The 144,179-nt window shown below is 34.2% G+C and overlaps 8 protein-coding genes and 2 pseudogenes across 8 annotated transcripts; 3 read left to right on the forward strand and 7 right to left on the reverse strand.

Annotated features, from left to right (window-relative positions):
- Positions 1 to 41,956: 41,956 nt before the first annotated feature.
- On the reverse strand, positions 41,957 to 42,867 carry LOC114414333. The gene is made up of 2 exons (XM_028378603.1): positions 42,283 to 42,867; positions 41,957 to 42,199 (listed from the first exon to the last, which is right to left on the reverse strand). The coding sequence occupies exons 1-2, from the start codon at positions 42,400 to 42,402 to the stop codon at positions 41,999 to 42,001; spliced, it is 321 nt and encodes a 106-aa protein (XP_028234404.1). The 5' UTR covers positions 42,403 to 42,867; the 3' UTR covers positions 41,957 to 41,998.
- On the reverse strand, positions 42,451 to 43,444 carry LOC114416271. Its single transcript, XM_028381145.1, has 3 exons — positions 43,223 to 43,444; positions 42,956 to 43,120; positions 42,451 to 42,867 (listed from the first exon to the last, which is right to left on the reverse strand). Exons 1-3 carry the CDS (start codon positions 43,442 to 43,444, stop codon positions 42,451 to 42,453), a joined length of 804 nt encoding a protein of 267 aa, XP_028236946.1.
- Positions 43,445 to 46,884: 3,440 nt separating this feature from the next.
- Positions 46,885 to 51,139, reverse strand: LOC114416985 (TMV resistance protein N-like). The gene is made up of 5 exons (XM_028382039.1): positions 50,536 to 51,139; positions 49,146 to 50,259; positions 48,752 to 49,051; positions 47,704 to 48,582; positions 46,885 to 47,606 (listed from the first exon to the last, which is right to left on the reverse strand). The coding sequence occupies exons 1-5, from the start codon at positions 51,033 to 51,035 to the stop codon at positions 47,124 to 47,126; spliced, it is 3,276 nt and encodes a 1,091-aa protein (XP_028237840.1). The 5' UTR covers positions 51,036 to 51,139; the 3' UTR covers positions 46,885 to 47,123.
- Positions 51,140 to 57,905: 6,766 nt separating this feature from the next.
- Positions 57,906 to 61,871, reverse strand: LOC114416987 (probable aldo-keto reductase 2). Its single transcript, XM_028382041.1, has 5 exons — positions 61,437 to 61,871; positions 60,370 to 60,570; positions 59,831 to 60,003; positions 59,610 to 59,712; positions 57,906 to 58,479 (listed from the first exon to the last, which is right to left on the reverse strand). Exons 1-5 carry the CDS (start codon positions 61,647 to 61,649, stop codon positions 58,138 to 58,140), a joined length of 1,032 nt encoding a protein of 343 aa, XP_028237842.1. The 5' UTR covers positions 61,650 to 61,871; the 3' UTR covers positions 57,906 to 58,137.
- A 1,861-nt stretch (positions 61,872 to 63,732) lies between these two features.
- LOC114416986 (probable aldo-keto reductase 2) lies at positions 63,733 to 67,943 on the reverse strand. Its single transcript, XM_028382040.1, has 5 exons — positions 67,695 to 67,943; positions 66,186 to 66,386; positions 65,765 to 65,937; positions 65,550 to 65,652; positions 63,733 to 64,352 (listed from the first exon to the last, which is right to left on the reverse strand). Exons 1-5 carry the CDS (start codon positions 67,905 to 67,907, stop codon positions 64,008 to 64,010), a joined length of 1,035 nt encoding a protein of 344 aa, XP_028237841.1. The 5' UTR covers positions 67,908 to 67,943; the 3' UTR covers positions 63,733 to 64,007.
- An 11,489-nt stretch (positions 67,944 to 79,432) lies between these two features.
- LOC114414201 (NAD(P)H dehydrogenase (quinone) FQR1-like) lies at positions 79,433 to 81,806 on the reverse strand. Its single transcript, XM_028378514.1, has 4 exons — positions 81,703 to 81,806; positions 80,444 to 80,537; positions 79,965 to 80,227; positions 79,433 to 79,669 (listed from the first exon to the last, which is right to left on the reverse strand). The coding sequence occupies exons 1-4, from the start codon at positions 81,723 to 81,725 to the stop codon at positions 79,435 to 79,437; spliced, it is 615 nt and encodes a 204-aa protein (XP_028234315.1). The 5' UTR covers positions 81,726 to 81,806; the 3' UTR covers positions 79,433 to 79,434.
- A 910-nt stretch (positions 81,807 to 82,716) lies between these two features.
- Positions 82,717 to 83,466, forward strand: LOC114414203 (TMV resistance protein N-like). The gene has a single exon (XM_028378515.1). It carries the CDS (start codon positions 82,793 to 82,795, stop codon positions 83,252 to 83,254), a length of 462 nt encoding a protein of 153 aa, XP_028234316.1. The 5' UTR covers positions 82,717 to 82,792; the 3' UTR covers positions 83,255 to 83,466.
- On the forward strand, positions 83,461 to 84,773 carry LOC114416272 (annotated as a pseudogene).
- A 22,454-nt stretch (positions 84,774 to 107,227) lies between these two features.
- Positions 107,228 to 107,554, reverse strand: LOC114416274 (uncharacterized mitochondrial protein AtMg00810-like). Its single transcript, XM_028381146.1, has one exon. It carries the CDS (start codon positions 107,552 to 107,554, stop codon positions 107,228 to 107,230), a length of 327 nt encoding a protein of 108 aa, XP_028236947.1.
- A 28,881-nt stretch (positions 107,555 to 136,435) lies between these two features.
- On the forward strand, positions 136,436 to 143,955 carry LOC114416275 (annotated as a pseudogene).
- Positions 143,956 to 144,179: the final 224 nt, after the last annotated feature.

Consider the following 144,179-nt stretch of genomic DNA (forward strand, 5'->3'; position numbering starts at 1 on the left):
TTTCTTAAACCCCTTCTCTTCTTTCGTTTTGTTGAACATTACAATTGGTCAATAACAATAACAAAAATCCTTTAAAAACGACTAAACTTGTTTATCTTGTATTGCCTGCAGTTTGACTTATAATTTTTTTATCACACTAATTATTTATTATATGTACTACTTTCTCTTTTTACTTTTTTTTCTTCTTTTTATCTCCCTCATTTATATCTCAATTCACCCCAAGATAAATCAAAACGTTTATCATAACTCTTATCTCCTATACACATACAAAAATAACAATAGAAAATACCAATAATGCACAATTTGAAACTTGAAAACAGAGTCAACGAGTGGGCTCCACGCGGCGTGCACGCGTGCAAAGACACTTGGGTCCCAATTCGGATCCCTTTGTAGCTGTAGGCTGCTTTGTTTTCATGAGAGTCAGAGCCTGAAAGTGACACATTTTCAATATTCTGCCATCCTAATCATTTGTCCAACCCTACCTACCTTCACACTCTCTTCTTATGCCACATACACCTTAACCTCACACAACTCTAAATTCATACAGTGCAACCATATAGTGCAACCTAGCATGAAGGACATAGTTACCACATACTCACATATCCATCACCATAGCCGCTTGAAAAAATGAGAAAAAAAAATCCCCAATTATGATTTGGCATAAAAAAATGATTGATTCACGTAATTAATATAATATTTAAGTTTTTTAAAATAAGGTTTTAAATTTAAAGTTGTGTATAAAAAAACGTGATTAACTAAAGATATTTTATTAAGTTATCATCAGTCAAGTTCTTTTAGTAAAAATAAATTATCAGCAAAGTTGGTATGCACCAATGTCATAATAAATAGTACTGGTTAATTAATTTGCATAATTATTCAATGAGGGAACATGGTTGACAAGTGGAGAGGGTCAAACAAAGACATTACACATGTGTACCTATCTATCTTTTTAAGATATACTGTAGTATGCTAGTGTTACAATTTGACAAATTGGGTGTACAACGGCTACATTAATAATGTTCAGATATTTTTTTACCCAATTGATTGATTTTGTAATAACTTGGATTGATGAGAGAATTGAGTGCCTAACCGGATCCACTTTGATAATATCTGTGCAAGTCGTCCCTTGTTGGGAGCCAACACATTGCTTATGCTGTAACGTGGAAGTCACCATGATGCTAAATAGGGTTTACCTATGATTAACAGAATGATAATGGCTCCACTTAATGACCCAGATAATGCCAAAAGAAGACAAGAAAACAATCTCGGACGAATCGACTAATTAAGCACCAAGATCAATTCCCTAACTTCTGCATGCATGCTGCTAGGCCATTTGGATGTATTGTTTGTGATGGCTTGCCAATTAGCAATCATTAACAAGTTAAAATTGCAACATCTTTTCTTTTTCTTTGAAGAACAAGCTGTATATTTTCTTAAGCTCATTAATTAATAACCTAACCCCATATTAGAGATGATATACATTAACATAAAGTATTTACGAAAGCGATAGTTTTAGTGGATTATTTGTAGTCTTGACAAGTATCTTTTCCTTAGATATAATCTTATTTGAGTTGGATAGAATTATTATAGATAAACCGTATTGTTCGAATAATTTTAGTGGATTTTTTTTAGACTAGATTACAAATATTTTTTATTGAATATAATTATATTTGAGTCGGATAAAATTATTATAAACAATAAAATTTTTTCTTATTCAAATATTTAATACTATTGTATACTGATCACTCAAACTCAAAACCTTTAATTAAATTGGAGTAATCTTATACCAATTATTAATAATTAGGTTACATTTTGTTATGTTTTAGCCTAAACTTATTAAAATACCTGACTTATATAAAAATCTCTTGTGGCCTAAAAGTTTTAGTGGAATTTTAACCTTAACGATATACATCTGATCAATAATATATTAAAAAAAACAATTGAAAAACTTAAACTAACAATTTGTACTTTTTTATAGAACAATTTATACCTAATTTGTGTGTTTGGTAAGGGACTAATTAGGTTTTTTTTCCTTGAATACACTTTTTCTCTTGATTTTTTTTCAATGTACACCACTTTGTAATTTAATTCTCAATTTATACTACTTTAGACTTTATGCCTTGATTCACACCACTTTGCAGATCAACGTGGCCAAAGAGATCCGACAGTTGTAAACTCAAATGAATGTGAATGTACTCTTTTTTTTAATTTAAAATATTATAAAATTATATTATATAATTTTTTTAATTGGTTTTAAAATTATTTTTATTAAATTAAATTTTATAATTTTTTTATTTTTTTTAAAAAATATACAGATAAAGAAAAATAAAAAATGGATAAAATTATAGTACAATTTTTTAGCTACGCTGTATGTAATTTTATAGTTAAATTTATGTGTTGTTGATATTTTTTTTTGTTATGGTCATTAATTAAAAAATAAGAAAATTAGTTAGCAGTATTAAAACAAATTAAAAAACACAGTGAAAAAATTATTGATACATCTATCTTATATAATAGGCATAAAAATTTCGAAGTGTAGTAACTGAGATGATAGTCGAAAATAATGAAACATATTAAAAAAATACAATTACAACGCAAATATGACAAAACTAATGATGATCTGAAATATGTTATGTAGGATACATGTCTCTTCTTCTATTTCTATTGTCGGCAACATGATCTTAATAGAAACAATTGTCCTATCATATCTCCATCTTAAGTTTGTGTAATTGTTTAAGTATTTTATTAATAATGCAATATAATATTCTTCTATAAATAAATTGTTAAATAAAAAGTCTTATCATTTTTAATTAAATCTAATGATATAAACAAACTAATTATATTGAGTAATGTAATTTTATTAAAAATAATTATATTAGAAAATTCAGATTTTAAATAAAAAATATACACCTAAAAAATATGTTAAGTAAATTAAATAATAAAACAAAAACAATTATATTTAATAATATTATTTTCTTTAAAAAAATAAAAAAATTACAAAATTTAATTTAACAAATAAGTAATTTTAAAACCAATTAAAAAATTATATGATATAATATTTATATTTATAATATTTTAAATTAAAAAAAAAACAAAAAGGAGAGAATGTATTCACGTTCATTTGAGTTTACATAAAATCTCTTTGGTCACGTGATCATTTGCAAAGTGATGTGAATCAAAACACAAAGTTCAAAGTAGTGTAGATTGGGAATTGAATTGTAAAGTGGTGTATATTGAAAAAAAAAATAGGAGAAAGAGTGTATTCACGAAAAAAACCGATTAATTATTTTAAGAAGTAATAATCATTTATTACCTTTTTCTCTTTATGTAAAAGCTTTTGGGATTTTTTTCCCTTTTTGCAAGACTTCTTTCAATTATCTTTTTGTTTATATTTTTTAGTTTTTATTACAATAATCTTAATTATTTTATAAATTTTCAGTCAATAAACAATAAATATTGTAAATTACTCCATCTGTTCCTAATTGATTGATGTTTTAACATTAAAAAAATTCATAATAATTGATGTGTTTAGTTTTTAATAAAATATTAAATAATTTATTTTAATTTTGTCCTCTAATAATTATTGTTGTCTTGAAATAGTTAATATAGATTTATTGAAATTAAGAAAGAAAAAAGAGATATATTATAATAAAATAATAAATACTATTGTCTTTTACTTGCTTTTTATTAATATGTGTGAAAAAACCTTAGAAATAATCAAAATAAAATGGAGAGAATAATTAGGAGGTGAAAATAAGCTAGGTTAGGCTTTGCTATGTCTCAACCAAATTTGATTAAAAATATATTATTCAAGTCTGGTGTGTTTATCTGGCAAAGACCTATTTTAAAGGTTTAACATAGCTTATATAAAAGTATGTTGTGATCTATGAGCTTGTTTAAGGTTTACTTTGTGATGATTTAATACCAAAATAAAAGTTAAAATATGTATTTAGACTTTATAAGAATTAAATTGAGTGAATAGGAAATTTAGTCCCTGAGATTGTACCTATTTTACATATTAGTCTCTAACTTAATATTAAATTCAAAATAGTCTCTATCTTTACATAAGTGTTGCAAAATAGTCCTTCCGTTAAATTTTAAAGTAACGTCGTTAGTGAGGTCAATTTTAGTGCCACGTGGACTATCCACGTGGCACTAAAGGATGACGTGGCATGACACGTGGACGTGCCTGATGCCACATCATTTGATGATAACAAAACGAGTAAATAGGCAATTTAGTCCCTGACTTTGTACTCCTATTGCATATTAGTCCCTAACTTAATGAAAAATTCAAAATAGTCCCTATCTTTTACATAAGTATTGCAAAATAGTCCTTCCGTTAAATTTTAAAGTAATGTTGTTAGTAAGGTCAATTTTAGTGTCACGTTATTTGATGATGATAGAATGAGTGACTTCTTCAAATTTGATGGTTTTGAACCAATTGAGGCATATATACGAAAAAGAACTTACACACACTTGCACAAATAAAAAGAACCAAAAATCCACAGCAACAACCTTATCTCTGTAGCTGTCAACACCAATGGGCGAGGTCTGCATAACCATTCTCTTTTCCTCTTTTTTTTTCTTCAATTACCATCAATGTATCATTCTGGGTTCTGATTTTTTTTTGTGTTTTGAATAGGAAGAGAAAAAACCAGAGAAAAACAAAGTGGAGGAGAAAAAAGCAAATGAAGAAGAAAAGAAAGAAGAAGAGAAAAAACCAGAGGAATCAAAAGATGACAAGAAATCCAAGGAGGAATCTGCGCTGTCAGAAATCGTGCTAAGCACAACCTTTGCAATGCATGGACACTTTAAGCATGATTTCTGGCGTCTTTTAAGTTAGGGACTATTTTGCAACACTTATGCAAAAGATATGGACTATTTTGAATTTTTCATTAAGTTAGGGACTAATATGCAACAGGGGTACAAAGTCAAGGACTAAATTATCTATTTACTCGTTTTGTTATCATCAAATGACGTGGCATCAGGCACGTCCACGTGTCATGCCACGTCATCCTTTAGTGCCACGTGGATAGTCCACGTGACACTAAAATTGACCTCACTAATGGCGTTACTTTAAAATTTAACGGAAGGACTATTTTGTAAAATTATGTAAAGATAGAGACTATTTTGAATTTAATATTAAGTTAGGGACTAATATGCAAAATGAGTACAATCTCAGGGACTAAATTGCCTATTCACTCGAATTAAATTTAACATGTTTTTAAGTCTAATGAAGTATTCATGATAACTAATTTAAAAATATATTTTACAATAAAATTTATAAATAAGACATAGAGTTATGTTTCAATAAACTTATAAGCTTTTAACTTTACTCTTTATATACATCAATATGGTTTTTGCAAAACAAAATATTGTTGGTGATATATATGATTATTCTATGGTTAATTATGAAAAAGAATTAAGAAATATGAGGTCAAAATGCAGTATGCTTGAGGTGTGCAAAGTGACAAACCGATAGAAAAGAAATGAGGGTAAGACATGTGTGAAGGAAGACATAAATTAGTGAGTGATGACCTCCACCACATGAGTGTGATCGTAAAAAAGAGAGGACGGAAGGAAGGGGACAAAACCACACGAGTGAGTGAAGAATAAGAAAGAAAGAATACAAAAAAAAATGTCAAGTATAAACCGAACGATTTTTTATTCTCTCTCTCTTAAGTGAAAGAAGAAACAAATTAAAACAAGGAAAATATGAGAGTGGGAAGAAGATTAAGACAGCATATGTTAGCTTTCATTGGTTGAGGTCCAATGGTCCATTTTTTTTATGTTAATCCGGCAACGTGTTTGACTTGTTGCCATGTCATGTTCAGTATTTTTTTCCCTTTGAATTTGGCAAAGTCAGCCACAAATTAACAAAGGGTAAGATAATGAAACTAAAGTTGGAACACACGCATAGTTCCTTGCACGCCAAAGACCCGTAATAATTTGGTTTACTTCTCTAATTAAACATCATCATCAAACTGTCTCTGTTAACTAGATTAACAGATTCATTAAGGAAATCACTAATTTGGACACATATGCTTTAATTAATCATTTTTTAAGTGTTGACTAATTTGGGTTTAGTTTCTTTCAATGTTGTGTGCCAGATATTTTCACGGAATTGGTAGCAATTAATTGTTGCTTGATGTGATAGAATCTTTGTAGTGCTGTATCAATGAGTCATCTCATTGTTAGCTAAAGAGCTTTGTCATAAGTCAACAAAAAATATTGTAACGAATTTGCACAATTCAACTGATATAATTTCAGAGCTTGAATAACGTTGAGGTGAAGCTTCGCGAACAAATTGGGTGGCCCAGAATCATAGCCTTTGACTTCAATTAACTATAATTTTGCAAAATCAAAGCCATTCTCTTAAATTTTTGAAACCTGAGTAAATTTCTTTCGAAATTTCTTCATCGTACAGAAGTTATCTTGTCATTTGACATAAAAAAAATTCCAGTTGATGTTATTTATTTAAAATCATTAATGAAAGAGTGTATATAGGTCGAAGATACACAATTAGATACAGTAACTAATATGTAAAGGGTGTATTCTGTAAATAATAATAATAATAATAATAATAATAATAATAATAATAAATATTTATTTTGGTCCCGAAAAGTGTAAAATAGTGATAAATTTATTTTTAAAAGATAAAAAAATTTAAAATTAGTTACTAAATGTGCAAAAAAGGTGACCAATTCATCATGCCGTTAAATTTGTGAGACCATTTTATTAATAAGTTCTTATGTTCAAGGATCAATTTAACAACAAATTATATTTTTCGAGTGAGGATCAATTTGACATTAAATTGTAAAGTTTAAGGACTAATTTATCATTAAATTGTCTACAAGACCAATCTGCAGCACATTCAAAGACTAAATTCAATTTTTTTTTATCTTTTAAATACCAATCTGTCACGGCCTCACTTTTTCATTCGTAGGAATTAGATACGATATCATGGAATTTATAACACTCACACACCCTGCTCAATCAACTAACCTAGACTCCATTAGTCACCGCCTCACACTTTCAGAAACCAAGATGGGTATTTACCCAAAAAATGTAAAGGGTGTAAAAGTAAGGATGACAAAAAAATATTTATACTCATGTATGTCCATGAGTAATGTTGTGTTTGTTATTAATGAAAGTGGGACGAGTGAAAGTTGATGGTGGTAGAAGGATTAAACGTGAAAAACAGTATGTTTGTTACAAGGGGAAGTGGATTGAAAGTGATAAATTATCAATTCCACGCGGTTAGGCTTTCATCTCAAATTGAGATGAAATAAGATGAAAAGTGGTTCAAAAGAATCATTTTTCTTGGTTGAAATTGCCCTTGTTATTTTATTCCCGCGTGTGACTTGTCCTTTACCTAAACCTATGACCAAGCCTTACTCTTTATTCTCTCTTTTCCTGCATGTGGGAATCAATCATATGACCAATTGGAATTGCAAATTTGTGACATAATTGATTACTAATAAAGGAATAATTGATTATGTCTTCACTTTTTTTTTTCAAAATTGATTTTGATTGCTCTTTAATTTAGGCATACAATGTATTGGATGAATTTATTTAAACAAAAAAATGACTATAAAATAAATGCTTATATAACCATTCTCTAAGCGAGTGGAGTCAAATACAAGCGAATCCAAAATAGCTTAAAGTTGGGTTAGATCTAGTAGCAAACTAAAAGTGAGATTTAGGTAATAGTTAGAAAAGTTTTCATGCCAACACTATCATATATAAGATTATGGTCTCTCATGATTGTTAAAAAAAAGGAGATGGAGGGTAGATATTCTAAGGAAACAACTAATGTCAAAATGCCTCTATAAATATAGGAATGTGTGATGTAACCAAAGTTGCCACCCAAATCAATTAATTTATTATTTTTTAGCAATTTACTACTTTATTTACAACATTTTTTCAACTTTTATTTATTTCTTTAATTCATTTTAAACTTTGTCACAATTTCACAAGAGTAGCTTACCGTAGACAAATTTAAGGCCACGACAACCATAAAGCTCTTTTGAATGAACTAGGAACTCATTCAAAGAATATAATCCCCCTCTTACATCAACCACTTAAGGCAAACCAATTGGTTGGAAAGGATGAAAAATGTTGTACTTGGATGAGCTTGTGCTCACCTCTCTATAGCCTCATTTATCTCTCTAACATGTTTTTTAATTCCTCATTTTCTATTCCTTTTGCCTTCAATTTTTTCTTTTTGCTATAGAGGCGACAATTGTTGTGTGTTAAGGCGACAACTGTTGTGTGTTAAGTCTTTGTACATAATTTAGAAAGAGAGAGGAAATATCTTAATTCTCATTACCATTCTTAATGGATTTACATGATATTTAAGCATGAGCACATGCTATGGCTAATAGAATTCTAACAACAAACTTCTAAAATCTAGTTGAGTTACTTATTCTAACAACCCAAGGTTCTATTTATAAATAACATAGTCATTCCATTTCTTAGGCATTGAAATAACCCTTTTGGGTCTATCTTCCTCAGAATCCACAATCTAATCAATAGGCTCAATAATGTTTGGCTCATTCCTATCAATATTCCCCCTTTCAAAATCAACCTTGTCCTTAAGGTTGTAAGCTTTGCACAATTCATCCCATTTTCCCCAAGTAGTACCCTCGGGAGAAAATTCCATCCACTACACAAAAACAAAGTGAGTAGGAATGCCATCAACATCGGTCACCTTGGAATCCAGAATTGCCAAAGGTGAAACAATGGGGTCATTACCCAAAGTAAGTGGCGGTAAAGAGTCTAATTAAGCATAAAGAGTCCCCTTATATAGCTTTAGCAGGAAAACATGGAAGACATATCAATTTTGCTTGTAAGAGGAGGATCTAATCTATTAGCCACAACTCTAATACGCTCCAAGACACAAAATAAGCCGTAATAACATTTTGAAAGCTTTGTGTATTTGGAGTCAGATACCGTAGTTTGACGATGAGGGCAAAGCTTGACATACACCCACAAATCAACTAAAATAATGCAAACACAATGGTGTTTATTAGAAGAATCATTCATAGTAACCTGAGCTTTCCTAAGATTATTGTAAAGTATGACAAAGAGCTCATCATGAGTTAGAAGAACAAAATCACAAACTTCAATAGAGGGTGAACCGACAACATAAACTGAAATAAAGGAAGGAGGCTTCCAAAAAATAATGTGAAAATGAGAGAATCCAGAAGAGGAATGCACAATTGCATTGTAGTTAAATTCAGTCCAAGGCAAGTAACAAACCCACATGGAGGGCTTCTGGTGAACAAAAGCTCTAAGGTATTGTTCAATAATGCGGTTAATCACCTCAATTTGGCCATTGGATTAGAGATGATAGGACAAGCTCATCCTGAGAAAGGTGTCAGTGAACCGAAAAAGGTCTTACAAGAAGTGATTGATGAAAACTGGATCACTATCAGAAACCAAACTTTTGGGAAAACCATGTTGTTTGCAGACCATAGAGACAAATAGCTCAATGACACAAGTGACAGTAAAGTTGGTGAGGAAAGCTCCCATTTGAACCCAATCTGCAAAATGGTCTACTAGAATAAGGATGATCATGAACCCTTGAGAAGTTGGTAGTCTAGCGAAAAAATCTATTGACAAGTCCTCCCAAACACCAGTAAGAATGGGCAACAGTTGGAGTACGCCTGCGGGTTTCTAAGAGCAATAGTTAGTTTATTGACACACTACACATTGAGCAACAAAATCTTGGACATCACTCCTTATGTCAATCTAGAGAAAAATTTCAATCAAATCCTTCAAAGTCTTGGAAACACCCGGATGTCCACCATAGAGGGATTCATGGAACACCCTTAAGAGAACATGGTTGAACTAAGAAGCCAAATTAAGCTAGATTTTACCTTTGTGTAATAACAACTTGTCGCGATAAATGAAGTCAGGGAGGGATGTTGGAGAAGTCAAACACTTGTCACAAAGATCAATGAAGACTAGGTTAGTGTGTAACTCCTTCTTAAGTTCTTCAAGGAAAACAAATTGTGAAACCAAAAGGTGGTGATAGGCAACCCCGGGTGGCTTGGGGAAGCAACATAAGGCATCTACTTCCATGTTTGAAGCGTCAAATTTCTATTGAATCTCATAATCGTACCCCAAGAGTTTAGATAGATAGTGTTGTTGGTTGAGGGTTTGGATAACTTGGTACATGAGTTCCTTCAAACTTCAATGATTTATTTGAATTACAAAGAATTTTATTAGTAAATATTGTTGCTAGCACTTGATCATAAAAGTGATAACGTGAAGTTCCCTAAGGTAAGTGGAAGCCTAAAACATGTGCAGATAGAAAAGCTTGCAAAAGTAAGCTATGTGATGCCCTGCTTGAAGAGAATGACACCTATGGCGTACCCTGGATTGTTAGTTTGAAGAAAAAAAAGGCAAAAAGGAGTTTGGCAAGGCTAATACTAAAGCGATTATCATGGTCTACTTAAAGGCCACAAAGACTTGCTAGGCTACGGGAACCCATTTGAAATTATCGCACTTCAACAAATGGTAAGGGGTTTATCAATTGCACATAATTTTTTTTTTATATATATAAAATCTAGTTAGACCAAGGAACCCCCTCAAAGCTTTGATGAATTTTGGAGAAGGAAAATCCTAAAAAACTTGTAATTTGTGAGGATCAGGATCAATAATACAAACAATGACACTGCATCCTAGATATGCAAACTAGGACTAACCAAAAAAGTACTTACCATGATTGAGAAAAAGATGATGTTGGGCCATAAAAGCAAAAACCTAAGCAAGATGCTCGTGGTGAAGCTTAGGGGATGTGTTGAACACCAAGATATTGTAAAAAAAGACTATGAAACTTTTGCACAAAAATGGTCAAAAAATGTCATTCATGGTTGCTTGAAATGTAGTAGGGGTGTTGCATAGGCCGAAGGGCAATACCTAATACTTATAATGACCATCATGAATGTGAAAGCTCATCTTTGGAATGTCATGGGGTCAGATTCGAGATTGATGGAAGCTCAAGGTTAGATCAAGCTTGGAAAAAATGGTGGCAACTCCCACAATAAGCAAAGGAATCTTGTCCTTAACTGTGAGTGCATTAAGCACTTGATAGTCGAAGCACAAGCACTAAGAACTGTCCTTATTCAACAATAGGACTGACAGGAAATCAAGGTGGTGCTAGGTTGAATCCGCCCAATGGATAAAAGCTTAGCAACTTGACACTCAATCTTAAGATTCTAGCATGAGGATAAATATATGGTTGCACACTCACCAACACTGAATTAGGAAAAAGTGGTCTGATTGACATTGGGGGAGGCAAATGTGTAGGGTTCAACAAATAGACCTTTATAAAGTGGTCTGATTGACATTGGGGTTGGGTTATGTGAAAGACCCAATTTGTGAACCACCTCTTATTGGATGAAGTTATGTGTTCATTCATTGTCCACAAGGATGGAAGCTTGGTGGTAGGATATTTGGCCCAAAACACACAGGGCATCTGGGGAAAAATTACCCGACAAAGCATTTAAGCTATGCTGAGTCGAATAGGCCTCTATTTCTGGTGATGGGTTGGATTCCACATCGCCTTAAAATGGCAACAACTCACCCCAAGTCTTGTTTATGTGGGTTATCAAGGTCCTTCATGACAATCACAAAGAAATGATATTGCCAATAATGGCTTCGGGAAAAGTTTTAGTCAAAATAAAACATAGGTCCTTCTCATGACAATCGACAATCTCTGCTAGGAATATATACTTGTAATGGGCTCGTGGAGAAGGGGTCGACAAAAATAGAGGGAGCTATTTATGGGTAGATGTATCTACAAAGAGGTCAATTGCTTGAAAAGCTCATCGAAATAGTCAATATTGGGGGCATAATTTTTAGAGGGAGTGTTGTCAACCATGACCAGAGAAGAACAATGAAAGCACCATTGTTGTGTGTTAAGTCTCTATATTCAAGGACATAGAGCCTCCTAAGAATATAATTCAGAAAGAGAGAGGATTCTCATTAACATTCTCAATGGATTTTCAAGACATTTAAGCATGAGCACATGCTATGGCAAAGTAATTCTAACAACAATATTCTAGAATCTAGTTGGGTCACTTACTCTAAAAACCCAAGGTTATATTTGTAAATAGCATAGTCATTCCATTTCTTAAGCATTGAAATAACCCTCTTGTGTATGCTTTCCTTAGGATGGACATTCTAATTAATGGGCTCAGTAATGTTGGGCTCAATATGTCACATGTTGTTGGTATGTTATAAACAAAGAGTTAGGTAAATAAAATTATTCAACATTTGACGTCAAAATTAGGGCTTGACTGCACTAGATTCTTTAGTGGTTCACCTGCTAATAAATGTGTGCATTTTACATAAACTATAAGACCAAATCTTTTGTTAATTTATTGTTTGCTGACCTTTAAGGCTTGAGTAAGTGGATTCAACCATAGGACCATTCTTGATGGATGTGATATACATAGGGTCAAAGGTTAGTTATGCCATATTTTTGGTTTGAATGCCTTGTAGATTTTTAAGTCATTTACTTGGCCTCCTACATTAAGGAGTATGTTAGAAATATATTATATATAAACCATTCATGAGTCTTCACCCAATAGCTTGAGCTTTTGGATTAATGATTCATGACAGTTTGTACTTGCTAGATAAGTTTATTATTGTTATTATTTTGGTTAAATTAAATACTTTCCCAACCCTTGACACCATTTTTTGTTTCAGGCCTTGCACAATTTTTTTAACAATATATCAAATTCCCCATAATTGGTTAGAGTGACAAGTTCCATGGTCTACTGGTCTCTATTCTTTATCAAGTAACATACATAGTATCTTCAACATGGAATATCTATATACATTGTGACACTAAAATTCATTTTATATTGTAAATTTAAAACCCAGGACATGTATAGACAGCTCAGCTGCAGTGATCAAATTTGATAAGGAGGGTGTCAAGGTTTCTCCTTCATACCTGCAATGTGTTGTATGCATACACTTCTATTTTTATTTTCAAAGTTGTATGCTCTTTGCCACAATTTTTCCTTAGGTAGTTTAGGAAGAAAAAAATCTGCCTAACATGTATGATGCTTTTCATTCCTATACAGGCAAGCCAGCCAAAGGCTGAATGTTAAAGAGTTATGTGTCAGATCAATTTTTGCTGCAAGTGAGGTCGTTCAAATATTTTTTTTATGATGTGAATAATATGATTTTCTACTTAGACTCTATGCAATAAACTTTTACACAAACACGTATAAGATAATAAAATAAGTTTCTTTTCTAAATTAAAATTAATTTTTATATAAGTTAAAATCATAGAGTTTAGCTCTTTTAATATATTACTACCTTTTTTTGTTGTTTTCCCGCTGATTTATTGAAATTTCACATCTAGGATCCTGTATATATATCCTTTCCGAATATTGGATAAGCATATTAAGCCTAATGATATGTATATATTTGTGAATTTTAATTATTAATTATGAACATATTTTCATTTTTGAGCATTTAGGTGTGTTATAAAATATTCATAATGTATCCATAATGTTTGATCTTGCTAAAGCACTTTTGAGGTTGGTCATTTCATGTGGCCAAAAATAAAATAATAAATAAATAAATAAAATCTACATTTGACATTTTAAGACAGTTCTTAGTAGAACTATCTTAGAAAAATAAAAAAATACAACTAATACATATGTTTTTGTTATTTTTACAGGTGTCGAGGGAAGGAGCCCAGAGTATGAAGAATCTCAGGATTTGAGGTCAAATCCTTTCCAAGGTGGAGGGAATGATGCAATCCTAGCCCACAAGGGCATTAGATAGAAGACTCCAAGTAGATTGGACTAGAGATCCAAAGGAAGGCCTAAGAACTGTCTTTAAAGATTATCCTTCTAAGACGGTTCTAACTTAGAACCGTCTTAGAATGATACCTTCTTCTAAGACCATTATTTATGGAACCGTCATTGAAAGTCTAAACATCGGCTTCAAAGACGGTTCAAAACCGTCTTTAAATGTACATTACAACCATCATGGAATGTCATTTTTGCGGTAGTGTCACGATCTAGTAAACCTTAAAAAATCAAACTTATCTCTAAAATAGTGGATATCACATTAGATTTGCAATGTGCTTAATGGAGAGATAGATTTTGCATGGAGGTAGGGATATGGGATGTCTAGAATGACAACATGAAGGCTTCGGAAGACGATATATGGTTTTGGGGTTATTTGCTATTAGGTCAATTGGTGACAATGTTGTGTGACTTGATGGTGGAGAGTTGGATGTGCTTTGCAATATAAATAACTAGTTTTGGAAGGAAGTAAATGCTTTTTTAAGGATCAAAACATTGTTATTTTCATGCTACATGCATATCTAATGTGACAATTAATATATGTATTTTTTGTAATGTTAAGTCACCTTCACTAATAAATACTAAAAAGACCGATGTACGTATTCTTTTATTACAAAAAAAGACCAACTTAGTTAAAATATAAATCTCACTACAACTACTTTTTACAGAATTCAAATGATAGATCCTCATCTTTTCAAGAGAAAATAAATATTTACTAAAAAAAAAATCAATATATTGTAGATTTTGGTTTTTGATTGCATGTACATTCTTATTTGTGGTTTTTCTAGAATGAACCCATAGCCCTATTCATATTTTATAAACTTTATTAGTTCAAAGCAACTTATAGTAAATATATAAATATTGACAAAAGTCAAGCATCTTATCACATGGAGCTTAAAACAAATGTTTGTAACATATGATATTTCAACTTAAAGTAAAATTGTCCTTATGATACATCATTACAAAGTATTATTAGTTTCTCATGAAAAGACTGTGATTTAAGGTAATTTTTTTCCTTCTCTAAAACACTAATATCAACAAGATATTATAGTAATTTTTTCCATCTGAAACACTACATGCAAAGACATTCTAATACTCAAGTCAACAGATTTTCCAAATATAGTAAATGAGAGTACATAATAAATGAGAATAATCAATTTGTATTATCTCAAGAATCTCATCCTTTATATACACATATTCATAAGTCTATGATTCTCGAGTCTTACCTTGAGATTAATGAGAATGCTAATCCATGATTACTTACTAATGAGATCTTGATGATGATTATATTACTTTTAATTAATCATCTTCCCTTAATCTCTTCTAGAGCCATCTTGTTCTCTACTTTGTCTGTTAGAGGACATAGCTCAGGAGTATCTTACCATAAGTATGCATGTTCATTAGAAGATGGGTGCTCATTTGGAGTATGAGTATATGTACATGGTCGAAGGGGTACCTAAGAAGTGGTTTCTTCAATTTAGGGATCTCATCTACTTAGAGTTTAATCACGTTGATGGGGTACCCAATATTGGTTGAGTAGTCGTCTAGTCATAATTGTTGGGTATCACTGATAACATGGGTTGCCATATTGTAGAGTGCTCGATCATGTTTGAGTGATGTTTGGTCATGTCAATGACCGTTGACTTTAAACATGCATGGTCAAAGGTGACCTATCCATATGAGTACAACACATATTTAATATATTTCATCACTTGATTATATATCATTAAGTTGAGCGTTGAACATTCAAGTGTCATTTACATGTATTTCACCTATCTATTAAACTTAAGTTTGCACATTTAGGTCTTTTAATATAAAATATGTGAATATAAAAAGTTATAACAAATAGCTCTTTCATGGATGTGAATGGTTGACACAAAATTGTAGGAATGCAATGTCATACCAAAGACGAATTAAGTGTCTCCTGCATGATGAAACCTTGGCAGATTTCAAAGAAATTGAAATTAATTAATAATCTATTTCAAATAAATCAACAAATTCATTTTTAATCCATTCTGAATTTGTCACCACATTCATTTTAGACAACATTAGTAAAGGTTGACATCTTGTTAATTTTAATAGCAATAAGGTTATTTTAATAATAATTTTTCACACAACTTTTTTATAACAACTTTTTAGCATTCTACCACATTATTGATCTTATTTTATATTTTATTTTCTTTTAATTTCTTCTTGCTTATAAAAATTATTGTGAAAAATATGGTTAGAAGAGTATAAATTACACTAAATACTTTTGAAATTTTGTGAAATTACATGACTATTTTTTTTTTTTTTTTACATTTACAATAACCTCTCTTATATGAGAGAGTGGTGTAATTTTTTTCAAACAATTAGGATGATTAGTGTAATGTATCAAAAAATGTAATTGTATATTTTTTAAATAATAAAGGGGATTAACCTTGGAGTAAATGAAAACAAGAGAAATTGGTATAATTTTACAAAATCGTAAGAGTGTAATTAGTGTAATTTATTCTAATTAGAATAAAGCCGCTCATTTTTCTTTAAAAGCAATGTTACTCCTTTAATATTACATCTTGTATATTTTAATATTATGTTTGTTATTCACCCACCAAGGATTAAAATATTTTTGGAATAAAAATCCTCTCTCCACCAATCACACACTTTTCCCACTAAACCAACTAAAAATTCCACTTGCCGCATCTGGACAGCCGCATACCTATAAACTATTTGTTTATTTTGAAAAAGATGCAGCCTCACCAAAGGTTCTTTGGCATGTATGAATATAATTTTTTAAAAGACAATACAATAAATATTAATCGTCTCAATTAATAAATATTTTCCTTATAGCTACAAAAAGCCCTACGTTTCTACGACTTAGGTAGATAGAAAGTTTCTAATTCCGATAAGAATAAGATCCCTTAATAATTAACTTAATTCTCTAGTGACTTCACATTCTAATTGTTTATAGTTTGTAGAGTAACCAAATAAGATACTGATCTTGAGTCTTTCCATGGCCACATCATTACAAGATTGATTATACTCATTGGACACTATAAATAAACAACCCAAGCTTTTAATCTCATCCACAACCATACATAAATACCCAAAAATACATATCATGTTTCCATATAAATTAAAATTCTTAATCATGTTTGATCCTTGTGTCAAACCTTTACCAACCGTCACGCTCGCAAGTGCAATTTTTCTTTAGGGCATAAGAAATATTCTTACGTCAAATTTGGATTTGACGCATGTTTTGCTCAGGTGACCGTTTCTTTTTTCATTGATTTTGGATGAATCTTTGATTTGAAAAATTGTGAGTGTGTGTGGGATTTCAACCATTAAGAAAATATAGCGTCTAAGCTAGCTAGGATGAAGAGCATGATTTTGATGGTGATGACGATAAGGAGGTAAGAAGAAGAAATTAAATAAATAAATGAATAAAATAAAGAATTTGACTAGTTATTTATAAGTTAGTGGTGTGTGACCCTAAGTATGAGTTTTGTCCTCCATCCTTTGGTGGGGTGGAGTTGACATGGATCTTGACCCTCTTTGATGAAACATTCCTTGGACTCATTATTTGGCCCGCACTCATTTCGCAAACTTTCGTTATAAAATCTTACAATATTTGAGGACTAACTTTGAAAACTGTTCCTTGTCCTTGTCGTTTTGTGCCCTTATATTCCTCTATCTCTCTTTTTGTTTTTCTCTCTCATCCTATCTTTTGTCAGAAAAAAACGCCTTCTTCTAATTCTATTCTATTCTCTCTTTGATTGCTTTCTCTACAGCTGTGTGATGCTTATAAAAATAAAATATCCTTTTACTAATCAATTAAAGAAGACCTTTCAGAGACCCATATTTGACACAATGTTTTTCTTTCCTCTATGAAACATATAGAATCGCCACGGTCTCCAATTCTTGCTTGCTTTATAATTACAGTTCAATAATTGAGAGCAATTTGACATGTTGAGAGATTGAATTCATTGAATTTCTCAACCTTCTTTTAATATGTGATAAACGGGTTTAATTTTAATAAATTAATAGTATAAAGATTTTTTTATATAGTCGATTAATTAGAATTTATTTTACATATGGTATTTTAAGTAACCAGTATCTTAGTCTTGTATTCTGTAGAATTTATAATAAATAAATATTTTAAATATATAAATTATATTTTATTTATAAAAAATAACTTAAATTATGGTACAAGGTTATTTTTAATTATCGATATTTAAAAAAAATATTGAAAGCCAATCTAGAGATACATATAAAATAAGGTAGATTAAAAATGAAGGATGATAACAAAGATCAAATATACAAATAAAGATAAGATGACACTAACTTGGTATAGTTGCGAAGGAAATTAGTTTTGCTAGTTGTGGAGATAATGTGTGAAATTCTCCCTCAAAGGAGGGTATATTAGTATAAAGAAAATGTTGAGTGTATAATTTACTAACAAGTTGAAAGAATGAGATTCTCAAATTCCAAATTATTATAATATAATAGTAGATTATTATAGAAGTTAATAATTTTTAATTGTATATAAAATTATTATTGAATAATTATGTCCGTATTCGAAGTGGGAAAAATATATATAAAGTCTACACCAATTAAATAAAAGTATAATAATACATAATAAATGGCGCGTGACAAAAATATTGTCTACCAAATTGCATTTTAAAAAAATATGATATAAAAACTAACCATTAAGAAAGTTACTTTCCATCGTAATACCTTAATATTATAGAGAAAATAATATGCAAAATAAATTCTATTAACAAGGAATTTCCTGATCGTGAACTGTCTAAGCATTCTTATCTTATCATTAATGAATCAAGACTTAGCTAATTAACTATGATTAGAGGATGCCACCAATGAGATTGAGTCGTGTTGATTAGTTTATAAGGCAACAGTGCACAGCATGACCTCACATATACATCATTATTTTAGAAAAGAGGGTATATATAAGGGAATACTTAAGTTTATTTGGCCACCAAGTATGAACACTGAATTTTTGGAAAACAAGTAAAGGCAATGACCGTAGGACCATACAAGTTTTAAGTCATGATGAAAATATGAAGTAAACACATGGACCTGCCTCTTGCATTCTTTTGATTTCCTCACTAGTCATTATTGGAAAAGTGGGCTCTAATCTCATGCCTATTTAAACAAGCTCTTCAATTGCTTTCAGTCCTTTATTCAGAATGAAATAGAATTTAGTTTGTACCTCTTTACCCCTCCTAAAGAAATAGAGATTGACATTTTTCTATTCCTCCTTTCCCTATCTATGTAAATGTTAAATAAATGCACAACATAAATGATTGGCATTTTGACTTCTTTTAGATTTTACAATAAGGTCAATTAAATATTGTCCAATAATACGATGCAATGAAATTTCGATGAGAATTAATAGCATTACATGATAAAAGATTTTTCACCAAAATCAATGAAATAATTGATAGGGTTAACAAAACATCATAGTATTTTATGTAACAAGTAAATAATCCTATGATTCGAGCAATGATAGTGTGAGGACTTTTGGGAATAGGTATAAGGTTTTGTTTTGCTAGGCCACTAAGAAGTAGTACAAGATTGTGTCCACAGCTATTTTGGAACATTGGGCTCCAAGTAAGCCCAAAATTAACTTCAAATTTGACTTAGACTCAAAAAGAAAGAAGGAAAGGAACTCAACTATATTGTTTCGTTAGGATTTTCGGTTAGTAGCGCCAAGGTTTTAAGGTAGACATTGTTTTGGAATTATGTCTTGTTTTTGGAGTAGTTTTGTCAATAAATTTAGAGTTTATCATATCTGTTTCTTATTAATCGTTATGCTAAACATCTGAATTTTTAGTTTTTATTTTGTCAAATTAGTCTCATTACTTGTTATTATTGAACAGTGAGCCATGCAAATTCAATAAAATGAAGAGATATGGCATTTTCTTTGTAGATGAACTCCTTATGTGTCGGCTTTCAAAGTTAAACTTGTGTCTATCAATAGTTTTTGTCAGATTATCTTTTCAATCATCACACCACTAGTGAACTTGATAAGTGTCGCTCGCTAGCTATCATTCATTTCCAATAATTCTTGCTTGATGTCCAAGGCCAGGTTATTGGCCCAAGGCCCAACATTTGTGGCCCAGGATGGTTCTTGTGAATTGGGAATAAATCTTATTTATAAGAGTGAAATCTTTGACCAAACAAAAAAACAGTAAAATATTCTTTCAACAAAAAACAAAACGTTCACGCATCAAAAAGAGAGTGAAATCTTGCTTGGAAAAATCTTATTTCATAAGACTATTTTAGTAATGAGAAGGTTTGATTATGTTTTCATTCTCTTAATTTGAGTTAATATGATTTTAATCCTTTTTAAACTTTGTTAAGCTAATTCAATCTTGATAACTTTATCAAGGAAGTTTAGTTCAATTGCTTAAGTATAGTGTGTGAGTTGTTGCAAAGCCACTTATACTTTGTCTTTGATTCTTATAAATAAAAAAATCTTTATAACTTTAAAATTAAAGAAAATATAATTTGTCATAATTTTTTACAAACCACATATATTTTTCATTAAAGATAGTCTTGTTCAAATATATAACTTTATTATGAACAAAAAAATTCTCTTTCCGATTTAATGTAATTGCCTACTTAAAACTCAAATTCAAGAGTCAAGACCACTAATTAAACTAAAATAACCCAAATCCAATTAATTCACCTATTTAGTGATAATTCATCTATTAATTTTTCATTCTTTTGTAACATTTTAGAATTGAAAAATTATTTGATAATTTGACGCTGCATATACCACATAGGATTAAATAATATATGCGCAATGTCATGATTTTATTACTTGTGCCAGTAAGTGTTTTATTTTAATTTCAAGATAAAATTTAAATGTTATTTTATGTTAATTGAGATGTTAGTTAATTTAATTTGTATAACTTTGGTGTTTTATGAGTGTTAGTGGGCTTAGACAATTCTCGGTCATAAATTTGGTCACAAAAACATGTAAAGGAGGGGTGGAAATAGAAAAAATTGGTAGTTAGATTGGAAAAAGGGATCAACCACATTTTTCAAAATCCCTTCAAACATTGAAGGGACATGCTAAGTGCTCCCAGCAACATTGTTGGTGCAGCCAGCAAATAGTGAATGGGCAAAATTGCCCTTATGCAATCCCGTAATCCGGAAGAACCTTGTTCCGGATGTAGTCCCAGAAGAACGTCTTTCGGAAGTTCATACGGAAGAATGTTCTCCTAGAAGAAGAAGTTGGTCTTCCGGAAGAACCTTCTTCCGGATGAACTTTCGGAAGACGTTCTTGCAGGACTGCATCCGGGACAAGGTTCTTCCGGAAGACCAACTTCTTTTTCCGGAAGTTGTTTTTTAAATGAATTTTTTTAAATGAATTTTTTTTAATAAATTTAATGGGCAAGACTCAAACCCATAATTTTCGGGTTATTATAACAACATTTTAACCAACTAAGGTAATGAATCAATTACGTTATAAAATAAATAATATTATTATACATAAATTATTAGTATACATAATTATGACTAACATTTGTAATTCATATTTAATGTGCATGTAAATTTAAATAATAAATTTTGTGACAATTGAGCATAATTTGAATCATACAAATTACTTAATTCGTATATTTTTAAAAAAATATAAAATATTTACTATGATAACAATTTATTTGTATTACAAAACTTAATATATAATAAATAAATAATTTTAATTTTATAACAACGTGAAGTAAATATAGATTTCATTTTATAATAATAACCAGAATTAAAATAATATTTAATGATGATTTTGTCCATGTGTTGTTTTCTTTAAATTTACTGCGCTGCTTTTCCGTTTTACACCTTTTTGCTTTCACTTTCATCCCGATGTTCTTCGTATTCCTTTTTTGTAAAAAGCTTTCGAAAGTTTTGGTGGTTCCGTTTGTGTGTTTGAACTAGCCATTCAGTGAAGGTTAAATATTGGTGGTACGCATTTCGTCGTTGCTATTGGTATTTGGTCATAGTTGTTGTTCCTATTTCGTCGGAGGTACGCATTTATTGGTTTTTTTTTGCATTTTTGTCTGTAGATTTATTAGAGAAGGTGAACAGTAAAATGGTATAAACTTTTTTTGGAAGAAAATGTTCCGTAAGTTCAGACGGGTTGGAACGGAAGAAGTTGTTCCGGAAGAAGTAGTGTTAACACTACTTCTTCCGGAACAACTTCTTCCGTAATATTAATTTTTTTAATTTTTTTGGGATTCTGTTTTAAAATTAGTGAATATATATATATATATGAATATTATAATTTATAATATTTGTATTTGAAATTTTTGAAATTGTGGATAATTGGTTTGATTAGGTATAATGATTTTGGTATATTATTAAATGATTTAGGTAAAATAATTGTATTTTGTTGTAGTAGAAAAATGTTTTATTAGTTGTTAATTATAGTGTTAAGTTTAGTTTAAGTAAATAATATAGTTATAAATTTTGAATGTATTTGTATTAGTTCTTAATATGTATGTTAGTTAATATTTAGTCAATTTTTAGATGTGGTTATATGGTAATTTGAATGTACTTGTGTATGATGCATAATTTAATAATATGTCGTTAAGATGGACGAAGATCAATGGATGTATGACTATACGATGTCACAAGAAGTTCATATGGATTATGATTATGATAATGAAGAAGAATGTGGTGTGAATGAACCACATGTTGATTGTTCGAATGCTTTTAATACGTCTCAGATAATCATGTTGATTAGTTTGAGTCATTTGGTTGAGTTGATGTTTTGTATAAAAATTAATATGTTGGGGTTGCGTTGTAGGTCTTTGGTACTCGAGATGATGTTTTGCAGTGGGCTTGAATAGTTGCCCATGAAAACGGATTTGTTGCAATGATTATGAGGTCTGACACAGATACCGGTAGCAGAGGAAGAAGTTCATTTGTCTTAATTGGGTGTGAAAGGAGTGGTATGTACTAGTGTAGGAATAAAGAATTCGTTAGAAGAGACACTGGGAGTAGCAAATGTGGTTGTCCCTTCAAGCTTCATGGGAAACCAGTGCATGGAGGGGAAGGTTGGATGGTGAAGTTGATCTGTGGGATTCACAATCATGAATTGGCCAAGTCCTTAGTTGGACATCCATACGCTGGACGATTGACTAAGGATGAAAAGAAAATTATTACTGATATGACAAAGTCGATGGTGAAACCAAAAAATATCTTGCTAACGTTGAAGGAGTACAATGTCAATAGTTGCACCACGATCAAGCAAATTTACAATGCAAGAAGTGCATATCGTTCTTCAATAAGAGGAGCTGATACCGAAATGCAACATCTGATGAAGCTTCTCGAACGTGATCAATACATTCATTGGCATAGATTGAAGGATGAAGTTGTGGTGCATGATCTATTTTGGTGTCACCCAGATGCAGTAAAGTTATGCAATGCATGTCATCTGGTGTTTTTTTTTATAGATAGTACCTACAAAACAAATAGGTACAGAATCTCACTACTTGACTTTGTTGGGGTGACACCAACGGCGATGACATTCTTTGATGGGTTTGCATATCTGGAGGCTGAGTGTGTTAATAATATTGTATGGGGTTTGGAATAATTTCGAGGTCTATTTTTAAGAAATGATCGCCTCCCTGTTATTATTGTCACTGACAGAGACCTAGCATTGATGAATGCAGTGAAAACTGTGTTCCCAGAGTGTACAAATATGTTGTGCAGGTTTCATATCGATAAGAATGTGAAGGCGAAGTGCAAATCTTTAATCGGTCAAAAAAATGCCTGGGACTATGTAATGGATAACTAGGGTACTTTGGTTGATTGTCCGTTCGAACACCAGTTCGCTGAGTCCCTTCAGAAGTTTCAAATTGCTTGTTCGCCTTGGCCGATGTTCATTGACTATGTTAACGACACATGGATTATCCCCTACAAGGAAAAATTTATTACAGCATGGACGAATAAGGTCATGCACCTAGGCAACACAACAACAAACAGGTATTAAGAACTTATTTTTTTTGTAGTAAGGATTATTAATTAATGGTATTTAATTATTGTATATTTTTCATGTTTGTTGTGTATTTTAAATGTAGGGTTGAATCAGCTCATTGGGCTCTAAAAAGAGTATTACAAAATAGCCTTGGAGACCTGTGTAGTGTTTGGGATGCCATGAACAACATGATCACGTTGAAATTAAAGCATCCTTTGAAACCAATACGCATGTGGTTGGACATGTATTTAAAAAAACCTTATACAAGAGGCTTCTTGGGATAGTTTCAAGGAACGCTTTAAATGAGATTGCTTGTGAGGTTGAGCGTGTATGTTATCTCGACAACAATCCATCTTCTTGTGGATGTGTAATGAGAAGCACGCACGGTCTTCCTTGTGCATGTGAGCTTTCTAGGTATACTACTGGCAGCATCCTAGTGGAGTCAGTCCATATTTTCTAGAGGAGACTTTGCTTTTCAAACCAAGGGTTATGTGAGGCCGAAGTCAGCATCAAGGAAGAGATTGAGACCATATCTAAAAGGTTTGAGGAACTTGATGTGTGTGGCAAAGTAACTCTGAAGAGTAAACTTCGAGATATTGCATACCCTGATCATAACTCTATGTACCCTCCTCCGTCAAAGGTCAACACTAAAGGTGCACCGAAGAAACCGATGAAAAGAAGTCAAAGATCCACAAAGCGTGATCCTTCTTACTGGGAGTATGTTGATGTTTTTCATTCTCTTCAGTGAAACGTAGTGCATCATATTCTGAACCGCCTCAACCAACAAGGATCATCCCGATGTTGGATCAATTTGCGCCATTCATACAAGGTTTCATTCGCGACGTTGTGGATGTGGAAGCGGACGGTAACTGTGGATATTGGTCCATTGTCGCTTTATTAGGTATGGGGGAAGATTCGTGGCCGCTAGTGCATAACGAATTCATTAAAGAACTTGGCAAATGGTCGCATGAGTACATCAACCTCTTCGGTGGCACAAAGAGATTTGAACAATTAAAGTTGTCCCTACTTGTTGATGAGTTTTCCAAGGTATGTTTTTAGGTTATTTTTTTTAAGAACAAACTTTAAATAACTTACATGTGTATGTTTGCTTGATTCAGGTTAGTGTGGACAAGTGGATGGATATAACGGAGATGGGATATGCGATTGCATCACGGTATAACATAATCCTTGTATCGTTGTCCCGACAACAAAACATGACATTTTTTCCTCTTAGAAGTCAAGCACCACCCGCATCTTCTGGGCACCACATGATATGTGTCGGTCACGTGTTTGGAAATCATTTTGTTCAGGTACATTGAAGATAGTTAGTGTAACAATTATGCAATGGCTTCCCTGGTTCATTTGAGTTAATAATGTTTGTTCATGTACAACGGGTTTATTTGAAAGACCATTGTCCTTTACCGCCTCTAGCGTTGTTGTGGTCAAGCAATTATTATTCTCAGGCAAAGCAGTGGACAACTCCATATATTAGTAGAATGCAGCAGTATACAAGCTTGATGTCATTCAAAAGACACTATGTCGACCTAAATGAAGACTAAACATGCATTGTGTTATGTAATTGAATTCATTATGCGATTGTCATACCCTAATTTCGTCCGGGGACCTTTGCTTGATGACATGCGACCTTTGTTTGGTCCTTGTAAGGTGCTTGGCACCCATCATTAGGCAATTTGTGAAATTCCAGGACATGCCGGAAAACAAAAAAATATTGATGCACAGTTCGTAAGTTTCCGTGACACCCCGGAAATCAAATGGAAGCATCGTTGCATAATTAGTGAGGTTCCGTAACATTCTGTAGGTCAAAAAGGGGATGATTATGTAATCCGCAAGGTTCTGTAACATTACGGAAAGAAAACAAGTATCGTTACGAAATTCGTAAGTTTCCGTAACTTTACGAAAAAAAGAATCACCAAAAAAAGGCAGGGGGTGTACTTAGTAAAAATGAGGGTGCAAATAGCAACCAGGCCCACTTGGGCCCTCTTGAAGATTCCTCCAGAAGGCTGTTGCTTCTGGAGGAAGCAACCTGGCTCGCCTGGGCGAGCTGGGCGGCAACCATCTCCCCTATTTTGCTATAAATAGGGGAGGAAGTGAAGAAGAAAAGGATTCAGCCCCTTAGGCACTTCTCTCTCTTTCGAGTTTGCTTGGAAAAATTGTTTCCGTGAAGAAAATCTAAGCCGAGGCGCTTCCGAAACGTTTCCGTAACGTTTTCCGTGAGGAATTTCGCAAAGGTTTTTACCGTTCTTCGACGTTCTTCATTCGTTCTTCATCGTTCTTCGATCTTCAACGGGTAAGTACCTCGAACCAAGCTTTTCGATTCATTCTATGTACCCATGGTGGTCCACATTGTGTTTTGTGTATTTCTATTCTTGTTTCATTTACTTTTTATACCCCCTCTTGACGTGCTTAAGCCATTTTATTTAAGTCATTTCTCACTTAACCTAAAAATAAAATAAGTTTCCACCGATCGTTTGAATTGTATTATCCGTTAACTTCGGTTAAAATGAATTTCGACCGTTCGGTCGTGCCGTAACCACGTTGGAAATCAAAAAGAGGTAAAAAATAATATAATAATAAAAAAAATATCTTTTAGTAAAATGAAGCGGAAAATCAATCGGACGTTTTCTCTTTAGGATTTCTCATTCTTAATTGAATTGACTAATAACTAAAGTGAAACTAAGGCTAAAATCAACTCGCCTAGTCAAGCTCGTCCATAAAAATAGGTTTTTGAAGTTTATCATTTCAATTTCTTGCTAAGTAAAATGGATCATTTTCAAGGTCCAACGCCTTAAAATGATCATCTTTTAAGTAAAAAAGAATCACTTGATAAGAAAGAACTACGTAGGTCTGATTTCCTCATCGCAATTGAGGAATACGTAGGAGCAAAGGGAAACACCCTTGTCGACCACAAAAAGAGAAAAATATAAAAAGGGTATAAAGGATATAAGGATTTAAAAGGGAACATAAAAAATCAAGGTCATGTTTGCACATTCGATTAAAGGCTGCCGTCCCATGGGACGGACGTGTGGGGTGCTAATACCTTCCCCGTGCGTAAATACAACTCCCGAACCTTTCACTTAAAAGTTCGTAGATCGCGTCTTTTCCGGTTTTTCCGACGTTTTCCTCAAATAAACGTTGGTGGCGACTCCGCGCGTATTCCTTTTGTGGAACACGCATCCCGCGAGTCACGCGTCGCCCTCCCGCCGAAGGGTAGGTTGAGACAGTTGGCGACTCCACTGGGGACTGTTTTTAGAGAGTTAGGCCATTTAATCTTGTGCAATGTTTTATCGTGACTTACCCCTTTGTTGGTTTCCCTTCATTATGTTCTTGTGTATATAAACTCTTTGTTGCTTTTAGTGCGTTTTAAAATGTATGCATAAAGTAAATATTTATTCATTTGACGCACACAAACACCAACACTATTTGCACACACTGTGAGTGAAAAAGGGCCCTATACCCGGGTTCATGGGAACATAAGGAGTGAAGGTGAATCTGTGATCATGCTAGGTCTCCGACTTGCTTGATTACAGTGAACCCTCATCTAGAGTTTTTCTCTTTGAAAACATATTGTTGCTAGTAGTCCCTACTGCTGCAGTATGTTCTTCGAAGGGGATGATACCTCTAGAAACCATCAAGAGAGATATGACTACCTTGGGGGTTATCACTAAAAGCCTAGTTAGCTCTCTCCCTTATAGGTCCCTTAAATAAGGGCACGGGGCAAACACGCTGCGTGCCATTTTTCACACTGCCATGCATAAGTATCATATACCCTTTTGCTTATATTTGTTTGTGAATATTGTCGTACTATGTACATCCCAGTGTTGTGCCTTTCGCATATGCATCATGCGTGGGTTTCGTCTTTGATCCCCCTCACTTTAGCAAACCGACGGAGGGTCCGTGTTGCCTTCTTTAATACATACATCGGGCACTTTGCTACCCCAAGATGTTGTATCTAAGAGGGAGACAATTTCCCGGGCTCCCGTGTTAATAAATTGTATTTGTGTCATATTTCCTCATGCATTCATCCATTCCACCCATGATAGATGTTGGAGTTTTGATTCGCGCCGATTTTTGTTCACTTTAGTAAAACATGGGATCAAGTCAAAAGCCTTCGCTTAAAAAGAGGTTCTATCAAGTCAAAATCAAGAGCTTAGAGGTCACTAGTTTACGAGAGTTGGGGCAATTAATGGGTCAACTTCAGCAGCAAGCCTTCCGCAAAGCCTATGGTAAGATTTGGGACCTAGCTAGGGTAGAAGTCTCCATGGAACCGATTGCATCCCTTTCCCAGTATTATGACCAGCCCCTAAGGTGCTTCACATTCGAGGACTTCCAGCTAGTGCCGACTGTGAAAGAGTTTAAAGAAATCCTGGGATGCCCACTGGGAGGAAGGAAGCCATATCTTTTCTCTGGGTTCTATCCCTCCACGACAAGAGTTGCCAAGGTAGTGAAAATCTCAGCACAAGAGTTGAACCAGGTAAAGCAAAATAGGAATGGGGTAGTCGGAGTATCAAGGAAGTGTTTGGAGGAAAGGGCAAAAGCCTTGGAAAATCAAGGCGAATGGGCTTTCTTTTATTGACATCTTGGCGCTTTTGATCTTTGGAGTTGTCCTCTTTCCGAATATGGAAGGGTTAGTGGACCTGGCAGTGATTGACGCTTTCCTCGCCTTTCATCATGGCAAGGAAAGCCCGGTCGTCGCCATTTTGGCCATGTATGACACGTTCGACCGGGGATGTGAAAAGAGCGACGCAAGAATTTTTTGTTGTGCACTGGCTCTCTATGTGTGGCTGGTTTCACGCCCTTTTCTCCAAGAAGGTAGACCCGTCTATCCGCTACAAGGTCACCGCTCGTGCGTCGAAAAAGGAAAGGCGAATTGGGACCAACTCTTGGCTAGCATGGAGAGGCGTCTGTTAATTGGTTCCCTCGCTAGAAGGAAGGAAGAATCAGGATTCTATCTTCATGCGAAGGATGTCCAAATGTTCTCTTGATGGGAACAAGGGGTTGTATTAATTATAATCCCGTCCTCGCCATAAGACAACTTGCCTACCCCATGAGAGAAGTGCCATCAGACGAAAGCATCACGCCTTTCATCGCATGGGGTTTCAGTGACCACAAACGCGAGGGTACTCCAAGGAGTTCGCAAGGCATGGGATGCGGCGTGAAGAAAGGACAGAGAGCTTAGGGGAAGCAGTAATGGGATCATCGGCGGCTATCATAAGTGGCTGAGAGTCCGAACACAAGGATTGGATTGGCTCCCAAATCTAAAGACTGTGAGAGACGATGAGGTTAAAGCTTCGGAAGAATGTGATGAGGTACAAGCCCTAAAGGCAGAGCTTGAAAGAGCCCGGGTAGTCGAAGAGAAGTTCAAGTCCATAGCCATCAAAGTCTGAAAAGAGTATGATGAACTAAGGGACGTCAATATGGCCACAGCTGAAGCTTTGGAACGAGAAACCAAGAAGGCCCGAAAGGAAGAACACGACCAAAGGAAAGTTTTGAGGGGCTTTATAGGGCAGCAATAGTGAGCTCAAGCTCCGAAGAGGTGAAAGGAATCATCACGGGTCAAAGGCATGATCTTGAAGGACGAGCTAAAGGTTTGCCTTAGGTCGAAAAGAAATTTGTCCCAACAGTTAAGCGAGACTGAAGGGAATATGTGGGCCATCATCGATAAGTGCAAAGAGAAGCTAAATCTAGCGGCGACTCACGAGCAAAGGCTAGAGGATGAGTACGCCAAGATATCAGCAGAAAGGGTAATTGATTCATTGCACCAAGAGGAAACAATGTGGACGGACCGATTTGCTCTTACTTTGAACAGGAGTCAAGAACTTCCCCCATTGCTAGCCAAGGCCAAAGCAGTGGCGGACACCTACTCCGCCCCCGAGGAGATCCACGGACTTCTCAGCTATTGTCAGCATATGATAGACTTAATGGACCATATGATTAGAAACCGCTAGGAAGTTTGTATTGTCGCTCAGATCTTGACTAGTTATAACTTTTTGAAAAAAATGAGTTTATCCCACGTTTTTACTCCAAAAATCAGTGCGAATCAAGTCACTCCCACATTTTATCTCTAGCATGCATTGTATGTTGGTCTCGTCCTTTGTCACGGGAAGCCGGAAGGTCGATATCACCTTCTTAATTGTACACATGGGGAACTGCGCCCCTAAATGCGCAAGTAAGAAGAGATAATTTTCCGGGCTCTCGTGTCCGTAAAATGCATTCATATCATGCATCGCATAAGCATCTCTTCATAACATCATAATGAACATATCGTTCCTGCATTTGTCCGTTATCATATTCCAGCCTCACATTTTGCATGAGTCATGGAATCATCATGCATATGCGTTCAACAAACTTTTTGATCTGCAAAATTGCATACCATTTGTTTTCATGTTTGCTCATCCTTGTGTTTTCCTCTACAAAAACAAAAAAGGGGAAGCGTGAAACTTCACACTACATTCTTAGTTGCATGTGTTAGGCACCATGAGCCAACCATGTTGGGATCATAAACCCATTTCTAAAAAAAAACACACACACACAACAACAAAACAAAATAATTGAACATGGTACCTAATGCATGGTTAACTAGGAAATGGTGTTTCTTCGGGCATCTCAATTTCATAATTACATTTTCCATGCATAGCTTAAAGTATGCCCGAGTCATTCATCCATATGAGATGTTGTTGAAGTATTGGCGATCAGAATTGCCATTCCTTGGATTATAGGGTTGAACCAAGCTCATGCTTTTATAAAAAAGTTCATCAAGTCAAGTTGAAATATGGAAGTAACCGTCTTGCAAAATTGGGGCAAAAGATGAATCGAGTCACATCACTACTTCGTCTACTGCCAAACATATTTAGGATTGTTGATGTCCTTGTTACTTCCAGTTTCACCTTGACAAAGATGTCATGGACCATGTTGAAAATCTAAATTGATTCAACCCCATATCCTGCGTAAAAATTCGCAATCTTCAACTGTACATCATTCGCATACATCCATGCTTTTCATTGGTTGCATTGCTCATTGCATTCTTTCCTTGAAAAATAAAATAAAATAAAATAAAATGAACTTAATCATTGTTATAAAAAAAATAAAATAAAATAAAATAAAACAAAACATGCTTTACGGCGTCCTCACCGAACTTGTGTTAGAGCTAGAGTAATGGATGAAGTAGAGGAGATACAAGAGAAGATGAAGGACAACTTGGAGGCCATTAAAGAGAAAATGGCCACAATGATGGAGGCCATGATGAGCGTGAAGAAGATAATGGAAGCCAATGCGGTTATAGTTGCCGCTACTAGCGCTGTCGCTAAGGTGAACCCGATGCTCCCATCTGGCCTCAAGCAAATGAATCATCCAACCTCAAATATGGTAGGCAAAGATTTAGGAAGTACGGATGACCCCATGATGTGTAAATTCAAAACAAGCACGCCTTCCCGCCATATGGCTTGCCTCCCAAACTATACACCACCCAATGTGGCGTACATTCTCAATGAAAATCTCAATAACTCCACTCTCATACTCATTAAGAGCCAACAACCTCAATCTGATCATGCACATGTCTCTCGACCCATGGAGGAGACACATGGAATGCCCCACCACAATCTAGCCGACTTCGAGCCTTGCCTCGGATATGCCACTGAAGGGCAAGCAATTGGTGGTATACCCCTGCAAAACACTTTGGAGGGCCCTCAGTGTCACCCACAACCACAACCCTCACATTCCACAGCGGTTAAAAACCCTCATGCTATGGCAGAAATGGGAAAGAGGAAAGGCTCAGGGCCATTGAAGGAGGTAAAGATTATGCCTTTGCTAACCTAGAAGAGTTGTTCCTAGTACCCAATATCATCACCCCTCCCAAGTTCAAGGTGCTGGACTTTGACAAGTACAAGGGGACTACTTGCCCCAAGAACCATCCAAAGATGTATTGTCGGAAGATAAGGGCAAACGCAAAGATGAGGAACTTCTAATACATTTCTTCCAAGAAAGTCTTACTGGGGTAGTTGTTACCTGGTACACTAACTTGGAACCTTCCCGAGTCCATACTTGGAAGGACCTAATGGTTGCCTTCGTTAGGCAGTATCAGTACTATTCTGATATGGTTCCGGATAGGATGCAACTACAGAACATGTGCAAAAAGGGAGACGATGATCGTGATGGTAGACACATTATCGATACTCTACTATGAAAAGATGGTGGGCTACACACCCTCAAAGCTTTGCGGATTTGGTCTTCGCCAGTGAAAGGATCGATGTGGGTCCGAAAAGAGGCAAATTTGATCATCCTACTAGGACGACTGAGAAAACTGGGGCAAATGAAGAGGGTGAGAAAGAGGGAGAAACCCATGCTGTGACTGCCATTCCTATACGGCCAAGTTTCCCACCAAACCCAACAATGTCATTACTCAGTCAATAACAAACCTCCTCCTTACCCACCACCCAGTTATCCACAAAGGCCATCCCTAAATCAACCACAAAGCCTGTCTACCACACTTCCAATGACGAAGACCACCTTTAGCACAAACCAAAAAAACACCAACAAAAAAGAATTTTGCAGCAAAAAGCCTGTAGGGTTCACCCCAAATTCCGTTGTCATATGCCAAACTTGATCCCATATCCACTCAATAATTCAATGGTAGCCATAACCCCAACCAAGGTTCCTCAACCTCCATTTTTCTGAGGATACGACTCGAACGCAACGTGTGCTTATCGTGGAGGAGCCCTGGGGCATTCCATTGAGCATTGTATGACCCCGAAGCATAAAGTGTGAAGTCTAATTGATACGGGCTGGCTGAAATTTGAGGAGAATCGCTTGTTGAATCATAACATTGACAAGCAACACCATACATGGGGCAATTCTGGAAGCTGTTGTTATGACTCATCAGGATTTTCAAGTTTATGCCATTATTATAAACCACAGTTACAATGCTAAATGATATGGATAAAATGGACATCCTTGTCCCTCATCCTCTCACAAACGCATGTTTGCTTATTCAACTTTCACCGGAATGTGGGTGCAAGCCATTGGTCTATTTGCTCAAGCGACCTGCGCTCCTGAGTGTTGACTTCCAAGACTGTTCAATCAGAGATTACTCGTCTTGCACGTTGGTGGGGGTGCCGTAAAACAACGAGTAAAGTTCAAAACAAATAAGTTTCAAAATAAAAAAATAAGTTTCAAAATAAAAAAAAAATAAAAAGGCATTTGATTGACTGTGTTTTCAAGTAAAAATATAGACGTTCATGTGACTTCATTTTATCATTCCAGAAAGTTTGTCTTCTTAGAGAAGCGAGTTGTCAAGAATAGGATGTTGGACAAATGGCCTCAGTTACCTTAAGAAAAAAGGGGGTTGAATTAAGATGCAAAGACTATTCCCCAATTGAACTATCACTCTTTCTTTTTGGATTAACAATGCACCCTTAACATGAATTACTCAAAAGCCAAATCAAAATAAACTTCTTTAAAGCAAAAGATAAATAGCAATAAAAGAAGTTTAAAGGAAGAGAGGAATGCAAACTTGATTTATACTGGTTCGGCCACTTCCCGCGCCTACGTCCAGTCCTCAAGAAACCCACTTGAGATTTTCCACTTTCTTTGTAAAACTCCTTTTACAAAGTCTGAACCACACAGGGACAACCCTTCCCTTGTGTTCAGGAATCCTCTACAACAAGAGACCCACGATCTCTTAATCCCTTTTCAGAAATAAAAAGAAGAGAAGAAGAAATCTCTCTTAAAAGGGATAGATTGTACAAAGAAGATCAATCAAAATTCCGTATTGAATATGCAAGTGGTTGACCAAGGAATCTTTTTGAGAAGATAAGACATTTCAGTTCAGAAAAACTCTCTTAATCTTTTGAGAGGATAAAACCATTTTGGGCAATGCAAAACTCTTTGAATTCGTGTTTCCAAGTCACATATAAATAGACCTTTGATGGCCATTCATAAACCATTTGAATAGATGTGACTCTTGGAAATTATTTTCCGAAAATCCCCTCTGGTAATCGATTACAAGACTTGTGTAAATGATTACAGGTTTTAAAAATTTGAATTAAAACATTTTCAACTGCTGGTAATCGATTACCAGAGAGCAAATCTCAATTTGAAATGATAGAATTCTTTGGTCAAACCTTTTGTTTTTCAATTTGGAAACTTCTTCCTAAGATTCTAGAGATCAACTTGATCATATATCTTGATTTCGTGTCTCGAATAAAACTTAGAAGCACTTGATCCTTCGGCATTATCAAAACATCAAAACATCTTGCTTCTACATAGGAGTCATTTGACTTAATCCATCAACTGAAAAAAATCCTTCAACTATTTCTCGTTCTTGGAAAATTCTTTTTGCAAGAATCAACTGCTTCTTTCATTCTTCCTCACTACGAGGCTATGAAAACAAGACAACGATTGGTACCTCAAAGCCTTACACTGGGGCAATGAGGGGCATCGTGCATGAGCCTCAAGTGAACCTAGCGGCAGATTAGAAGTTCTCACCCAATAGGTTCCCTCCTACAAGGTCATGACGAAAGACAACGATTGGTACCTCAAAGCCTTACACTGGGGCAATGAGGGGCACCGTGCATGAGCCTCAAGTGAACATAGGGGCCGATCAAAAGTTCTCACCTATCGATGTTTTTAACAAAAAAGGGGGGACAAACCCTAGGATTTCAATAGATTGATTAAACGTCAAACAGCTCTATTGCCATCACTCCAAAATGGTCAAGTGACTAAATCAAACAGAACATACACTTTGAGGGAGTTCCCGGAGAGATTTGCAAAAGATAGGATAAGGTCGCATGAATTATCACCTCTTTCAAAAGGACAGTCAATCTGTGTTTTCCAAAAAAATTAAATCAAAATCAAAATCACAAAACAAGGAAAGAATGACATGAACATTGTACAACTTTCCATTACATTGCATTATTTCATATGAAGTTCGCATTTACCAAATTTCAAGACAAAGGTTGCATGCATCTGCATCCCTAAAAATCATGTTAACTGCATAGATTTCCTACATCTAATATCCAGTCGTGTGGATTTGGGATGACCGGCCCTCTCGATGAGTCGATCTCGTGCTTTCTCATAAGGGTGGAGCCTTGGGTACTTGTACCTATCGCCTTTAGAGGACTACATGTCCTCGCCTTGAGAGGGCTACACGCCCTCACCTTGGGTACTAGTTACCCTCACCGTCAGAGGACTACACGTCCTCACCTTGAGAGGACTACACGTCCTCGCCTTGAGAGGACTACACGTCCTCACCATCAGAGGGCTGCACGCCCTCACCTCCAGAGGACTACACGTCCTCGCCTTGAGAGGGCTACCCGCCCTCGCCTTGGGTACTAGTTACCCTCACCTTCAGAGGACTACACGTCCTCACCTTCAGAGGGCTACACGCCCTCGCCATCAGAGAACTGCATGTCCTCACCTTCGTAGGGCTACACGCCCTCACCTTTAGAGGACTACACGCCCTCACCTTTAGAGGACTACATGCCCTCACCAACAGAGGGCTGCACGCCCTCACCTTGAAAGGACTACACGTCCTCGCCAACAGAGGGCTGCACGCCCTCACCTTGAGAGGACTACACGTCCTTGCCATCAGAGGGCTGCACGCCCTCACCTCCAGAGGACTACACATCCTCGCCTTGAGAGGGCTGCACGCCCTCACCATTAGAGGGGTACGCGTTCTCACTCTCAGTGGGCCCCATATCCACACCTTAAGATAATTTAAGGTCCTCTGCCCTTAAAAGCTTAACCGAGACTCGCCCTCCCGGTTAAGGGGCCAGTAGTTTCCTTTTATCAGTTTTTGGGCCACCCCCCTGATATTGGAGGGCGACCAACTGTGCAAGCACAACCTGAGAGGGAGGCTATCACGCGGCTACTATGCATACCGGGGCAAGATTTCACCCGTGCTGCTACAAAGAGACGAGTGCGGATCATGCGCACCAACATGACCACTCTTACACAGATATAGATGACATTGCTACTTAGCAATATTCTGCCCAGCGACCGCAATGCCAATCTCCCCCTGCAAAAGTATCAGTTGGTCTGTGTCGTCCCGACATGGGTAAGTATGCATATGGTTCAACTGATTTCTGATACCATCTATTGTTTGCAGGGATCACACCCACAAAGACACCCAGTGGACCTGAAGAAGTCCAACAGGGCCCTGGGGTTTCCAGCTCTGGTTACGGGTCTCTGTCGGCCCTACAGGGCGCCCGTCCCCCCAGCAAGCTCATGCCATCATGACATAGGTAAGTATGCACCTCCCCCAACTGATTTCTGATATCATCTATTGTTTGCAGGGATCGTGCCCGCAAGACACCTAGTGGACCCGATGAAGGCCAACATGGTCTTGGAGTTGCCAGCTCTAAATACGGGTCTCTGTCAGTTCTAGGGAGTGCCTGTCGCCCCCAGCAAGGTCATCAGGCCCCCCTACCAATCGAGCTTTCATCAAGAAGTATTGCGCCCCCAGGCAGGCCCAGGGCAAAACCCCACAGCAGCATTGGGATGGCCGGTAGCAGGCAATAGACACACCGCCACCACCTCTAGAGTTCACCTCAGCTCATCCACAAAAAGGTTAGAGCGTTGCCTATGATACATTGCCGACCAATAGGCGACCAAGTCCAAAGCCAAAGGTAGGCAAAGTACTAGGTCCATGACCGACAAGTCATAAGGCGTCCAGCTCAAGACGTTAAAGAAGCGCTACTAGGAGGCAACCTAGTAACTTTTAAATTTCTGCTTGCTATTTGATCACCTTTTGTTTCTCAAGTCATATTGGGACACACCTAGTTGCTCATGATCCTAAGAATTTAAATAAAACGAGCACAAGCTCGGAAGGTAGTCATACCTCACAAATATATGTATGCGTGTTTAGGTAGTGAAAAATACCTTAGATATGCATGTATGTAATTTAGGTAGCAAACAACTACCTCACAAAATATATATGTATGTTTAGGTAGAAAGATACCTTGGATATGCATGTATATAGCAAAAATACCTTACAAAATATATATGTATGTTTAGGTAGCAAGATACCTTGTATATGCATGTATATAGCAAAACTACCTCACAAAAATATACACATGTTTAGGTAGCAAAATACCTCATGGAAAAAAAAGAAAAAAAAACAAAAACAAACAAGAAAAAGAAATAAACAAATAAAAAAAAAGAGAAAAGAGAAAAAATAAGTTGTCTAGCTGAAAAACCAACATGCTTTTGAAAAGAGATGACTTCCAACTCTTCTTTGAAAAAAAATTCGCTGATCATAACTAGTTTTTGAAAAAAATGTGTGTACACCTGAAGGGTGAATGCTGTGAAATTTTCCCGAGTACCCAAAATGGACTAGGATGAATGCACAAATGGATAAAAGAATATATTTTGGAAACATTGGGTTGACTAAAATAGAGGAAATGAATCCTGAGCCCTAGCATCACATGACCATAAAATTTGACACTTGAGTGTCCACATAGGTGCATGCATGACCAGTTTTGCATAAAATTTCCAAATCATCATTTTTGCATTTGTGTCATGGAAATAATTTGGGGCATCCCTTTTATCCTTGAACCAAACCAAACCCCGACATGTATCATGTCTAGCCATTCTACAAGCTTTGAGCCAAAATCCTGACTCACCATAAACCTTGACCCAGGGTGAGAATGTCAATCCTTACCCTCGGAAGCAAAAAAAGAAGAGAAGGAAAATTTCCAATCAAAGGAAAAAAGAGAGGAAAGGAAATTCCCAATCAAAGAGTGGGAGAAAGCAGAAAGAAAAGAAAGAAAATTCCCAATCAAAGAATGGGAGAAAGAAAAAAAGAGAAAAGGAGAAGAAGGAAAGAAAGCTCCTGATCAAGGATCGAAAGAAAACATAAAAAATGTGCAGAGAGGTCTTTGGACCAGACAATATCTGAACAATACGGAATTGTCACCAAATGAACAAAAGAAAGAAAAGGAAACCATAACCTAAAAGTGGTCTTCTCCCTTTGATTACCAACCAAAATCCTGTGCGTCAATGAGTTGTTCGCCTCGCGTCAAACAAAAACAGAAAAGGAAAAAGCCAACAAAAAACCAAAAGCCAAAAACACACAAAAGCCAAAAAACCCACTAAAAGAACCCATTCCCAAGGGAAGTCCTATTGATCCATGATCACGCATGTAATTTTTGATTTGATAGGAAATAATTTGCAAAGTCAAGTCATGACATATCTATGGTTCGGCATTAGGATGAAACACTTACCTGTGCAAGATTGATACACTTTGAGCGATTTTCTTCTATTTTTGTTGAACCCAGTGTTTCCTCTAAATGGTCATTTAGAAATGAAATGCTAAACATCCAAAATCTCATTTATGGTTATGGGGGATTTCATCGACATACTCTCCTTCCCCGGTGGACGCATTGTTTTTCACTCAAAAAAGCATATGCTGCTATAATCAGTTGGAATATTTGTCTCTTTGCTAAAGCATGTTTGCATTTTAGTGGAGAAAACACCGAGACTTTTTCAAGTCTCACAAGTTATCCAAAACTACGTAGGTCTGAGTTCCTCGTTGGAGGATACGTAGGAGCAAGAGCCTCGCTTTTGTCGACCACACCACCTTTTGTTGTCATGACCCAAGAGCTGGTAGCCCGCGGAGACACCTTACGATTATCCGCACCTCGTCATTCAGTGACCCCAAGTATGATTGATGAGCAGAGGCCAATGTGGTCATTTGCGCCCTTTCCGGAGATGTCAGCATCTTCCGATGGAGACTTTTTCAAGTCTCACAAGTTATCTAGAACTACGTAGGTCTGAGTTCCTCATTGGAGGATACGTAGGAGCAAGAGCCTTGCTTTTGTCGGCCGCCCCACAAGATCTGTCATACTGACCCTGAGGTCATGTGACATGCGGAGACAAATTTTGGTCATTTCGCACCCCTTTGCCATTCAGACACAGTCGTGTCCGATGGCGCGCAGAGACAAAATTTGGTCATTCTGCACCCTTTGTCATCTAGAGGCGGCGGGCCCGATGACATGCGGAGACAAAATTTGGTCATTCCGCACCCCTTTGCCATTCAGACACAGTCGTGTCTGATGGCGCGCAGAGACAAAATTTGGTCATTCTGCACCCTTTGTCATGCAGAGGCGGCGGGCCCGATGACATGCGGAGACAAAATTTGGTCATTCCGCACTCCTTTGCCATTCAGACACAGTCGTGTCCGATGGCGCGCAGAGACAGAATTTGGTCATTCTGCACCCTTTGTCATCCAGAGGCAGCGGGCCCGATGACATGCGGAGACAAAATTTGGTCATTCCGCACCCTTTTGCCATTCAGACACAGTCATGTCCGATGGCGCGCAGAGACAAAATTTGGTCATTCTGCACCCTTTGTCATCCAGAGGCGGCGGGCCCGATGACACGCGGAGATTTACATCATCTTCCGCACTCACAAGATCTGTCATACTGACTTTTGAGTCACGCTGACGGGCGGAAATACCCGAGTGGTTATCCGTATAAACATTCTTTTGCTATCTGTAAGACAAAACGCTTGATAGCATGCAGAGACTGACATCGTCTTCAGCACCTTTTGTTCCCCCGGGAACAACAAGTCATTTGCATGCGGAAATTTTATGGTCACCCGCGACTCTCGTCAATCGAGAGGAACGAAATTAGTGTCTTATCTTTACTTTCCTTTTATCTCCAATAAAAGACAAGTAAAGAGGGGCAACTGTCATACCCTAATTTCGTCCGGGGACCTTTGCTTGATGACATGCGACCTTTGTTTGGTCCTTGTAAGGTGCTTGGCACCCATCATTAGGCAATTTGTGAAATTCCAGGACATGCCGGAAAACAAAAAAATATTGATGCACAATCTGTAAGTTTCCGTGACACCCCGGAAATCAAATGGAAGCATCGTTGCATAATTAGTGAGGTTCCGTAACATTCCGTAGGTCAAAAAGGGGATGATTATGTAATCCGCAAGGTTCTGTAACATTACGGAAAGAAAACAAGTATCGTTACGAAATTCGTAAGTTTCCGTAACTTTACGAAAAAAAGAATCACCAAAAAAAGGCAGGGGGGTGTACTTAGTTAAAATGGGGGTGCAAATAGAAACTAGGCCCACTTGGGCCCTCCAGAAGATTCCTCCAGAAGGCTATTGCTTCTGGAGGAAGCAACCTGGCTCGCCTGGGCGAGCTGAGCTCGCCTGGGCGAGCTGGGCGGCAACCATCTCCCCTATTTTGCTATAAATAGGGGAGGAAGTGAAGAAGAAAAGGGTTCAGCCCATTAGGCACTTCTCTCTCTTTCGAATTTGCTTGGAAAAATTGTTTCCGTGAAGAAAATCTAAGCCGAGGCGCTTCCGAAACGTTTCCGTATCGTTTTCCGTGAGGAATTTCGCAAAGGTTTTGACCATTCTTCGACGTTCTTCATTCGTTCTTCATCGTTCTTCGATCTTCAACGGGTAAGTACCTCGAACCAAGCTTTTCGATTCATTCTATGTACCCATGGTGATCCACATTGTGTTTTGTGTATTTCTATTCTCGTTTCATTTACTTTTTATACCCCCTCTTGACGTGCTTAAGCCATTTTATTTAAGTCATTTCTTGCTTAACCTAAAAATAAAATAAGTTTCCACCGATCGTTTGAATTGTATTATCCGTTAACTTCGGTTAAAATGAATTCCGACCGTTCGGTCGTGCCGTAACCACGTTGGAAATCAAAAAGAGGTAAAAAATAATATAATAATAAAAAAATATCTTTTAGTAAAATGAAGCGGAAAATCAATCGGACGTTTTCTCTTTAGGATTTCTCATTCTTAATTGAATTGACTAATAACTAAAGTGAAACTAAGGCTAAAATCAACTCGCCTAGTCAAGCTCGTCCATAAAAATAGGTTTTTGAAGTTTATCATTTCAATTTCTTGCTAAGTAAAATGGATCATTTTCAAGGTCCAACGCCTTAAAATGATCATCTTTTAAGTAAAAAAGAATCACTTGATAAGAAAGAACTACGTAGGTCTGATTTCCTCATCGCAATTGAGGAATACGTAGGAGCAAAGGGAAACACCCTTGTCGACCACAAAAAGAGAAAAATATAAAAAGGGTATAAAGGATATAAGGATTTAAAAGGGAACATAAAAAATCAAGGTCATGTTTGCACATTCGATTAAAGGCTGTCGTCCCTTGGGACGGACGTGTGGGGTGCTAATACCTTCCCCGTGTGTAAATACAACTCCCGAACCTTTCACTTAAAAGTTCGTAGATCGCGTCTTTTCCGGTTTTTCCGACGTTTTCCTCAAATAAACGTTGGTGGCGACTCCGCGCGTATTCCTTTTGTGGAACACGCATCCCGCGAGTCACGCGTCGCCCTCCCGCCGAAGGGTAGGTTGCGACAGTGATATAATTTGTTGTAAGCCATTAATAACCAAATAATATTATTAAGTACTCGTTTCGTTAAGAAAAAAATTAGTTGGTCCAACAAAAATCAATTACGCGTGTACGATACATCGTTGTCATAATTGACAACACATAATGACATGCATGCGTATTAAAGTTAGAGCGCGACACCACATTGACTGACTTGACTACACATTCTGAAAGAAACATAAACACGAAACATGTTCACGCGTGTCTATTTTTTTGTAAAAAAAGTGAAACAATATGTCGATGAGAACCATGTATATATATGAGACACGACTAATAAATCACACATTAATTTTTTTCAATTTTGTGCCTTTTTTTGGAGGTCTTATTCGATGGAACCGGGGTATGACATTAATTTTTTTGGGTTCTTTGACGTCCAAACATAAGAAATAGCGCCCCTCCAAGTTTTTAAATGTATAAAAACTAAATAACAAATAGGATGAAAGTTACATAAAAACAACATATCATTTACATCATTTTACTTTAAAAGTTCTTTCCGGCTTAAATATCATTTTAATCTTTTTACTTTAAAAGACAAACAATTACTTATCTTATTTTTAAAAATTTATAATTTTAATGTCATTTTTATGAACGAAAGTCATGATTTTAGCTTCACTTTTTTTTTTTTATCAAAACTTCATAAGAGTCCAAAACTTCGCTTAAGGACCATGATCAGAATCAGAATCGATACGTCAGTTAATATCATAAAATAATATACAGTGCAAAACAAGTAAACTATATTAAACAAAAAAGTGTAACAAATACAAAAAATTATATTAACTACAAAACATAAAAACAATAATCAATGGTCTGTGCGTCGTCTCTGTCGAGCCATGACACTTCCATCTGCACTGGCACCCCTTTGGCGATTGTGAGACAATCTTGCATAATATCATGTAACTTTGTGCTTGCAGTGACCATCCTAAGGTTGAGAACACGCTCCAACCTTTCTGCGATCGCCTCATAGCCTTCGTAATAATCCTGTGACAGTCATAAAAAACATTTATTACAAAATTTAAAATAAATAACAATTCATCAAACATTAAACGCGCAAATAATCTTACCACTGCATGTCGAGGGGGGTCAAATGCCACTAGAACCTGTGGGATGGCCAACTGCATGTAGTCCTCATGGTTTGGGGCAGGTGCATGTCTGGGCTGGTCACCTGCCTGGGTCGGTATCATGAATGGGTGAGATATCTGAAAAAATCACTCTAGGTAATCCGTAGATACCTACCTAGGCACTACACAAAGCTCACCCACAGCTACTACGTGGTCCACAAAATGCATCCACCTGTCATCTATATCATCATATGACAACGAAGCGCTAACAAGCGACGGAGGGATGCTCTGAATGTAACCAAACTGGCGTAGCACCCTTTCTGATCGAACTGTGACCACCATAGGACCCCATCTCAGCTGACCCTGGAACGATGAAATCAGCTCAAACCCCCTAACCCCTCGATGCTCACTGTAAGGCAACCAACACACATCTGTGACTGTCAAAGCATCACAACGTGCCCGGTACGGTGCTCCTGTAATTCCCTTCATATGCGCCTTCGTCATCAGCCACCGGGAAGCACGTGGGGACGTCTCCTCATACGCATCATCTGTAACGCACTGATGCACACTCGGAAAGTGCTCATAGATCTATCACTACAAAAAATGAGGTTAACATAACATAAAAACATGTTTAAATCATAATCCAATGTAACATATTTAAAAACACAAAATTTACCTGTAATAAAGTCAGGTACCCCCCAATCTGCCATGTCGTGGTCCTAGAAGCTTCATCTAACTGGTCATACATATGAACCAGCGCGATAACTCCCCAGGCACAACCACCACTCTGACCCAGGTCGCGAAAAGCCTCTAGATGCACCACATGAACATATGTTGCACTCTTGTTAGAAAAAAGAGTGCAACCTACCAGGTGTAGCAGATAAGCACGAGCTGCTACAATCTGTCGTCATGTCTGGCATCTCATCTCATAGATGTCTCGAACCCATCCCAGTCGTACATATGCCTCGCGTGATCGTGCTGTCTCGGCTCTAGCCTCCTCACCAGACACCTCAAGCAACTCTATCAACAAAAATACCGCCTCGTCTACAAAAAGAGCATGAAAGTTGTGGAAGGCGCCACTGATAGGTAGATGGAGGAGTAACGGCACATCATCCAGTGTGATCGTCAACTCTCTTACTGGAAGGTGGAAGGTGCTGGTCTCCATGTGCTACCTCTCCACAAATGCAGATATAAGTCCAGGATTGCAGGTTACAACTGAACACCCGATCAATGGACTTAATCCTGTGGCATCAACCAGTCCTTCAATATCAGGCACTGGCCTCCCAATTAATGTCACCTTCCTCCCGTGCGACACCAACTTCAACTCAAGAAGTTCCTGAATTGAAGTACAAAGCATTCCAAATATACAAATATAAAAAAAAATTAATGACAAACAAATCAACAATAAGAAATAATTAACAAATTAAAATACATGTCAACTCCAAATGGCATGTGCAACATGGTCCGCAAATGAAGTCAGCATTGATGGGTCACGTGACCCACCTGGGAATCCCTCAGCATCATCAGCATGTGACCCCTCAGCACCATCACGACTTAAGTCCTCTGTAACAGTCGCCTGTACATCCGCAATCATCTCAGGTGTATCCTCAACCATACGAGGGACATCCTCAGTCATGTGAGGAACATTCTCAGTCATCTGATGAACCCATTGCATGATGCAGTAGGCCTACGCCTCTGGAAACATCAACTGCATCATGCTCATCTTGTCTACCTCTGCCTATAATCCTAGCTAAAGCATGACCTAAACCTCGTGTTCTAATCATGATCTGCAAATCATGTAGAACACGTATTTTTTTGGGTCAAATAAACTATTCATATAATTATTTCAAAACATGCACAACTTTCTTTATAAAAATAAAACAAGTTCATTTATAAAAAAATAAGACTAATTTAAAAAAATTTATTTCAAAACACACACAACATAATGTAAAAATAATTAATTAGTAAACATCCACAACTTAATTTATAAAAAAAAATAACTTCATTTATAAACAAAAAAACACAACTAATTTAAAAATAAATAATTAGTAAACATACACAACTAAAATTATATATAAAAAAACAAAAATAATTAAAAAAATTTCAAAACATACACAACTTAATTTATAAAAATAACCAACTTCATTTATATAAAAAAAGACTATTTAAAAAAAATAAATTCCAAAACACACACAACTTAATTTATAAAAATAAACAACTTCATTTATAAACAAAAAAACACAACTAATTTAAAAATAAATAATTAGTAAACATACACAACTTAATTTATAAAAATAACCAACTTCATTTATAAAAAAAAAAGACTATTTAAAAAAAAAACAAATTCCAAAACACACACAACTTAATTTATAAAAATAAACAACTTCATTTATAAACAAAAAAACACAACTAATTTAAAAATAAATAATTAGTAAACATACCCAACTAAAATTATATAAAAAATAAACAAAACTAATTAAAAAAAATTCAAAACATACACAACTTAATTTATAAAAATAACCAACTTCATTTATAAAAAAAGACTATTTAAAAAAAAATCCAAAACACACGCAACTTAATTTATAAAAATAAACAACTTCATTTATAAACAAAAACACAAATAATTTAAAATTAAATAATTAGTAAACATACACAACTTAAATTATAAAAAAAGCAACTTCATTTGTCATAAAAAAACCAAACCTATTTTTTTTTTTAAAATTCTAAAACATACACTACTTAATTTATAAAAATAAAATAACAACTTCATTTATAAAAAAACCAAAACAAAATTTTTAAAAAAAAATTCCTACTTCCGAAAGAACCAAATGGTCATCCGGAAGAACCTTCTTCTAGAGAAACTTTCGGAATAACTTCTTTCGGAACTCTCGAAAGAAGTTCTTTCGGAAAGTTTCCAGAATAAGGTTTTTCTGGACGAAAAAAACGTTTCAGGTCCGCTTTTTCCCCATTTTTTCCGACGACGTCTTCTACCCTAAGGTTCTTCTATCCTAGGCTAAATGCTACAAGACCATTGGACATTAAAGGGGAGGGGAGTTAGGGGAGACTAACCTCGACGGCAAAAACGCAACAACGACACCAGCGCAAACGATCGGAAATGACAGCAGGAAGGCGCGGGGAAGAAGAAGGAGCAGAAGAAGAAAAGAAAGAAGCCAAAAAGGTGGGGGAGGGAGGGAGCTGCACGTTTTTTAAATTTTAATTAAAGGGCAAAATGACCCATTCACTAAATTGCTGGGTGCACTAGCAATATTGCTGGGCGCACCTAGCATGTCCCAACATTTGAAAGAGCCCTCATTTCTATTCATTTCTCTTGGGCTTTTACACTTGATGTTTTATTGTAAGCTTCAACATATTGTAGTTAATATTAATAGATATAAGGTTCAATTAAGCTTTCAAGGGACAACATCCTGAATCTAGATCCCCTGAAGTATAACTGTGAATGATTAGAAAAGAGTTATTAATTTTTTCAAATTGTGAAAATTTAATATATAAATCTCTTTAATTTTATTTTATATTATTTTATATGTTTTTATTTTGAATAGTTTATAAATTTTATTTATATTTTACCAATTTATAATTAAATTTCATAAACTAATATCTAAATATTTTACATAATTTTTTTGTAAATTGATTTTAATGTATAGATTATTTTTACTCTAATTATATATGTAAAACTCAAAAGATTTATATATTACATTTTTTTTTTAGTTAAAAAAACTGATAATTTAAAAAGTAATAACTCTTGACTAGAGATAAATAGAAAATAATGTTAGTATATTTAATTAAATCAAAAAAGTGTTTTATTATCTTTTTTATGAATAATTTTAGGTAAATAATTAGAGTAAAAATAATTTATATATTAAAATCAATTTTTAAAAAATTATGTACAAATTTTCATATTAATTTATGAAATTTAATTATATATTGGTAAAATAAAAATAAAAATATGTAAATTATTCAAAATAAAAAGATATAAAATGATATAAACTAAAAATTAAAAAGATTTATATATTAAAAAAAAATTAATTTAAATTTTTTGATAATTTGAAATAAAAATATTGTCTAATGATAAATGAAAAATAATATTAATATATTTCAATAAACAAAACAAATATCTTAGTGATTTATTGTTTTGTTTATGAATAGAAAGTTACTAGTTCAATTTCTATTTAAACACTTTTTTTTATTCTTCACTTCATTTAATTTATTTCAATATAAGCTATATGGCAGCATCAAGCCAACATTTAACTTTGAATAATCAACATACAAAAAGGAGTAAAATTACAATTTAACCTATGATAAAAGATACTCCTTCTATTTTTTATTTTAATTACTGGATTTTTTAAAATAAAATGTTTTTATTTATTCATCATCTACAAAGTTAAAGATCACATCAATTACTCTTTTATTAATTATTTTTTACTTATTTTTTAATTTTTAATTAATTTACCCATGCATTTATTTGTGAATTGAAAAAAAAAGAGATAAAATAAGAAACTTCACAACTATTTTATCATATTCAAGATATTTTATTGTATTTTTTTTATTAAAACATAAAAACCTTAAAAATAACACGAAAAGGAATGGAGAAAATATAAATATAACTATCATCAATAATAACACTAAATTAGTAGTAAAATGAGATAAAATAAGAAACTTCACAACTGATTTGACGCCACCAAGCTTATTCAAAATTTGAAGGACGACTGAAATGAATAAAATGAGAGAAGAAATGATGATTCTACAGCCTCAGATTCAACTTTATTGTCATTTCCTGAGAGGAGCTTGCATCATCTTTTCTCCCTTCTGCTCGCATTTTGCTCTTCCTAGACAACGGATTTGATGGCCCCTTCTATATCCCCTTTATATACCCAGCGATATCCGTATTTCTTCACCTTCGCATATGACTCTTTCAACACACTATCATATCTCGAAACCAATCTGCCAAGATATTTGTCCTTGAGATGTAATTTGTGAATGGAGTCATATCGATCCACAAAGAATAGCCACATGTGATCTGATTTGTCTAAAACAAGTTCTAGATCTACATCTTCATAAAAATCCACTGGAATATCACCAAACAAAGGCCATGACGGTTCTGTCTCTGAAAAACTCATTGCTGAGAGTGTTTCATGAGGTACGACGAATATTGCACAAAACGCAACGCCAATCCAATTATCGTCATGCATAACAGGAGATGCGTCTAAGCTTATACAATTTCCCTCATTCTCATTATTGAACCACCTTGGTATTTCACTTCCTGGACTAACACCTCCAAAATGGTAATAGCATAAAGAGAACAATCTCACCTGGTACAACAGAGACATCTATATGTTATTTCCTGATTCCTATACACAAAAAAGGAGAGAGAAAGAGATGGCAGGAGCAAAGGAGGAACATGCAAACCTGAGAACACAATTGCATCATCCATGAAAAAGCCATGTCAGTGCAGCGTTCCCTATCAACTAATTCTGGGCAGTTAAAAATGTATAATCCTGCTTGACTTAGTCCATCAAAATTGTTAATCCGTGAAGGGAGCTCAGGCAAAGATTTCAACTGCTTGCAATGTTGTAACTTTAAACAGACCAGTTTGGAAAGCTTCTTGAGGTTGGGCAGTGTAGCAAAATTGTTACCACTTAAATCTAGGCTTTCAAAGCGACTCATAATTCCAATAGCATCAGGGATTTCAACTAAATTACAGAAACTTAGATCAAGTTGACGCATACATGGAAATATTGGGGAGAAAGGCATTAAGCAACTAACTGATTTTTTATGTTCTATGGAGTAGGAAGATGTTGATTGGAAATGAATAGGAGCTCCATCTGTATCAATCTTCTTCAATTGCTCTGCATCCCTTAGTTCATATAATAACTCGGTGTGGTACAGTTTTGAACAGCCAGAGAGGTACAGCCATACAAGAGAATTGAGGCCTAGTATGCTATTGGGTAAGCTTACTAGATTTTTGCAGTTTTTCAAATTCAAATATTTGAGCTTTTTTAGAAGACCGATGGATGGATCAATGTGTCTGAGTTTTTGACATCCTTCGAGATCTAGGAATTCAAGAATTAGGTCCTCTCCAAACCGTGGCAACTTGATAAGACTTTTGCAATTTCTCAAATTCAGATCAGTAAGCTTTGGTGAAAGAACAATGGACAGGCCGATCTCTTCGAGTTGTATACATCCTTTAAGACTAAGATTCTCAAGATATAGGGCATCTCCAATATATGGCATTTTAATTAGATTTTTGGAGCCAGAGAGATCCAAACGCCTCAAATTGGGTAGAGGCTACAATGCAAGGCCAATAGTAGGAAACAAAATTAATAATGACATTCAGCCTTTCTTTTGTTTCTTTAATTAAATAGAGAAAAAGGAATTATCATAAGAAAGTTTGTTTTTTTATTTGTTTATTTAAATAAATGCAATATAGAAAAATAATAATAATAATTGATACTACCTTTGTGTCTTCCCAAAGTTGTTTGATGTTGCTTTTACGTAGAGTCAACTCAACAAGTTTGTCTGGCTGAAAACTTGGTGGCAAACATTCAAAAGGATACTTTTTCCAACTAAGATATCCTAATTCATTGGAAAGCTTAGCAAGTGTTCCTGAATAATTGATTTCAAAGCCAACGTTCCCATATCCAAATTTGAGAAACTTAAGGCTACTCATTGTTGATAGAGCATCGACCCTCATTGTTCTTGTTCGATGAATGTCATATGAATCTTCAATTATTATGACCTCAACATTTTCTGCTACCTTGAACATTGCAAAGAGAAAAGAAAAAGTTAGATCTTTGGAAGTATTTACAAATTCTAGAATAATAGGACTTTATATTTATAAATTATTCTACCTTATTATCTAATATAACTTTATGAAAATCTTTGAAATCCCACAATCTGCTCCACTCCCATGGCTTCCTAGGTGATTTTTCTCTAACAATATACTTGCCCAAATCGCACAACAAGTCATGCATTCCAATTTTCTCCTCATCCATGGTTATAAGTGATTTATCAACGAGAACTTGTAGGCCATATTCGGGATTAAATTCACGAAAATCTAGAACTTCCTTCACATATTCCACATCTCTACGTTTGAAGAAACATGCAATATCTAGAAATATTTCCTTGTGTGTATTCTCTAATTGATCAAAACTTATTCGCAACACATCCATAATATTTTTACTTTTATTTTCTCTTAACGAAACCAATGCACTCCTCCAATGAAAGACATCTTTATCAAACAAAGATGAGCCTATTACTTCAATTGCTAAGGGAAGACCTTGACAATGTGATAATACATCAGAAGTCAACTTTATAAAATCACTCGTAATATAATTATTTTTAAATGCTTTTTTGCAAAACAATCGAAGAGCATCATTGTCATTCAATGGCTCCACTTGGTAAATAACATCTACCCCATGTGCCTTCAATATTTGTTGATCCCTAGAAATTATAATGACTATGCTCCCTTTATCGAGGCATTTACGTAACAGATCATTTCTACCCCCTGTAAATATATCAAGCTGTTTATCTTGATCAACATTGTCAAGAACTATAAGTGCCTTTACATTGAGTAGCCTCTTCCATGCCAGAAGTGTTCCATCAGATACATTGCAAATCTCTAGATTTCTTTCATTTAGAGATTGAGAAAGTAATTGCTTTTGTACACCTAATGTACCTTCAAGTCGATAAAGTTTGCTTACGTCATCAATATAACAACAAGAATTAAATCGATGAGAGATTCTTTCATATAAAGATCGACCAAGAGTAGATTTTCCTATTCCACCCATCCCAGTAATTCCAACAACTGGAACATCATTAACCGGCCCCAGACATATTAGCTTTGATAATGTAGCAAAATGAGATTCCATCCCAACTAGATTATCATATGGAAGAGTAGAAAATTTGCAACCCAAGATAGTTTTTATCTGCTGAACAATTTCTTCAATCACTGCATGTTGTTGCCTAAAAGTTTAAAGAAAACAAAGAATGGCAAATCATCACCTAAGGGAACCAAAACAGAGCGTACATGCATAGAAGAAGATAATAACATATATAGTACTCTTTTCATTTTTAAAATATTATTTGTATTAAACATGGATAATGAATGTTGACCCAATCTCTCTAAGTATCTCCAGTTTAAAGGTTGGAATAAGTAATACATTCAAGATAACAGCATTAGTAAGAAATGATAAAAATATATTGTATATGCACGTAACAAACCAACAGAAGATTACTTACTTATTTCTGATATCCCAACCAGAGAGATTGCCTACATGGTTCAGAACTTCTCTCCATGTTTTAATTTCCTTCTCTTGGAACCTGGAACTTTGTTGGTGTTGGGAAAAGGCTTTCTCATAGTCTCCACTCTGTTTTCGCACTTGTGATGGATCAACATCATAAAAAATAGGCAGAAGATGTCTGGGTGATGTTTGAATGCAATTCCAGATATGTGCTAGTTCACGCAGGCACCAAGTTGAGGAAGCATAGTCCTTGGAAAAGACAACAACGAAAACATGAGACCCTTCAATGGCTCGTATTAGCTCTGGTGCTATGGATTCGCCTTTCCTGATATCTTTATCATCTTTGAAGGCCTCGATGCCTTGTTTTTTCAGAGCTTCAAAAAGAAAACCTGTGAAGCTGTTTCGTGTGTCTTCACCGCGGAAGCTCACAAACACGTCATACTGAAACGAAGAAGAAGAAGAGGTGCATTGGATGATGGCATTAGAAGTAGAAGCCATTTCAATTGCAAAACTGTGAAGGAAGAAGAACAAGTGTTTGCGGATACAAATAATGAATCAAGAAATATAAATACGCAGAGTTCAGAAATTTCTAGGCAGCTGCGAGGGGTTGTTGTGATGAAGGGAAAATTGTTGGAAAGTGGTTTTGGGGGCATTCATGTGAAAGTGTCAGCTATTGAATGGAGGGTTCAGATGATGTGAGTGGGCTCATGTGACATATCTAACGGCGACGAAGGGAGGTTCGTGGAAAACGAGTTATGAATTTCCTCCTAATAATTGAATGAAGACTTCGTTGATGTTGCTGATCATCATTTCGTCGGTGCTTCCTACCAAACTATTTTTTTATATATATATTTTTATGTCTTTTTCTTTTACTTGTATTCTTATTGTTGACTGTCGTAAGTGCAACAACATGCAATATTATTTTTCTAATTGTTACCTTCTCAAAATATCTGCTTATTGAGTTTGTTACTTAAATTTAGGTTTTTTGTTCTTAAGACATGAAATATTGAGATGTGTTATCAAATGAAGGCTGTTAAAAGGATTTTCAAAGATTTTTTTTTTTTAAGAGAAGGATTATTAATATCTTAATATTTAGGTATATTTAGTTATTCATACGTGTAACACACATATTTATTTTTAATCTTGTCTAGTTTTATATGAAGTTTCTTATTTCAGTTTGGGTATTGTTTTGTAGCAATTTCTCTTAATTAAGAATCTTGGGACGAAATTATTTTGTTAGTGTTCACTTTTTCATAATGTCCATTTTACTTCATGCCGAATCAAGTTAGGTTTCTTTTTTCACTTTTTTCATAGTTTTGTTTTTTCACCCAAAATTAAAATAAGTTATTGTTAGCGCGATTGGTTAAGAGATTCCTTGAGTTGTGACTTTATGCCAAGTCAATAATCAAATCTTAGACTTTGATTAAGAGATCTAAGTATTTAATTATCAATTTCATCACTTTATTTATTTGAATATTCAATAAGGCATTTTTAAAAATTTCAATTAGATTCTTTAATTTTTAAAATTTTCTTAATGTGGTTCTTTAATGTCTGATTGTAGTTCTTTGCTTTTTAAGAATGCCTCAATATGATATTTTTTCCCAAATTTGTAATTAATTTCGTCAACCTCACTTGATCAGAAAGGTTGACCACATTGAGAAATTTTTAAAAAATAAAAAATTACATTGAGATATTTTATAAAATGTTAGCCCTTATTGGAACGTTTAGAAATAAAATAACTTATTCAACATTCTAAATAAATAAAATTAAGCCTCAAATTGATAATTAATTATTATTATTATTCTTTTTTACCACCGATTAACTATTTTAATCCTATCTTTTTGTTAATATCTTAATATTTAGGTATATTTAGTTATTTATATGTGCATGACATAGATTTCCGTCTAATTTTATATGAAGTTTCTTGGGACAAAATTAAGTTGCTAGAGTATTCACTTTTTTCATAAGGTTCATTTTACTTCATGCAAAATCAAGTTGGATTTCTTTTTTCACTTTTTTTCATAGCTTTATTTTTTCACCCAAATTAAAATAAGTTGCTCTTAACGAGATTGATGACTTTCCTTTAGTTTATAACATTTTGTTATAACTTAAGGTATTTAAGACTTATTACTTAGTATCAAATTAATCATCTCTTACCGTCAATCTATTTTGGGGGCAAAATGATACTTTCAGTTATGACTTTATGCCTCACTCAAGGATCAAATCTTAAACTTTGGTTGAGAGATCAGAGTGTCGAATCACTCCTCTCAATATTTTTTTATAATTTGTAATATTATTGATATGTTTAATCATCAATTTGATCACTTTATTTATTTAGAATGTTCACTAAGTTCTTTCTATTTTTAAAAGTTTCAATAAGATCCTTTATTTTTTAAAATTTCTTAATGTGGATCTTTAATGACTTAGTGTAGTTCTTTATTTTTTAAGAATACCTCAAAATGATATTTTTCCAAAATTTGTAATTAATGTCGTCAGCCACTTGAACAGAAAGGACAACCACATTGAAAGATTTAAAAATAATAGAATTATATTCAGATATTTTATAAAATGTTATCCCTTATTGGAACTTTTAGAAATAAAATAACTTAGTGAATATTCTAAATAAATAAAATTAAGTGTCAAATTGATAATTTATTATTATTATTATTATTCTTTTTTACCACTGATTAACTATTTTAATCCTAATGTATCTTCTTGTTTTTTTATAAAAAAAAAAAAGTGTGCTTTATTCTTTGCTTATCCTGGACATGACCTACTAGGAAATTTAAATGTGTGTCTAGCTTGACTTGGATTTTTCATAATCATATTAAAGTACTAGTTAACATTTTACTTTACATATTAAATAATTAATTTGAGTCCAAAATTGAATTGTACAATCACACGACTATAAGTTCCTTTAAGGGCGACGAGTTAATGCTAAGTCCCTTTAAGAACGACGAGTTAATGTTAAGTCCCTTTTTGGGCGACGAGTTAATGTTAAGTCCCTTTAATGACGACGAGTTAATGTTAAGTCCCTTTTAGGGCGAAGAGTTAAAACTATTTTGAGAATAATTAAGGAGTCGTGTGTTTTGTACAGTTCATAGATAAAGTCTGTGTGCTAAAATGTTTTCTGGGTTGGACCTGAATCAGGAGGGAGAGGCGCTGACGGACTCTTCGAAGTGTAGGCCTTGGGGGTCACATGGTTTGAGTGCTCCTTTAAGCCTATGTTGATCCCATATGGTTGGAGCATTCTCACAAAACACGGTGACCCTGACTGGTCTCCCTATGATATTACCTAGTGAGAGTGACTTGACTTGCTAGTATGTGGTTTGTCTTGTCATATACTCCTAGGCACCCGACGAGGTTTTTCACTGACATGGTACCACATTGCATATAGGGCTGAGTCTTAACATAACTGTTTTATACGCTTGCTAATTGTTTATTATGAAATTGATGTGTTATTATGTCTTGTTCGGAGTGTGTGATTCTTGTGTATTGTGATTGATGATTGAAAAGTGAATTTTGAATGATAAAGTGATGAAATAATGTGAGATATGCTAAGTAAATTGTATTTGGCTACTATATGTTGTCTTGTTTCTCTCTAGTAGTTAGGAATGTGATAACTCACTCCCGATTTGCTGTTTGTGTTTGGATCCTGTGATGATCTTGAACTTTGTGTTTGAGGGAGCAGATGAATAGGTGGATGACTATGAAGAACCTCATGCTAGAGGACACGGGAACACAACGCTCTGATAGGATGTGACATTAGGATATATGTTCTATATTAATTGTATGAAGCTGGTAAAGTTATCCCGGGAGAGAGCTTGACTACCCAACATAGAGTTTTGGTTATGTATGTAAGAATTAGAGATAGGGCAAAGAGAAGAAGTCTTATAGTAGCACCAAGGATCAAATGGTGGCACTTGAAGGGTGAGAAACAAGGAATCTTCCAACAAAATATATGGGAGGGATGGTGTGGACAATCACAAGGGAGTGCAAATGATCTGTGGAACAAGATGTCCCAAGAGATTATTAAAGTGGCTAAAGAGACGTTGGGTGAATCTAGAGGTTTTGGACCTAGGGGTAAAGAATCGTGGTGGTGGAATGAAAGTGTTCAGAGCAAAGTTAGAGTAAAAAAGGAGTGTTTCAAGGGGTGGTCTAGGTGTAGAAATTCTGAAACTTGGGATAAGTATAATATAGCTAGAAATGAAACCAAAAAGGAGGTGAGTGAGGCAAGAGCCCAAGCTTTTGACGGACTATACCAAGCTCTAGGAACCAAGGACGGAGAAAGATCTATATATATGCTTGCTAAGGGTAGAGAGAGGAAGACTAGAGATCTGGATCAAGTAAAGTGTGTTAAGGATGAAGAAGACAAAGTCTTAGTGCATGAAAAAGATATCAAGGAAAGGTGGAAGGCGTATTTCCACAACTTATTTAATGATGGATATGGATATGACTCTAGCAGTCTAGACACAAGAGAAGAGGACCGGAACTATAAGTACTATCGTCGGATTTAGAAACAGGAAGTAAAGGAAGCGTTGAAAAGAATGAGTAACGGTAAGGCGGTGGGGCCAGACAACATACCTATTGAAGTGTGGAAAACTCTTGGAGATAGAGGTCTTGAGTGGCTCACCAAACTCTTTAATGAAATTATGAGGTCAAAACGCATGCCGGAGGAATGAAGGAGAAACACGTTAGTGCCAATCTATAAGAACAAGGGGGATATACAAAATTGTGCAAATTATAGGGGAATCAAGCTCATGAGTCATACCATGAAATTATGGGAAAGAGTGATCGAACGGAGATTAAGAAAGGAGACTCAAGTTACTGAGAATCAATTTGGTTTCATGCCGGGAAGGTCGACCATGGAAGCGATTTATTTATTACGGCGGGTGATGGAGCAATATCGCATGGACCAACAAGACTTGCACTTGATTTTTATTGATTTGGAGAAAGCGTATGATAGAGTGCCTAGAGAGATTTTGTGGAAAGCTCTAGAGAAGAAAGGGGTTAGGGTTGCATATATTCTAGCTATCCAAGATATGTATGATAGGGTATCGACTAGTGTTAGGACACAGGGTGGAGAGTCAGACGATTTTCCCATCACAATTGGTTTGCATCAAGGGTCAACCCTTAGCCCCTACCTTTTTACCTTAATTCTGGATGTCCTCACGGAACAAATCCAAGAGATAGCGCCGAGATGCATGCTTTTTGCAGATGACATAGTCCTCCTTGGAGAGTCGAGGGAGGAGTTGAATGAGAGGTTGGAAACTTGGAGACGAGCTCTAGAAACACATGGCTTTCGCCTAAGCAGAAGCAAATCGGAGTATATGGAATGTAAGTTCAACAAAAGAATGAGGGTTTCTAACTCAGAGGTGAAAATAGGAGACCATATTATCCCTCAAGTCACACGGTTTAAATATCTTGGGTCTGTAATACAGGATGATGGAGAAATTGAAGGGGATGTGCATCATCGCATTCAAGCAGGATGGATGAAATGGAGAAAAGCATCGGGGGTGTTATGTGATGCAAAGGTACCGATCAAGCTAAAGGGAAAGTTTTATCGGACTGCGGTAAGACCGGCAATTTTGTACGGAACAGAATGTTGGGCGGTTAAGAGCCAACATGAGAATAAAGTAGGTGTAGCGGAGATGAGGATGTTGCGGTGGATGTGTGGTAAGACTCGACAGGATAAAATTAGAAACGAAGCTATTAGAGAGAGGGTTGGAGTAGCGCCTATTGTAGAGAAGATGGTGGAAAATAGACTTAGGTGGTTTGGGCATGTAGAGAGAAGATCGCTAGACTCTGTAGTGAGGAGCGTAGACCAGATGGAGAGAAGACAAATAATTCGAGGCAGAGGAAGACCCAAAAAGACTATAAGAGAGGTTATAAAAAAGAATCTCGAACTTAATGATTTGGATAGAAGTATGGTACTTGATAGAACATTATGGCGGAAGTTGATCCATGTAGCCGACCCCACCTAGTGGGATAAGGCGTTGTTGTTGTTGTTGTTGTTGTATTAATTGTATGAAGCTTAGACGACCTTGTTTGAGCCGAGATGACTTTATTATTTATTGGACAAGTTTGAATATAATGTAAAAGAAAATGAATCTGAGTCTTTTACTCCTTTGAAAGACTTGTATTTAAAAATATTTTAAAAATACTTTTAATTAATATTTAAATTTTTATTCCTTTATTAATATATATGTGAGAGGTAGAGGGTGTCACACAAGACTATATAAACAATCTTTTAAAAATAATTCAACGTGAAACTAGAAAGAAAAGTGAGCCAAGAAGGAGCCTCATTTTGTTTAAGTGAGCAAGAGACCAACCGGCGCAAGCTAAAAACCTCTATAATAGGAAATACCAACAGAGTCTGCTTTCAACAGAAAAAGACAAAATCTGGAACATGATAAAAAATAGAAAAATCAGCAGACATTAGAGAAGCCGTGTTTTGCCAAGCAATCGGCCACCAGATTACCCTCCCAAAGCACATTGGAGAAAATAATGTTGCAGCAAGGATGAGTATCATTGCAGACTTCTGATATAAGGTATATACCAACATTGAAATAGCTTCATTAATAGATATAAAAAGATCTATTACGTACACTTGATATGGCTATGTCCATTCATTCAACCTATATAAGCTAAATCAACCAACACAAAGTGTCATTTTGTATGATACGACATAGGAAAAAAAAAAGCATAGAGAAAAGCCTTATTTTTGGAAAACTCTGTATTGTGACGAAAACTCTCTTGACATTGCATCAATTCTAGGTAAACTGGTCAAGCATACTTGTAAATAAAAGCATAAAGCATTCTCCATGTCTTTCTTCCTTAACCCGTTAAGAATATACAAATTTTGAATAGAGATTGTTGCACCTCTCCTTACCAAAACGTAGAATACACAACAGAACAGAAAAAAAAATATATATCACTCAAGAAATCAGGAATGCAGCTTGCTTGAAGACCAAAAAACTTCACAGCTTACTAACTAAGAATCATCTAATCAAGGATACAAACAAAAACTAAAATTTTGGCTCATAGAATTCAAATAAAAAAATCATTTCAGAGAAACTATGAACATATCTCAAAAGTTACACTTGATGTTTTATTCTAAGCTTCAACATATTGTAGTTAATACTAATAGATATAAGGTTCAATTAAGCTTTCTAGGGATAGCATTCTGAATCCAGATCCCCTGAAGTATAACGGTGAAACTGAAAACTCTTGACACAAAATCAGTTGTTCGAATTTTTAGAAATACAGATCCATAGATCATGTAGATGTGAAAATTCACTCCCACTGTACTCGAAGAATAGCATATGCTACTGAAGTAAGATATATTATTCGTAGAATCACACTCACTTAAGTAAAAGTCAGGCCATAACCATCATTTATTTTGATATTATACGTACACATATAGAGTTCAAAGTTCAAACCACTAATAAAGACACATCAACTGCTAGAAACTATAAAGGCTTATATAGCCATATTCCTTTTGAATCCGAAGGCATGTCCCTCGGACTAATCTGTTTCTTAAAGTAGCACCATCAAATATTTAAGGATCACATGTATAAGCATTAAGCAATGCACTTCATCATGCAGCTTTCCAAGAAGAAAGTGGTGGAGTTTCAGAGTCCTTCCACGTAGATAAACCATCATCCGCATATCTATCACCCTTGACAGCATCTAGAGCAGCAAGGGACTCAAGTTCCGCCATTTCTTCTGGTGTTAGTTTGACAGACAAAGCCCCAATGTTCTGATTGAAGTTCTCAAGTTTGGTGGTTCCAGGAATAGGGCACACATCTTTTCCTTGGTGATGAACCCAGGACAATGCAAGCTGAGATGGTGTACATCTCTTCTTTGCAGCCAGTTCATTAACCCTTGCGAATATTGTCTTGTTCTGCTCCAAATTTTCAGGTTGAAATCTAGGCAGAGTCTGAAACAGATTAAAACATACGCATAAAAGGTTATATTTAGGTATCATTGATTCACATTTTAAAAGATAACAAGCAATTTAGCTGATTTTACTTAGGGAGTAAGACACAGGATGTTAGGTATGAAAAATCCAATAATCTGGATCTGGGGAAAGCAGAAACAAGCCATAGCATGTTATGACTTATGAGTTATGACATCATATTTTAAATATATGTTATGCTTTACTTCTCTTTAAGCTATATAATGTTTTCATTCACACCCCCTTTTTTTTTTTTTTTTACATAAAGCTTAAATAAACAACCCAACTGATTTTGGTTAGGGGTGTGCAAAAATTAGTTTGGTAAAAAAATTGAACTGAATTGATTTTAAACTATTTTAACCGGTTCAGAGTTTTATATTTAGATAGTTCGACTTATTTGAAAATTAGTTCAAAACTCAACTATTTTTAAAAAATTAGTTTTGAATCAAATTGATTTTAACTAGTTTTAAACTAATTATAAGGATCAGACTAGTTTGAAACTAGTTTTTGAACTATTTTTTTCAAATAAAAAAATATTCAAATAAAAATCAGTTCAGTTAATCGAACCTATTTCGTAGGAATAATTCAATTAACATTATAAATTAATCAGTGCATTCCTTTTTTCTTCGACTAGTTTAGAAAAAAAAATCAATTCAATTTAGATCCGATTAAATTTGAATTGATTTTTTTGCACATCCGACCATTGTGCATAAAAAAACAATTTTTTAATGTTTGTAGTTCACAACATAATTTTTGTATGATAATGATATATTGATGGAGTTCACAATAGATGATAAGAATGAATGATTCAACAATAGTATTAATAGGGGTCAATTTGGGTAAGCTAATTCTAAAGGAGTTTTAGAAGAAGAAAAAATGAAATCAGCTTCTTCATAAACTCAATTTAAATATGCACAAATTAATTTATAGAATTTCTCTCATTTAATCATTAATGATAGGACTTAGAACTAATTAAAATAAAAAATTCCGAAGACAGTCAAGGTTAGGAGTCGTGGTCATTAAGGGAACCCAACATTCAATGGTCTTGATTATAAAAGTTCACAATTGGTATGGATTTCAGAATTTCTGCAATAGCATGCTTTTCAACAAACCTGCCGGAAGTCATCTTGTGCCAAATTCTCAAGCAACTTTGTTCCCAATGACAAGAATCCTCGCCCAAGAGGACTATATGCAACAATTCCAATACCAAGTTCCCTAAGAAGGAGAAATTATAAGTCATGAGGTTAGATCCCCCCATATCATTGCAGTGATCAAAGTAGCCCTCTAGAAAGAGAAATTCTAGATAACATAATATTTGTAAATTAAGTCACACCTGCATGTTGGAACTATTTCCTCCTCCACATCTCTTGACCATAGTGACCACTCCAACTGCACAGCTGTTATCGGATGAACTGCATGTGCTCTTCTGATTGTTGAAGCCGAGGCCTCAGACAGACCAATGTATTTTATTTTGCCTTCCTCAACAAGTTTTTTAAGCTCCCCAATCTTACAATACAAAAGTGCATAACAGTACATAAGTGGTGGGTAAAATATATTTCGAATGTAGTAAGTATGTAACTACCCTTAATTACCACATGAATTCACTCTATCATATTAATTGCAAAGCAGCAGTATCTTACATGAAAAATCCATAATCCTTTCAAAACAGGGGATTGAGCATGTGAAATTGTGATCTATAAAATGGGTTACACTCAATATTTTAGGAAAATCATTTCCTGAAGCAAACTAAGGCTTCAAAGTAATACGTTCAAGTAACTAAAACCATTACATGATCAAACTTTCTCTCACAACCCCAAATACATAAAAAAAAAAGAGCAAAAATCAAAACAAAGCATAGAGAAAGAGTCAAACCGTGACTTCAATAGGCACACGAGTATCAATACGATGTTGGTAATAGAGATCGATGCAATCGATACCAAGCCTCTTTAAACTGCCCTCACAAGCATCCCTCACGTATGCTGGATCACCACGGATCTCCCATTTCCCTTCAGGATAGCTGATTCCAAACTTGGTAGCCAATTCAACCTTCTTTCTAACCCCTCCCTTCAAAGCCTGCCCCATACAAATATTCACACATCATCACATCAAATCATATCAATGATACTCGTATATGTTCACATATACGGTAGATTCATCGATACCATTAGGACATATCTAGATACAACAACAAAATCGTATCCTACTAGGTGAAATCTAATTACATGAATTTGACCCAACAGAGTTAAAAGCTAAACCTTGAGGAATATATACTGATATGTATAAAATTCTATAAAACAGAATAAATATGTAGTTGCAATTGCAATTATAAAATTCATATTAAGAACACACGATTACCGAAAACAATGAAAATTATAAATCATAAACTAATTGTCTACTTCCTTTGATCTAAGAATAGGAATATTATCGATCTTGTTTCTTTTCTGAAATCATAAGGCAATTTTCATTTTTGGTACGTTGAATTGAATGACATACTTTCATGTTATTATATTATATGATACTCAATCTTTTCATTTTTATTGGATGAGATTTTATGTTAGACTTGTACTCCAACACTTACAAGATTGGTCCTCAGGAATTTTTATGTCCTGGGTGAACTCAAAAGATTATACTCTTATAATTATTTAAATTTTATACTTTTTTCTTGTTGACAAAATCATTATTAATTCGTTCATAATCAAGATTTTCAATTGTAACTAGCTGTGCTAGCCTATATTGGATCTTCATAACTTCTTTCAAATGTTTAGATATGTGTCGATAAAGTATCCAAAGTATCAGTATAAAATAGTATTGGATAAGAATTCATAAAGCAAACTAAAGTATGTGTCGTTTCATAGTATCATATCATATATATGCATGGCCAAGAATGATGATGACATGAAAGAACAGTGGCCAAAGAATGAAAAAGAGTGGGAATGAACCTTTCCCAGAAGGAGTTCATTGGTGTGAGGGCCATAGACATCAGAAGTGTCAAGAAAAGTGACACCGCTTTGGACAGCGTGGTGGATGAGTGCAATCATATCGGGCTCTGGCTTAGGAGGACCATAGAATGCAGACATGCCCATGCACCCAAGTCCCTGCATAGACACTTCAAACCCTTCTGAACCAAGTTTCATTCTACCCACTCTCGCCATAGTTACTATATGTAACGTTGTGCTCTTTGTGTGCTTCCACTACCACAGCAAAGGTTGCACTATATTGAGTTGTCTGAATGAACCTGCTTGGGTTCCGAGTTTTTACCTTTTATAATCCAAAAAGTAGCGTGGCGACTTATGTGGTTGGAGAGTTAGTGATGAATATTTGGTTTAAAAATAGCAAAAGTAAAAGTATGTCGGCGAATTTCTCTGAAATTGCGTGTTTCAAGAAAAATTTGTTGCTTTGAAAGTATAAATATTTGAATTTTGCTGATCAATAAAGTTTTTAATGCGGATAAAGTAGCCAAAAAAAGAATTGTAAAGAGTATAATTTTATATATTTTATTAAAAAAATATATTTATTAATTTTTTGAAATTAGTGTCTTAAAAGTTAAAACACTAGACGCACTCATCTTTGATAAACATCCCAGCCTTTGATATATTAAAAAAGAAAAAGAAATAGAAATATATTACACCCACTGTCTCACTCTAGAAGCCGCCGCCAAAACAGTATGTAACTTGGATTTGGTTATTCTATTAGCTAGTCTTCAAGAGCTTGGAAATCTTACACGTGGTATTATGGCGCCACGTGTCTATTCTGATTCGGGCCAAGTTCTATATTACTGCATTATTACATGATAAGTATTTATTTTATATAATTAAAATATACAATAACCGATATTTTATACATATAAGTTATCTTTTGATTTAATGTTAAATAACTTATATTGTAATATAAGAATAAGAATGTGTTTAACTATTAATAGGATATTTTAAAAAGTTTAAATTTAAATATAAAAAAGCTAGACTCCAAAAAAATAAAGAATTAAATAAAAAATCATAAAAACGATCTAGTTTCAATTGAATAACAATCACTAAAAACCTCTCAATATATATGGAAACAAAATCTTTCATATTCTCATTTATTGGATAATTATTTAAAAAAATACTATAAGAAAGGTTAGTTAAGTTTATAGTCCTTTAACATTTTCATATATTTTTATTTTTAGCCCCTCAAATATCTTTTTGTTAATTTTAATTTTTTTATTAAATTTTTTATAGCATTTTTAGTCATTTAAAACTTTGTTACTCGTTTTTTAATTATTCATTTATTTTTATTGTTCAAAATTAATCTCAAATATAAAATAAATGAAAAACTAAAAATAAGTAAAATAGAGACTAATTTTCAATAATAAATCAAATGAGGGATAAAAATAGATAATTTCTTTTAGAAAGATTAAAAAATGTTGGCATAAAATTCATGGATGACTAAAGGTTGTAAAATAAAATTGAAGGAATAAAAATTGATATAAAAAAGTTAAGAAACTTAAAATAATATGGTATTTTAAGACTTAACTTCCCGCACCCCATGAAAAGAGCAAAAATACCTTAGTGTGCGGAGACCTTCCTCCCAGTCCCTTTCTCCTCTCTTTCTCCTTTCTCCTCACTCTCGTGGCAAAGTGCGTATTTTTTTTTTTTCCAATTGACATATACTATAGGATAGCCGAATCCCTAAAAAAAAGAACCTCTTCCAGAAATTAATTTATACATGAGTTAATTTTAATTTATAATTTTTTTTACTTTCTTTTTCTATAAGTATTTTTGGAAAAATTTATCCTAACAAATCCTTAATGTTATAAAAATCCTAATTTGAAACACATGTGATCTTAGTACTTTCAAAATTTGTTAATCCAAATTAAAAACAAATATAGTTCGTCTATTACTTTGTTAATCCAACCTAGAAACTAAATCTGCCAACACTGTCTCTCATTGTGTATGATACAAGTGAGACAGGGGAAAAAATAGCATATGGCAAAGCCTTATTTTTGCAAAACTCTGTATTGTGCCCAAAACTCTCTTGACATTGCATAAACTCTAGCTCAAATGGTCAAGCATGCTTGTAAATAAAAGCGTTAAACATTCTCCAAGTATTCACACCTAAATAGTGTGAAACCGAAAACTCTTGGTACAAATTCAATTGCTAAATTTTAATCTTTTATATATAAAAAAAGCAGATCCATAGATCATGTATATGTGAAAATTCACTCCCATTTTGCTATAAGAACAGTTCAACATACGCTTCTGAAGCAAGGTATGTTACTCAAGCTAATATGCAGAGGCAATAATCACACTCACTTCAGTTAGTTTCAAGCTACAGCTTGCATTTATTTTGATATATGGAATTATCTTGAATAGAGTTCAAACCACTAATAAAGACACAACAATTGGTAGAAACTAGAAAGGCTTATATATTCCTTTTGAATTCGAAGGAATTCCACCCCTCATACTGATATGTTTCTTAAAGTAGCAGCAGAAAATACTTTAAGGATCACTAATATAAGCATTAAGCAATGCACTTCATAATGCAGCTTTCCAAGAAGAAAGTGGTGGGGTATCAGAGTTCTGCCATAAAGAAAAACCATCATCGCCATACCTATCACCCTTGACAGCATCTATGGCAGCGAAGGACTCGAGTTCTGCCATTTCTTCGGGTGTTAGTTTGACAGACAATGCCCCAATGTTCTCCTCAAAGTTCTTAAGTTTGGTGGTTCCGGGAATAGGGCAAACGTCTTTTCCTTGGTGATGAACCCAAGCTAATGCAAGCTGAGATGGTGTACATCTTTTTTTTGCAGCCAGTTCATTAATCCTCTCAAATATAGTCTTATTCTGCTCCAAATTTTCAGGTTGAAATCTAGGCAGTCTCTGCATGCAACAGATTTAAACATACACATAAAAGATTATATGTATGTATCAATGATTTAATTTTAAAAGATATCAAGCACTTTAGTTGATTTACTTAGGTTACAAGATACAAGATGTGTTAGGTAGGAAAAATCCAATATCATAGCATGTTATAAGATCATATGTCAAATATATGTTATGTTTTGCTTCTCTTTAAGCCATCTAATATTTTTGTTTGGTTATTCAATATCATTGATCTCTACATAGGACGGAAAGGTTGACTATGGAAAGTGAAAGGACAGTAAGTACATAGGAAGTATGCAGCCTTAAAAGTAACAGGCAAAAACCAGTGACCAACTCTGATGTTAACAACTAAACAAGCATTTTTTGTACCAACAGAATAAATCAATGCAAACACTTTGAAAAGAAATGTTTTATGGAAATCACATTAGGTAATGGAAGATGTATGTATGTTAGTCTTTTATCATGGTTTGAGGTATGTGTATTTTATTTTCTGCATTTACTTCACTTGGTTATTAACTGATTTATTTCTCAGGCTCTAGATTTATCATGAAAATACACAATTATATGATTTTTGTAGTAGTTTCCGTGTCCAGTGGCAGCTAAAGGTAAAGCTATTTCTGCATCTACTTATTTATTTCCCTTTGGAAATCCAGATTAAGGACAGGACACATGATATGGTCCAATTGGTCCTGTTTTTGCTTAGAATTCTAAACTGTGTTTAATAGCAGCAATTTGGAAGCGTTTGGAAGAACTTGTTTAGATGAAAAAAGTATATCAACAACTTTCAAGTATAGTCAAACTGAATGCAATAGTCATACACAAAGCTTAAATAAGCAACTGGGCTGATTCTAGCCATTGTGCATAAAAAGATGATTCTTTCTAATGCTTGAAGTTAGTGAGCATAATTTTTATATGATAAAGATATACTAATGGAGATCACTATAGATGACAAAAATGAATGATTCAACAACTATTTTAATAGGAATTTTAATCATTAATGATAGAACTTAGGACTAATTAAAATTGAAAACTCTAAAGACAGCAAGGATAGAAGTTATGGACATTGAGTGAATTCAATGGTCTTGAAATAAACCAAGGTTTCAAAGCAGTGCTAGGAAAGTTGATTATAAAAGTTCACAATTGACTTGAATTTCAGAACATCTGTAATAACAAATAACATGCTTTTCTACAAACCTGCCGGTAGTCTTCTTTTGTCAGATTCTCAAGCAACTTTGTTCCCGATGACAAGAATCCTCGTCCAAGAGGACTATATGCAACAATTCCAATACCAAGTTCCCTGAGAATGAGAAATTAAAAGTCATGAGGTTAGAGCCAATATCATTGTAGTCCCTATCTAGAAAGAAAAACTCCAGATAACATCATATGATCATAAATTAAGTCACATGCACCTGCACGTTGGAACTATTTCCTCCTCTACATCTCTTGACCATAGCGACCACTCCAACTGAACAGCTGTTATCGGATGAACTGCATGTGCTCTTCGGATTGTTGACGCCGAGGCCTCAGACAGACCAATGTATTTTATTTTCCCCTCCTTAACAAGTTTTTTAAGCTCTCCAATCTTTAAGCAAAAGAAAAAATTGAAGTCATCATACATTGTCTGTCTAAACATGTAAACAAATAGGTTTTTCTCATTTCTCATATCAAACATTGACATTATCCGGTGTTAGTCACATAGTGTAATGCAGATCTGTGGGAGTGATTTGAAGTGGGAAAATACATAAAACAAATACATAGAGAAAATCAATAGACATGCATAGTGAAAAGGAGATGAAAAATGAAAACAAAAGCATAGTGAAAGTATCAAACCGTGACTTCAATAGGCACACGAGTATCAACACGATGTTGGTAATAGAGATCGATGCAATCGATACCAAGTCTCTTTAAGCTGCCATAACAAGATTCCCTCACGAATGCTGGATCACCACGGGCCTCCCGTTTCCCTTCAGCTATGTTGATTCCAAACTTGGTAGCCAATTCAACATTCTGTCTCATCCCTCCCTTCAAAGCCTGCTCTATACAAATATGCACACATTGTCACATCTCATCAAATCATATCTATGATACACATATATGATACGCTAACCTATATGACATAGTGATACCATTATCATATATCTAGATACAACAACAACAAAATTAAAGTCAGCTTATCCAGTTATCTCACTATGTGGGGTTGGATATATGGATCACAGGACGTCATTTGCCATGGCACAGTTGAAAACCAAAGCTTTAGCAATATATCTAGATATGTATAAAATTTTATAAAACAGAATAAATATATAGTTGGAATTGCTAAAAACAGGGAAATTTCCATTTTTTGTTCGTCAAAGGCACGACACAGTTTTATGCTTTTATGCTATACATACTTCTATGTAGCTAGCTGTATTAGATTTTCATAACTTCTTTTAAAGGCTTGGATACTTTACAGACTTGTGTCGTATAGGTAGCAATTATAGTTTGTGTTTCATAGTATCATATTATATGCATGCTCAAATTACAGGTCAGAAAAAGAAAAGAAAGAAATTAGTTTTCTAATATCTCAGTTTGTGGATATCTTTGGTGTAAAACAAAAAAAATGGTGGAAACACATCTTATCATCATGTTTTCCAATTTTGTACTTTTATAATTCTATTAAATGTGTAACGAAATGCTATGTTGTCCCTTAAAAAATAATGTCATTTCGTCACCAATTTTTGTGAAACGAGATTGTTTTTTTCTAGAAACAAGATATTCCCAAAGTCAAAAAACATTAAATTAAACCTTGAAACATTCTAATAAATTCTTATTCATTCCCACAACCATGTTAAAAAATTATGACAGAGATTGTTTTAGTTTTTGCTAGAAACATCCCCACAGAAAAAAATTACCAAAATGAGTTTTGTCTCTAAAAAGAAAATAAAAATTCATCTCCATACATACGGACAAAGAATCTAAACCCTATCAGCAAGTTTAAGGAACTCAGTCATCTACCAACTGAGTTAGACTTTATTGATAAAAAAAAGTCATTAAACTAACCCTTGAGGCATAAATAAAATCATCAAAATGAGTTTTATCTCTCCAAACAAATTCTTCTTCATAGAAATAAAAACCCTATCAGCATGCTTAAGAAACTCAGTTATCAAACAACTGAGTTAGAATTTGTTGATAAAACGAAACGAGATTGTTTTGCTAGCAACAAAATGATAAAATTCTTAAAATAATGATAATTGAGTGAAAAGACATGTAATTAAGGGGGCCGGGGAAAAAAGCACAGACCCAGAATGGAGATATGAAAGAACAGTAGACAAAGAATGAAAAAGAGTGGGAATAATGAACCTTTCCTAGAAGGAGTTCGTTGGTGTGAGGGCCATAGACATTAGAAGTGTCAAGAAGAGTGACACCACTTTGGATGGCATGGTGGATAAGAGCAATCATATCGGGTTCTGGCTTTGGAGGACCGTAGAATGCAGACATGCCCATGCACCCAAGACCCTGCATAGACACTTCCATCCCTTCTGAACCCAGTTTCATTCTACCCACTCTCGCCATAGTTCCTATGTAACGTTGTGCTCTCCGTGCTTCCACTACCACAACACTATATTGAGTTGCCTTGATGAATTTGCATGGACATTAGACACCACGTGTCTATTCTTATTTATAAGCATTAAAAAAAGGGACGCATCCACATTTACCAAGTATGGTTGGAATTATCCCCACTAACTTTTTCAATTTTTATTTATGTAATAGATATGCGTAATTATTAATTATTTTATAATATAAAATAAATTTTAGTCATAATGTAAATATTTCTCTCACAAATTAATACAATTAATGTAATTAATATAGATTTTATATTTTCACTAAAATCTTAAATAAATTATGTACATAAATATCTTATAAATTAGAATATTTAGATTTTATATTTATTCGATTTTTTGGTTTAATTAAGTACATAAATATCTTATAAATTGGTCAGAATTATTTAAATAATTAAGAGAAGTACCATGAATATATATTTGGTTTAATTAAATTGTTAAATATTAAATGAATTTTATTTTATATGATACCTTAATTAATTTATTAAATTTTCTGTAATAGTTTTTATTATTATTCATTCGTACAAATAAATATCAATTCAACTCTTCATTTAAAATAAATATTATTCTATTCTATTCTACAAATAACTGTCTTGCTATAGTTCAGTGTAACACATTTATCATTTATGGTAATTAAGATAATTATTTAATTTTGAAATATTTAATTATGATAATCAATCTTGACTGGAATATTTTGATTAATTAATAATATAAATATTAATAAATCAAGTAATACTCAAATGTTAATACATGAATTTGTCTGACGAATTTGTATTTTATGAATTTATATCAATTTGTTTGATTGCATTTTACGAATTAATATTTAATAAATTTGATTGATATCAATTTTTTTTATCAGATTAATTAGAAAATTAATTTTATCAGATTAGCACATTTAATCGAGGCAATCAATAATAACGATTTCAATTATTCAATCATTCCCTTCTTAAAATATTTAATTTAAATAAATTATGACCAATATATATTTTGATTAATATAATTGATCAATAATTAATATAAATTCTGATCCAAATTATTCAAATTAAGATAATTTACTGTATAGAAAGATTTAATTTGATTCTATAAGGTAATACGATATGGCAATCCGATCCATATTCATTGTATACAAAATTATTATTAAATTACATATATCAAATCAATTTTTCATTCAAATAAATATTATTCTATTCCATTATGTAAATGAATTTTATTTTGTTATTCATTTTATTAGTGTGTTTGGATGGAGCAATTTACTTTTTCAAAAAATTTAAAAGGGTATTATTTAACTATTATTCTATTTTTGTAAATAATTATCTTATTATAATTAACTGTATCGTATTAATCATTTATGGTAATTAAGATAATTATTTATGTTTGAATTAATTAATTACGGTAATCAATGATGACTATAATAGTTTAATTAATTAATATTGTAAGTATTAATAAATTAATTAATACTCAAATATTAATACATGAATTTGTTTGATGAATTGATATAAATTTGTTTGATTGCATTTTATGAATTAATATTTAATAATTTATGAATGAATTTAATGCATACAAATTTTATATATATTATTTTAAATTTTTTTATCATAAAAAAATCGTTCATTTTTTTATCTGAGAGTATAAAAACAATATTTTTAAATGATTATATATTTTATTTATGTTATACTATTTCATATTTATATTCATTTGTTCTCGGGTATTCATTTTAGACCAAATTTATTTTGGTTATTTACTTTAATTTTTATCATAATTATTGTTTTTTTTATGCCAAGAGAATCTTAGATTTTATATTTAATTTTAATTTATATGAATGATGTTTAATTTTACCAAAACATCCTTCATTCTTTTTTAATTTCTAAGTATAAAAAGTTATATATTTTAAATAATTATATATTTCATTCATGTTGCATTAATTCATATGTATTTTCATCCCTCACACATGTAATCATATTAAAAAAAATCTCTTTAGGTGATTACTTTTTTTTATTAATCTTAATTAGTTTTACCTCAACACATGTTGATATATTTAAATTTAAATTTATTATATACAATTTTTATATGAATGATGTTTAATGTATATTTTATATAAAAAATATTCTTAGTTTTATTCATTTTTTAATTTAAAAGTATAAATTATAGTTTTGAAAAATTCAATCCATATTTATATTTATTTTTCGCACATGTAATGTACTAGGAAAAATTTATTTGGATGATTAATTTTTTTTTATGATAAAGTTGTTGAGAGAAAATATTTGCATCCTGATATTATGAATGAATCAGAAGCTTTTATGATGGTGGATAGAATCTGATGATCTATATAGATAAGCATAGAGTTTCCATCTAAACACATCAAAAAATAGAAAATAATACCCATTAGTAATGTGTTAAAGGCTAAAAACAAGCATTCTTTGCAATAGAGGGATCAGTACTCTCAAATTCATCTACTAAATTATGGAAAGAGTTATGGCGGGAGTTTTGTAACATAATTAAATTATGTATATTGTTATGCTGTTTTGATGTACAAATTTTTATCATTTGGTATCTGGTTTTCCTTTACCTAGTTGTTGTGCGCGGGTAGTTTTTAACTTACGATTGCAATGTTTCTTAAAAAACATTTATTGCCTTTTCAAACCGTAAAAGGATTTTCCTTTTGGCATTATATTATGTACATGTGTTTCAGTTGTTGCATATCATATTAGTGATGGTATATTGTATGGAGTAGCCATAGCATCCATTTTAAGATTATACTTCCCAGAATCACATGAGGATTAATATGATAACTTGTAATTGATTGTGTTTACTATATTGAATTTTTCCATAGGAATTTATTATAATTTTCATGATCAATTAGGATGAAATAAATTTTTCTCTTGATTAACCCACAAATATTAGGAGATGCAATGATAATTTATTAGTTTCATCATAAAGAAATAAAGTGAATTTTTCTATGTTAAAACCTTAACCCACAAGTAGATTTTGATGACATATTGATTCACATGCATTTTAAACTATTATAAGTATTGATATTTGGTTACATGTTACAGTTTAATCTTTGATAATCTCCAATTATAAAAATGAGGTTCCCATATTGACAGGAAAAACTATAAGCAATGGAAGGAACGAGTTCTTCTCCATTTAGGGGTTGTTGACCTTGACTATGCTCTCTGTAGGAATGAGCCAGCTGAGCTTACAGATTCTAGCACTTCAAAAGAAATTGTGTTATACGAACTACGGGAAAGATCTAACCATCTTTCCATTTTTTTCATGAAGACACATATTTTTGCTAGTATCCATGGTTCAATTCCAAAATGCCAAAAAGTCAAAGATTTCATGAAAGCCATAGATGAACAGTTTGAAAGTTTTGAGAAGGTCTTGTCTAGCACCCTAATGTCTAAGTTGTCATCTATGAGGCTCATTGGAGTTGTAGGTGTGAGAAACACACATTATGGAAATGAGGGATCTAGTAGCTCAACTTAAGTCGCTCCAGGTTGAAATTTCGTCATTCATGGTGCACCTAATTTTGAATTCACTCCTATCACGGTATGGTCCCTTCAAAATATCATACAACACACATAAAGAGAAATGGTCAATCAATGAGCTTCTAACCATGTGTGTTCAGGAGGAAGAGAAGCTTGCTCAAGAAATTGGTGAAGGTGCTCTTACCATGACTCAAGATAAGGGAAAGAAGGAAAAGAACCATATACCTCCTATTGCCAAAATTAAGAAAGAGTCTAGGTGTTTTTTTTTTTTTTTTGTAAAAAAAGGGCACCTGAAGATAGACTGCCATAAACATAAGGCTTGGCTTGGAAAGAAGGGTAATTATTTTTCCTTTGTATGTTTTGAATCTAATATGGCTGATATTTGTTATGATACATGGTTTTTGACTCTGGATCTATGATTCATACTTATAATACCATGCAGGGCTTCTCAAGCCAGAGGGATCCAAATGAAGGTGAGCGGTTCATCTACTTTGGGAATCAGATGCCCTCACATGTGACGGCTATTGGCACATATAGACTTAATTTAGTATCTGGATTTGTTTTTGAATTGAATAATGTCTTTTATATTCTTGAATTTTAGAGGAATTTAATTTTTGTTTCTAGACTTGTTTCTTTGGGTTATTCAATAAAGTTTAATGCATCCAGATTTGATTTATTCTTTAAGTCTACTATTATTGGAAATGGTATGTTGAATGACGGTTTGTTCAAAATTAATTTATCTAACATGATTCCATATAATTTGATGGCTACACAAGAAAGTGCTGGTATTAAACGTTGTATCATGAATGAAAAATCATCAAAATTATGGCATAGGAGACTAGGGCATATCTCCATAGAAAGAATTAAAAGGCTAGTGAATGATGGGGTACTTGAGACTCTTGACTTTACTGATTTTAGCACTTGTGTAGACTGCATTAAGGGAAAAAAACTAACAAGACAAAGAAAAATGCCAAGAGAAGTTCAGAAATATTAGAAATTATATATATTGATATTTGTTGTCCCGATATGGACTTGCATGGCCAAAATATTTTATCTCTTTCATACACAATTGCTCACGATACATGTATATTTACTTGCTTGACAATAAATATGAAGCATTGGATGCCTTTAAGGTTTTCAAGGCAGAAGTAGAGAAACAATGTGAAAAACAAATAAAGATTATGAGATCAGAAAGAGGAGGTGAATTTTACGGCAAATACACCATGCCTGGCTTGTTGAATCAAAATGGTGTGGTTGAAAGAAGAAATCGAACATTAATGGACATGGTAAGAAGTATGCTTAGCAATTCCAAACTTCCTCATTCATTATGGAATGAGGCTCTTAAGACAGTTGCGTACATACTAAATCGGGTACCAACAAAGGCGGTCCTTAAAACCTCATTTGAATTATTGAAAGGTTGGAAGCCAAGTTTAAAACATGTGTGTGTTTGGGGTTGCACAGCTGAAGTAACAATTTATAATCCAAATGAAAAGAAGCTGGACCCAAGGACCATTAGTGCATATTTCATTGGTTATGTTGAAAGGTCTAAGGGGTATAGATTTTATTGTCCAACTCATAGCACTAGAATTGTTGAGTCAAGAAATGTAAAGTTTCAAGAAAATGATGTGGCTAGTGGGAGTGATTTAACTCAAGGCATTGGTCTCGAGAAAAATCAATATGAGGGAGCAGTTCCTACATCAAGTTATAAGTTAGTGGTTTTTTACGATACTCACCAAAATTGTGTAACAAAAGCTCCACATCAAGTTGATCCTATCCTAGAAGATCCAATTGAACAACATCAAACAAAAAATGTTGAACAACATCAAACACAAGATGTTGAACAACCTATTGAACAACAACCAGAAGGTGTGGATGTAACATTAAGAAGATAAACTAGAATAAAAAAAACCTGTAATTCCTAGTGATTATCAAGTGTATTTACAAGAGTCTCAATATGAATTTGGAGTTGAAAATGATCCTGAGTTGTTTTTGCAAGCAATTAAAAATTTTAATTCTAAGCTATGATATGATGCTATGAAAGATGAATTGGAATCTATGACAAATAATAAAGTATGGGATCTTATTGAGTTGCCTAAAAGGATAAAACCTATTGGATGTAAATGGGTTTTCAAAACCAAGAAGGATTCATTAGGTAATGTTGAGAGACACAAGGTTCGATTGGTTTCCAAAGGATTCACTCAAAGAGAAGGAGTTTACTACAGAGAAACCTTTTCTCGCGTATCCATGAAATATTCCTTACGCGTCATAATGACATTAGTTTCTCATTTTGACTTGGAATTACATCAAATGATGTGAAAATGGATTTTCTAAATGGCGACTTAGAAGAAGAAGTTTATATGACACAACCCAAGGGTTTTTCCTCTAGTGATGGGGCTCACTTCGTTTGCAAGCTCAAGAATTCAATATATGGACTAAAACAGGCATCACGTCAATGGTATTTGAAATTCCATAATGTCATCTCTTCATTTGGTTTTGTTGAGAACAATATGGATAGATGCATATACCACAAGGTCAATGAGAGTAAAATAATATTTTTAGTCTTATATGTGGATGATATACTTCTTGCAACCAATGATTTTGGGATGTTACATGAAGTGAAATAATTCCTTTCTAAGAATTTTGACATGAAGGATATGGGTGAAGCATCATATGTCATTGGCATAGAGATCCATAGAAACTGATCTCAAGGGATTCCCTGCTTGTCTCAAAAGGACTATATTAATGAAGTTCTAGAAATATTTTGGATGAAAGATTGTTCACCCGACATGGCACCTATTGTGAAAGGTAATAGATTCAATTCGAATCAATGTCCTAAAAATGAGCTTGAAAGGGAACAAATGAGAAACATTCCATATGCTTATGTTGTAGGAAGCCTTATGTATGTGCAGGTGTGTACAAGACCTGACATTGCTTTTGTGGTTGGAATGCTTAGGAGATATCAAAGTAATCCAGAAATAAAGCACTGGACAATTACAAAGAGAGTGTTAAGATATCTTCAAGGAACCAAAGATTACAAGCTTATATATAAAAAATCTGACAATTTAGAAGTTGTTGGCTATTCAGACTGAGATTTTGCTGGTTGCATTGACTCTTGCAGGTTGACATCTAGATAAATTTTCATGATGACTAATGGAACAATATATTGAAGAAGTGCAAAACAATCATTAGTTTCCACTTCTACCATGGGGGCTGAGTTTATTTTATTATTTGAAGCGACATCACAAATTATTTGGTTAAAAAGTTTCATGGTGGGTCTACAAGTGATTGATTCTGTTCCTAGACCATTAAAGATATATTCTGATAATTCAACTGCTGTCTTTCTGGCTAAAAATAATAAAAGTGAAAGTCAAAGCAAGCACATCAACATTAAGTATTTAGCCATGAGGAAATGTGTCAAAGCAAATGAAATCATCATTGAAAACATCAGTACTCAATTAATGACTGCAGATCCATTTTCAAAAGACATGCAAACAAAGTCATTTAAGGATCATGTTAAGAGTATGGAACTTGATTATGTCATATAAAGTTCCTTTTTGTAGTGAAACTTTATTTACTTGTTTGTCTTTTCATTTTGTTGTATACATTTTTGTTGAGAAAGACGTGTAATTTGAACTTAATAAATATTGAACATGTTTATTCAATTAACTTGATATCAAAACTAACATTGTCTCAGTGTTGTAAATATCATAAAGTGTGGGAAGCATTGGACCAATTGAGTGAATGTTAGTTTTGATTTTGAAATCAAATTAAAGTGGTCTTAATTTTTTTCACCCACTTTTTCTGTTTTCTCAACCACTTGACTTAGTCTTGTTTGGTAACAACATTTCAGTTTTAATTATAAAGTTGTTAGAGAGAGAATATTTGCATCCTGATGTTATGGAATCAATCTTCATGATGGATATAAAATCTGATATATATAAATAGACATATAATCCTTAGTCTAAGCACATAATAAAATAATACCCATTCCATCTGAGTGATTGTGTTAAAGGATAGAAGCATTTTTTTGCAATAGATGACTGTTGTCAAATTCATCTTCTAAATTATGGAAAGAGCTATGGCGGAAGGTTAGTAACATAATTAAATTATATATACTGTTATGCTATTTTGGTGTACAAAATTTTATCAAATAGACTCATATTTATATTTAAATTAATGAATACATATAAGAATGATATTTATATTTTTTATATCAAAAACATTTTTTCATATTTTTAATCTAAAGGTATAAAAGATTATATTTTTTGACAAGGAAAAAATTATGTTTTTTAAACATTTGCATATTGTATTTATGTTATCCTGATCCATCTTTATATCTATATATCTATATGTCTCATGGGAAACTTATTTTGGTAACTACTTTTTTTTTTTATAAAAATTAGTTTTTTATGTTAAGACACTCTTAGTTATTTATATTTAAATTTAATTGATAAAACTTTTATATGAACGATGTTTAAATTTATTTTTATATCGAAACATAATTGTCTGTTGTTTTAATTTGAAATTACAAAGTATATTTTATAAATTATTATATATTTTATTTATTTTATGTCAATCCATATTTTATATCCTTGTCTCGCACGAGTATCCATAATAAAGAAAATTCATTTGGATGATATATATATATATATATATATATATATATATATATATATATATATATATATATATATATATATATATATATAATCATTAATTTATTTTTATTTCAAGAGTCTGTTAGATATTTATATTTAAATTTAATGTATGTAACTTTTATATGAATGATATTTATATGTTTTTTGTATCAACATATTCTTCATTTTTTAATTTAAAAGTTTAAAAAATTATATTTTTCAAAACTATTATATAATCTAGTTATGTTATGTTGATTAATATTTGTATTTATCCATCGCAGGATACACATACCTGCACAAATTCATTGAGATGATTTTTTTTATAATCATTAATTTGTTTATATTAAGAGTCTCTTTTTTTTAGAGGATATCAAGTGACTCTTAGATCATTTAAAAAAAAATCTTAGATATTTGTATTTAAATTTAATTTATGCAACTATTATACGAATGATATTTGTATACATTTTTTTATATCAAAATATTATTATTTTTTAATTAAAAATATAAAATTATGTTTTTTAAACTAATGCTATATATTTTATTTATGTTGTGTTAATCCATATTTATCCATAGCAAAATTATTTATTTTTATGATATTTTTATATAACCATTGAATTTTTTAAGTAAAAAATAGTATATTATATTTATATCACACTAATTCATACTTATATTGGTGTGTATTGCACGAGAAATTATATTAGGACTAATCAATTTAGATAATATTTTTCTTATGAACACAAATTCGTGAAAGTTTGAAAGTCAAAAGAATATTTTATTATATTAATGGATGAAAAAAAAAATCCCAATTAAACAATTTGTTAGTTCAAATTCATAAGCCTAAAAAATATATATTTTTAGTCATGAAAGTAGTAGTGGTAAGAGTAATTATAAGACATGTATATTCAAATACATTATTTTTATCAACCCAAAATTTTACGTGTTCACAAGAAATTTGGCAAATTTAATTTATAACATGCATGAGGTTTAATTCATAAGATTTTTCTTCCAGACATATAAATTTAGACATTTAACTATGAAAAGAAAATAAGTAGAAGTTACTATAATTTTTGTAGACGTTTATGTTCATTTTTACGGTTAAATATAGACAAAATAGAATCCAAATAAAAATAATCAAATCCTAGTTGGTCCTTTATGTTCATTTAACATATGTGGCATGTTTAATTACGAGCGGGAAACAGAGGAGAGTGCTAAAGGCTTTAATTAATTTTATTCGCGTTGATACTGATTCAACAAATGCTATTCAACTTTTGGAAGATTACGGTAACCAGCAACATCCACGCTACATTTTTTTTTACTTTTTTATTAGGTAAAAAGCTTATTTTACCTTATAAATATTATTTGGCAAAAAAAATTTTATAGTAGCCTTTAGTATTATTTGGAATGCTACTCCAACTAACAATTTTAAAAATATTAGTTTTTAACTTTTTATAATCTTTTCTTTTTTTATTCTTATGCTCCGTCTTATTCTTAATATAAGATACTTTGGACATCAATTACATAAAACAATAAAAGTAATAAATTCAATTAATTTTATTGAATTTTTTTAAAAAAATATTAGCAATGTATCAATTATGCTCTTATTAGTAATGATGAACTTGTTATAGGTTATTTGAAAGTATCAAGGTCCAAAAGAGTATTATGTACCACTATAAAAAAAAAAAGCACAAATACTTATAGTGTTTAATGAGAACAACTAATGAAAAAAAATAAGAATTTTAAAATTTCTTATAAAAAGAACCATCAATTTCTTCTAAACTTTATCTTATTTGATTTGTGTTTTAACCTTTCTAAATAAGGTACATTTTATAAGATTTTATTATATTTTAACTAATACATAGTCAACATAATAAAGTAAGAAGTTTACTTAAATGTGTTATTTTTATATTAGATTTCAAATATTTTAAGATATTATATAAGATTAATGGTAGAATACACATTATAAAAAATGTAATAATTGAAACTAAACATTATAATTAAATTTATAATTAATAAGAATTACAAGAGTTTAGAACAATTTAAAAAATTAAATTATAAATACCCAAAATATATTTTTGTCAATAAAAATAAACTAAATTTGATATAAAAATATCATTTAAAAATGTTCATTTACGTCATTATAAATTTATCAGTTACTTTAATAAATAATTTTACCAAACACATAATAAACTAGCTTAATAACTTTTAGCATCCGCCTAAATTTTTATCTTTATTTCAGCAGTTTTTCAACTTTAGGTTATCCAATTAGTTTAGCTAAATATAGTTTAAGCGGGAAAAGTATATCTAAAATTGTCTTAAGAAAGTGGAATGATGACAAGTAAGCAAAGATATTGGTGTGGCAAAATTGCTTCGTATATAAACTCTCGAGTTTGTGCTTCATAATGTATATATAGGTTTATTATTTTTTCAGTCATTAAATTTTCTTAAATTTTGTGATTTTAGACCTTGAATTTCTTAATTCACTTTTAGTTTTTTTAATTTTTTTTTCTTAGTTACTTTTAGCTTCTTAATCTTTTTCTGTCCTTAGTTTTCCTTAAAAGGACTAAAAATAAGGAAGAAAAAAAAGTTAAGAGACTAAAAACAAAAATTCTAAAAAATGTAGGGACTAAGAAGATAGTAAACCGTTTATATATAATATTATATAGACATATAATAAATAGACAAAATAGATTAGGCTTGTAATTTTGAGACATTTTTCCACTAGCCCAGAAATAGAGTCTTTGTTGAGTTTTCTTAGGGGTCCTCTAGCTGTAAGCACAAACGATGGGAAGAAGTTCTAAGCAGAAGAAACTTGTCTGGTTTTCTGGAACTTGGAATGAAATTTGAAGTTGATCAATTGGCCTTCTGATGAGAGTTTAGCTTAGCAACACAGACAAGTTCCTTCTGACTGACTTCTTCGTCACTTACTTCACTAGCAGGAGCCAGAGCATCAAATATCCTTATCTTTTCAGAGGACCTTGGAACTTCTTTTTATCATCAATTCATCATATTCCTTCTTTGTTTCAAGACAGCTATTTCTTTTCTTTTTCCTTATTCTTCCTGCTTCAACAATCAAAACTTTAAAAATTCACTACTAGTTCAAATCTCTCTGATAAACAAGGACTATCTATAGTTTTCTCCTTAATATACAAAGGCCGCAGAGAACCTTAAAGGGTAGACATTATGCAATTGCTTCCATCATGGCTTCAAAATTCTTAGAAGGGTAACATAAAAGGAAAGGAAGAAATATCAATAACCAATAAACCACCATGAATAGAAAATACATCCAAGTACAAAATATTTTCTGTTCGAATAGAAACAATCATTAGCAGTTTTTAATTTGTACATCCTTTCAACATTATGCAGTAGCTTCCTTGAGCTGCTTTGTGATGTTGGCAAAGTAATATCCATGGTCGAATGCATGCATCGACTCTATGGAAGTTGGCCCCTCTCTTTCAGCATAAGTTCCTGCACCATATGGACTTCCACCTTTCACTTCCTTCACATTGCCAAACTCATTACTGTATGCAAATCTTATTCCAAATGGAACAAATATCATTCCATGATGAGCCAGCGGGGTGATAGCAGTAAGCCTGTCATAGATTCCACTTCCACACAATGAATAAATAATATATACACTGAGAAATGACAATGCAAAGTCTCTTTATACTATTATTTAATCATAAATTGTTACATGTGATAAGTTTGTTAACTTTTAATATAACGACCTTACAAGCTAATCATACCAACGATGATTTCTAATTGATTGACAGTGTACAATGACATTGTGTGTCTATTAAACTCTTCTACAATTTTCTTACCATCATAATTTCATTCAAATCAGGAAATTGAGGATTAAGAAATTAACTACATTCAAGAGGATCTTACACTGTAGTCTCTTGTCCACCACCTTGGGAACTGGTGCTGGTGATGATTCCAGCGGATTTGCCTGCAAGCCGTTGTGTTTTACACAGTTCTTCAGTTGAATCTAGAAAAGCCTTAAACTGAGCAGCCATCATTCCAAATCTTGTTGGGAAGCCAAAGATAAAACTATCAGCCTCAGGGAGCTGATTGGGGTGAATAATTGGTACAATACTCTTGGGTAATGCTCTCAGCTTAGCAAGCTCCTCAGATGGCAGTGTTTCAGGTACCTGTTTATGTGTTCAATGAAGTTAAGGAGGCATATAATATATATAACACCATCATTCACAATGAAGGAACATATCTAACAGAATGTGTGAATTCAACTTTGTGAAAGTCAGATGGGAAGAACTATGATGATGAGATAAAATTTAAAAACCAATTATTTATGAAAAAATGGAATGCATAGGGATAGGAACTGCAACAAATGAAACATAAACACATGCCTGCCATAGTGTGGCCTCAGCACCTTCTACAGAGTTAACCCCTTCCTGTACTTTCTTTGCTAGTTTTTCTATATGCCCATACATTGAATAGTACCTGTCAAAGTAATGGAAAATTTTCATATTTTTGTAAAATAAGTTGACAGAAACATGCTCAAATCTTTACTTTAGAATAAAATGAAAAGGGTAATGAAGCAAATGTTATTGGTGACAATACAAAAGACAGAGGAAATACAAATCACGATTAAGAAAAGATGAGGCAAACATCAAGGTTATATAAAATTTATCAGTAGATAGTCTTCTATAAACAGAAAATAAGATATCCTTCAGAAGGTAAGAATAAAGATGATTGCAGTATTTGCAAATCACTGTAGAAGGACCCTATATGTAAAAAGCTGATGATTTGTCAACGTTTGAAAACCAATTATGTAAATTTATTACTCTAAATTTCACATATATCTAATGCTAAAAATGCAAACTTTTACTGCAATCAAATTCATGAATTGTCCCTCGGTACTGTAGTCTCTTGTCATTTGTAAGAGAAAGCTATCTTGGTAAATTAGCTTATTTGTTTGGAAACAATAACTAATAACCCCATTTCCTTTGCTGGTTGGTCAAAACTTATACATCACCAAAAAAGAAAGACTAGCCATAATGAAATTAGTTTACTATGTTCCTTACCCAGAAAATGCTCCTCACATAATCTCAGACTTTCTATCACAACCATCAATCTTTATTATCTCTCATTTTTTTTTTCCATTTTATCCACGGTTTGCATGGTTCATTGTCGGAAAAATCTGCGTGTAATTAATTATGTGAAAGAAACATTCCCGTTAATTAAAGATGAAACATTCCTGAACAAAAATGCATCATATCCTATAGGGTCAGAGTCCAAGAACCTCAAAAGAACATCGAAGTTTGAAAGTCTTCAAATTAAACTATGAAAACTGCTAACCAGTACCCTTGGGGCATTGGTTAAGAAACTAAAAGGAGAAAGATTTTTCTTAATTAAAGAAGTAAAAGAAACCCAGTGAACGAAATTCCATGCTAAGCATCATGATGCACCAATCCATGCAAGGAAGAAAGAACAAGGTACTCAAAATGAATAGAAAAAGTACAAGAAAGAGCACTAACAATGAAATGAAAGACAGTGGAAGACAGAGCAATGCAGCACGTGGACATAGATTAACTAGCTATGATTAAATAAAATAAATAAAAAATAATCAATTAGTGAAGACATGTAAGGTTTAGAAAGGTCATACACAATGTAAATTTTGACAGCCATTGGTGATCCTCCAAGTGCAAATCTCTCTCTGTGCTTCTTCTCTTTCTCTCGTTAGTATTCTCAGAATCTCAGGCAAATGAATTGAACAGTGTAATGTGAAGATTGTGAAAAAAGCGGGAAGCGCAAGCTTTATATAATTATATGAGCTTTGCGTTTTTAATAAAATAAAAAAAAATAGGGGTAATAAATAAGAGTCCTTTGGGGGTGATTAGTCCGTTTGTGTGTGTGCTTTTTAATGCAAAAACTTATACTCTGTGACTAAAATAGAAAAAAGAAAACTTATACTATGTGACTTAAACTTACAAGTTTTTCTTGTGAATTTTGTTTGCAGAATTTTTTATTAATTTAGTTTTTTATCTTAAAAAGATTATTTTTTTTTCAAATTATGTTATAATTTTGGCATAAAAAATATGTTGGGTATAGCTCATAGCAATACAGTTTTGTGTATGAGTGTGAAACTCTTTCCCGTTGCTGTTTGTTATGGACCCTGATTCTTATATTGTTACATAGGGGAACAAATAAATTTAATTTGTTAAAGTATGCATAATGTGTTAATACTTAATACAGTTCATGATTTCGTACAAGCCCACAAAACCTATGAAGCACGGACACTCTAGTCCCTTGCCGTGTCCGGTGTTCGGTGTCTGACATGCGTCCGTGTTAGTGTCCGACACCGACACAACACCCATACTACGTTCTATATTTTGAACATTACAGGTGTCCACGTGTCTATGTTCGTGTCGGTGCTTCATAGCAGAAGACACGCTAGGATTTTCGGTGGAAAAAACAGAGCAATGAAAAAGTAAAATGTTTTCATATTATCTTTGAAGAAACTAAAAAGGAAAGTGGAAAAATAAAGTGTGACGCCACTTTAGCATTTTATAAATAAATAAAAAGTTGAAGAAGCGTTTCCCTTTGGTCCCTTTATATTTTTTTCACTGCCACGCTTTGTTTGTATTCACAAATACTTGCTTATCTTTTGCACCTCCACAGTAATACTAACAGTAACACAAGTCGTTCTCAACAAATTTGCTTTCAATTTTGCAATTATAATTTCTTGTCACAAAATGAGGACATATGATGTGTTTGTGAGCTTCCGCAGTGAAGACACACGCAACAACTTCACTGGTTTTCTTTTCCAAGCTCTCTCTAGAAAAGGCATTGATGCCTTCAAAGATGACAAAGATCTCAAGAAAGGTGAATCCATAGCACCAGAGCTGCTACAAGCCATTGAAGGATCTCGCCTTTTTGTCATGGTCTTTTCGAAGAACTATGCTTCCTCAACTTGGTGTTTGCGGGAACTGGCAGAGATCTGTAATTGCATTGAAACATCGCAGAGACGTGTTCTGCCTATTTTTTATGATGTTGATCCATCTGAAGTGAGAAAGCAGAGTGGATATTTTGAGAAAGCCTTTGCTGAACATGAGAAGAGATTCAAAGAAGATAAAAAGAAGATGCAGGAAGTACAGGGATGGAGAGAAGCTCTGAAACAAGTGACAAGTGACCAATCTCTCTGGTTGGGATATTAGAAATAAGTATGTAATCCTCTCTTACTTATTTTCTCGAATTTCTTACCCATTTTTAAATTAGTGTTGAGAGAAATTGAAAGAGGTAACATGCACATTGGGTTGAAATTTATACGTACATGTTTAATGCAAATATGTTAAACTTCTTCTGCGCATGTACCTATTTTGTTTTGGTTCTCTTTGGTGATGATTTTGCATTCTTCATTTTCTTTAAATCTTTAGGCCACAATGCGCGGAGATTGAAGAAATTGTTGAAAAGATAAAATATATATTGGGTCAAAACTTTTCTAGTCTTCCAAACGATGATTTAGTCGGGATGAAATCTCGTGTTGAAGAATTAGCACAGCTTTTGTGTTTAGGGTCAGTTAATGACGTCCAAGTTGTCGGAATTAGTGGGTTGGGGGAAATAGAAAAGACAACTCTTGGTCGTGCTTTATATGAAAGAATCTCTCATAAATATGCTTTGTGTTGTTTTATTGATGATGTAAACAAAAAAAATTAGATTATGGTATATTAGGTGTACAAAAGCAATTACTTTCTCAGTCTCTAAACAAAAAAAAAAATTAGAGATTTGCAATGTATCCGAGGGAACATGTTTGTTATGGAGTAGGCTTTACCATGCAAGGGCGCTAATAGTTCCAGTTAGTGTTGATCAAGTTGGATAATTATAGATGTTTATAGGGAGTAGAGATACTCTATTACGTGAATGTCTGGGTAGAGGGAGCAAAATCATCATAATTACAGGGATCAACATATATTGAGGGCACATGGTGTAGAAGAAGTTTACCAAGTCCAGCCATTGAATGAAGATGTTGTTCGATTGTTTTGTAGAAATGCTTTCAAAAGTAATTATATTATGAGTAATTATAAAAAGTTGACTTATGATGTACTATTACATTGTTGAGGTCATCCTTTAGCAATTGAAGTATTGAGCTCATCCTTGTTTTGTCGAAATGTCCTACAATGGAGAACTGCGTTGGCCAAATTTAAAAATAATAAAAGTAAAGATATTACGAATGTGCTGCGAATAAGTTTTGATGAGTTGGAGGACATAGAGAAGGACATATTTCTTGATATTGTTTGTTTCTTCCCCATTTGTGGAGAGCAATATGCAAAGAAAATTCTAGATTTTCGTGGATTTCATCATGAATATGGCCTACAAATTCTTGTTGATATATCACTCATATGCATGAAAAAGGGGATAATTCATATGCATAGCTTGTTGAGCAATCTCGGCAGATGCATTGTTAGAGAAAAATCACCCAAGGAGCCAAGGAAGTGGAGTAGGTTGTGGGATTACAAAGATTTCCACAATGTTATGTCAAACAATATGGTTTTTGAATATAAAATCCTAAGTTGTTATTTTTCTAGAATTTGTAATACTTCAAAAGAACTAATATTTTCTTTTCCCTTTGCAATTTCTAAGGAAGCAGAAAATCTTGAAGCCATTGTTGTTAGAAGTCCACATAAGTTTGCTCAAACAATGAGGGTCGATGCTCAAACGTGTTATCTGGCAAAATAAATTTTTCTGGAAAATTTGATAACCTTTCCAATGAATTAAGATATCTTTCTTGGAATGAATATCTTTTTGAGTGTTTGCCACCAAGTTTTGAAGCAAACAAACTTGTAGAATTGATCTTGTATGCTAGCAACATCAAACAATTATGGAAAGGCAGAAAGGTAATGTAAATTGTTATTCTTTTGCAATTTTGTTTTTTCTTGAAATGAACAAATAGAAAGACAAACTTTCTAATGTTATTTCCTTTTTTTCTCTAATTAATTAAAGAAACAAAAGAAAGGTGAGTGTAATTAGTAACTTTGTTTCCTAATTTTTTCCATTTATAGTAGTGTCTACACAATTTGATATATTTGATTCTCTCTCACTCCAAAAATTTAATTGAGATACATGATTTAATAGAGGCCCTAAATCTTGAGCGGCTAGATCTCCAAGGATGTATACAACTTAAGAAGATTCATCCATCTATTGGCCTTCTAAGAAAGGTTATTGATGCAATCTTCCCTAGAAAGGGACCAGTCACTAGAGCCATGAGCAAGAGGATTGGGCTAGAGCTGCTGAAGAAGGCCCTAGGGTTCTCATGAACCTCAGGGTAGATTTCTGAGCCCATGGGCCAAGGTTAGGTCTAATTATCGTTGTACATATTAGACTAGGATGTCATTATATTTGGTCCTTGTATTTAGGGCTCCATATTGTAGGTAGGGTACCCTAGAAATATAGGATTTTTCAGCCCTTGTATTTTAGGGCACCTAGACTAGTTTTTGTATTAGGGGTAGTTTTGTAATTTCACATGCACTAAGTGAATATTTGATGTGTGTGGTTGGAAATAAATTTAATTGAATTGGTAGAAGCCCAATCCAATTAAATTTTAGAGGGGAAGGTGAGCATTTGCTTACTACACCCCATTGCCACATCATATAGTCACACTTTGTGCATGTCCTTCATGCTTTACATGCCTCATGACACCCAAACACACTTAGTGGAGAATCTTGAAATTGATCATGGATTAGTGGGTTGAACCATAACTAAAATTCACTAATCATAATTAGTGAAATTTTAGCTCCAAAGTTTGGTCCACAAATTCAATTTCAAATTTAAGTGAAATTTGAATTGAAATTCAAATTTCCCTCCAATTTTGTGTGACACTTAGGCTATAAATAGAGGTCATGTGTGTGCATTTTTTTCAACTTTGATCATTTGAATATTAGACTTCAGATTTCAGAGCTCTTTTAGAGCACAAAATTTTGTGCTCTTCTCTCCCTCTCCCTTCATTCATCTGCTTCTTCCTCCAAGCTCTTATCCATGGCCTCCTATGGTGGTGAACTTCTTCTAGACTCATCTTCTCCTTGAAGTGGCATCTCCTCTCTCTCTTCCTTCTCCATTCCGCTGCCATTCATCTTCCAAGAAGCAAAGGAATCCATTGATGAAGAAGATTCTAGGCCTACAAGCTCCAATGGAGCTTACATCTTGTGGTATCAAGAGCATCTTCATCTAGGTGATGTTCTTTTGCTTCCTCTATCTTTTTGTTTGGTGAATTCTCTTTAATTCCTTGTTCTTCATATTATTCTCCATGTATATCCTCCATTGTCTTGTGGTTTGGTTATGTTTAGAGTAGATTCAAAAAAATAAACCGATTAAATCTTAGATCTACACTTGTTCTTGCATTTCTATGGTTCGAATTTTGTAGATCAACTCTTGAATCATGTTTTTGTGTTGATTTTAGGTTTTATCATTTTTCATTCATAATATTCTTGTGCTGAACCTTAGATCTTAATTTTCTTCCAAAATATTGATTAGAAAAAAAAACACAAAAATCTAAGTGTAAATCACTTAATCCATGTTGTCTTAGAGTCATGTTTAGTCATAGTAATTGTCACATTATGTTCTAAGTTTGTGTTGAATTTTTATTTTGTTGATTGAATTCTAGATACATTTGTTCATGTATTCTTGTTATTCTTAGCCTATCTTTTGAATTTTGAGTCTAATTCATGCATGTTATTTAGTTCATAACATGTTCTAAATCAATTCCTAGAAGTAGTATGGTTGTTGAACTCTTTTTTTGTTTTCTAAGATTCCTACATGATGCCTATAATGAAGTTGAGTTGTGGTGCTGAGTTATGGCTGGATTTGTGAATCAAATAAGTCTTAAGCTCTCTTTAATTGTTTTATTCAAGATAATTGAGCATAACCAAACACAAATTGTAACTATCCAAGCCTTAAGCAACATAAACACTACTCTTGATTTCTAGGTTGAAATTGTTGGTGCTGGTAGCTTGAACATACAAAATTGTATAAATTAATGGGAATTGGTCACTACGTGTTTTGAGATGAAAGTTTTACTGAATTTTCTAGACATCTGGATCCAAATTATAAAAAAAAGAACCAAGCGATTTGGATTAAAGGAAAAAATAAGAAAAATCACACAAGTTGGCAGGAAAATCAGTGTCCAGGAAAAAAAGAGTGAAAGGGAAGTGTGCTTGTTGTTTTGGCTCAAAATTTGTTCTATAATTGGTGCCTCTTTTATACCAATCCTAGTTCTTAAATTTCAATTGAAAATTATTGTGAAAACAAGTGCCAAAACTAGAGATTTCTTGAGTCATTTTTTTTAGTTTTTCTACTATACTCTAGAGCCATTCTAGGTTTCTCTTTGAGTCCTGGCTTGCTTTTTTGTGCTTTTCATTGCTTTAATTGTTAAATAATCCTTGAAAATTTGTCTTGTAAAAAATCTATTGGTTTAGATTTCATTTATTTATTTTTTGTTATTGCTTGTCTCTTTGTTTCCTTGCTTGTGAGTTGCCATATAGGGAATTGGAAAGGAGGATTGGTGCCATATCTTGAAGAATTTGAGTCAAGAAACAAGGGGCCAACCACCTCAAGAGATATTGGACTAAGAAGCACTCCAAATTGAGTGAAACACTAAAGAGAGAATATCCACCACAATTGAGGAATTTTTTCTTTGTAATTTTGTAATTGGCAATTTGCTTTGCTTTCAAATTTTGTAACAAAAAGGCCTTTCATTGGAAGTAAGTTGGGAGCCTCCGCTAGGTCACCCTACTTCCATTTGTGTGTAATAATTTTAGGCAATTTTCCCTTAGGATAGTGAGTGTTTTGTTAGGAACCTTAAATGAGGTCATCCAAACACTCTTAGGATCCACCTAGTTTGCATTTTTTGCATTTTAATTTCTTGCTTACTTTCATAGCTTATGTCCTTTACCCTCCATTGTCAAATCGCCTAGATAGCTTGCCTTTTACCAATTAGTTTTTACCTTATCTTTCACACCTCTTTTAGTGTTTATTTTGGTTAGTTTCAACCATAGTTTCTTTTACCTTTTGTTTTCAAACCCCCAACAAGAAAGAACCATAACTTAGGAACCAACATGAGTCTTCATTCTTCATCTAGTGTTAATGGTGAGGGTTCTACTCCTAAGGACCCATTGTATAAGATATTAGATGAGTTGAGATCCCTTAAGTTGTGGAAATAAAAACAAGAGAGAAAAGAAAAAGGTAAAAAAAGAATGGAAGAAATAAGTCAAGATGAAAGAGAGAAAATAAGAGAGGAAGAAAGAACAAAAATAATGAAAGAAATGAAAAGAGAAAAACATGTCTCCTTTAGTAGTCATGACTCTTGCAAGAGTTTAAGTGAAGAACTTAGCGACTATTATAGAGGGCACCATAGTTCACATACTAAACATCACTCCCAAAGAAGAGAAAAGGATAGAAGGCCTCAAGAGGTTAACATTAGCCTCTCATATTTCCATGGAAAAGATAATGTTGAGGCCTACTTAGATTGGGAAATGAGGGTTGAACAACTCTTTGCTTGCCATCATATCAGTGAAGAGAGAAAAGTTCCATTGGCTACCCTTAGCTTTCAAGGGTATACCCTCTATTGGTGGACTTCCCTTGTTAGGGAATGAAGGATTCATGGGGATCCTCCAGTAGAGTATTGGAATGATCTTAAGAATGCCCTTAGGAAGAGGCATATTCCCTCCTACTATGAAAGGGAGTTTATGGACAAGCTCCAAAGGCTTAGAGAAGGGAGTATGAGTGTTGAAGAATATAGAAAATAAATGGAACTACTCCTTTTAAGAGCTGGACTTAGGGAGGAGGAAAGAACAAGCATAGCTAGGTTCCTTAGTGGGCTTAATATGGAAGTGAGGGACAAGGTTGAAGTCCTTCCATATAGGGACCTAGATGAGCTAGTCCAACTTTGTAAAAGAGTGGAGCAACAACTTAAAAGAAAGCCTTCTTCAAAATCTTATGGCTCTCACTCTTATCCAAGGAAGGACCGAGCCCATGGAATTTTGGGGGCTGCACCTTCAAAACCCAAGGAAGATAAGGGTAAGACCATAGAGAAATACACCCCTAAAGCTAGTTCCCAAGAAAGGACTAGCAACATTAAATGCTTTAAATGTCTTGGGAGAGGTCACATTGCTTCTCAATGCCCCACAAAGAAAGCCATGATCATGAGGGGTCAAGACATTTATAGTAGTCAAGAGGAGACTACTTCTTGCCCTTCCTCTAGTGGAAGTGAAGATGAAGTAAGGGGTAAATAGTCTAGTGAGGAAGTCTATCCCCATGAAGAAGGTGACCTCTTAATGGTTAGAAGGCTCCTTGGAGGTCAATCTTGTGATCTATCTCAATCCCAAAGAGAGAACATCTTTCATACAAGATGCAAAATTTTAGATAAAATTTGTTCTCTCATTGTGGATAGTGGATCTTGTTGCAATTGTTGTAGCACAAGATTAGTTTCCAAGTTGAACCTCACTATCATTCCCCACCCAAAACCTTATAAACTTCAATGGCTCAATAAGCAAGGGGAAATAATAGTTAACTAACAAGTGAAGGTACTTTTCTCCATTGGGACATATAAGGATGAAGTTAATTGTGATATAGTTCCCATGGAGGCAGGACATATTCTTTTAGGAAGGCTGTGGCAATTTGATAGGAAGATCATTTATAATGGCCTAACTAATGAGATTACCCTCACCCATCTTGGCACTAAATTTGTGTTGCATCCTCAAACACCTTCACAGGTGGCCAAAGATCAACTAACTATGAAAGATAAGAGGGATGAGGAAGAAAAATTAGAAAAACAAAAGAAAAAGAAGGATAGTAAGGCCTTGTCTTCAAAGGCCAGGGGGAAGGAAAAAGAGGGAAAGGATTCCTCCAAGAAGATTGTTAAGAAGGAAAATCATTTTGCAACAAAAGGTGATATTAAAAGAGCACTCATTCTTAAAAAATCTTTCTACCTTCTCCTATCAAGGGAAACATCCCTTAGCATTGTCACAATTCCTACATTTGAGACCTTACCCCCAAAGGTCCAAGAACTCTTACATGAATTTGGTGATATATTTCCCAAAGAGATACCCCTTGGGCTACCTCCTTTAAGGGGAATAGAACACCAAATAGATTTAGTCCCAGGAGCAAGCCTTCCTAATAGGCCAGCCTATAGGACTAACCCTCAGGAGACTAAGGAGATAGTGTCTCAGATTAAAGAATTGTTGGAGAAAGGCTGGGTCCAAGAGAGCCTAAGCCCATGTGTTGTGCTAGTGTTGTTGGTGCCCAAAAAGGATGGTACGTGGAGAATGTGTACAGATTGTAGGGCCATCAACAACATCACTGTAAAGTATAGGCACCCCATTCCTAGACTTGATGATTTGCTTGATGAGTTGCATGGTGCCAATATCTTTCAAAAATTGATCTTAAAAGTGGTTATCACCAAATCAAGATGAAAAAGGGTGATGAGTGGAAAATCGTTTTCAAGACCAAGTTTGGTTTGTATGAATGGCTAGTGATGCCTTTTGGGCTCAATAATGCACCAAGCACCTTTATGAGGCTTATGCATCATGTCTTAAGGGATTTCATAGGTAGATTTGTAGTTGTTTATTTTGATGATATTTTAGTGTACAGTAGGAGCCTAGATGATCACTTAGGACATCTCAGACAAGTTCTTTCAGTCCTTAGGAAAAACACCCTCTATGAAAATATAGAGAAGTGTACCTTTTGTGTAGATAATATAGTTTTCTTAGGTTTTGTAGTTGGTAGAAATGTGGTCCAAGTGGACCCTGAGAAAATCAAGGCCATCCAAGAATGGCCCACCCCAAAAAGTGTGGGAGATATTAGGAGCTTCCATGGGTTAGCAAACTTCTATAGAAGGTTCGTTCCTAATTTCTCTACAATTGCATCACCTCTCAATGAGTTAGTGAAGAAGAATGTGGCATTTACCTGGGGTGAAAAGCAAGAGCAAGCCTTTGCTTTGCTCAAAGAAAATCTTACTAAGGCACTTGTTCTAGCTCTTCCTGACTTTTCTAAAAGTTTTGAGCTAGAATGTGATGCCTCTGGAGTGGGTGTTGGAGTTGTATTGTTACAAGGTGGGCACCCTATTGCTTATTTTAGTGAAAAACTTCATAGTGCCACCTCAACTACCCCACCTATGATAAAGAGCTTTATGCCTTAATAAGAGCCCTCCAAACTTGGGAACATTACCTTGTTTCCAAGGAATTTGTCATTCATAGTGATCATCAATCACTTAAGTACATTCGAGGGCAAAGCAAGTTAAACAAGAGGCATGCAAAATGGGTAGAGTACCTAGAGAAATTTCCATATGTTATCAAATACAAAAAGGGAAAAACAAATGTGGTAGCTGATGCCCTCTCTAGGAGACACACATTGTTTTGCTCCCTAGGAGCTCAAATTTTAGGATTTGATAATATTAGGGACTTGTATGCTTTAGATGAACATTTCTCTCCCATTTACAAGAGTTATGGGAAAAAGGCCCAAGATGGATTCTATTTGGCTGAGGGGTATTTGTTCAAAGAGGGAAAGCTTTGCATACCCCAAGGATCCATTAGGAAATTACTTGTGAAAGAGAGCCATGAGGGTGGGCTCATGGGCCACTTTGGGATAGACAAGACCCTTGTCTTACTCAAAGAAAATTTTTATTGGCCCCATATGAAGAAAGATGTCCATAAGCATTGCACTAGGTGTGTGGCTTGTTTACAAGCCATGTCTAGGGTGATGCCTCATGGGCTATACACACCCTTACCCATCCCATCTGCACCTTGGGTAGACATTAGTATGGACTTTGTCCTTGGGCTTCCTAGAACCCAAAGAGGTGTAGACTCTATCTTTGTGGTGGTGGATAGGTTTAGCAAGATGTCATACTTTATACCATGCCACAAGGTGGATGATGCTTCCCACATCTCAAAACTCTTTTTCAGGGAAGTTGTGAGACTCCATGGTTTGCCTTGGACCATTGTATCAGATAGAGATGCTAAGTTCCTTAGCCACTTTTGGAAAACCTTATGGGCTAAGCTAGGAACTAAACTTCTTTTCTCTACCACTTGTCATCCACAAACTGATGGGCAAACAGAGGTAGTGAATAGGTCTTTATCCACCCTTTTAAGGGCTCTTCTGAAAGGAAACCATAAGTCTTGGGATGAGTATCTTCCTCATGTAGAATTTGCCTACAACAGGGGGTTCATAGAACCACCAAGCAGTCCCCTTTTGAGGTTGTCTATGGGTTCAATCCCCTAACACCGTTAGACCTCATTCCGCTCCCACTAGACACTTCTTTTATACATAAAGAAGGGGAATGTAGGTCAGAGTTTGTAAAGAAGTTGAATGAGAGGGTTAAGAACCAAATAGAGAACCAAACCAAGGTGTATTCAACTAAAGGCAATAGAGGAAGAAAAGAGCTAGTTCTTAATGAGGGTGACTGGGTTTGGCTCCATCTTAGGAAGGATAGATTCCCTACTAAAAGGAAATCCAAGCTTAGCCCTAGAGGGGATGGACCTTTTCAGGTTTTGGAGAGGATCAATAACAATACCTATAGGTTGGACCTCCCAGAAGAGTATGGAGTCAGCACCACTTTTAACATTTCAGATTTAATTCCTTTTGCAGGTGGAGCTAATATTGAAGAGGAGGAACTAACAGATTTGAGGTCAAATCCTCTTCAAGGGGAAGGGGATAATGCAATCCTCCCTAGGAAGGGACCAGTCACTAGAGCCATGAGCAAGAGGCTCCAAGAGGATTGGGCTAGAGCTGCTGAAGAAGGCCCTAGGGTTCTCATGAACCTCAGGGTAGATTTTTGAGCCCATGGGCCAAGGTTGGATCCAATTATCATTGTACATATTAGACTAGGATGTCATTATATTTGGTCCTTGTATTTAGGGCTCCATATTGTAGGTAGGGTACCCTAGAAATATAGGATTTTTCAGCCCTTGTATTTTAGGGCACCTAAACTAGTTTTTGTATTAGGGGATAGTTTTGTAATTTCACATGCACTAAGTGAATATTTGATGTGTGTGGTTGGAAATAAATTTAATTGAATTGGTAGAAGCCCAATCCAATTAAATTTTAGAGGGGGAGGTGAGCATTTGCTTACTACATCCCATTGCCACATCATATAGTCACACTTTGTGCATGTCCTTCATGCTTTACATGCCTCATGACACCTAAACACACTTAGTGGAGAATCTAGGAATTGATCTTGGATTAGTGGGCTGAACCATAACTAAAATTCACTAATCATAATTAGTGAAATTTTGGCTCCAAAGTTTGGCTCCACAAATTCAATTTCAAATTTAAGTGAAATTTGAATTGAAATTCAAATTTCCCTCCAATTTTGTGTGACACTTAAGCTATAAATAGAGGTCATGTGTGTGCATTTTTTTCAACTTTGATCATTTGAATATTAGATTTTAGTTTTCAGAGCTCTTTTAGAGCACAATTTTGTGCTCTTCTCTCCCTCTCCCTTCATTCATCTCCTTATTCCTCCAAGTTCTTATCCATGGCCTCCTATGGTGGTGAGCTTCTTCTAGACTCATCTTCTCCTTGAAGTGGCATCTCCTCTCTCTCTTCCTTCTCCATTCCGCTGCCATTCATCTTCCAAGAAGCAATGGAATCCATTGATGAAGAAGATCCCAGGCCTACAAGCTCCAATGGAGCTTACATCAAAATATTTCTACCCCAAGCTAAAAGGAAGTGAGAAAAAAATATTTTGATGCATAGTCATTATATTGTTGTTATATATCTTCTTTCTCACGTGAGGGCTTGTTGCTTGACTAGTTTCAAGGATTTGTATTCCTTGTTTTTTATTTTCCTTACATTACTTTTCTTCAGTACGGCCAGATTTTGTCAAAAGACTTTTTTTTACTTATAGCAATCACAAACGAGGATTGAACCTCCTCAACAACACTTTTTCTAGTTTGATTGTATTAAAGTTTATGTCGTTAGCTAAGCAATCTAGAACATGTTTCCATTAGCCTAGAAAAGGCTTCAGCAACAACAATTTTAAAATAAGAAGCAGTGGTACATTGTCTTCTATGTTCTAAAGTACTGATGACGGTGTCTCCATTGGAGTTTCTATATAAAGCTATTTAGTATCCCTTTGATACACCAGTTGAGTTTGGACAAACATGGGGATGGTATGGTAATGAACTTAGTGGTGTGTAGAAATTGTCAGGAAATCTAGAATTAATCCATGCTCCATTGGCCCTTTTTATTTTTTTTTATTTCTCACTTCTATTGCACAATTTTTTTGCATATATTCACTATTAGCTCATCAGATGGCATGGTTCTGAAATGTGCAAGTGGTTGTGCTTGTTTATTGGCTTCAAAATTCATGGAAAACGAATATAAAAGAAGAAAACAAATATCAATAATTTAATTGAGATACTGATTTAAGGGAGGCCCTAATTAATCTTGAGCGGGTAGATCTCCAAGGATATATACAACTTAAGAAGATTCATCCATCTATTGGTCTTCTAAGAAAGGTTATTGATCTGAATTTAGGTGACTGCAAAAGTCTTACCAAGTTACCACATTTTGCAGAGGCCCTAAATCTGAAATGGCTAAATCTCGAAGGATGTATACTACTCAACCAGATTGATCCATCCATTGGTCTTCTTAGAAAGCTTACTGTTACGAATGTTGAGTCTTTCCGGATGTTCTCAACTGTATAATATCCGGTTATTAGGTGAACTAAGGGATTCAGAACATTTGAAGAAGATTGATATAGATGAAGAAGCTCCTATTCCCCAATCAACATCTTCCTACTCCAGAGAACAGAAAAATGCAGTTACTTGTTTATTGCCTTCCACTCCAGTTTTTCCCTGTCTGCATGAACTTGATCTAAGTTTCTGTAATTTACGTCAAATCCCTGATGCTATTGGAAATTTATGTTGCTCACAAAGACTAGATTTAAGTGGAAACAATTTTGCTACACTGCCCAACCTCAAGAACCTTTCTAAACTGCATCATTTTCGACTGTCAAAAATTAGTTGGGAGGGAACACTGCACTAGAATGTGTTTTTCATGGTCGATACAACACTTTCAGGTGTGCATGCTCCTTCCCTTCCTCCTCCTATCTCTTTTTGCTCTTTTTTTTTGTGTAAGAATCAGAAACTAACATATAGTTGTGTTTGTGGTACCAGGTGAAGTATCAATACAACTTTTTTTATGAGCCTCCATCAGAGGATGCAAAAATTAAAAGCCTTATTCCTGGAAGTGAAATACCAAGGTGGTTCAACAATCAACATAAGAGCAATTGGGCCATATATCGAGTCTGATGGTACCATGAGAGGGGAATTTAAAATACTTCATAATCAACTGAATCCACGTTTTCTTGTTGAGGTGAAGAAATATGGGTATTGTTGGGTATATAAAAAGGATCTTGAACGATCAAACTTAACTATGATGCATAGCAGAAATCCCTCAACCCAGAAGCGCAATTTTTCAGCAATTGAACAAAATGAAGGAGGAAATAAAGGAAAAAGAAGCTAAGGTAGAATCTCAGCAAAACGTAGAAGGATGCTTCCAACTCCTCCCTGGAAAACACAATCAAGTTGTTGCAAAATCAATTTGAAAATATGGACCTATAGAATGACCCTTACTCCTGCCTTTTATTTTGAGTTTCCATTCACTCAACTCAAGAATCAGGAAGTGACATAAAGAGGAATTGATGCAAATTCTGAATAAGCTTGCTATAAAAAAAATGTTTTTTCTTCTTCTGTCATAGGATGCTTGTGTTGGTTGGCAAAGGATTTTATCTCTTTTCTTCTGGTTGTGGTACTGTGTATCAGAGGGTGATGCAATTTCTGGTCTATTTTGTAACAGATACAAAGCCAATGTATTTTTATAACTGCTATGCTTTTAGTGTTTCCAAATCCATATTTAGACATGTAATATTATGGTTTTCAGGATTTTCTTATCAATCAATATAAGATCGGGAACTCAAACTAATTAAGGAACAAGATTTCTGCCCCAAGCTGAAAGGAAGTGAGGAAAAAATATTTTGATGCATAGTCATTATATTGTTGTTATATATCTTCTTTCTCGCGTCTTGTGTACTTAACACAAAAATGGAATCTCTTTCAGTTTTTGATCCAGACAGCTATTCCTGTCCTCTAACACGTGAGGGCTTGTTGCTTGACTAGTTTCAAGGATTTGTATTCCTTGTTTTGTATTTTCCTTACCTTACTTTTCTTCAGTACGGCCAGATTTTGTCAAAAGACTTTTTTTAGTTTGATTGTATTAAATTTTATGTCGTTACCTTACTTTCCTTACCTTACTTTAGTTTGAACCTCCTCAGCAGCACTTTTTCTAGTTTGATTGTATTAAATTTTATGTCGTTAGCTAAGCAATCTCGAACATCTTTCCATTAGCCTAGAAAAGGCTTCAGCAACAGCAATTTTAAAATAAGAAGCAGTGGTACATTGTCTTCTATGTTCTAAAGTACTGATGGTGGTGTCTCCATTGGATTTTCTATATAAAGCTCTTTAGTATCCCTTTGATACACCAGTTGAGTTTGGACAAACATGGGGATGGAATGGTAATGAACTTAGTGGTGTGTAGAAATTGTCAGGAAATCTAGAATTAATCCATGTTCCATTGGCCCTTTTTATTTTTTTTATTTCTCACTTATATTGCACAATTTTTTGCATATATTCATTATTAGCTCATCAGATGGCATGGTTCTGAAATGTGCAAGTGCTCGTGCTTGTTTATTGGCTTCAAAATTCATGGAAAGCGAATATAAAAGAAGAAAACAAATATCAATAAATAACTAATGCACCATGTATCAAAAAAACAAATCTTAATACGAAACATTTTCTTTTTGAAAAGAAACAGTCATTAGCATATATGCAAACACAAAAAAACAGAACTCACACTACTAAAAAAATTGGTTTCTACGACACACTAACCACATCAGTCCTCCTAAACCGATGTGGTATAATAAGTGGTGGCAATTTCATAATTATAAAGTTAGAAAATGAAGACGGTGATATACAAGCCCGTCTTTGAATTGCGGAAACACTACTTCAACGACATTGCTTTGGTGAACACCGTGGTGGTTGGCGTGGCATTATAGTCACGTGACTGGAACAACACTCTCATGACCTTAGAAGACTTAGTTGTGCACCCTATATGTGAAGATCAGTCGAACAACACTCTCGTCACTCAGTTCGCATCGTGACTTAGCTCTCTACCTTCCTTAGTCATCGTCACTCCTTCGTCACCCCGACTTATGGTGGTCATCATGACTCAGGTCACTCTTTTTGCGGTGGCGCACCCCTAGCCTATTGTGACTCAGGTCACCCCTTCCCGCGCGTGTTTGCCCAAACTGAACCCTAGTTTTGTTGTAAGCTTTATTTTTTGTCCCTCTTTGACATTTGTAGTTATTTTCCGTTTTCATTCTTTTATTGAAAACAGACAAAGAAGCAAACAAACTACTTTTTGTGATTTTGAAGAAATTATTAAAATTTGATGTTCATGAAGCTGATTTATTTTTTATTCGAACTGTTTTGGAGTCAAATTCGGGTCTATTTTCCGCTCAACCCTCCAACAATTTTTCATTTCTTTGTTATTTTTTAGGCAAGAGGGAGAAATGAAGTGATGCTGAGGCAATGTATATGGTCAATTAAATTTCTATGGAACTATTTTTCTGCTGAAGATTGACCTTGACAAGCAAACAGCATCTCGGTATTACACTCCCTTCTGTATTTGGAATAATCTAGATTCTTCTAACTGTTTTGATTTTCAAAACTATCTTACACTCTTGGTCATAGTGGCATTGTTGCATTCTATCTCCTTGAATGATGTATGGGCTTGTATTTAGTAGTATTTTTGAACAATGATGAACCTATGTGAAATTGTAGGAAGAACACTATCCTTTTATCAAAGTATTTAGTACTATGTAGTAGTATTTAGTAGTATTTTCTACCCATGCTGAACCTTTTGGTCATACTTTTGATTTTTTATTACATTGTTCAAAAGGTAACACCAATGTAGAAAGCGCAGGTTACTACGTCGTGCCTGACGTCACCACCGATGTAGAAAACACGTTTTCGAAGTCTGACGTCATCCCCGTATTCGAAAGGCACCCTTCTACATCGGTGGTTTGGTTGGCACCGATGTAGAAATCAGTGTAATTCTACAACGGGCGATTGTCGACCGTTGTTGAAAGTTTTTACTTTCAACTACGTTAGTATCAACAACGTTTGAGCACCGACGTAGAATACCCATTTCGACCGATGTAGAATAGCAATTTTCTAGTAGTGTCAATATACATTTAGTACTGAAGCAATTTCTTTGATATGGCAACAATATGGTTCCCTTTGTGGAATGCATACTACAACTCTAACCAATTTGGTGGCCTTCCAGAATATCCCTGCACCATAGAAAACGGACCATACATTTGACAAAATAAAAAGGTTATCACTTAGATTTTGTGTCAGCTAGACTTAAACTCATCCAATTTCTCTGTCGCGAAATTATCCTTCCTCCCTTTTAAAAGTCCTACAGACAATTATATATTAAAAAAAATCTCTTAATTTGATTCTCACAACTAACAATTTCATAAGAATTAGTTATACCCACAAAAATTTACTTGATAAGCAAACTATTTCACTTCTGGATAATTACTATTTTAGTCAGCCCATTTTTATATGACAAATGTTTATATTTATAAAATTAAAATTCATAATAAATATTATATATATATATATATATATATATACATATATTATGTTTTGGATTTAAAATGAATATGTAAATTGTGGTATAATATTATTTTTAATTTATTAGCAATTTTAAATGTATAAAAAAAACTATTCAATTTATAGATAAAGAGAAAGACAAAGAGAAATGCATTAAAGGAAATGATGATTAAGAATATCAAATCTATAAATAAAGATAAAATAAGGATAATATATGAAATGAAATACACATCTAAAATAAAGAAGGGGGAAAATGAGAATAAATTTTCAAGTCTTCCATGTGATGATCTAGTTTGGATGGAATCTCGAGTAAAAGAATTAGCAAAGCTTTCATGTTTGAGTTCAGTTAATGGCGTTAGAGTTGTTGGAATTAGTGGGATAGGAAAATGATTTGGCCCTCTTCATTATCTTTAAATTGTTAGGCTACAATTAATATGCTGAGATTGAAGAAATTGATCAAAAAACAATTATCATATTGGGTCATAAATTTTCAAGTCTTCCATGTGATGATCTAGTTGGAATGGAATCTCGAGTAAAAGAATTAGCAAAGCTTTCATGTTTGAGTTCAGTTAATGGCGTTAGAGTTGTTGGAATTAGTGAAATAGGAAAGACAACTCTTGGTCGTGCTTTATATGAAAGAATCTATTATTAATATGATTTTCGTTGTTTTATTAATTATGTAAGAAAAATTTATGGAGATTTCAGTACACTAGGCATACAAAAGCGATTACTTTGTCAATCTCTAGATGATAAAAAAACCTAGAGATTTGTAATGTATATGAGAGAACATGTTTGTTATGGACTAGACTATGCCATGCAAGGGCACTAGTTGTTCTTGAGAATGTTGATCAAGTTGGACAACTAAAGATGTTTATAGCTAAGGAGTAGAGATTCTCTATTAGTTGAATGCCTAGGTGGGGGGAGCATAATCATCATAATTTCTAGGGATGAACATATATTGAGAACAGATGGAGTAGATGATGTTTACCAAGTGCAGGCATTGGATCACGAAGATGTTATTTAGTTGTTTTGCATAAATACTTTCAAAAGCAATTATATTACAAGTGATTATCAACAATTGACTTATGACATACTATCACATGTACTCAAGGTTATCTCTTAGCAATCGAAGAATTAGGCTTATCTTTGTTTGGTCGAGATGTCTTACAATGGAGAAGTTCATTGGCTAGGCTAAGAGAAACTAAAAGTAAAGATATTATGGATATACTCCGAATAAGTTTTGATGAGTTGGAGGACACGGAGAAGGAAATATTTCTAGATATTGCTTGTTTATTCCATTTAATGTTTGAGCAACACATGAAGGAAATTCTTAATTTTTGTGGATTTCATCTTGAATATGGCCTACAAGTTCTTGTTGATAAATCACTCATAACTATGAAAAAGGGAGTAGTTGTTGTCTCCTTGGCAAGTGTACCAAGTTGCACAAGTAGTATTAAAATGGTAAAATTGAGTATTGAATTCCACAAGGACTATGTTTGTACTCAGAGTTATATATATATATATATATATATATATATATATATATATATATATATATATATATATATATATATATATATATATATATATATATAATGATTAAGCAATTAATGAATGGAAAATAGTTTTGTGCATAAGAATCAGTATTAACAGAAATAGATTGAGAATTAACAACAAAGCATTAACAAAAAAGTTGAGAAGACCAACGCTTGGAGTATGTGGTTGGTGATGAGTGTGGAACATGTTGGTGGCTTTGCTACCATGACTTCTCTTGATGTAATCCTTTATTAATCTTTCTCTTTTAACATTAATATGATTATTACCCACATCTTCAATTATATTCTAACCAAGACCCCTCAAGTGAAAGAATCTAAATCCCCTAATATCACCCTCGATCCCTTGGCGATTGATTATTAAATGATTTGCATTAAGAGCGGAGATGCATGAATAGGCTAAAAAAGATCACTCTATCCCTAGATATGACTCACTTTAGATGTTCTTCCCAAGTTCTTAGCATACAAACATTTTTCAATATTTATATCCTAAAATAGTACTTAGATATGACTCACTTGGTGTTTTATTTTGTTTCATGTTTTTCTCGCATTTCGTTATCATTTTCTTCTTTTCTCTTTTTCTACCTTGTTTTTCTTTGTTTTCCTAGGAGGCCCACAAGCCGCCATTGTGGTGTCCCCCCCGCCCCGCACAGCCATCAACGTCCTCAAGGCGGCCTCGTGCCGCTAGACCTTGCACCAATGGTGTCGGGGCCGGGGCGCCACCGTCCATGGTGGTTGCCCCTTTGGCTAAGCCATTTTTTTGTGTGAGGCAACTAGGGTTTTCCAAAGTTGTTGCATAATCGCGGGTTAGGACAGGTCACCCTGACCCGGTTCCAACCCAACCCAAAAAATAAAAATAAAAAAATAAAACAAATTATTGTTTACACCCCGTTTTTAAGATATGCAAATTTTCTTCATTTTGGACCTAATCCATTTTTGTGAGGTCTGAAATAAAATAGAAACCACTATTTACACCCTTTTCTCATTTTGGGTCTAGCCCGTTTTTGCATAAATAAAATAGAAACTGCTACTTACACTCTTTTTTTAACACATGTACCTTTTTTAATTTTTGGGCCTTGACCGTTTCTGTGAAATCTGAAATAAAATAAAAATCACTATTTACACCCTTTTTTAAAGCATGCAACCTTTTCTCTTTTTGGGCCTAGCCCATTTTTGCATAAATAATATAGAAAACACTACTTATACCCTTTTTTTAACACATGTACCTTTTCCATTTTTTGGCCTAGCCCATCTTTGTAAAGTCTAAAATAAAATTGAAACCGCTATTTATGCCCTTTTTCTGAATGCATGCTCCTTCTTTCATTTTGGGCCTAGCCATTTTGGTTTTATGTTAAGTCCAAAACAAAATAAAACTAATGATTACACCCTCTATTTTATATATGCACCACTGTCACTTAGGATGGTGACTAGACCCGCCATGTCAGCACTCCGTCAATGTTGGCTAAGTCACAATCAACCCTTTGACTTTATAAATATTAGTGGATGCCTCTTTATTTTATTTTATTTCTTTATTGTCTCTATTGTTTATTTTTATTCTTCAATGTGATTTTCATTTTATCATTGCGTAGTTAGTTAGTTTAATTAATAATGTATTATAAATATCTCCTTATTCATCTTATCCCCCCCCCCCTACGTTTCAATCTCGCATCCTTAATTACTAAGTGTACTCCTCACTTCTATTTTATCGCTTTCTATCCCCATTCTATTTATTTGATTTCCTAGTGCTCAATTACTTATTTATTTTTTGCAAATCTGCATTGGCATTCTTTAGTACATGCTTACGCTCTATGCACTCCATGTTGGGTCTCCAACTTGCTTGACTTCACAAAATTTACCACAAAACTAAAGTCTTTTCTAAAAAGGGTAAAATTCTCACATAAATAAACACTCAATTCTCCTTATTCATTCAACGTACTCCATGTTGGGTCTCCGATTTTCTTGGAGGTATTTCAATAAAGTGTGAGTAAATTTTGTGAATATCGTGTTAGGTCTCCGACTTGCTTGACTTCACAGAGTTTACCGCAAAATCAAAATCTTTCAAAAAAAATAATAAAATGAAATCAACCCAACACAGAAGCTCTTTTTCTACAAAGAACTACGTAAGTCTGATTTTCTCATTGCACCTGGGGATACATAAGAGTAAGGGCAAACACCTTGTCGACTTAAAAAAAGAAAAAAAAAACAAAAAATTTCTTATTTTTTTCTAAAAAAAGTTATTATTTTCTTTATTTTTCAAAATAAACAAAAAATATAACTAACATAACTCATGTTCTCAAGGGAAAATAAATAAAAGTCATTTTATTTTTAGCACACTCAATTAAAGGTTGTCGTCTTCATGATGGGCGCATGAGGTGTTAATACCTTTCACGTGCATAAACGACTCCCGAATCCTTTTTTTCTCAGATCGGAAACCATTCCTTATCTTTTTGGTGTTCCCAGTGTTTTCCTTAAATAAACGTTGGTGGCGACTCCCCAAGTTTTTCTTTTTTTTTGGAAATAGTTTGTCTAATTTTATTTCATCATCACATCGTGGTCCACGTTGCAACAGATGGCGACTCCACTGAGGACCTGATAGAGAGTTAAGCTATTTGATTGAGTGTGCAATTTTATCATGACTTTTTCTTTATTTATTTTCCCTTTCTCTTTTATCCTTTCATTGTGCTTCTGTTCATTATCGTTCCATTATGCTATCGTTCTTTTTATGCTTTTGCTGTTGGATCGAGTGGCCTCAGAATAATTAAGAAGGGGGGTTGAATTAATTATTCCTAAACCTTTAATAATTAAAAAAATTACTCTTCTAAGGCTTTAACTAAGTTGTTAAGAGAATAAGGAGTAGAAGAGAAACTTAACAGAAAGTAAAAGCGGAAATTAAATGCACAGCAGAATGTAAAAGAGTAGGGAAGAAGGAGACAAACACACAAGAGTTTTTATACTGGTTTGGCAACAACCCGTGCCTACATCCAGTTCCCAAGCGACCTGCGGTCCTTGAAATTTCTTTCAACCTTGTAAAAATCCTTTTACAAGCAAAGATCCACAAGGGAGGGATCCACAAGGGATGTACCCTCCCTTGTTCTCTTTGAACCTAGTGGATGTACCCTCCACTCGAACTGATCCACAAGAGATGTACCCTCTCTTGTTCTCAGTCAAACCCAAGTAGATGTACCCTCTACTTGTACCACAAAGGATGTACCCTCCAATGTGTTAAGACAAAGATCTCAGGAGGTTAAACCTTTGATACTTTGTGAATAGGGATACAAAAGAATTCTCAAGCGGTTAGTCCTTTGAACACTTTTGTATAAGGGAATGAGAAGAATCAAAATAATTCTCAGACTGTGTCGTTTTGAATTCTTTGACATGGGAGAAGGGAGACACAAAAGAATTCAGGCGGTTAGTCCTTTGTTCTTTTGGAAAAGGGAGAAGATAGACACAAAAAGAATTTAGGTGGTTAGTCCTTGGCGAATTCTTTTTGGCAAAGGGAGAAAAGAATGAAAAGATGAATAGCACAAGTTTTCAAGGTTTGGAAAACCAGAAAACTTCAGAAAGCTTTTGGTACAAAGAAGAAGAAGAAGTTCAAAGAGATTCAAGGCTTGTAAAGGATTGTATGAATAAGTGTTCAAGATTCTTGAAATGCAAAACAAAGCCTTGCTTTTATAGACTCTTCATGTCTGGTCAAGACAACCATTTAGAAGAGTTATAACTTTTAGAAAAACTTAAAACCAATTTGAAAAAGTCAAAAACCTTTTGAAGAGTTACATCCTTTGATTTATTCAGAAACAGTCAATGGTAATCGATTACCAAATTAGTGTAATCGATTACACAAGGCTTTTTTGTGAAAGGATGTGACTCTTCACATTTGAATTTGAATTTCAACGTTCAAAGGCACTGGTAATCGATTACCAAAACATTGTAATCAATTACAACTTTTTGAAATCAATTGGAACATTGTAAATTCATTTGGAAACTTTTTCAAATCCATTTTGCTACTGGTAATCGATTACAACAATCTGGTAATCGATTACCAGAAAGTAAAAACTCTTTGGTAAACATGTTTTGAGAAAAATCATGTGCTACTCAATTTTTGAGAAAAACTTTTCATACTTATCTTGATTAAGCCTTCTCTTGATTCTTTAATCTTGAGTCTTGAATCTTGATCTTCATTCTTGAGATCTTGAACCTTGAATCTTGATTCTTGACTCTAAACTTTCTTCTTGAGTCTTGAATTCTTCTTGATTCTTATCTTGAACTCTTGAATTGTTCTTGATTCACTTGAGTTGTTCTTTGATTGATCTTTGATTCACTTGAGTTGTTCTTTGATTGATCTTTGAGCTTTTTGTCATCACCTTTGTCATCATCTTTTGTTATCATCATTGTTATCATCAAAACACCTTTGAATCACCTTTTATTCACCATGAAGCTTTGCTTCTACATTTTCTTCGATCTCGTTTCTTTTATTCTTTGTTTCACTCATGCTTTGATCTCGTTTCACTCACGATCTCTTCACGAGTGTCATTATTAACTTTGTCTCCATTATTTACCCTACATTGCGGCCTCTACGCAATTTGAGATGTCTGGGTTTCTCAGGTTCCAAAAATTTAACTGAGATGCCAGATTTAGGGGAGGCTCTAAATCTTGAGTGGCTAGATCTCAAAGAATGTATGAAGCTTAGGCAGATCCATCCATCTATTGGTCTTCAAAAAAGGCTTACTTTTTTTTAATTTGAAAGACTGCATAAATCTAGTAAGTTTACCCAATAGCATATTAGGCCTCATTTCTCTAGAATATTTGAGTCTTTCCGACTGTTCAAAACTGTATAATATTCATGTATTAGATGAACCATGGGATGCAAAGCAATTGAAGAAGCTTTATACAGGTGAAGCTCCTATTCATTCCCAATCAGCATTTTCCTATTCAAGAGCTCATAAAGATTATGTCAGTTGTTCATTGCCTTCCTAGCCAATTTTCCCATGGATGTACAAACTTGATCTAAGTTTCTGTAATTTAGTTCAAATCCCTGATGCTATTGGAAATTTATGTTGCTTAGAAAGCCTAGATTTAAGTGGAAACAATTTTTCTACACTGCCTAACCTCAACGATCTTTCCATACTGTTCCATTTAAACTTCCAACATGGAAAGCAGTTGAAATATTTGCTTGAGCTCCTTTCACGATTTGACTTCCAGTCACCATGCGTAAGACAGAGTGGCAGAGTTATACATTTTCGACTGCCCCGAATTAGTTGAGAGGGAACGCTGCACTAGTATTTGTTTATCATGGATGATAGAACTTGCTCAAGTGTGCACGCTCCTTCCAACCTCCTTCTCTCTACTTTTTTGTGTCTAGGAATCAGGAACTAACATATAGATGTGTCTGCAGTAACAATACAAACATCTTAATTACTCTAGGATGGAATATGAAAGCATTCAAAGTGTTATTGTTGGAAGTGAAATACCAAGGTGGTTCAACATTCAGCATGTGGACAGTTTAATGAGCATTGACACATCTCCCGTTATGCATGACAATAATTGGATTGGTGTTGTGTGTGGTGCAATATTCCTGGTACGTCATGAAAATGCTTTAGAGATGGGTCCTTCAAACAAAAAAGGATGATCTCCTTTCCCTGTTGATATTCCAGTGGATGTTTATGGGAATTAAGAGCTAGTTTTGGATGAACTAGATCACATGTGGCTATTCTATTTCACTAGAAGAAAATTCATTGAAGGGTATAATCTCAAAGGCATTCCTTATCTTGGTAGCCAGAAATAGGCAGCTGAGATAAGCGACAAGACAGGTTTGCATGTTGAGGTGAAGCAATATGGGTATTGTTGGGTATATAACCAAGATCTAGTACTATCAAACTTAACTATGATGCAAAGTAGAAATCCATCAAATCGGAAATGCAAGTAGAAGAAAAACTGATAAATTGTATAACCTTTTTTTAAAAAACGTGAACACTCAGCATCGATACAAAAGATATAGGAGATAATTATATAGCATAGTGTACAATGATTATGCAATAAAGTAATTAAATGTGAATTGATTGTAGATTAGAAAATTCTAAATATAGAATAAATTTCCTAAATATGGTTAGTTGCAATCTGGTTTATTTGTGAGATTAATTTGTGCCACTTAAATCAGATTAGTCTTCCAACAACTTTCCATTATCAGTAGCACAATCATAGAGATCTGGTTCCAACGACTCTTTGTTTCCTTTTTTGCATGATTGTCATTATTAGTAGCACAATCATAGGGATTTGTTTCCAATGGCTCTTTGTTTCCTTTTTTTCATGATTGTCATTATTAGTAGAACAATCATAGGGATTTGTTTCCAATGGCTCTTTGTTTCCTTTTTTCATGATTGTCATTATTAGTAGCACAATCATAGGGATTTGTTTCCAACTGCTCTTTGTTTCCTTTTTCTACATGATTGTCATCTAACAGCTGATTATTGTTAATATCCTCCCTCAAACGAGGCCGAGGTTGAAGGCAGAGTTTGGCCCGAAAATGCATGAGAGTAGCTTTGGACACGGGCTTAGTCAACAAATCAGCAACTTGATCATGGGTAGGAATGTGGTGAGTGACAAGATGGCCAAGAGCAACTCGTTCACGGACATAGTGATAGTCCAATTCAATGTGCTTGCTGCGGGCATGAAATACGGGATTGATGGTCATGTGGAGTGCACTGAGATTATCACAATATAACAGTGGAAGGGATGGTAGTGAAATGCGAAGGTCTTGCAAGAGAAAGGTAAGCCATGTGAGTTTAGCGGCAGTGTTTGCCATGGCCCTATATTCAGCTTCCGTGCTGGAGCAAGAAACTGTGGGTTGTTTCTTAGCACACCATGAGATGAGATTTCCTCCAAGATAGATACAATAACCGGTGGTGGAGCATCAAGTGGTGGGACAACCTGCCCAATCTGCATCAGAAAAGGCAAAAAAATCAAGTGTGGTATGTGAAGTAAAGTGGAGACCTACATCAATAGTTCCCTTGACATATCGTAATATATGATGAGCCATTTGTAAATGCACAATGGTAGGAGAGTTCATAAATTGGGACACAAAATTAACACTATATGAAATATCAGGGTGAGTAAGAGTGAGATATTGTAAAGATCCAACAAGCCCACGAAAGTAACTTGGATCATCAAGGGGAGTGGTATTGGACGTCATCATCATCTTAGCTTCAAGTGGTGTGCTCCTTGGTTTACAATCAACCATGTTAGCTCATTCAAGGATGGTAAGGGCATAGTGTGACTGGGATAGATGAAGACCATCAGTTGTCTGTAGTATTTCAATGCCAAGGAAGTGATGGAGAGGGCCCAAGTCCTTCATGGAAAATTCAGATTGTAGAAGTTTAATGAAGTCAGAAACTAGAGTGGTAGTGGATCCTGTGAGGAGTATATCATCTACATAAAGGAGAAGAATTAGTGATCCAATATTTGAGTGCTAAATAAATAAGGATGGATCAGCCTTACTACAAAAGAAACCATATTTAAGAAGAAAAGAACTAAAACGATCAAACCAGGCGCGAGGTGCTTGTTTAAGGCCATAAAGAGCCTTTTGAAGCTTGCAAGCATGGTTAGGGAATTGAGGGTCAGCCATGCCAGGAGGTTGCTCCATGTATATGTTCTCATAAAGCAAACCATGCAAAAACGCATTTTTTACGTCAAGTTGTCGAATGGGCCAACTCTTAACAAGGGATATGGTGATGATTAATCGGATGGTGCCTGGCTTGATTACAGGAGAATGTTTCAGTATAATCTACTCCATTAACTTGATGATATCCCTTTGCAACAAGACGAGCTTTGAGCTGATCTAGGGATCCATTAGGTTTGAGTTTTGATTTGAAAACCCATTTAGAGCCAATAACATGCAAGTCACGGGTGCGAGGAACGAGTTCCCAAGTTTTATTTTTATGTAAAGCCTCGAGTTCTTTGCACATGGTAGCCTTCCATCCAGGATGAGCTAATGCAGAGCGAATATTATATGGGTTACGTGGAATGTCTGGAGATGACATAGTGATTAAGGCATACTTAGGATTTGGCTTTGTAATTTCGTGTTGTGAGCGAGTAACCATGGGATGAGTAGGTACAACATGTGGAAGTTGAGTCTGGGTAGAAAAGGCAGATTCAAGTGGTTGTATTGAGGTAGGAGGTCTAAGCTCAAGGTTTGACTCAATTGGTGAGTGTTGTGACTCAAGGTTCTCATGTTCAGGCAATGAGGGTTGTTCTGGTTGACCAAAAGATGCAATAGGAAGTTGTAAGGCAGGAGATTGCATTAAAGGATTTGCACATGGTGGGGCAGAAGCTGAAACTGTTGTTATTACTGTTAGGTCTGCACAAGAACTGGAGTTAGTATGAGGTAGCCAAGAATCAAATATGCTAACTACATGCTGTGTAGGAGAGGAATTATATGGAAAGAATGACTCATCAAAAACATGTCGTGAGATAAAAATTTTCTTACTAGAAGGATGAAAGCATTTATATCCTTTATGTATATCACTATATCCAACAAACACACAAGGAAGGGTTTTAGGGTCGAATTTGTTACGTCGTGTATCCCAAGTGTAAGGAAAACATTTAGAACCAAAGATACGTAGCAATGAATAGTTAGGGTGTGTGCCATGTAAGACAAAGTAAGGAGTTTCAAAATTAAGAGAAGACGACAGAAGTCTATTAATAAGAAAGACAGCTGTAGTGAAAGCTTCAACCCATAGACATAAAGGTGCACCACTATGAAATAGCATAGTCATACCTAATTCGCGTATTACTCTATGTCTCCTTTCAACTATACTTGTTTGTTCCAGTGTATATGGGCAAGAAACTTCATGTATAACACCTGTTAAATGAAAATGAGTTGAAAGTTTGGAGTTGATGAATTTACCTCCTCCATCAGAATGAAAAACTTTGATTTCTTTGTTAAATTGTTTTTTTAACATATTGTTCAAAAGATAGATAAGCATTAACAAAGTCATATTTATGTTGTAAGGGAATGATCCATGTGTATTTAGAAAAATCATCAACCAAGCATGCATAATATTTGAATTTACTAATAGCTAAGACAGGAGCAGGTCCCCATAAATCACAATGTATTTTTTCAAAGATAGAAGAGATAGAGTGTTCAGAAGAAGAGAAAGGCAATTTAGTAAGTTTTCCCAATTGACAACTATCACAAAGATGTTCAGATTTCAAGGTTCCAACTACATCAATTAATCCTTTGTTCTTTAGTAATTGTAAAGCCTTTATTTGAGGATGTCCTAGACGTTGATGCCAAATGTCTGCTGATCCTGATTTGAAACGATTAGAAAAATATGATTCTGGCATAGGGGAAAGAACATATAAGTCACCATTGCGCCTCCCGGTGATAATCGGTTTCCCTATTTCTCGTTCCTTAGCACAAAAATCAACATTAGAAAACTCACAATTAACAGGAAATTGTTTTGCTAGTTGGCTTATAGAAAGCAAATTTTTTGTTAAATTAGGGACAAGTAAGACATCATGAAGAGGTAGAGTAATATTTTTTTGCTTAATGAATGTGTCTCCAATACCATGAATTGGGAGAGAAGAACCATCACCAATAAGCACAGAGTCTGTACCTGAATATTGTTGGATATTACTCAATATATTGGCTTTACCTGTCATGTGATTAGAGGCCTCGGTGTCAGAGGTCCATTCTATTTCAGCAATTGTGTTGTCTAAGGTAAGGGCTGCAAGTGTTTGAGGTATATCATCAGATTGAGTTGGTTTCTTGGACACCCACCAACATATCTTTGCTATATGGCCCATTTTATCACAATATTGACAATTTTCATTCCGATATTGTTCTCGTTCTGTAGGAGTCATACGACGTTGTCCGGGTGGTGGAGGATGTCTTTGTTGTGAGCTCATAAAGGTTTGGCTTTTATTTTGGTTCATGGGTTGTTGAGCTTGAAATCCTCTCCCAGTTGACGTGAAGGTTTGAGAATTCCTTTGATGTTGGGAGGAAAACTGACGAGATCGTTGTTGTTCACCATAGAAAGCCACTTGAGGAATGCAAGAGTTGTGCGTATTGGAATGATTGGAGAACCAATTGCAACGTTGATCATGGCTTTGGAGTTGTGAGATTAACTCAGAGTATGATGGCCTTGGAGGTTTTAGCATAGTTGTTGCGAATGTTTCATACTCGTGCCCGAGGCTTGTGAGGAGATAGAAAACTTTCTCTTTGTTTGGGACAGGTTTCCCAATTGCAGCAAGGTTGTCGCATAAACCTTTGAAGGTGTGGATGTGTTCACCAATACTTTGATCATCTTCCTTACGGAGGTATGTGATTTGTTGACGGAGTGTGAATTCAGGTTCTTGCGAGTCTTCCGCATATGAATCTTTAAGTGTAGTCCAAACAACATGGGCAGTGTCTAAGCCAACAACAAGTCCAAGTGCTTCCTCAAAGAGTGTTCCAATTATCCACCCTCGAAGAAGACGATTTGTCTTGTGCCAAGCAATGAATTCGTCAATTAATTTTGGAACAAAAGTTTATGTGTTTCTTGTGTCATTGGAATTTGGTGTGGTGTATTGAGGAGGGGGGGGGGGGGGGGCTGGATCATCATTCATAAGGTGACCAACCAAGTCTTGACTTTCTGCTAATGCTAAGGCTTGTTCACGCCATAGTGGGTAGTTTGTAGGTGTGAGTCTCAGAGTGATGAAATTGCTAATATTTAGAGATGAGGAAGTCAAGGTGTGGCAAGGTGTTCACAAAGGCTCTAGATACCAAGAAGAAAAACTGATAAATTGTATAACCTTTTTTTAAAAACGTAAACACTCAGCATCGATACAAGAGATACAGGAGATAATTATATAGCATAGTGTATAATGATTCTGCAATAAAGTAATTAAATGTGAATTGATTGCAAATTAGAAAATTCTAAATATAGAATAAATTTCCTAAATATGGTTAACTACAATCTGGTTTATTTGTGAGATTGATTTGTGTCACTTAAATCAGATTAGTCTTCCAACAACTTTCCATTATCAGTATCACAATCATAGGGATCTGGTTCCAAAGACTCTTTGTTTCCTTTTTTTGCATGATTGTCATTATTAGTAGCACAATCATAGGGATTTGTTTCCAATGGCTCTTTGTTTCCTTTTTTCATGATTGTCATTATTAGTAGCATAATCATAGGGATTTGTTTCCAACTGCTCTTTGTTTCCTTTTTCTGCATGATTGTCATCCAACAGCTGATTATTGTTAATACAAGTTTTTGGCAATTGAACATATAAAGAAGCAAACGAAAAATCTCTACAAATCAGAGAAAGGATGGTGCCAACTCCTCCCTGGGAAACACAATCAAGTTGTTGCAAAATCAATTTGCAAATCTTGGCCTATAGAATGACCCTTTCTTTTGCCATGTATTTTAAACCACAAATTGCCAATATATCATCAGAAATTATGCAAGCTTCAAGCAAAAGAACAATGGCAAGATTTTCATTTTGAGTTGGCATTCACTCAATTCAAGAATAAAGAAATGACTTAAAAGGGAACTGATGCAAATTCTGATTCCTGAATAAGCTTGCATACAATGAGGTTTTTGGTTATCATAAAATGCTTGTGTTGGTTGGCAAAGGATCTGTAAGAATTAATGTCTCATGTGAGAGGCATGTGACTTATGTAAGGACTAATAAGTAAATAATTAACGATTAAGGACTAAATTGTAACTGGGCTTAATAGGAGAAGTTTCTAGAGCTAACTGCTACTTGATGGGAGTAGTGGTTATAAAAGGGGGTTAATACCCACTAACGTGAAATAAAGTCCCCTTCTTTACCAGAAAAGTGTTCTCTCTCACCCATAGCCATCACGAACGGAGAGCGGCAGAAAAGAAAGGCCAAAGGAAGTGAAATCTTATTTCTCTCCTCTTTCAAGGAAATCAAAGTGCACCGGAGAGAAGTTCCTATGGAGAAAGATACAAGTCTTCCTATGGAGAAAGGTACACATTATTATCTATTGTTGTTTATTAATTGTTTGTGAGAATCATAGGTTTCAAGATCCTGTTGTTTCCTATCATTGATAGTCTAGGAAACCCCTTAAGAATTTTTACATGTGGTATCAGAGCATGTGTTATGAAATTTATGATTCTCTAAGAATGATTTAATTTCTCTCAATTATGCATGAACCCTAATTATAAAATTTAGGGATAATTTAATTTCTCTCAATTATGTATGAACCCTAATTATGAAATTTAGGGATAATTTAATTTCTCCCAATTATGAATAAATCCTAATTATGAAATTTAGGAATTTTATTTTCCACTACATGTATTGTTTTATTAGTAATATTTTATTATTGTTGAATACCAATTTTTGGAAAAAGATTATTTAAAAACTTATGATTATCGGAGAGAAAGCTCTACGGCATGTATATATTAAATTTGGAGAAAGTTTTTACTTCTAATGGTGAAAGAAAGGAAGCGTGCCATTAACGTAAAGATTCAATTTCAATTTTAAAAAGATGCGCAGGTAGGTTTGTTGTAGGGAAGAATAAGAAATTTTGGAAATTGCTATTTGCAACCTTATGTTTGCTATTTCCAATCCCACTTGATTTTTTTTCCGAAAAATTATTGTTGAACGTGATTAAAGAATTGAAAGTTTATGTTTTGTAATTAAATTAATGTGAATGTTTTGCAATTATTGGTAGCGGTAAATATATGTGTATGCTACATATTTGCTTGAACGTGTTTGAATGCAAAAACACAAATAAATGCAAATATTATTTTATGGCCTGGAATAAAATTAATAGAATGGCTATGAATTGTTAATAGCAATAAGTATGTGCAGGCCATATATATTTGGTTGGAATTAAATGTATGTTGAATTTGTTAGTCACCAAAGTGACCAAATTTGTAAGGTTATTTAATTCCAAATTAATGATTATTTCAATTATACTTGGTTGGAATTAAATGTATGTTGAATTTGTTAGTCACCAAAGTGGCCAAATTTGTAAGGTAATTTAATTCCAAATTAATGATTATTATAATTACTCATAGAATAATGGATGCTAAATTATATAATTATTGGTTTATGGGTAATTGAAATTCATTGTTATAAGGCATTTATGGATCGCCCAAAGGTTGATTAGTTGTTCTTATAATTAATGAATATAATTGTAGGCGATTTGTGTGTATCATTAGTTTTATTTATATGCCCAAAGGAAATAGATACTACTAATTGGTGCATATTTAATTGCCAAATAATGTTAAAATTTTATTAGCATCATTATGTTTGTATGTTGTGTGTTGGTGTATCACCCAAAGGAGAACATCAATATACATTGACCGTTATCTGAATGAATCATATGTATGACATGTATTTTATGTCTCAAAACACTTATGTGAATTTTATTATGTAATACATGTTTTGAATTCATTGGGTTCTTATGTATCATCTGTGCCAATTTTAATGGGCTTAACTTCTCTGACTGAAATGAGCAAGTCCAATTTCACCTCGATGTTTTGGATCATGATCTTGCTATGTTGGAAGAGAAGTTTGTTACTATTATTGATGCTAGTGGCAATGAAGAGAAAGTTCATTATAAAACTTGGGAAAGATCTAACAGACTCAGCCTAATGTTGATGAGAATGACTGTTGCAGACAATATTAAGACAACTCTCCCTAAAATCGAAAGTGCTAAAAAGTTTATGGGATTAGTGGGAGAGTATTCTCAAACAGCTGATAAGTCTGTTGCTGGGACATTAATAAGTACATTGACCACCATGAAGTTTGATGGTTCACGTACTATGTATGAACATGTCATTGAGATGACAAACATTGCAGTAAGACTTAAAACCTTGAGAATATAATGGTTGTGAATGAGAACTTTCATGTTCAGTTTATTCTAAACTCATTACCGTCTGAGTTTGGCCCGTTCTAAATGAACTATAATACCATGAAAGATAAATGGAATGTGCATGAATTGCACAGTAAGTTAATTCAGGAAGAAACGAGGCTTAAGAATCAAGGAAGTCACTCAGTCCATTATGTAAGCCACTAAGGGAATCAAGGAGCTTGAAAAGAAATTTATGAAGAAGCATAATAAAGGCAAATGGTCATTAAAGAACAATGACGACTCTTTGCAAATCCAGAAGAAGGTATCAAAGGGCAATAATTGTCAATTTTATAGGAAATCAAGACATTTCCAAAAGGATTCCCTAAAGTGTAAGTCTTGGTTCGAAAAGAATGGTGAGCTTAATGCTCATGTATGGTTTGAATCAAACTTAACTAAAGTTTCCCATGATACATGATGGATTAATTCTGGATGTATGACTCATGTTTCTAACATTATGCAAAGATTCCTTACAATCCAAACCATAAGCCCAAATGAGAAGTTCATTTCTCATAGGGAATGGAGTGAAAGCTCCAGTGGAAACAGTTGAGACTTATCGTTTAAAACTCGACACTGGACATCGTTTAGATTTACTGGAAACTCCTTATGTACCTAGTTTATCTAGGAATTTAGTTTCATTATCTAAACTTGATGTTACTGCATACTCTTTTAATTTTGGTAATGGATGTTTCAATTTATTTAAGCAAAATCATCTCATTGGTATTGGTATTCTTGTGATGGTTTATATAAATTGGAAATAGACAGTTTGTATGCTGAAACTATTTTAACTCTACATCATAATGTTGGCACTAAACGTAGTTTAGTGAATGAACGATCTTCTTTCTTGTGGCATAAACGTTTAGGTCACATTTCTAGAGAAAGGATGGAAAGATTAATAAAGAATGAAATTCTTCCTTATCTAGATTTTACGGATCTAAATATTTGTGTGGGTTGTATTAAGGGAAAACAAGCACAACATACAAAGAAAGGAGCTACAAGAAGCACTCAGCTTCTTGAAATTGTGCATACTGATATTTGTGGACCTTTTGATATTAGTTCTTTCGGAAAGGAAGGATACTTTATCACCATTATTGATGATTATTCATGTTACGATTATGTCTACTTACTGCCCGAGATTTCTTAGACAATGGATGCCTTAGAAATTTACTACAATGAAGTAAAAAGGCAATTAGACATAAATGTGAAAATTATTAGATATGATAAAGGTGGTGAGTATTACGGAAGATATGATGAAACTGGGCAACACCCAGGTCTATTTGCTAAGCTTCTTCAAAAACGTGGCATTTGTACACAATACACAATGTCCGGTAGACCATAACAAAATGGTGTATCAGAAAGGCGTAACAGAACTTTAATGGATATGATTAGGAGTATGTTAATCAATTTGACTTTACCCATATCTTTGTGGATGTATGCCTTGAAAACTGTCATGTATTTGTTGAACAGGGTTCCTAGTAAGGCAGTTCCAAAGACACCTTTTGAACTGTGGACAAATAGGATACCTAGTATAAGACACCTGCATGTTTGGGGTTGTCAGGCATAAATAAGGATTTATAATCTACAAGAAAGAAAATTGGATGCAAGAACAATCAGTGGATATTTCATTGGTTATCTAGAAAAGTCAAAGGGGTATATGTTTCATTGTTCTAATCATAGTATGAGAATTGTCGAAACTAGAAATGCAAGGTTCATTGAAAATGATGAAATTAGTGAGAGTACAGTTCCATGAGAAGTGGAAATTAAAGAAGTTAGAGTGTAAGTCCTTTTAGTTTATGCCTCTAACAGTAAGGTGATTGCTCCTTCAGTTATTGCTACAAAATTAATGAAGAGGAGTAACACAATAATGAACCCATGATGCATAATGAACCTATTATGGAAGAACCACAAGAAGTAGCATTAAAGAGGTCTCAAAGAGAAAGAAGACCAGTTATTTCGAATGATTATGTGGTATACCTACATGAAACAGAAACAAACTTAAGCATTAATGATAATGATCCAAATTCGTTTTCATAATCTATAAGTTGTGATAATTCTGAGAAGTGGTTAAATGTCATGAAAGAAGAGATAAATTCCATGGAACATAATGGAGTTTGGGACCTTGTAGAATTACCAAAGGGTTGTAAGAGAGTTGGTTGTAAGTGGGTCTTCAAGACTAAACGTGATTCTCATGACAACCTTGAACGTTACAAGGCTAGACTTGTTACTAAGGGATTTACTCAGAAAGATGACATTGATTATAAAGAGACGTTTTCATGATCTCACGAAAGGATTCTTTCAGGATCATCATGGCATTAGTAGCCCATTATGACTTGGAGCTACATCAGGTGGATGTGAAAACTGCCTTTCTAAATGAAGATTTAGAGGAGAATGTTTATATGGACCAATGTTAACTCGTTGGCAAGTGTACCAAATTGTCACAAGTAGTAAAGTACTCGGAAGTCCGAGTGTCGAATCCACAGGGATTTTGTGTTGTACTTATCTTGGATACTTTTCAATTTATAAGGGAATAAAAGAAAAAGTAGAAGACAGAATAGAAGGTAATAATAGTAAACTATAAATAAAAAGCAAAAGAATTAAAAGCAGAATAATTAAAGAGAGAATTCAATGGAATGTGAATGTTAGGACCTAGCATGCCTTGTTTGCCTAGGATGTATGAGTTTATGATTTTTCTTTATCAATTTAGGTGATTCTATTCTACCCACATCTGTTCATTTACTTGCCCCTGATTCCTCACGATGACACAAGCCTATTTTATTCATCTATCTTCCAAATTCCTTTGCAAAGACTCAACAAATAAAATGCATGAAGTATGAATTCTAGATGTTTGCAAGAATGCATGGGCATAAAATTATCATTCTATTCCTAGCAATGACTTTCTTATGAAATCCTTTCTTTTTGTTCTATCAGAAGTTACCCTCTTCCGAGTGTCTAACCTCTAAAACTAATGCATGCATACCTTCTTTAAATCTTATTTAGAAGTTACCCTCTCCCGAGTGTCTAACTCCTAAAAGAATATAAAGATGAATAATGCAAGATAAAAGCAGAAAAGATAACAGAATAGAAAAACCTGGAAAATAATCTTGTTGCATTGATAAATATGAAGTACATCATACATCGCTTAGCCATTGAGGGCTTTACAATGAAAGGGGTGAAAGAAAGATGATAAAAAGAGAGAAGAGAGTAAGAATTCTCAGGCTTTAAGTAGTAGTGAGAGTGCTTTGAGACTTGGTGTTTTTCTCCTTGGCCTGACTCTCCATTTATAGCTGATGAAGTGGACTTGGGCTTGATTCAAAAAATCTTCCTTATCTATCTTTTTTATATCTTTTGAATCTTGTAAATCTTATATTTCCTATATCTACAAGTCATAGATAAGAAAAATATCAATTTATATCTTTTAAGCCAAAATTAACTGCTAAATAAATATCTTTAAAGATATTTTCAAATTAGCTCATATTTAGCAGTTATCAATATCTTTTAGATCTTGTAATCTTATCTTTTCATATCTGCAAGCCATAAATAATAAAAGTATCAATTCTTATCATTTAAGCCAAAAATAACTGCTAAATAAATATTTTTAAAGATATTTTCAATATATTTTTATTATAAAATAACTCATATTTAGTAGTTATCAACCAACCAATATTTTCAAAGATATTTTTAATATATTTTTATTATAAAATAACTCATATTTAGCAGTTATCAACCAACCAATGGGGTTCTCAGTTGAAGGAAAGGAACACATGGTCTGCAAACTAAAGAAATCAATATACAGTCTTAAAACAAACTTCCCGCCAATGGTATTTGAGGTTTAATGATACCATTGTTTCCTTTAGATTTAAGGAAAATATTATTTATCGGTATATGTATCTAAAGGTCAGTGGGAGTAAGGTTATTTTCTAATTCTGTATATTGATGATATCTTGCTTGCAACTAACGATCTTGGTCTTCTTCATGAGACTAAGAAATTTCTGTCTAGAAACTTTGAAGTGAAAGATATGGGTGAGGTAAGCTATGTGATAGGGATAGAAATATTCCATAATAGATCACAAGGATTGTTGAGATTATCTCAGAAAGCATATATCAATAAAATACTAGAGAAATTCAAGATGGAAAGGTGTTTAACATCACCTGTTATAATTTAGAAAGGATATGGAACGAAGACAAATGGAAGCAATTTGTATACATCAGTTATTATTGCATTTGAAAGCTGAATTTGTAGTATGTTTGAGGCTACAATTCAGACTAATTGGTTGCGGAACTTTACTTCAGGGCTTGGAATTGTTGACAATATGGCTTGGCCGCTGAAAATGTATTGTGATAACTCCGCAACAATATTTTTGTAAGAACGACAAGTACTCTAAGGGTGCTAAGCATATGAAATTGAAGTACTTTGTCGTGAAGGAAGAAGTTCAGAAACAAAGAGTGTCAATAAAATAAATTAGCACAAACCTTATGATAATTGGCCCTTTGAATAAGGGATTACCACCCAAGACATTATAGAACATGTTGAAAGTATGGGCATTATTGTTATTGATGATCATTAAGTGTAATTTATCTTATGCATTTTAGTGACACTCTGAGCTCAATTATGATATGTTTCTGATTACCTGTTTTCTATGTTTGCATGCATGTTTGTGTTAGAGTAATGTTAACAGGTTTTGTGTTGAATAAAGACATTATGTTGGACCAATTATATACTCCTAACTAATGGTCATATTAAGGAGAAGACTAATTTGTAGTACATGAAAGGGACTATGTCGATTAGATGATGTACAACCGCCATGACTCGAATTGGTTCATATTCTTAATCATGAAATTATGATGTATCCAATGTACAGAATAATTTAGTCATTTTTAATGTGCATTATGTTAGTTAATCTATTTATTTATTTAATCTATAATGTTTATTAATGTCACATGAGCCAAGTGGAAGAATGTAAGAATTAATGTCTCATGTGAGAGGCATGTGACTTATGTAAGGACTAATAAGTAAATAATTAACGATTAAGGGCTAAATTGTAACTGAGCTTAATAGGAGAAGTTTCTAGAGCTAATTGCTACTTGATGGAAGTAGTGGTTATAAAAGGGGATTAATACCCACTAACGTGAAATAAGGTCCCCTTCTTGACCAGAAAAGTGTTCTCTCTCACCCATAGCCATCACGAACGGAGAGAGGCAGAAAAGAAAGACCTAAGGAAATGAAATCTTATTTCTCTCCTCTTTCAAGGAAATCAAAGTGCACCGGAGAGAAGTTCCTATGGAGAAAGGTACAAGTCTTCCTATGGAGAAAGGTGCACATTATTATCTATTGTTGTTTATTAATTGTTTGTGAGAATCATAGGTTTCAAGATTCTGCTGTTTCCTATCATTGATAGTCTAGGAAACCCCTTAAGAATTTCTATAAGATCTTCTTTTTCTTCTTCTTCTTTTGGTTGTGCTAATGTTTTCCAGAGGATAATTCAATTTCGTTTTTGTCTATTTTGTAGCAAATACGAATCTAATGGGTTTTATAATTCATATGCTTTTAGTGTATCCGAATCCATGTTTAGACATGTAATATTATGGTTTTTAGTCTTTTTACCTGTTAGTGCAGAGTTGTATAATGTACAAAAAGAAGTAAAAATAAGAAAAGTCCTCATGTCAATCAATCAAAGAATCAGGAGTTCTAACTAATTAACAAGATTTCTGAGCAAGCAGAAAGGAAGTGAGGAAAAGTATTTTGATGCAGAGTCACTATATCTTTTCTTTCTTCTCTCATGACTTATGCACTTAACACAAATTGAATATCTTTTACATTTTGATTCAGACAGATATTCCCTTGTCCTCTAACATGTGAGGGCTTGACTAGTTTCAACTTTCAACTTTCAAGGATTTGGATTCTTTTAAGGAAAAGAACAGGAAAAATAAATAGTGACATTACCAAACACTCTCAGCTACAATGTTTTGAAAACTGAATTATAGATTGAATTGAAAGACCTCAAGATGTTGATTTGATTTATTCAATCAGTTATATTTTTTTATTAAACTGTGATTAGTTTTTGGTCAAATTTGTTCATGGTACAAACAGTTAAATTTATGATTAAACTGTGATTAGTCTCTACCAATGTTACAGAATGTAACTTCACTTAACCTCTCTTTCACAGTCACAAGGAAGTCGTTTAAATATTTAACAACACATAGGAACAACAACAAATAGGAGAAATTGGGCAATCACGTGCCTAAGAAATTGTCATCATACCTAGAATTGCATTTAAATTTAAAATAAATATTATTCCTTGTTTTGTATTTTCCTTAGCTTACTCTTATTCAGGAGGGCTTGGTTTTGTCAAGACTGTTTTTGACTTATACTAGATCACAAACGAGGATAGAACCTCTTCAGCAGTGCATTTTCTTGTTTGATTTTCCAAAAAATTACTTTATAAGTAAACTCTATTTCAGCTCTAAATAATTAGTATTTTGTTTCTTAGTCCTTCAGTTTATTAAGAAAAAGGAACTCTAGCTAATCCAATCATAAGGTTAGTAAAGTTTAATAAAAAATTATTTTCACTAAAAATCAAACTCGCCCAGATAGTATCTTAGTTTGCCATGATAAATATTTATATTTGCATAATTAAAATTTATAATATATATTATAATTAGGATTTAAAAAGAATATTTAAATTGTGATACAAAATTATTTTTTAACCATTAAAAAATTCTTTAAAAAAATTATGCAATTTAAAAATAAAGATAAAAGAAATAAATAAAAAGGGGATGATGATTAATAAATAAGGATAAAAGGAGTATAATTTGAAAGGATGAAAGAGAAATTTTAGCAAAATTATGAAGGTAATATGTAAAATACACATGAAAAGAAGGAGAGAGAGAAAGTATTGAGAATAATATAGAAGTGGGTAGTTTATATATAATAAAAACTACTTGCTATGTTAAAAAAAAAAACTGCATACTAAAGTTCTATAAAAAAAAAAAAAGTTTGAATCGTACCCAACAACCACTTAAAAAATCTGATACACTAATTATGAATTCGGAAATGCTTAATAGTTCGAAACTGATTTCATAAAATAAGACCACTTTTAATATTCTTTCTTCTTAATTATTTTTGTCTTTATTCCGAAGACCTGAGCACAAGACTTTTTTTTAAAATATTTAAATTCATTTATACTCGGACCAACAATATGTCAATAGTGGATGAGCTACATGATAATAGATAAGTTAGATGAATTTTTTTCTATCAAAAAATGTTTGATGATTTTTTTTATGTAAAATATTTACCTGCTTTGTTTATAATTAATTTCTATCATTGAACATAATTGTAATATATTGGTAAGTTAAATGATTAAAGTCGTAATATTTGGTAAAATTAATGGTTAAATTAGTTGATAGATATAATAGAATATATTTATAAGTATTTTCATACAAATTATATATATATATATATATATATATATATATATATATATATAGAATATATGACTTGTTTTAAAATGGTTATTACTTTAAATAATTTAAACTATTTCTCATCTCAAAATATAAAATAATTAATTTTTTAAAATCAAATGAGTTAATAAAACTAAATTACAGGATTTGATTTTTGTAAATAAGTTTATTTTTTTAAAACGAATTTATATTCTTTGCTATTTTTTTTATCCTGAAAAGACCTAATATTAGATTTTTTTAATTTCTATTTACTTGTTAAATCATTTTATATGCAAAATTCACTAAATTTGTGACTCTTTTTTGTTGAAACAGTTTAGTTCTATAATTTTTATATAAATAAATATAAAGAGATAAATTTTATGTCTTTAATTTGAAAAAAAAAATCAAAGCCATGTGATAAAACTTAGAATGATCATTGTTTCGAAATGATCAAATTGACCTAGATTTAAATATAAAAGACTATAATAAACTTAAAAATATAATAAATCATAATGAATTTTAAAAATAAGACAAAAGCGGATTAAAACTATTATTTAGAGAGGAAAAAAAACGTTATAAGCTATGGTAACATAAAGGTTGTTATCTCTATTCACTATAAATCAGTGGTAAAGACTTCTCAAACATATATACCCTTACTTACCTCACGAAAATTAAGTTAGTAAACATTACAAGTTAATACCAATAGTATGATACATCTTCAACCCAATTCAATTATCACTACTAAAAAAAGGGTTTTTTATGACGATTAATAAGTACATTTAACGACGGTTATCAACCGTCTTTGTTTAAAACATCGTTAAAACGAAATTGATTTTTATGACAGTTATTATAATAACCGTCTTTGAATGTATGAACATTTCAAAGACGGTTATTAACTAATAATCATCTTTGTATATTGTGTTCAAAGACGGTTATTTTGTAATAACTGTCTTTGAATGTCAAAAGCAAGAAACTTGCAAAGATGGTTATTAATTAATAATCGTCTTTATATGTTGTATCAGTGTTTACATTCAAAGACAGTTATTTCGTAATAATCGTCTTTGAATGTGAAAACCAAAAATCTTTCAAAGACGGTTATTTCATAATAACCATTTTTAAATGTCAAACAAAGAAACATTTCAAAGACGATTATTATGAAATAACCGTCTTTGAAATAACCGTCTTCGAATGTCAAAAGGAAGTAACTTTCAAAGACGGTTATTTCATAATAACTGTCTTTGAATGTCAAAAGTATAAACTTTCAAAGACGGTTATTTCATAGTAACCGTCTTTGAATGCCAAAGTGAAAACCTTTCAAAGACGGTTTAGCTTCTTAGACCACGAAAATAAAACTTCTTAGACCCCACGCTAATAAAGTTAATCCTAACATTAGATATTTTTTGTCCAATACTAAACAACATTCTTTTGTGGTGAATAATGTGTTTCCCTATATAGAAAATAAAATAAAATTTATAGAAAAATAACAAAAATAGAATTAAGACAATTTAGCCAAATCAACATTGGCAAACTATATGTATGATCAAGAAATACATTGGGCAAATATAAAATCATGATGAAATTTAAGTACAAAATTAACTTCAGCCTACATATGCAAACTAGTAGAATTATACATCTTTCTCTCTTATTTGACGTGGGAAAACCTTGAATTTGGAGTCTTCCAAGATAATGGATCAAACTTGCACCTGCAACTGGAGCACGTGATTAGCAAAACGGTTTTTGTCAAATGATGTGGGATTGAAACGTGGAAAAAATAAAATGTACAACGAGATATTTACAATGTATTATTAATTAAACTAACTAGCTAGGCAATGAAAAAAAAAAGAAAATTATATTGAAAAATAAACAATTGAGAATATAAAAAAATTCAGAACCATTCATTAATGTGTATAATTATTTTTATTTTTTATTTCTTTTTTCTTTTTTTTTGTCAAAGTCAATTGACTTGGACTTAGTCAACATTGACAGAGTGCTGACATGACATGTCAAGTTACCATCCTAAGTGATAGGGGTACACATATAAAGAAAGGGGGGTGTAACCATCCATTTTACTTTGTTTCATACTTCACGAAAAAATAGGTTGGGCCCAAAATGAAAACAGTGCATGTGTGGAAAACAAGGGTGTAAATAACATTTCCATCATATTACAAGACATAGCAAAAATGGGCTAGGCTCAAACAAAAAGAGTGCATGTATGGAAAATTGGGTGTGAATAGCCTTTTCTTCATATTATAGACTTTGCAAAAATGGGCATGTATTAAAAAGGTGGTGTAAACAACAATTGTTTTTGTTTTTGTTTTATGTTTTTTAGGGTTGGGTTGAAACCAGGCCAGGGCGACCTAGCCCAACCCGCATTTAGGCATCAAGGTTGAAACAATCCTAAATGACCTAACTCCCCAAAACATTGCATCTCCCCAACGCCACTGGTGCATGGCGTCGCGATGCAAGGCTGCCATGTGAACAACGGCGGTGGCAGCGACGCGAAAATGGCCCACGGTGGTGGCGTAGAAGAGGCACCGAAAAACTAAAGAGGGGAGAAATGGAATGCGAAAAAAAAACAATAAAAAAAGGCAACATAATCATGTACAGACCTCACTGGCGACCATGGAGCTCACCGGTGAGAGGAACGATGAAGCTACAGGCAAAAACGAGAGAGAAAAGAAAAAAAAAAGAGAAAGACGTAGAAGAAGAAGAGAGGAGGGAGAAGAAAAGCATGAGAGAGAATGAGGGAATGAGAAAATCACCTTCGGATCCCTTTTCCTTTTCTGATAGAAAATCCAAATGGCACCGCCTGGTTGGTCCGTTTTCTCTCCTTGTGACCCATGCCTCCTCTGTGCATTCATTCCCATGTATCTTCCTTCTTTTTCCTTTTGATACACTGTTGTCCCGTTTTGATCTAATGGGCTCTCTTTTGAGAGTCCAATAGGCCACAAAAACAGTTTTTTCTTTTTCTTTCTTTCTTTTTTTTTTTACTTTTAGTGTTCTTTTTTTTCATTTTTTTTTCTCATTCATCTTTTATTTCATGTTTTCTCTTCTTTTTTATACTTTTTTTCTTCTTTCTCTTCTATTTTTTTTTCTCATTCATCTTTTATTTCACGTTTTTTTCTTTTTTTTTTCGTTTCTTCTTTTCTTGCTCATTCATGTTTTTTCTTTTCTTATTTTCTTTATTATTGTTTTTTATATCTTTTTTCTTAATGCTTTTTCTTTTTTTCTTTTCTTTTAGAGGATTAGGGTTTGGCATCTCTATTATAAAAAGATAATGTGGTAAATAAAATAATAATGTTATCATGTCATGTCATCATTTTGATGATATATCATTGCATCATCATGTCATGTTAGCAAGAATATCACCTCATCATTAAGTTATAAGGATTAAATTCAAAATAAACATAACTTTCAAGGATTTAAACAAAAGAAATTGACATATTTGCTGTAACAGCCGTTTTTTTTTAATAAATAAATAATACAGTAATAAGTTAATAAATAAATAAATAAAAATATAATTAGGTCATAAATCTCCACTATATAAACCAAATGTTAACCTAGAGCAGCTTTTACAAAACACTTCTGCCCCTTTTTCTTTTCTGACGCACAAGAACCCTAACAGAGCAACCAGAGGAGGAGCTCTAGAGAGCACCAGAGACGCCACCATTGCTAACAGAGAACATTTAAGCGACTACCTCGAGGTAAGGGATGAGTTACTCATGCTTGGGAATTAGAATGAACATGTGTAGGGATCCCTAGAGGATCAATTTTTGGGTTATTTTGGGATGTTTATGAATTTAATTATGTTTTCATGTTTAATCGCAGATTGAGTGTGTTTGATGAACCAATTGGTGTTCTGTTGCGAGTTTGTTGTAGTATTGATGTGTTCCTGTGTTAGGTGTGTATCTTAGGAATTAGAATTCTTTATAATTAGCATAAAAATTGTGTGGTGGTGATTTTGTTTATACCAGATATGTTGGCCTTTCAATCTTGTTCTTTTTATTTTTTTTTTTTTTTTTCACACCGCAGTGTATACATGTACATATATATCGATACTATTTTTATATTTTATTTCACGTGGGTGATTTCTCGTCATGAAATTCGTATGTGTAGGGATTGTTGGATAAATGAATTGGCTAAAATCATTTAAAGAAATTAACTTAAGTTGTATTCACATTGTAATTAGGCATTTTCTTGGTTGGTAACTTAGTTGAAATATTTTTGAGCCTTAGGAAACATTTGAAAGTATAAAAAAAATGGTTTAGTACTCTATTTATTTTTGTCTTAGTGTATTTCAAGTAAACACTTTTACTGTGATGTGTAATAATAATAATAATAATAAATAAATAAAAATAGGGTTATAGATATTATTGTTTCATAGTGATTATTGTTGTGACTTTATAGATTAATTGTTATAGAAGTTCTTTTTATTTATTTTGCTGAATTAATATATTTCGATTTAATTTATATTTTGTGATGTCAAGTAAATGTTACTATTGAATCATATGTGTAGGGTGCATGAGATGCAATAAATTATTTTATTATGAAAATGTGATTGAGATGATGTGTAAGTGATAATCAATTGATACGTGATGGATTGTGAATTACATGACTCTTGAGATGTTGTCTGTTTTGAATTGTGAGCCATGAATTATGTAATCACACAACTGTAAGACCCTTTAAGGACGACGAGTTAATGCGGGATGAGTTGTGATGAGATCCACTGTGGAAACCTGACGAGTTAATCACTTGAGGCGCACTGAGTTAAAATATATATATTTAAAAAAAATGTACAATCGAGATTTTGAAAACAATTGAATAGTTGTGTGCATTGCATAATTCATAGGTAGAGTCTGCGTGTTCAAATATTTTTTTTTTGGGTTGGACCTGAATCAGGAGGGAGAGGCCCTGACGGACTCTTTGGAGTGTAGGCCTTGGGGGTCATCCGGTTTGAGTGCTCTTATAAGCCTGTGCCGATCCCACATGATTGGAGCATTCTCGCAAAACAGCGTGACCCTGACTGGTCTCCCTATGATTTCACTTAGTGAGAGTGACCTGACTTGCCCATTGTGAGGCATGTCCTGTCATGTACTCCTAGGCGCCCGACGAGGTTTTTCACTGAAAAATGGTACCACATTGCATGTAGGCTTAAGTCTAGAGTATTTGTTGCATAACGCATGTGTTTGACTTTCATTGGATTAATAATTGTGGTTTGATGTTATTTTCTGGAGTGGATGAACTTGAATGGATGTGCATAATATGTGTGATTTTGTTGAAATGGTGTTAATTATATAAATTCAGTTGTAAGTATTATATGTTTCACATGCTCTAACATTTTATCATATATGAATGTGATAACTCATTCCCGGTGTGTGTTTGTGTTTGGGCTGATTGTCATTTGTTCAGGTGAGCCATCATATGATGAATCCCATGTTAGAGCCAGAGAGACTTAGTCTGTGATAGAGACATGCTCTGATAAGTGTGACATTGGGGCATATGATTTTCTTCGCATGATATATTTTTCGTAAACGATATAGTTGTGTTACGTTTCTGTTTAATTTTTTTTTATTATTCATTCAGTGGACGACCTTGTTTTGAGCCGGGATAACTTTGTTGTTTTTATTCGAACAATTTCTACTATGTTTTCATAAAGTGAATGTGAACCCTTTATCTTTTGAAATCAATTTAAAGTCAATATGTTTTAAAAAAAAAATCCGCATGATTTTATTTCCTTGTATTCGTTATTTGTGAGGGTAGAGGGTGTTACATTTAGTGGTATCAGAGCAGGTCGAACCTTTCGGCCATGTGTGTTATGAGTTTTCTGTGTTTCCTTGTGTACTCTGATGTGTTGTATTTGTTTTGTTTGATTAGAGGTGTACTCTATTGTGTTGGTATATTTTTTTTTCAAAGTTTTGTTTCTTGCGTGACATAGGAAGTAATGGCTGCAAGAAATGAGCGAGAACGACTTCTTACCGAGGCCTTGAACAACTTGGCGCAAGTTATGGCCAATCAGGGAGGCGGTGGAGGAGCAACTATGTACCATGGTTTAGATCGCTTTCAGAGGAACAACCCACCTACCTTCAAAGGGGGTTATGATCCTGAGGGTGTTGAGGCTTGGCTGAAGGAGATTGAGAAGATCTTCCGGGTGATGGAATGTCAGGACCATCAGAAGGTGTTGTTTGTTACTCACATGCTAGCAGATGAGGCAGAATATTGGTGGGAGAACACTCGCCCACGTTTGGAGGGAGCAGGTGGTGCTGTTGTTCCATGGGGAACTTTTAGATAGACTTTTCTGGAGAAGTATTTTCCAGAAGATGTGAAGAATAGAAAGGAGATGAAGTTCCTTGAGCTTAAACAAGGGAGTATGATGGTGGCAGAGTATGCAGTGAAGTTTGAGAACCTTGTAAGGTATTTTCCTCATTATCAGGGGGAAGCTGGGGAGAGGTCCAAATGCGTGAAATTTGTCAATGGCCTACGACCAGAAGTAAAGATGATGGTAAATTATCACGGTATTCATAACTTTGCACAGTTGACCAATATGTGTAGAATCTTTGATGAAGATCAGCGGGAGACGACTGCTTTCTACAGGAATGCCAATGCTAGTCATGGGAAAGAGAAGAAGCCTATGGCTCACAGTCGTGCTAAGCCATATTCTGCCCCTCCCGGGAAATATGGAAACCATTCTGGGGGACAAAGGACCAGTGGAGGACATCACCTAGCTGGTGGGAGTTCTCAGTCAGTTAACAGAGTGTCTCAGCCTGCTGGTGGAGGTGGTGGTGGCGCTTCTGTTACACCTGCTACGCCAATCCGGTGTGCTAAGTGTGGTAGGATGGGTCATTTTGCTCGTGAGTGCCCAGATAGTGATGTGACTTGTTTCAACTGCCGGGGTAAGGGCCACCTCAGTACCAGTTTCCCACATCCGAGGAGGGAGAAGATGAGTGGAAGTCTGAATAACCAGAACTGACGACCAAAGACCACAGGGAGAGTGTTTGCTCTTAGTGGTGCTGATGCCGCACAGTCTGATGATCTCATTCAAGGTATGTGTTTCATAAGTCAAGTTTCCTTGGTTGTATTGTATGATTCAGGTGCGACCCATTCATTTATTTCTCGTGTGTGTGTTGAAAAACTTGCCTTGCCTGTGTCTTCCTTGAAATTTGACTTGATTGTGAATACACCTGCTAGTGGGTCTGCTTTAACTTCTGATGTGTGTTTGCAGTGTCCTGTCGTAATTTCTGATAGACAATTTCTTGTTGACTTAGTTGTTCTACCTTTGAGTTAGATTGATGTTATTCTTGGTATGGACTGGTTATCTTCCAATCATGTCTTATTAAATTGTTTTGAGAAATCTGTTGTCTTTCCTGAGTCTGGTGTGAGTGAAGGTGATATGTTTTTGTCTGCTAACCAAGTTGAGGCATCTTTAAGGGAGGATGCACAGGTATACATGATCTTAGCTAGTATGAGTGTTGAGACCAAAACCCATGTGAGTGATATACCATTGGTGAGAGAGTTTCCAGAGGTGTTTGAGGAGGTGTCAGGATTACCACCTGAGAGAGAGGTCGAGTTCTCGATAAACCTAGTGCCTGGTACTGGACCCATATCCATAGCACCTTATAGGATGTCCCCTGTGGAGTTAAGTGAGCTTAAGAAACAGTTAGAGGAACTTTTAGAGAAACAATTTGTGAGGCCTAGTGTGTCACCCTGGGGAGCACCGGTGTTGTTAGTTAAGAAGAAGGATGGGACTATGAGGCTATGTGTAGATTATCGTCAGTTAAATAAGGTAACGATTAAGAATAGGTACCCTTTGCCTAGGATAGATGACCTGATGGACCAATTAGTAGGGGCTTGTGTGTTCAGTAAGATAGATCTTAGGTCAGGTTACCACCAGATTATAGTAAAGCCTGAAGATGTTCTGAAGACTGCCTTTAGGACTCGTTACGGTCATTATGAGTACTTGGTTATGCCTTTTGGTGTGACCAACGCCCCTGGTGTGTTCATGGATTATATGAATAGGATCTTTCACCCCTACCTAGATAGTTTTGTAGTGGTCTTCATAAATGATATCTTGGTGTATTCTAAGACTAGAGAGGAACATGAGGAGCATCTGAGAGTTGTGTTGCAAACCCTCAAAGACAATAGACTGTATGCTAAGTTGTCCAAGTGTGATTTTTGGCTAGAGGAGGTGAGCTTCTTAGGGCACGTTATATCTAAGGGAGGGATAACAGTAGATCCTTCCAAGGTAGAGGCGGTGATGGGTTGGGAGAGTCCTAAGTCAGTGTTTGAGATTGGGAGCTTTCTTGGCTTAGCAGGATACTACCGTAGATTCATAGAGGGTTTTTCTAAGCTAGCCTTACCTTTGACTAAGCTTACTCGTAAGGGTCAAGTTTTTGTGTGGGATGCCCAATGTGAGAGTAGTTTCCGTACCCTTAAGGAAAGGTTGACCACTGCACCAGTTTTAGTGTTACCTAACCCGAGTGAATCTTTTGTGGTGTATTGTGATGCGTCCAAGATGGGTTTGGGTGGAGTGCTTATGCAACGGGGACAGGTAGTGGCCTATGCTTCTCGACAGCTTAAGATACATGAAAGGAATTATCCCACACACGATCTTGAGTTAGCAGCCGTAGTTTTTGCTCTTAAGCTTTGGAGGCATTACCTTTATGGATCTAAATTTGAGGTGTTTAGTGATCATAAGAGCCTTAGATATTTGTTTGATCAAAAAGAGTTTAACATGAGGCAGAGGAGATGGTTAGAGTTCCTTAAGGATTACGATTTTGAACTTAGCTATCACCCAGGTAAAGCCAATGTAGTAGCTGATGCCTTAAGTAGAAAGTCCCTTCAAATGTCTGCTTTGATGGTTAGAGAGTTGGATCTCTTAGAGCAGTTTAGAGACATGAGTTTGGCATGTGAGATCACCTCTAGTAGCATTAAGTTGGGTATGTTGAGAGTCACCAGCGAACTCTTAAGCGAGATCCGTGAGGGTCAGAAGTCTGACCCATTCTTGTCAGCTCAGTTAGAGTCCATAGTCGCAGGGAGAAAGAGTAGTTTTAGATTGGGAACTGATGGAGTCTTGAGGTTTCAGGATAGGGTGTGTGTGCCTAGTGTACCCAAGCTTAGGAGAACGATCTTGGAAGAGGGCCATAGAAGTAGTTTGAGTATCCACCCAGGAGCGACTAAGATGTACCAGGACCTTAGGCAGATGTTTTGGTGGCCGAGTATGAAGAAAGAAGTTTATAAGTTTGTCCTTGCATTCCTAGTGTGTCAGAAAGATAAAATAGAACATCAGAAGCCTTCAGGGAAGTTGCAACCTTTAGAGATACCTGAGTGGAAGTGGGATAACATCTCCATGGATTTCATGGTGGGGTTACCTAGAACCCCCAAAGGTTTAGATTCCATTTGGGTTATTGTAGACAGGTTGACCAAAACTGCTCACTTCATCCCAATAAACATCAGATATTTTTTAGAGAGGTTGACTAGCTTGTACGTCAGTGAGATAGTTAGACTACACGGTGTTCCTTCTAGCATAGTCTCTGATAGAGATCCAAGATTTACCTCTAGATTTTGGGAGATTCTTCATAAAGCCATGGGAACCAAGCTTAGGTTGAGTTCTGCTTACCACCCACAGACTGACGGTCAAACCGAGCGCACCATCCAATCCTTAGAGGACCTCTTGAGAGCCTGTGTGTTAGAGCAGAGGGGTAGTTGGGATAGTTTCTTACCCTTGATAGAGTTTACATACAACAATAGTTTTCACTCCAGTATAGGTATGGCGCCTTACGAGGCATTGTATGGTAGAAGATGTAGGACACCTCTATGTTGGGTAGATTCCAGTGAGAGCATTGCCTTAGGACTTGAGGTAGTTCAGCAGACCACAGAAAAGGTCAAGTTGATCCAAGAAAGGATGAGAGCAGCCCAAAGTAGGCAGAAGAGCTACTATGATAAGAGAAGAAAGGATCTTGAATTTGTTGTAGGTGATCATGTATTTCTGAGAGTCACCCTATGGACTGGGGTTGGTAGGGCGTTGAAGTCCCGTAAGCTCACACCTAGATTCATTGGTCCCTTTGAAATCCTAAAGTGTGTCGGCCCAGTTGCGTATCAGGTGGCTTTGCCACCATCTCTCTCAAATCTCCATAGTGTCTTCCATATCTCTCAACTCAGAAAATATGTCCATGATCCGTCGCACGTGATCGAGTTGGACAATGTCCAAGTGAAAGAGAACTTGACATATGAAACACAACCACTGAGGATCGACGATCGTATGGTTAAGCAGCTAAGGGGAAAAGAGATTCCCTTGGTCAAAGTAGTATGGGGAAGTGCTTCGGGCGAGGATGCCACCTGGGAACTAGAGGGTCAGATGTGTGATGCATATCCTACCTTATTCGATACTGGTAAGTTTCGAGGACGAAACTTTTTTTTTAGGGGGGTGGAATTGTAACAGCCGTTTTTTTTAATAAATAAATAATACAGTAATAAGTTAATAAATAAATAAATAAAAATATAATTAGGTCATAAATCTCCACTATATAAACCAAATGTTAACCTAGAGCAGCTTTTACAAAACACTTCTGCCCCTTTTTCTTTTCTGACGCACAAGAACTCTAACAGAGCAACCAGAGGAGGAGCTCTAGAGAGCACCAGAGACGCCACCATTGCTAACAGAGAACATTTAAGCGACTACCTCGAGGTAAGAGATGAGTTACTCATGCTTGGGAATTAGAATGAACATGTGTAGGGATCCCTAGAGGATCAATTTTTGGGTTATTTTGGGATGTTTATGAATTTAATTATGTTTTCATGTTTAATCGCAGATTGAGTGTGTTTGATGAACCAATTGGTGTTATGTTGCGAGTTTGTTGTAGTATTGATGTGTTCCTGTGTTAGGTGTGTATCTTAGGAATTAGAATTCTTTATAATTAGCATAAAAATTGTGTGGTGGTGATTTTGTTTATACCAGATATGCTGGCCTTTCAATCTTGTTCTTTTTATTTTTTTTTATTTTTTTTTCACACCGCAGTGTATACATGTACATATATATCGATACTATTTTTATATTTTATTTCACGTGGGTGATTTCTCGTCATGAAATTCGTATGTGTAGGGATTGTTGGATAAATGAATTGGCTAAAATCATTTAAAGAAATTAACTTAAGTTGTATTCACATTGTAATTAGGCATTTTCTTGGTTGGTAACTTAGTTGAAATATTTTTTAGCCTTAGGAAACATTTGAAAGTATAAAAAAAAATGGTTTAGTACTCTATTTATTTTTGTCTTAGTGTATTTCAAGTAAACACTTTTACTGTGATGTGTAATAATAATAATAATAAATAAATAAATAAAAATAGGGTTATAGATATTATTGTTTCATAGTGATTATTGTTGTGACTTTATAGATTAATTGTTATAGAAGTTCTTTTTATTTATTTTGCTGAATTAATATATTTCGATTTAATTTATATTTTGTGATGTCAAGTAAATGTTACTATTGAATCATATGTGTAGGGTGCATGAGATGCAATAAATTTTTTTATTATGAAAATGTGATTGAGATGATGTGTAAGTGATAATCAATTGATACATGATGGATTGTGAATTACATGACTCTTGAGATGTTGTCTGTTTTGAATTGTGAGCCATGAATTATGTAATCACACAACTGTAAGACCCTTTAAGGACGACGAGTTAATGCGCGATGAGTTGTGATGGGATTCACTGTGGGAACCCGACGAGTTAATCACTTGAGGCGCACTGAGTTAAAATATATATATTTTAAAAAAAAATATGTACAATCGAGATTTTGAAAACAATTGAATAGTTGTGTGCATTGCATAATTCATAGGTAGAGTTTGCGTGTTCAAATGTTTTTTTTTTTGGTTGGACCTGAATCAGGAGGGAGAGGCCCTGACGGACTCTTCGGAGTGTAGGCCTTGGGGGTCATCCGGTTTGAGTGCTCCTGTAAGCCTGTGCCGATCCCACATGGTTGGAGCATTCTCGCAAAACAGCGTGACCCTAACTGGTCTCCCTATGATTTCACTTAGTGAGAGTGACCTGACTTGCCCATTGTGAGGCATGTCCTGTCATGTACTCCTAGGCGCCCGACGAGGTTTTTCACTGAAAAATGGTACCACATTGCATGTAGGCTTAAGTCTAGAGTATTTGTTGCATAACGCACGTGTTTGACTTTCATTGGATTAATAATTGTGGTTTGATGTTATTTTCTGGAGTGGATGAACTTGAATGGATGTGCATAATATGTGTGATTTTGTTGAAATGGTGTTAATTATATAAATTCAGTTGTAAGTATTATTGTTTCACATGCTCTAACATTTTATCATATATGAATGTGATAACTCATTCCCGGTGTGTGTTTGTGTTTGGGCTGATTGTCATTTGTTCAGGTGAGTCATCATATGATGAATCCCATGTTAGAGCCAGAGAGACTTAGTCTGTGATAGAGACATGCTCTGATAAGTGTGACATTGGGGCATATGATTTTCTTCGCATGATATATTTTTCGTAAACGATATAGTTGTGTTACGTTTCTGTTTAATTTTTTTTTATTATTCATTCAGTGGACGACCTTGTTTTGAGTCGGGATAACTTTGTTGTTTTTATTCGAACAATTGCTACTATGTTTTCATAAAGTGAATGTGAACCCTTTATCTTTTGAAATCAATTTAAAGTCAATATGTTTTAAAAAAAATCCGCATGATTTTATTTCCTTGTATTCGTTATTTGTGAGGGTAGAGGGTGTTACATTTGCTAGGACAAAAAATATTTAATGTTAAATTACATATTAAAATAAAATAAAGACTAATATTCATTTATTATAATCTCCACTAATTGTCTTCTACCTCCAAACTCTTTTTCTTTTTCTTATATCATCTCCTTTCTTTTTCCAAGCCCTATAGTTCACCACTTTTCACACCATTTCTTCCCTCCCCTATTTCCATTCCCCTATCCCCTTGCTTCCCTTTTCCCTTTCTAATTCTAGTCATTATAAGATTTCCAAAGATCATGCTTTCAAGAAGATAATGAATATCAACTTCTATCTAAATGTGCAATCCAACCACACATAATTGCATTAAAAAAAAATTAATCTTCATCAACAAAATTCCATATCAACTTCCTGTCATTGTCGATGTGGTGACGACAATGGTGATGATATTGATAATGATAACAATTGCGATGAGACAGTGATGATAATAAGTTGTGACAACAATGATGACTATAATATATAATGTTAGTGATGATAATGATGTTGGTAATGATAACAATACAATGACAATTAGTAATAATGATTATAATTACAAAAATAATGATTAATCATTTTTTATGATAAGAATTTACAAAAATTTAATATTGTTAAGTGTGTTAGATTATCACGTGCACAAATTTAAGACTTTTTTTTTTACTTCAATATTTAATTTGAGGTTTAAATTTTTTTTTTTTCTCTTGCACCTATCCTGTTTTGATTTTAGTTTCAATAAATTATATTTATTTAGATTTTATTATTTATAAATTATTGATAATGTGACACATATACTAACATTATTATTTTATTTGTCACATAATTTTATTTTATTTTTATCAAACACTAAGGACCAAAACTCTAAAAGCAAAACGACTTGAATTTGGCGTAAAAAAATTACCTGAATTTTGCAAGGACTATTGATTATTTTATTAAAAGAAAAACTAATTTACAACGTCTTTATTTGGGTTCGTGACCATTGAAGATCACTGTGAACCCCTCCGGCATCCGTCCTTGACTCCTTGGCAGTGGCAGAGTTCATAAATCTCAAGGAGAGAGAGAGTGGTCTTCTCTACCAAAACTACAAAATAAAAAGTCAAATTAAAAAACAAAAGATAATAAAAAGAAGAGTTTAACTACCAACTTGTAATTAACAAAAGCTCATCATTGTGTTGATTTTTTAATTTATTATCTCTATTTGTGCAGTTAAAGCCAATATTCTGAAGTTAAAAGGAAAAATATATTTTTATATTAAATATTTTTTTCTTCCGTGAAACATTTTCTTTTCTTGTTTTTTAGTAAAGTAAGATCCTAAATCAATCTTATAATTAGATGCTGAGGGAATAAGATTATTTATTAAGATGTCACAAGAAATTGTTAGTAAGATCCTCTGTGCAACGCTTATTCAAACGCCTCAGACGACGAGAAGAACAATCAAAACGACAGAAAGTATCTCTAACCCACCAAAATCACCAAAACGACACCTTCCTTTACCTTCTCTTCCTTCATTCGACCACCAAACGCAAGCTCCCATGCCCGGAAGATACATTTTCAAACGACACTGCGCATTGATGTGTCCCACCTCGCTCCTCTTCCTGATCCGTTCCTGTTCCGTCTCCGTTCACGCTATCTGGTACTCGTCACTTCTTCTTTTTTTTCCTTTTTTGTTTTTTGTGTAATCCAAATTGAACTGTTTTCTTTTTTCTTTTTTCTGTTCAATTTTGTACACTCACATTCAAATTTTGCGGAATTTACTGGGTTCGATTTTGATTTGTTTTAATAAAGTTTTAATTTTTGTGTCTGTTAATTGAAAGGCATTCAATTTTGGAATTATGATTGTAGATTATAGTAGTCAATTCCAAATAGCTGCGCGGAGTGACCGATTCTGAAAATGCTATAGTGACATAGTAGATAGTGGTATGACGATATTCTGAACCTTAAACCCTTAACTTAGATTTATACCAGTGTTATCAATGGTGGATGGTTATGGTGGAAGTTCAAAATTAAAAACACGCTGTTGCGGCCTTTGGCGCTGCCATAGTGGACCTTCCTTCACAAATTACCTATGGCGGTTGGCAAAATCTTCATCATGCCATTCTGCCATGGTAGCCATTGTGCCGCCGCCATTTAACAACACTGATTTATGCTACACATGGATGTATGTTGAAAAATAAAAACCTAGAATTAGAGAGAAGTCGTTGTTGTTTCAACCTTTTTTACCGCTGAAATAACACTGTTGAGGAAGGTCAATGGAAAATAGCTGCTTGATATTAAACCATGCAGCAGATGAATTTTTGTTGCTATAATCAGTCTCTAGCTGAGTGATGTGCTTGCATAAATTAAATTTCTTATTTCCTCTCGCAGATACCTTTTCCTGTTTGTACTTTCTTCAGTCATAGATGTGCGTCGTGTTTTATTGATTCTATCTATTTCCCTTGCTTTTATGTTGATTTTTTTTTTCGTGGATAGAGACAAGTACTCTGACCTTTTTCTTGTTTACAAACTTAGGGAGTATCTTGGATGCTGATATACACCATAATATTTTATCATTGTTGAAAAGTATAGCAAAGGGTCATCAAAGCCCGACCCTGATATCTGAAAAGTTATGTGACTCTATATGGGCATACAAAAGCTGTCAATGCTATGCATTGGTCATCAACTCATTGTAAGTTCTCTTTGTTGACAAACTGTTCCCCTGGTATGTGTGTGATATACTATAGTTTTTAATCAGGAATAGTTGTCCCTAGTGATAAAGGTGCAATGTGTTATATTTTAATTTAATTAATCTAATTTTAATGTATAAAGGATTTGTTAACAGCTAGACTAATTTTAAAATCAAAGTATTGAAAATTGTTGTGTACATGTGAATGAGAGAGAGAGAGCAAGAGAGATATGCTTGTTATATATACTATTTATTTGTTCATCAGAGTTAGCTTACAGCTCACCTCCTTGCATCTGCTGGGATGGATCATGCGGTTTGCATATGGAATGTATGGAGCAGAAATCAGAAGAAAGCATGCCTGCTAAACTTCCACAATGCAGCAGTCAAAGATGTGAAATGGTCTCAGCAAGGGCACTTTCTACTTTCTTGTGGATATGATTGCACGTCAAGGTTGATTGATGTTGAAAAAGGATTGGAGACTCAGGTTTTCAGACAAGATCAAATCGTTGGAGTTATAAAGTTACATCCAGACGATTCAAATCTCTTCCTTTCTGAAGGGTCAAAGGGCCAGATCAAACTTTGCGATGCCAGAACTGGCAAAGTAGTGCATGACTATAATCAAAATTTAGGTCTGATTCTGGATGTTGAGTTCACTATGAATGGGAAGCAATTCATTTCTTCTAGTGATGTATCTCAAAGTAATGCAAGTGAGAATGCTATTATTGTTTGGGATGTGTCAAGAGAGGTACCATTGTCTAATCAGGTGAGAATTGTATATACTATCTTTCATTTTCTATTTTTTTACTGTTCCCCATTTTTCTGCAAAATTGCCGTGAAGTTTTCTTATTGTTCGTTTAAGCAGCATTACTGATGTTGATTACAACTCTTGAAACAATAAGTCATTCTAGAGGGAATAGAATAATGCAGATAGTCTAGTAAAAGTTATAGGATATAGCTTACCATTTCTATTTTCTTAAAACCAGCAGGATAAAAGTATGGTACTTGATAGAACATTATGGCGGAAGTTGATCCATGTAGCCGACCCCACCTAGTGGGATAAGGCGTTGTTGTTGTTGTTGTTGTTGTATGGTTTAGTGGTTCAACTATGGCCAGATTATTGTCAAACTGGAATTAATTTTTAACATATGTGAATTTTATGCTGTTTTTGACATTAATATTTTTTTTGTATTGACATTAAACATGAAATTTTAATATTCTAAGCTACTATATTTTTAAAGCTATAGGATTAAAAAATACTCCTTTTTCCTGGTCTGATGCTTTCAAGATCCAAAACATACTGCTCCTTAAGTTGCTTTTAAAGGGTGGATGAATGAACTGGCATAGAAAACTTACTGCAAATGCAATATTAACGTCCATGACCCACCCTAGGTATGTGACCCTAATATTTGTTTAAGGTTAAGTTAATTGTAGGTTTCTGAACTATTTTAGGGATTTTAAATAAGTTCCTGTACTTTTAAAAGTCTGTAATTAGATTTAGAACCCTAAACATGTAAATTATTTCTAATTGGATCCTTGGCAACATTTTCATTAGGGTTCGTTTAAGTATAGGAACCTAATTGAAAATTTCAAATTATTCAGGGATCAGGTTGATAGTTTACTTATTTAATAGGTTCTTGAACTAATATTTTTTTTAATTAGATCCATCTAACAAATATTTAACAAGAACTTGGAAAATTATTTAAAGATGCAATCCCTAGATTTATACTTACTACTTAGAGTTCTAAAATAGTAAAATATGCCTTCTCAAGTTATGGGCCAATAACTAATTTTCCCAAGCTTTTGAGTTATGGGAGTTGGGTGTCTAAGAGTCCAAATAAAAAAATTCCTAGGAGTGGGTAGAACCCCCTACTCTCCTTAGAGAAGAACTCTATCTCTAACTCTAGAAAATTGTTCCAAAGGTGTTGTTTATGTGGAGGAGAAAATAAGTGATTCTAAAGTTTCTCCAGAATCTCAAAAAGAATTGCTGAGTATGGAAAATAGAGTACAAAATGGAGGAAAATGAGAAAGGGAGGGAAACGAACAGGGGGTGGCAAGGAAGAAAGGAGAATGTTGGGGTGCCTACATCTTTGTTTATTTATTTCAATAAAATGGTTCATTTCAATATGATTGCTCTCTGTATTTGTGTTTCTGTTGCTAAATCAATTGAGTTTGTACTTCAAGTACAATTCGGAATATATAGGAAAACTGTGTAAGAGAAACTGAATCAGTTCAATTGTAACAGAATTAGAGCAGAACAGTGGGCCTGTTAACTTGATCTGTTGGTTAACAAGTGCTAGCATACAGATGAAAAAGCACATGCTGCACACTCTTTGTTTTAACAACTCACAGTATACTAGTTAAAGTTAAACTATCAGAGCTGATTAGCCCTAGATTTAGAATCCTTTTTGTTAGAATTAGTGATAGAATCAATTAGTAGCTGATTAGCCTTAGAATCAGCAATCACATTTATTTGTATTTATATGGTATCAGAGCTGTGTGATCTTGTTAAGACACAAATTCAGAAATTCTATATGGTATCAAAGCAGACTAGGGTTTGATACCCTCTGTAGTGTGCCTTTTTTTTTTTTGGGGGTGCACTGTATCCGTATCCATTGCGAGCCACTTTTGGCTGTTGCCGCCACCCCTTTTCTCTGGTGCTACCCCTGGATCTGGACTGCCTCCTTCTGGCGACCACCATGCCACCTGCGACTCTGCCATTGTGTGCATGGCTCTCATTTACCGGAAAAAAAATGTTTTTCTTCTTTTTAAAAAAAAAATTAAAAAGAAAAAGTGTGAAATGCCTTTAACCTGACCCCGATCTAATCGAAATAAAGGGTTATTAAACCCTAAAGAGAACCTATGACAAAGAAGTTTCCAAATTCTATGAGTAACATTTTCTTTGTTTTTTTCAGTTACTTTTTGTTTTAAAAATCATTTTTTTATTCTTTAATTTTTTTTTTGGTTTATTTGATTATTCTTTTTAATACTGACCAAAATCTCTTCTTCCTCCCTCTTTCTATTTTTTTAATTTCTTTTTTGTTTTGTTATTGTGTTTATTTTTAGTACTAGCACAACGGTAAAGGCTGCGTACAATGACCCTCCCCAATATCTTTGCATAGTGAGAAGCCTCCGGGCACTCGGGTACGTTAGCTTTTTTGTTTTATCATCATACAACTGTTATGTTTTCAGATTTTTTTTTGCTTGCTTCCTTTTTCTGTTTTTTTAATTTCTTTTTTGTTTTGTTATTCTTTAAATTTCATGTTTTCAGATTTTCTCTCCTTTATTCCTATGTAGAGATTGCTTCCTCGTTCTTTTTTATCAGATTTTTGTTAATTTCTTTGTTGTTAAACTATTGAATTCTGAATTTGTGATCATGTCTTCAAAATTCAAATATGTTTTAACTTTCTATTTTAGTGTTTTAATAATTCTGTACTGTTGTACATTACTAATTTAGTGCTGTTTTTTTAGTGTAAGTAGTGCTCTTTGATCATTTTATTTGATCATTCTGTTCTGTTCAATGTTCAGCCCTATTCTACAATTGCTGAAGCATCCACACATGATTCAAGGGCCACCTCTAGAATAGATCCTGTTGGAAATACTGTCATCAACTTGATGAAGGGGATACAAACGCAACTGCTTGTAATTACTGTAGAAAAGCCACAAAGGGAGAATAACGAGAGCCACAACACTTGATGGGGAAGCAGGGCAATGTTGTTGCTTGCCTGAAGTGCCCAAAGGATGTAAGTAAAGAGCTTTGGCGATATGTAGCAAATAAAAAGAACGTAGGCACTAGTGCTACTGTGGCAAATAGAGATTTTGATTTTTCTCCCATTGGATATGATAAAAGTGAAGATGAGTTTGAAGACTCTATCAGTGCCGTCACTGCTACAAACAAAAAGAATGTCACTAAAAAAGGGGCCAATGGACATGTTTTGTAAGAATCCAAAAAATTCAATCAATCATAAAAATAAGTTGATGAAGCAATTAGCATAAGAGAGTCACGTGACAAGGAAGTAAAGGAGAGGTTGCATCAATATATTGTTCACCTTTGGTACCAAATTGGGTTGTCGTTGAATGAAATCTTCACTGTATGCCAACTCCCTCTTTAAGAGTGGAACTCTAATATCATGATACCTAAGAATATGGACAAATGTTGTCCATATTGACCAATTGCTGCAACCATATCATGAAAGCTCTTCAACTTAATGAGGTTGAATGACAACCCAAATTGGTACCAAATGCAAGCAATATATTGATGCACCCTCTCCTGTGTTTCCTTGTCACATGACTCTTATTCTAGTTTGCTTCATCAACTTCTTTGATGGGTTGAATATGGACAACACTGCAGTTGTGGAAAAAGGCTGAACAATACTGACACTAAACAGACAATGAAAAAAGCACTAAATTAGTAATGTACAACACTGCAGTATATTGAAACAAAGAGTTAAAGAAAGAGGAAGCAATCTCTGCAGAGGAAAAAAATTGGAAAACATGAAATTTAAAGAATAATAAATTAAAAAAACCAAAGAAAGAGCAAGCTAAGCAAATAAAAAATCTGAAAACATTACAGTTATATAACAAAGAAATTTTAAAAAATAGAGGAAGTAAGAAGAGATGTTGGTCAGTATTAAAAGGAATAGTAAAAGTATCTATAGAATTAAAATAATCAATTTTTAAAACAAAAACGTAACTAAAAGAACTGGGAAAATGTTTCTCAACAGAGATGGCGGTCGCTGAAAAAGGTCTCCAGTGAAGTCATTGCCAGTGTAGAAGTCACCGTTGGAGGGAGAGGTAGCAGCAGCATCGCCCCAAGAGAGAATTTAGAAACTGCTCTGTCGCGGGTTCTCTTGAGGGTTCAATAACCCTTTTTCTTTTTAAAAAAAAAAAGCTTTCTGCAATTGGTGCCATGCATGGAATGGACACCATGCGTCTGGGGTGGCCATAGCACCTCCAAAGTATGGTGTTTTATCAAAATACTCCCCCACCACAGTGTCATGGCTACTATTTGATAACACTGGTTGGGATTGAGGAAGAGGATTAGAGACTTCCTTCTATGTTTGGATTATGTTTTTATCATTTTGTTATTTTGAACTCTTAAATGAGTTTGTTAGGTGTTGGTTATTATGAACTCGTGAAATTTGTCATGTTTTCTAGGAAAATGCATACCATTGTCATTGGTATCTACTATTTTTTAGTATCTATATCTGCTGTGTTTTTAGTTTTTTATTTATATTTACTGTTATATGTGATTTTTTTTATATGTTCTGTTTTGTTTATATATATATATATAGATAGATAGATAGACACACACACACGCCTTGGATTCTGCCATTTGCTGCCATGCCATCCGTCATATGTATATGGTGGATTTTGGGCTCTCCACCATTAAGAACACTGCCTTAGGGTTTATTTGAGATTACCGGCTTCTAGATTCTCCCTCTTCTTACTCGTAATTTATATACTTTCCACACACAGCTGTTTATGTTGTCATTGCCGTCATATAGATTAAATTTCATTATTTACATTTTATTCATTTACACTTGTAGCTCAAGGTATCCTGACTTTTGGTTAAACATTTAGATTTGTTGATGGTTGTTAAATGTTAGGTAATAGTATTAATTCAGCAAAGATGCATGATTTGCACTGATAACACTTAACAAGTAGTTCAAAAGATCAATTTTTAAATTTTTTCTATTCCAAAGACTTTCTAGAGTTTGAACCTAACTCAACCCCAAAACTTAACTTGTAGTTTCCAGAGTTGACACTATCTCTAACCGATGTGGAATTTGGATTTTTTTTTCCAATACATCCCCTCATGTCCAACAACACTCTTGGGATTGGTGTGTGGATAACATGGTGGACGATCTTTTTAATGGATTTAGGATAGACTTTGATACCATCTTAAAATGTGGGTTTGGATCTAACTCAACCCCATAAAGCTAGCTCATATGGTGAGGATTGTCTCCCACATCTTGACACTATCTCTAGCCGATGTGGAACTTGGGTTTTTCCCAGTATTCATAATCTTAAAGTTGTGATAAAACTCAAGCCATGTGCACTACATGTTACAATCTGGAATTTCTATGACGAATGCAACCTACTGTTCTTGGTGCTGATATGCATTTTGGAGTGTAATTCATCTGTAAATATCAATTTGGCCATATATGTACATTTAAACTATGTTATAGTTTGTGAATTTAGATTTTAACCAGCTTATTATACTCCTGAATCAGGTTTATGTGGAAGCTTATACGTGTCCCTGTGTGAGTCGCCACCAATTTGATTCAATTTTTGTTTCTCAATCAAATGGGAATTATGTTGTAATCTTTACTACCACCCCACCTTACAGACTCAACAAATATAAGCAATATGAGGGCCATGTGGTCTCTGGGTTCCCAATCAAGTGCAATTTCAGCTTGGACGGGAAAAAACTCGCTTCTGGCTCTTCAGATTGTTCTATCTACATTTATGATTACCAGTTGTGAAGAAAATCAGGCCCATGACCAGGCATGCATAGATGTTGCCTTCCACCCTGTTATACCTAATGTTATTGCTTCATGTTCATGGGATGGAAGTATTTTTGTATTTGAGTAGTCTTTAGTTTTCTCAAAGGGCAAGTGGTTACTCCTAGAAAATGACTTGCTAGGAGAGTGGAAAACTCTAGCCTTCTCTTAGTCTAGGCAGCTGCTTTTAGTTTGGTAGATACTGTGTGAATAATGAAGCCTTCTCCCAGAAGTCAATGTTTGCTTAAATGTGTACCCTTGTACTGTTGTACTGTAGATTTAATGTCTGATTCACTTATATTACAAGTTTACAACTATAGTGAATCATGGTGTGAATTGTATAAAAAGCAGTTTAAAGTATTTACCAGAAGAGAGAAATCTTTGCAACTATAATTAATGATATGACAGATCGTTTCTGAACTGTGTAGAAAGTTACAACAATGGATGAAAATTTAAAATGCTTCTCCATTATCGGCCCTTAATTCCCCCAGTGAAGAACTGTTTTGGATAATTCAGGGAATGATCTTACAATGTGTAAAGCTGCACAGAGATTTGTGTTGGCCATTAGCATCTAATTTGGCTAAAGAGTCAAACCTGCTTCCACCACTATGGAATAATAAAAAGCATCGAAATGAAAATATAGG

Source organism: Glycine soja, chromosome 6 (assembly GCF_004193775.1).
Source record: "Glycine soja cultivar W05 chromosome 6, ASM419377v2, whole genome shotgun sequence".
NCBI classification, from domain to species: domain Eukaryota; kingdom Viridiplantae; phylum Streptophyta; class Magnoliopsida; order Fabales; family Fabaceae; genus Glycine; species Glycine soja.

Coding starts and splice junctions, on each gene's coding strand:
- LOC114414333 (XM_028378603.1), bottom strand. CDS start 42,402: ATGATACCGACCCAGGCAGGTGACCAGCCCAGACATGCACCTGCCCCA. Junction 42,200..42,282: donor ACCCCCCTCGACATGCAGTG/GTAAGATTATTT, acceptor TGACTGTCACAG/GATTATTACGAAGGCTATGA.
- LOC114416271 (XM_028381145.1), bottom strand. CDS start 43,444: ATGGAGACCAGCACCTTCCACCTTCCAGTAAGAGAGTTGACGATCACA. Junction 43,121..43,222: donor CATATGTACGACTGGGATGG/GTTCGAGACATC, acceptor TTTTCTAACAAG/AGTGCAACATATGTTCATGT. Junction 42,868..42,955: donor GGTACCTGACTTTATTACAG/GTAAATTTTGTG, acceptor TTGTAGTGATAG/ATCTATGAGCACTTTCCGAG.
- LOC114416985 (XM_028382039.1), bottom strand. CDS start 51,035: ATGGCTTCTACTTCTAATGCCATCATCCAATGCACCTCTTCTTCTTCT. Junction 48,583..48,751: donor AACTTTGGGAAGACACAAAG/GTAGTATCAATT, acceptor CTTGCATTGTAG/CCTCTACCCAATTTGAGGCG. Junction 47,607..47,703: donor TGATGCAATTGTGTTCTCAG/GTTTGCATGTTC, acceptor CTGTTGTACCAG/GTGAGATTGTTCTCTTTATG.
- LOC114416987 (XM_028382041.1), bottom strand. CDS start 61,649: ATGGCGAGAGTGGGTAGAATGAAACTTGGTTCAGAAGGGTTTGAAGTG. Junction 60,571..61,436: donor ATGAACTCCTTCTGGGAAAG/GTTCATTCCCAC, acceptor TGTATGGGGCAG/GCTTTGAAGGGAGGGGTTAG. Junction 59,713..59,830: donor GAAATAGTTCCAACATGCAG/GTGTGACTTAAT, acceptor TCTCCTTCTTAG/GGAACTTGGTATTGGAATTG.
- LOC114416986 (XM_028382040.1), bottom strand. CDS start 67,907: ATGGCGAGAGTGGGTAGAATGAAACTGGGTTCAGAAGGGATGGAAGTG. Junction 66,387..67,694: donor ACGAACTCCTTCTAGGAAAG/GTTCATTATTCC, acceptor TGTATAGAGCAG/GCTTTGAAGGGAGGGATGAG. Junction 65,938..66,185: donor GTGTGCCTATTGAAGTCACG/GTTTGATACTTT, acceptor TTTTGCTTAAAG/ATTGGAGAGCTTAAAAAACT.
- LOC114414201 (XM_028378514.1), bottom strand. CDS start 81,725: ATGGCTGTCAAAATTTACATTGT. Junction 80,538..81,702: donor GCTGTCAAAATTTACATTGT/GTATGACCTTTC, acceptor TTACTTTGACAG/GTACTATTCAATGTATGGGC. Junction 80,228..80,443: donor CTGAGGCCACACTATGGCAG/GCATGTGTTTAT, acceptor ACACATAAACAG/GTACCTGAAACACTGCCATC.
- LOC114414203 (XM_028378515.1), top strand. CDS start 82,793: ATGAGGACATATGATGTGTTTGTGAGCTTCCGCAGTGAAGACACACGC.
- LOC114416274 (XM_028381146.1), bottom strand. CDS start 107,554: ATGGTTGATTGTAAACCAAGGAGCACACCACTTGAAGCTAAGATGATG.